Source organism: Rhyacophila brunnea, unplaced genomic scaffold (assembly GCF_057557595.1).
Source record: "Rhyacophila brunnea isolate RB1 unplaced genomic scaffold, BYU_Rbru_1.0 scaffold_19, whole genome shotgun sequence".
Classification (NCBI taxonomy): Eukaryota; Metazoa; Arthropoda; class Insecta; order Trichoptera; family Rhyacophilidae; genus Rhyacophila; species Rhyacophila brunnea.
In genome coordinates, this window is record NW_028232848.1 from 19,300,864 (window position 1) to 19,445,042 (window position 144,179).

At 33.0% G+C, this 144,179-nt stretch overlaps 4 protein-coding genes and 1 long non-coding RNA gene across 7 annotated transcripts; 4 read left to right on the forward strand and 1 right to left on the reverse strand.

Annotated features, from left to right (window-relative positions):
• Nucleotides 1-5,019: 5,019 nt before the first annotated feature.
• LOC147072823 (uncharacterized) lies at nucleotides 5,020-29,815 on the reverse strand. Of its 2 annotated transcripts, XR_015070513.1 has the most exons (7): nucleotides 29,565-29,815; nucleotides 19,421-19,492; nucleotides 17,143-17,258; nucleotides 13,038-13,147; nucleotides 12,427-12,523; nucleotides 9,836-9,955; nucleotides 5,020-5,251 (listed from the first exon to the last, which is right to left on the reverse strand). It is a non-coding gene; the product is annotated as an uncharacterized LOC147072823 (long non-coding RNA). The 2 variants fall into 2 exon arrangements; XR_015070512.1 differs by lacking the exons at nucleotides 5,020-5,251; nucleotides 9,836-9,955; nucleotides 12,427-12,523; nucleotides 13,038-13,147 and adding an exon at nucleotides 14,011-14,039.
• Nucleotides 29,816-39,772: 9,957 nt separating this feature from the next.
• On the forward strand, nucleotides 39,773-63,719 carry LOC147072824 (fatty acyl-CoA reductase wat-like). Of its 2 annotated transcripts, none has more exons than XM_085945805.1 (14): nucleotides 39,773-39,839; nucleotides 40,843-40,915; nucleotides 42,037-42,108; nucleotides 42,453-42,568; nucleotides 45,652-45,806; nucleotides 46,109-46,199; nucleotides 47,370-47,518; nucleotides 50,731-50,840; nucleotides 53,200-53,296; nucleotides 54,932-55,033; nucleotides 57,004-57,123; nucleotides 58,367-58,486; nucleotides 61,052-61,309; nucleotides 63,177-63,719. In XM_085945805.1, exons 2-14 carry the CDS (start codon nucleotides 40,876-40,878, stop codon nucleotides 63,298-63,300), a joined length of 1,554 nt encoding a protein of 517 aa, XP_085801931.1. In that variant the 5' UTR covers nucleotides 39,773-39,839; nucleotides 40,843-40,875; the 3' UTR covers nucleotides 63,301-63,719. The 2 variants fall into 2 exon arrangements, with proteins under 2 accessions (XP_085801931.1, XP_085801932.1); XM_085945806.1 differs by having other exon boundaries at nucleotides 39,785-39,835.
• A 3,727-nt stretch (nucleotides 63,720-67,446) lies between these two features.
• LOC147072825 (zonadhesin-like) lies at nucleotides 67,447-108,555 on the forward strand. Its single transcript, XM_085945729.1, has 14 exons — nucleotides 67,447-67,559; nucleotides 71,296-71,481; nucleotides 72,592-72,771; nucleotides 73,469-73,651; nucleotides 74,919-75,107; nucleotides 79,456-79,644; nucleotides 80,615-80,799; nucleotides 86,154-86,289; nucleotides 87,600-87,782; nucleotides 90,875-91,051; nucleotides 95,195-95,371; nucleotides 98,510-98,695; nucleotides 100,920-101,114; nucleotides 107,442-108,555. The coding sequence occupies exons 1-14, from the start codon at nucleotides 67,484-67,486 to the stop codon at nucleotides 107,627-107,629; spliced, it is 2,430 nt and encodes an 809-aa protein (XP_085801855.1). The 5' UTR covers nucleotides 67,447-67,483; the 3' UTR covers nucleotides 107,630-108,555.
• Nucleotides 108,556-111,424: 2,869 nt separating this feature from the next.
• On the forward strand, nucleotides 111,425-118,881 carry LOC147072826 (von Willebrand factor-like). Its single transcript, XM_085945807.1, has 5 exons — nucleotides 111,425-112,156; nucleotides 114,620-114,796; nucleotides 115,165-115,350; nucleotides 116,931-117,125; nucleotides 117,670-118,881. Exons 1-5 carry the CDS (start codon nucleotides 112,075-112,077, stop codon nucleotides 117,864-117,866), a joined length of 837 nt encoding a protein of 278 aa, XP_085801933.1. The 5' UTR covers nucleotides 111,425-112,074; the 3' UTR covers nucleotides 117,867-118,881.
• Nucleotides 118,882-123,198: 4,317 nt separating this feature from the next.
• Nucleotides 123,199-134,289, forward strand: LOC147072827 (zonadhesin-like). The gene is made up of 7 exons (XM_085945752.1): nucleotides 123,199-123,296; nucleotides 126,035-126,214; nucleotides 128,441-128,617; nucleotides 129,561-129,737; nucleotides 131,091-131,276; nucleotides 132,733-132,927; nucleotides 133,493-134,289. Exons 1-7 carry the CDS (start codon nucleotides 123,221-123,223, stop codon nucleotides 133,684-133,686), a joined length of 1,185 nt encoding a protein of 394 aa, XP_085801878.1. The 5' UTR covers nucleotides 123,199-123,220; the 3' UTR covers nucleotides 133,687-134,289.
• Nucleotides 134,290-144,179: the final 9,890 nt, after the last annotated feature.

A 144,179-nucleotide genomic window follows, 5' to 3' on the forward strand; every position in this document is an offset into this window, starting at 1 on the left:
CTTTATCGCCTAGTTTTTGCTAAATTGAGATAACAGTCTCCCGTATTTAGTGAGTGTTGGGCTGATTTAAAGGTCTGTATAAATTTTCAGCTATAGAGCTATCTGATGAATTGTCTAGATGTTCAAAGTCTATTTGACTAGACTATTATACAATGTTTTGAGAATTTTCATTTTGTCTGATGCATTAAAGTATCGGGATCCCATGCTTCATACGTTCGGCTAATAAAGGTGTTTAAGTACATGATAATAATATTGCACAAATAATACATATAAACGATTTTGTAATAATATTATATACGAATAGGTAGGAAATTATTTACAATAAAGTTGTATAGTACAATAATTAATAAAACAAATAGTTTTTTTGTTAATTCTTTGTCAGCATTGTTAAATTATATGCATTAACTATTATTATATAAGTACTCCGTTGGTTTTAATTTTTAAAAAGCATACAAGAATTTCCCCATGGTTGTAGGAAGCATTTATTACTGATTCACATAGTCAGATGTAGACAAACTCACTGGTAATATCGGCGGACGTTGGCATATTAATTCTTGTTCTTTCTATCGTCATAACTAAAGCAATACAACTAGTAAGCATCAGCCAATATTATTATAACTTTATATTGCAACGTTGTAGGAGTTCACATTGGCGGAAGAATGGATCAAACAAATATACGCTGGACGTAATTTGGCGTTAGAACATAAAATAATAAATACTCAGGAAGTGGCATTGATAGTTGTTTGAAAGGTTTCCGAAATGTTAGTGGTTTCTAAAATAAGCTTATATTTATAGTCATGTTTTTCGAGAATCTAAATACCAGGTGGCCATTGTGCCTCAACAATATTGTATATTCATAAAAAAAAGAAAGTGAGCTCCTTCCAGTGGACGCACATTTGTCGATTCAGTGAAAGGACGCAGTATTGGTATCTGGATGTATATATATATTTATTAATATATATATATATATATTTATTAATAATATATATATTATAATATATTATAACGGCAGGTTGTGGAATTTTGATTTATTATAAAAGTAAAAAAAACCTAAATATGTTACTTAAACGAAAATCTCTGAATACACGGATAGTGGACGAAAATGTTCGTAGTTTTAAGAAAGAGTGAATGTTAGTAAGTTATGAAAAAGATGATAAGTACAGCTTAAACCAATGAGGGCTTCCAAACCATTTTCACGTTATGGTGCTCAATTAAAATTAAATATTTTGCGGCATTCACATACAAATATTCTCAATTAATTTTGAGACGTTTTAAGCTCTCCTACTATAATTTAATTTAAACATTCCTGCCGTATATTTTTTTTTACTCCCGTGTGGTTTTCTAACTAGAATAAAACTTTACGTCCAGAATCAATAATAAAAAAGCTTTTTTTAGCTTTCCTTTCCAAAAAAGTTTTTAACGTCCGAATAGGTTGTTCCAAAAATATACGAAATTCCACCCAGAATTATTCGAGTCCAAACTTGCGGCTCAGGGTTAATGGACCTTAAAGTAAAATTCAGTGCTCACAATATTATTTTTTCACGTGTTATGCATTTTAATCTACGTTTTGATGAAATTCGTATAAAATTTCATAATTAATTACAAAATATCAAGCATTTACAATGATATATCGATATCAAAAAATCAAGCGAAATTTTGAGATTGCAACCATAGATACTATCAAATCTGATTACCACGTTTTTATTAAGTCGTTTTCTTGTTTGTCCAGTAAAAATCTTGCAATCGATTTTTAACTAACTTCCCGACTAGCTAGACATTTAAAACATTTATAATATATCAGAACACGATGACAATGCATTCTTTTAATACTTTTAGCCATCTTTATGCAGAATTGAATTCATTTTCAGTTCATTCTGTTTTGTATGGAAAGTTAGTTCGGAAAAAATCCGCAAGGTGGTGCTTCGACGAATTCAATGCTTGCACTTTTGCGTAACGGCGTTCGACGATTTTGAAAAAAAGAATTAACTCGCTTTTTTGTTTTTTGTTTGTTTGTTGGTTTTTTACTTCAGACCATTTTAAAAATCAGATTGACCGATAAATACCTTAGTTTTAAATTGACAAATTATTATAATGGTGAAAGTTTGAAAATTGTACAACCGAAATTGAATAAGCATAAAATAATACATAGTTAATAAAGGGTGTTTTTTTTAGAGGTATAGAACTTTGAAATGGAATAAAACAAAGATGACTTTTTATATTGACATGAAATTTACTTTATTCGAAAGATGCTCTTCTGGCATTATAATTTAAATATGACTTCTGGCATATGACTGCCACGGCTGGCTCGGACGTAGTCTAATCTGGAGGTCCAATTTTCGATGACTTTTTCCAACATTTGTGGCCGTATATCGGCAATAACGCGGCGAATGTTGTCCTCCAAGTGGTCAATCGTTTTGGGCTTATCGGCGTAGACTAGCGACTTCACATATCCCCACAGAAAATAGTCAAGCGGCGTTAAATCGCCCGATCTTGGAGGCCAATTCACGGGTCCGAAACGTGAAACTATGCGGTTACCAAACGTTTCCTTCAATAAATCAATTGTGGCACGAGCTGTGTGACATGTTGCGCCGTCTTGTTAAAACCACAGTTCTTGCACATTATGGTTGTTCAATTGATGAACGAAAAAGTCAGTAATCATGGCTCTATAGTGGTCACCATTGACTGTAACGTTCTGGCCAGCATCGTTTTTAAAGAAGTACGGACCAATTATTCCAACAGCCCATAAAGCACACCAAACAGTCAATTTTTCTGGATGTAACGGTGTTTCAACATACACTTGAGGATTATCATTACTCCAAATACGGCAGTTTTGTTTATTGACGTATCCATTCAACCAAAAGTGAGCTTCATCGCTAAACGAAATTCGCTTATGAAAATCGGGATCAACGGCAATCTTGTTTTAAAATAAATTTTCACAATTTGGAAGCGTTGTTCAGGCGTCAGTCTATTCATATTGAAATGCCAAATCAAACTAAACTTAAATCACTTAACAGCTGACAAAATGGCCGCCAATTAAAAAAAGTGCTGCCAGATTAAAGTTCTATACCTCTAAAAAAAACACCCTAAATAAACTTTACGTTTATACCTACAGAGTATTTATCATACATACGTATATTTTTAATAAAATTGTCATAGCAATAATTTTTTATATATTATTAGGATGACATCAGCTGTTACTCGTATTATAATATATGTTAATCTACGAGTGTTGTTAACACATAAATATTACAATAAGACGTATCATTTCATTCACGCACCAAATTCTGAGTTATTCATTTGGGAGTCAAACCAACATACCCTGCCTGTTCCTTATTCCATCTCACTCCTAAATATTTATATAAAAATCAATGTTTTTTTAAATAAATATAAAAAATATTAAAACGATGAATTAGTCAAAAATCTACACGGTAAAAAATTGAAAACTTAATAAATATGACAATAAAATATAATGTAATAATAACGTAACTCTTGATATAAGTATGTAACAAATTCACATTTTTTTACAATAATTGAAAGTTTATCTTTGACTTTCTTTTTGAAAATCTTTTTAATGTTTTCAGAATAAACATATTTATTAATTAATACAGTTGATATTGTAAATTATCAAAAAAATGTCTCAAATTGCAAACTTCGTATTTTTCCGCTAGGTGCCTTTGCTGGTATAAGAATCCCCCGTAATTAGTACAATCTTATGAAATTGACAGATGTTTGCTAAGTATGAACCTGCAGTTATAAATGACATCAGCTAAGGTGATAAGCAATCTTAGTAACCTATTTTAAAGTTTAAATTTCATAGATTTAGACTTTTTCATCAGATTAAAACTAATATATTGATGCCACCTACGATGGCCGCGTGGCTTAAGCGTCGGCCTATAGCGTCGTGGGTCACAGGTTCAAATCCTGGATCTTACAAATACACATATTGTTTTCCAATTCGTGTTTGAGTCAGAGTATGGACCCAATAGGTTGAGCAAGTGGCTGACATCCATTTCTCGTAAAAACAAAATCTGTTAATACAAACCTCCACTATGTGGAGGCCCATATGATCTTATTAGGATTGGACATGGTCAGAAAAAAATGTCGATACTTTCTAATGAATCGATGGCATCGCCTGCTTTATTGAAAGCCATAACTGCTCTCAAAAATGGTTTTATTTGTATTCCTTCATTTGCTACCCCCAGGTAAAGCATGACCTGCCTACCCTCACAGGACGTCACTGCAGGTGGGTTTGTACATTTCATCAGAATTTTGAAATATTGGCTTTATTTAATAGTTCCTCAAAATCAGTCACCCTCTGTGCCTCCACGTACCTGAATCAGCCACAAGATTCATTAGGTTAAGATTAAATTAATATAGCTTACTCGACTTTTTTCCCTCTGATAACGGGCATGGTGTCAATGAATATTTGCCGGAATAGTATGAACCAGGAAGCGGTGAGCCAGATATTGTAGACGATTTGTCATGATTTTTATCGAAGTCACCCACAATAAGAATATTCTTGTTTTAGCATTAAACAATACTGATTAAAATTTAGGGGACAAACATACCGTCACTGTTCTGGAAGAAGACACTAATTCGAAAAAATGACATATTGAGTTAGTTATACCAAAATGTTCCTTATTTCAAACTTTACCGTCTGGAAACCTTCTTAATAAATAAACAGTCTTTATTATAAAGTCATCCTTTTTATGATTACTTATTAAACTCAAATGATGGACCATTTCAAACATTTTAACAACTTCAAAGTCAGATTACTCAAAACTAGTATTCTCCAGTTAGTGTGTTCTGCCAGAACAGAGACGAACATTCAAACATTTATTAAAAAACATGGGCCTATGCATGGTGGTACCTAAATAAGTCGATTTTTATGCAATAATTATTATCGCTATTATCGCTTCGAACTAATGCATAACGATAAACAGGTGGCACCGCTGACGCCAAAACATTGAAACACAAATGACATTGACTATCAAATAATTACACTTCGTCAACAGAAATAATAGATTCAGACAGAGAATATTGTAGGTAATGAGTACATACGTAATGACTATTTAACAGCAATAACAAAGAATAAATATTTTTTTTAACATAATTATGTAGGTAGAGTTGGGTATTTACCGAGAAAATCTCAATCTCGAGATTTGGGATTTCCCAATTGATGAAAATTTGAATTCTCGAGATTCGGTATTTCCAGAAAGAATTCTCGAGATATCGGGAAATGTAAAAAAACCTGTAAACATCCTAAAATCAGTGTAAATACAGACAAATTCCAAAAAAATATGATTTTTTTATTTAGGTAAGAAGTCAAACAAAATAGAAGTAGGAAAACCAAAATAATTAAAAACATTACTTATTAAAATGGAATTTCAAGAAACACAGACTCAATCGCTGCGTCTGACAATCGCATACGCTTTTGAGACACAAAATTCCCTGACTTTGCAAAAATTGCGCTCATTTTGAGTCGACGTTGGCTTAAGGGGGTACATGCTCAGCGTAGGTCAAAATGTTGCTTTTGTTCTATTTTCAAAGCATGATCCTGGACATACCTTAAACGTTTTAGATAATCTATTTATATTATTTTGAAGCCTTATTATCCTTTATATTTATTTTAAACATTTTATGACTGCATAAAGTATTTTTATTACATAAAATAGTATTCTTTTAAACCTCTCGCTCTAATGTTTCAGAATATAGTCATATTTCAGTACATAACTGTGCAGTGGTGTTAAGATTTTTTACATTTATTAATTTTTAAACGCATTTATAAAACCATGAGTATAATTTATGACGAAATAATTTTTGTAAAACATTTACGATAAAAAATTATATTGATAATCTCTGTGATCCTAAATTTGACAAGAATTAGGCATTTTATTATTCAAAAAATCGGCAAGATTAACAAATTTGAAGATAATTCTAAAGATATTAATTATAAGCTATGTCTTTGACCATTCAACTGTGATAAACATCCTACGAATAATGATTGCTTTATATTAATTATTGACCTAAGAATAAGGTAGTGTTTTTTTGAAATACGCCGTTTCTTTTGTCACCCCCCAGTGGTTAAGCTACAACATACGGCCGTAGCCATAAATTGACAAACTAAAACTGAAGTATGGAGTAAGATCATGTTAACGCGCGTGTTTGAACATGTACCTAACTGAAAAAAAATCTATTTTTTTAAACGGTACATGTTCAAACACGCGCGTTAACATCATTTTACTCTAAACTACTATATTCTAAGACATTAGAGCGAGAGGTTTAAAAGAATACTATTTTATGTAATAAAAATACTTTATGCAGTCATCAAATGTTTAAATTAAACATAAAGGATAATAAGGCTTCAAAATTATATAAATAGACTAGCTGACCCGGCAAACGTTGTTCTGCCATATAAATTATTTCTAGTGAATATTTTGGTTGTTAAATAAAAAATAACGAATTTATCGTAAGTGTGTGGGGATGGGATCTATGACAGAAAGAGGAATAGAGCGCTGTAGACGATGACCGCCGATACAAACAAAAAAACATCAACCATTCATTTTCTCAATTCAAAATGAGTAATGATGTTCATAATGAATGAATTACCTGTGACAGGATCTCGTTGTTTAATGTTTATGCAATATCGAAGTCCAACTATCAAAGCATCACGGCATAAAATTAGTAATACCACGATTATACACAATTTATTGTACCTACATATTGTTATAATTTTCTTAGTTAATTTAATCGTTGTTTTAATTTAATTTACTTGAATTCAAATTCATCTCTTATGTGTTCATTCACTGAATTGTTTACCCTAGCTAGCGTATATTCTTTACTATTTCTAGCATACTAAATTATCAACCTCCACTTTTTGATAGGATGACAGACAGTTATAATAGGCACGTAGATAATAATTTTAAGGCCGTAGACAGGAATGAACGTTCGATGGCCCAAATATAGTACAATAGTATGTATGTAATCAAAGTTAGGGTACAAGTCGGTTATCTTGGATACAGCGCCAAACTCATTTTGAAAATAACCGATATACTAGATTATTTGTTAGGATTACCTAACCTAACCTAATCTAATTTAATCTAACCTAAACTAACCCAAACTAACAAATAATCCAAAATATCGGCTATTTTTATTATTTACCATTATAAATGTGTTTGCCGCTGTATCCAGGATAAACATATAGAACAAAAGTTAGTGAAGTGGAAGTTTGTCGAGGCTGTTTTGATCAGGTTAATTTGTCTTTGAATAATATTGTGACTAGAAATTTTAACAATTCTTATTATTTATAACATTGTATATTGTTCATAATTTTCGCGACTACCACGTAAATAGACGAATTTTATTTACTTATATGCTCGTATGCTTTCTTTATATTATTATGAAACTATATGTATTTCAAAATCGCTTTATAAAAGGTAGGTACGGCAAAACAGTAATAAATATCTGAAATAATTACACAACACTATGTCAAAAAGTGGAGGTTGATATATTAAGTCCATTGCCTATCGTCGATATCGCAAACAGAAAATAGTATTATTGACAAGAGAGCTTGGCTTTGAAAATGTCATTCGTCATACGTCTTATCTATGTGTGAGTGTGCTTTTATTTTCAATGTTGTGTGTGTGTGTATTTTGTATGTGGTATTGTTTCGAAATAATTCCACGAAGGGCAGCACCGGTCGGCCAAGCATCGGCTAAGTGTTGTCAATTTGGGCAAATATTATTTCTATCGATTCTATCGATTTCTATCGAATCGTTAATATACAAAAATACAAGATTAAATTTAAATAACTCCCGTAAAAATTAAGAAATAATATTTTTAATAGAAACGCTAAGCGTTTTTTGTGATTAATTGCGTCTAAGCCGAGATTTTTTGATTTTAATTACACGTTTTCTAACCTCTAAATCGATGCTTTTTAAATTTGAAAAAAAAGATATAAGGATATAATAAATTCCAATTTCCGTTTAGCGTTTCCCTAGGTAATAGATTTACGTACATTTTTATCGTAATTTTGATAATAAAACTTACGTCATTCATTCTTACCACCCGATATAAATGTACCGAATTTGACTCGTATTTTTGGTATATAGAACTTCACGATACTTTATAATTTTTTATTTTATTTTTCTCATTACTTTTGAATATATATTTACCGATTAATAAACTTTTCTAGCTATTTTTCGATAACAACTTTACCTAGAGACATCACCTTAACTGTGTTCAATGCCCCGACCAGTCTTTGAACATTTTGTGTTTTCTGTTCACTTTTTAAATTATAGAAAATCGTTTTTTCAATTAATATTTGTTAATAAAGAAATCGGATTCGGGATGGAAAATTTCAAAAATATCTCGAGAATTCCCGTTGGGAAATTCCCGAAACCAAACTCTATATATAAATATGTTCCAGCATTTCAAATGAATTGTTGTTTTTATTTAACGCTTTCGCTGCTGAATAGATAATGAGATTTTAATTGCCCCCTTTAAAATGCACGTTAATTACATCGATCGGCCGCCTGGTCATTACGCACCGTGTGCGTCTTCCGCGTCCAAAGTATTAAGTAAAAGGATTTTTTTTTGTAGTACTTATTCCACTTTTAATCAATATTATTATAATATAATATATATAATATTATTATATAATATAATATTATCATTAATGTAATATAATACTATTATTTATTAAATAAGTACTACAAAAAAATTGCGTTTTATTAAATAAAAACAAAAATACAATGCAGTTCCACCATGAATTGACAGTTAACAAAATAAAAGAAATTTCAAATGAAACCAATCTAACTGAATCTGTCGGACGGTCAGATTCCTGTTCGACAGAAATTTTCCGGAAACGCGATTTTCGATGACTAATTAGTGTTGCCAGCACCTACAATTAAATTAATGATTTATTTCTATAAGGCGGCAACACATTTAGTGAATGTCAACATTTCATGAAAATACAACATGCTATTGCTCATCATCTACAAGAATACATAAGCCGGCTCTCACATTAAAACTCGTCCGCCTGCAACGTGTCAAATACGTCGGTGTGACGTCATCGTTATTCACAAAACACACGTTGCTTAATGGAGCTCCGCAGATTGGTCGAATGCGACTTTTTAGTTTGAAAAAAAACATCTACTGTTGCAATCGACAAGTTGCATGCATATAGGCCTGCGAGTCGAAAACGCTGGGACGCATACAGACACGAGTCCTACGAATTGGTCATTCCTATACCGGATCACCGATCGCCGCATCCAAATATCTATACATTCGAAGGTTACGTGCGACTTTCGCTAGGTAGATCTGCGCGGTCTTCATATGCAACACTGGATCGACCTTCTTGGATTGATGGCTGTGTGGCAGACGAGGCGAGTTTAGATGTGAGAGCCGGCTTAGACGACAATCGAATGTAAATGGGCTGCGGTGCGCATCACAGATGCACAAATTTCATTCCTATAATGAATAAAATGTTTTTTCATATTCAGTATTTGCCTTCCAGGCGCGACATCAATACTCCAAAACTCTTTCCCAATATTTTAATAATTGTAAGTATACCATCTTTGTAATTTCTACTTTGTCAATAAATCAGGTTACCATAAATAATCATTGTTCATCCTGAAGGAACCCCCCTCACCAAAAACGTTCCACACCGTCTCTTGCGCGATTCCCCACAGAATTTGTCTGGGGCCACGAGAGCGATTTATTCGTACCTTTATAGTTTGACTTTTAATTTCAAGCGAATTAATTTACCCCACGCTCTATATTATTAAGATACATGTATGTATATTATAAAATTAATACAATCATTAAAACTAACCATATAACCTTTTTGATTGGATCCTTTTCTGCATAATTGTAGGTACCAAAAATTAAATCTGACCACGATACGCCATTTTCTGGACTGGGAACACAGTTGTAAATTGGCGTTTCCAATTGGCTGAGAAGAAAGAATATCGTTAATATTATATTTCCTTCTATGATATTATTCTACAATCTACATAGTACATACATAACAATAATTCTCTAAGGCAGTGGAAGTGGGGGGGGGGGGGGGACCGCAGTATTTAGAATATTTTCCCCCCGATACCTACATATTTGTGGAGCCTAATGGAGCATTTCACACAGAGATACTCGCATACCATAGTTCACTGAGCTGTCGTACCAGAAACAGATGACCTTATACCTAACACAGAGCCATTGTTAGTGGAGCATTTTACGAGCACTTAGTGTATAACCTACAGTCGAATCATTCAGAAGTATATATACATAATTATAACCGATATGATCGTATTTCTAATTTATCAATTTTCTTTTGATTTTTCTTGTGTTCCGGTGATTTTTGATCTCAATGCTATACGGCCATTTGTTTCCAGTACAACAGCTCACAACACAAACATAGACCTCTCCAAACCAACCACCCCACACCGCACTCGGTCTTAATCGAGCATATCACGAGGCCCTACGTTTTGATGTGAATTTTCAGAGAATGTCTCAGGAGCAGATCCCCAAGACTGAGATCGCCCCGTTTTCAAGTGAGCTTTGTCTGAGTTTACTGATAGACGTAAATTAATAAAAAGTGTCATGGGAGAGAAAGGGACGGAGACCTTACAGAAATAAATGAATTTAATGATAAGATAAAAAAAAAACAAACCTGGAACAATACAGACAAACAAAACTTTATGAAGAGATCTTCACATCCGTAATAAGACGCCGTAATGCAATATAATTGGCCTTTTGTGACTAGCAGTTCGGACGGCTCGATGGGCCCAACAGCATCTCTTCCCTCTGTGAGCACAATTTCGAACATTTTCTTAGGATCTGGTTTACATCCTGTTCTTCTCCGCCGCATGGGTATGTTGGCCGGGTAATTGGTACAAACTCATAGAGCTAGGCAGCGAATCCATCATTTCCTGTCAAAAACTGACTGGTGTAGTGATCAGGAACGGTTGAACACAGTGAACTCTGGCATTTTGCCGGATATGACTCACATAATATGTGTCGTCACAAAGAAATTCAGTCGCCTACGTACCTGAACCTGATTACGGCCGACCAAACAGCAGCTAATTATAGCGATGTACAAACTGAAGATAACTTGTATGAGACTTTATTTTTCATTAATGCCGGCTGTTGGACTCAGCGTGTACCTATACCATTTTAGACTACCACATTTTTTTATGCGATGGAAAAATTGTACGAATTGTGGGACACAGGTGTAGGTACTGTGATGTAGGAAAAGGGTGTGTAGGTAAGGTGGGTATTGTGACAATTGATCAGATTGTAACGTAGGGAAAAGAGGAGTGGATTGGAATTGGAAGGGAAATAGTGGCAGGTGTGCCTGGGTACGGGGAGCGCGGAGATGGAATATGAAATGGGACGGGATAGGAGTGCGGCAGAACATGAGACTAGGGGAATGCAGGGTCGTGGGTGGTTTGACATTACCTCTAAAACCTCAGTTACCTGTCCGGTTGCGTTACTTATTCGTGTATGTTCCTGTAATATAAAATACATAAAAATGCAATGATAAATATCTCGGTTTTGAGCGCCACTCTATGAAATGCATAGAGACAATGATAAAGGAAATTTAAATAAAACGCGTGTAAAGAATTTTAACAGAAGTATAATATTAAGATATAAAAATTACTAGCGGGCAAGAGTGTATAAAGGTGTATAATAAGTTAAATCAATTACGAGCGCCTAGCGTAGTATTATTTAAACAATTTAGAACATAAATAAAAAGCCAACCTCAGATATATAAAAATTATAGCTACTAGAAGAAATCGTTGAAAAAAAATACGAAAAGGGGCGCGACTCAAAGCCGCATCCGTTGGATTCCGGCCAATGTGCTTTACCAATTGAGCCACATAAGCCCTACATAATTACAATGAAATTAGCTGGTATTCATACATCTTACAAATTGCGTTACTTTTCGGCTTTTGTACCAATGTACCGATAAGATACCGATCATAAGTATTTACCTTGATACCTAACCAACGTCAGGATAAAGAATATCACATTCTCAAATTGTGTGATATACCTATTCATTGAATAAAAATATAGTTTATTAACAATATACGTCAAGTAACCATACTATATATTTCATGTTGGAGTTCCTGAGTCGACGTTTTTGATCTAATCGTATGACCGGTATAAAAAAAGCAATGGACTAAGCTCACTAAGCCAAGTTGTGAAACCTATAATAATATGGTAGATCAAATGGAAACACCCCAGCCAGCACTTGTACAGCATTCATTCATACCGTCCTGGATACATTCGCAAGCAAAGTCACCAATATCCTTATCGGGTAAAAAAGCCCATCAAGATACGCATGGTATCAAAATGTACGGTTTAAACTCTATATTATATTGACACTTAAATTTAAATAACACAAATTAAGAAGTATTTAGTTACCTTACTAATCCGTATCAAATTCCAACACCTAAACCATTTCGTCCATTTATGTTGTCAGTATATCCCGGGTCTGTACTTTGGTAAGTATTTCCAATAACTATAAAATAAGAACCTATAGAATATTTTGCAGTTTCTCTAATAATAATTAATCATTACCTTATGTAAAAACGTTCGTTGTCTATTATTCCTACATTTATAGGGCGTATGAGCCACAACGTAAGAACAGACAGTGTATTAGTCTTTTGGTTGTGAAATAAAGTTTTTTTTTGTAATTCTGCGACAAATATTTTTAAGTGAAAATTAGGAAACATACGTTTTACAAGCCTGTTATTTTTGCATTATTTTATATTTGCATATTTTTAATTCAATATGTAGTTCTAATAACAAGACTTGAAGAAAAACTTAGTTTAATTTGTGATTTACTTACCCGAGACAATAGGCAACCAGACCAGTCATGTTTAATCATAAATTGTATTTTTTATTTTTCTAAGTAGGTTTTTTACATTTTTTATGAAAAATATACGAATTATTCATTAAAAATTCAATTTGTATACCTACCTATACTCAGTAAAAAGTGAGTAATGATTAGGTACAAATTAAAATATTTATACCAATTCCAGGACGAAAGATAGAAAGAGGGATAGTCTTTCCTGCAGATCGTATTAAATCTTCAGCTAATGCCTTTGTAAACGTGTATATATTTGGCCACTCTCCCAATAATCTAAAATTAAAAACAAATTAAAGAACATACATACTGAAATGATTGAATAAATATTTGTGAAATATACTTATTTACTGTTTAATATTTTAAAACCCAAAATACGAGTATTACGTGAAAATTATCTCTGTAATGTACCTACATGGCAATAACCCGGAATTACCCATGCTGATAACCCAATAATTATTAAACAATGGTTATGCATGGTACCTATAATTTAATTAATAATGTTTTTGATAGTGGATGAAAATGTGGTTCGTAGTTTAAGAGAGTGTAGACCAGTGTAGTGTAAATTATGTGCCGTGTAACGTACAACTAAGTATTTTCCATGACTTGGTTGTCAAAAAAAATGTACCTATGCGAGGATCATCAATCTTTTTGCAAGATACGACGGTACACATCTACCATTAACAGTGGAAGACAATTTAATACATAAATTATAAAATGAAAATCTGCACAAAGTATCATTTTCTGAGCTACTGAGGATTTTGGATTTCGGCTTGGAGACAAATATCTTCGATTATGGTAAAATATTTATACCTAGCATGGCACTTGCCGAAAAAAATGTTCTATCTCTGGTTCGTGATGAGAGAATGTATAAATAATAAAATATTTTACATGTTTTTAAATAGTTTACAACCTATTTTTTTAAATATCATACTAAACAATCCATGGAGGAAAAGAGACAATGATATTCGTGTTCACGAAGTGACTAACTAGACTGTGGTGACTATAGCTAGATACTATAGCCATTAAATCTCTGTTGCCGCTTGGGTTGCCATATATGGTAAATTTGTGAATAATTAGGTAGGTATCTCAGCGCTCTATATACATTAAGATTTTTTTATTCATTTTAACTAATTTAACTCCAATCGTTTTCCAGTGTTGAGAACATCTGTGAAAAATCAGATATTCAGATCAATCAGATTGAATTGAAAACCAAAACGGTCACGAAGTGTTGTAGATACTAACTAATCTGATGTTCAGATTGTATTATTTTAAATATACGAAAATGTGATAGGTATATTGCATTATATTCAGTCCTCAAAATGTAGGAGTAAAATCTACAGTGGAATTCCGATTCATAAAACTGAGATGTAACACAAAAAATAATTACCGATTTTGGTTTTACTATTAATTTTGCCCACGTTGCCCACAACATTTTACATTAGATAAGTGTTTTATGACCACAGAAAGAATAGCGTAAGCACCAGAGCATCAAAAACTAATATTAATAAAATTGTTATCAAGTTATTAGTAATACAATATGTATTGGCTATATAAATATGCTATGCTATATTGTACCTGAATGAACCTTAAATTATCACAAAATTCTGAATTTATTTTCCAAACAATACTTTTCATTTACAATATGTTTATAAACTTACTAGCTTATTGTACCGGTTTGAAAAATAAATTTCATAATACGTAATTTTGAATCGATCGTAAATTTAGAGTGCAATACAGAACCATACTGAGCAGTAGCGAAAGGTCGAGGTAGGCTGTTAAGATCCGCCGTAAATAGTGCACATTAAACTTTGTTGGTTATACGTATTTGTTTTTATTGAACTAATTCTACACTAATTTAGAGATAGTAGTGGTTAGTTTTAAAAATCAATTAAGCCCTGCCTAAACCAAATCATAATAGTTTTGGTATATTTTGGGTGATACGACAAAATTGTGCACACTTTTTCATTAATAGCTATTTGTTTTCGTTGGATTAAGAATACATATTACACGTATTGTTGGTTATTGTTTTTAAATTCATTAAGCCCTGCCTTAACCAAACTATAATAGGTAAAAAATATTATTCTATCGATAAAATATCCAAACTTATGTATGATTTAATTGCATAATTTTAGATATTTTATAAATAGACGAGTATTTTTTAACAATTATCATATCATCTATTATTTCTTGGTTTTCGCAGGGTTTAATTGAATTTTAAAAACGCACCAACACTATCTGTAAATTGTAGTTTTATTTCAATGAAAACAAATACGTGTGACTGACAAAGTTTAGTGTGTATCATTTATGGCGGATATTAACAGCCTATCTCCAACCTTCCCACTGATACTTAGTCACGTAAGTCCCTAAGATACGGCCCTAACGTTAAGCTTAAGGAAGTGATTTCGACGACTTACGTTCAGTGAGACATACATATACCTATAATAAATATTATTAGAACGCCTAAGTGGAAGAGAGAAAAAACATGTGGCGTGTTTTTCTTTTTAGATCGGCTGCTTAACGTCAACGGTTCTGCATCGCGCTCTTAAGGGGGGACATGCTCGTCGAAGGTCAAAATTGAGTTTTTATTGTATTTTCAAACCATGATCCTGGACACTCCTTAAACGTTGTAGATAATCTATTTATATAATTTTGAAGCCTTATTATCCTTTATATTTATTTTAAACATTTGATGACTGCATAAAGTATTTTTGTTACATAAAATAGTATTCTTTTATACCTCTCGCTCTAATGTTTTAGAATATAGTCATATTTCGGTACATAACTGTGCAGTGGTGTTAAGACTTTTTACATTTATTAATTTTTAAACGCATTTATAAAACCATTAGCATAATTTATTACGAGATAATTTTTGTAAAATATTCACGATAAAAAATTATATTGATAATCTCTGTGATCCCAAATTTGACAAGAATTAGGCATTTTATTATTCAAAAAATCGGCAAGATTAACACATTTTAAGATGATTCTAAAGATATTTATTATAAGCTATGTCTTTGACCATTCAAGTGTGATAAACATCTTATGAATAATGATTGCTTTATAATAATTATTGACCTAAGAATTAGGTAGTGTTTTTTTGAAATACGTCATTTTTTTTGTCATTCCCCAGTGGTTAAGCTACAACATACGGCCGTAGCCATAAATTGACAAACTATAATTGAAGTAGGGAGTAAAATTATATTAACGCGCGTGTTTGAACATGTACCTAACCGATTTTTTTATTATTTTTTTTTAAACGGTACATGTTCAAACACGCGCGTCAATATCATTTTACTCCCTACTTCAATTATAGTTTGTCAATTTATGGCTACGGCCGTATGTTGTAGCTCAACCACTGGGGAATGACAAAAGAAATGACGTATTTCAAAAAAACACTACCTTATTCTTAGGTCAATAATTATTATAAAGCAATCATTATTCATAAGATGTTTATCACACTTGAATGGTCAAAGACATAGCTTATAATAAATATCTTTAGAATCATCTTCAAATGTGTTAATTTTGCCGATTTTTTGAATAATAAAATGCCTAATTCTTGTCAAATTTGGGATCACAGAGATTATCAATATAATTTTTTATCGTGAATATTTTACAAAAATTATCTTGTAATAAATTATGCTAATGGTTTTATAAATGCGTTTAAAAATTAATAAATGTAAAAAGTCTTAACACCACTGCACAGTTATGTACCGAAATATGACTATATTCTAAAACATTAGAGCGAGAGGTTTAAAAGAATACTATTTTATGTAACAAAAATACTTTATGCAGTCATAAAATGTTTAAAATAACTATAAAGGATAATAAGGCTTCAAAATTATATAAATAGATTATCTACAACGTTTAAGGAGTGTCCAGGATCATGGTTTGAAAATACAATAAAAACTCAATTTTGACCTTCGACGAGCATGTCCCCCCTTAAGGTATTTTCTTACAACACTTATTTTTTCATAATGAAATTTTCTTTACCAACAAGAATTAATTTTCACGTCGTCATTAGTGTCTCTTGTAATAATGAGGTTTTCAAAACAAAACAAAATCCTAATCCAAAATGCAAATATAATGTCCATCATGCGGTATGCATATTTTTCAGTAGGTACACTTCTTACCAATATTTATTTTTTTACTTTTATTCTTACAATGATCACCATTTTTTTATATTTCTTATACCATGAATTTCTATTATTTTCTTCAACTCTCTTGAACTAGGCGTGCGCGGATGTATCAAAATATATTATGAAACTAACCTCGCAGTTCATTAATTCCTCGAGCCTCGTTGCAGCCGATTTATCCCGTTTTCCTCGGACGAGAATGTAAATTGTGTCGACACCTGGACACGAGTGCAGTAATTTCTCAATTATAACTGAAAATATAGCATTGTAAAAAAGTTTAGTAAAAAGTGTGGTATGTGAGGAAGAAATTTCTCTGTGGACAATGAACATTGAAGTATTGAAAGAACTACAACTACCGGACGGAATTAGGTGGGAAAAACAGTCTAGGGCGCAATATAAAGAACTGAGAGAGGCATACATATACCCAAAAATGGATACCTGTTTACTGAAGAAGAATAGTATTATAATCCGCACTCGAAATGGAAAATTTTACGAGCCTGAGCGCTCGTTAATTTTCTGAAAATAGGTATTAACATAGTTATCTAATTTTATGTGTGTTTTATAAAAATAAATGTGTTAGATTTTTTGTTATATGTTTGTTATATTATTATATGTTATAAATATTTTTCCCACGAGACGGAACGACAATGTTGCAAATTTTATGACCCGAAACGGCGCTCCGGTGTGCTCCGATCATTTTTAGCCCTGATTATAATCATTCCAGTAGTCAAATTGAAACACTGGATAATGTTTGAGTATATTTACGATAAAATCACATACGGTTACAATTTAACAAAAAATACATTTAAATACGTTTTTGGTCAGCGCTCCGGTTCGTGAAATCTTTGAGACTACCGCTCTGTCTTAAAGAAAAATTGTGGTGAGTTATTAGGAACATAATAACATTTGTTTACTTGACATTTTTAATCCGAAACTAGTCTGATGCATGGCAAAAAAAATATATTTATGACAAATCGTAAATCTCTTTTTCTATTAGCAATAATATGTTGTGTTGTATTTCTTCAAAGATTTTTTAGGCAATAATTTCAGTTTTTATTTAATTTCGGCCTTGGGACCGTCCAAATAATATGACGTCACACTTTAGGGTCTGATATTATAATGTGATGATTTGTGATGAAGAGGGTGTGGGGCGTCAAAGAAAATGTGACGAAAAAAATATAAAAGTCTCTGAAAACACAATATTTGGGATCAGAGATTTAAGGATAATTATTTTTAAAAAATCTGTTTTTTTTACGTTTAGTAGGGGGGGGGTGACAAATATGTGACGTAATATAGACAGGGGGGTAAAGGGTTATGTGATGATATGGAAGGGGGGGGGGTTAAAAATAGTCAAAATCGTGTGACATCATTTATGTGGACGGCCCAGCAAACATACTTAATTTTTTATAACGTGAGCTGACAAAAATGTTTACCATTTTGTGAAAATAGGTAAGTAAGTACATTTATTTATCTTTTTTTTCACTCGTGAATTTCCGTATTATGTGTTGAAATACTGTTATTTCAAAGTCACACGTCATCCGGAGCGCTCTGATTAATAAAATTTTATATTTCGAGTGCTGTTTTTTTTAACCTAAGTATTCATAGATTCGCTACCCCTGGCCTAGGGCATAATTCGAATTTTCAAAAGACTACCTTTATTCACTAAACAATATGTATCCAGCCTAATTAGAATGCGAATTCGCCGATTGCAAGTTCAGAGGGCTAACCATACAATGCGGTGTATGTAAATCAATGACATTATTAATGGACAACGCATTCAGTACAGTAGCTAGCAAGTAAATTCGCGCATAGTGACATTCGCACATTTATAGGTAGACGTCACATGACAAAATTTCGCAATTTCCATTATGCGATATCACGCATCGGGAATTTATATCAATATCACCTTTATTATAATGGCGTTAGAACAGTGTTTCTAGTATCAATGTTCATTTGAGCAAACGATATTGATATTAAAATATGAATTATGCCATTCGGCAGACCCGACAAAAAGCATGGGGAATTAATAGCAATATCAACTTTATTATAATGGCGTTATAACAGATTATGCCATTCGGCAGATCCGGCAAAAAAGTGAGTGTCATTTTTTTCCAGATGCTTCGTCCGTATTAATGTCATTGATGTAAATTTATAACGACGAGTCACACGTGCTACTATTTTTACATAAAATAAAAGACAATTGGGTACTGTTCGGTTATCAGGAATACAGCGGAAAACACATTTTGAAAGTAGCCGATAAACTGGATTATTTGTTAGGTTGTTAACCTAACCAAACCTAACCTAACCTAACCCAAACTAACAAATAATCCAGTATATCGGGTATTTTCAAAATGTGTTTTCCGCTGTATTCCTGATAACCGAACAGTACCGACAATTGGTATTGATTATGTACCTTTCCCTATAAATCCTGTACCGCCAGTGATGAATACACAGGTTCCATTGAAAAAAATTCTTATATTGTTTTCTGAAAAATAAAGATAAAATGCTTAAAATAGGTATGGTAATTTTGTATATATGGTAATATAGTATATGACGTAATATAATGTGTAGAAGATTTACCGCTAGACAGATTTATAATCTTATCAAAAAAAATCTTTTCATTGCGATATTAAACATAAAATAAATAATCACGAAATGAGGATTTTGGTTTTTATCAATTCTTGAATAATAATTATCTCCTTAACTTTTAATAACCATCAAGTACAACAAAGGACTGGTTTAAAATTTTGGAATTAAAATATAACAATGAATTTCATCTGCGGTAAATTTTACGTACACAAACTCAAATGTAAATTTTGGTACCCACACTAATTGAAGAAAGTTCATTAATGAGCAAAACACGTGTCATATAAAAAATACGTCTGAAAATGCATTACTTGGAAAAGTTATAGGTACCTATTATATAAATACAGGTGTTCGCCGGAAAGGTTTACTACTTTGTATGGTTGCCATTTTGGTAAAAAAAAATTGATAGTTCATATATGGAAATCGTTAAGTATAGACGTGGAAAAATATTCGATAAACCAATGTGTTTTAATCGTAAAAATATTTTATCAAAATCAATCATTTTGATAAAATATTTACAAGTTATTATACAAGTTATTTTGACGACTAGAAAATTATGTAAAATTTTAGGTAGAAATAATGTGCCATCAAAACCCAATATTTCTCAATTGGTGAATGATTTTGAAGAAGGAGGCTATATAGCAGATAATTACAGGCCAAATTATTCATCATTAACCTTTGCATCCATTATAAGTAACTGTATGATGCGCTGTGTGGTCTGGAAGAATCATTGACTCTTACCTTTTCAAAAGATGAACGTGGCGTTATGGTAACTGTTAATGGAGAACGTTATCGTAACATCATTGACAACTTTTTGACACCAGAATTGAATGCTTTAGGCTTGGTTGATATTATGTGATTCCCAACAAGATGGTACCACTTCACAGACAGCCAACGTTACAATGGCATTACTGAGAGATCTGTTTCCACAACAAATTGTATCAAGAAATGGTGATGTCGATTGGCCTCCACGGTCGCCGGATGTAACAGACCCAAACTTCTTTTTGTGGGGATATCTAAAGAACAAGATTTATGCCAACAAACCAGAAACACTTCAGCAACTTAAACAAAATATTTGTGACTAAATTAATGAAATACCGGGTGAAATGTGTGAAAATGTGATGAAAATCTTATAAAATGAGCCCGCATTTGTCAGGATACTTTGGATGCTGAAGACGCACCTGGCGCGTAATGACCAGGCGGCCGATCGATGTAATTAACATGCATTTTAAAGGTGGTAATTAAAAAATCATTATCTAGTCAGCAGTGAATGAGTTAACAGAGGCCGATATTTAGCTGACATTGTCTTCCATACTTAATTCCCAACATTTAATAAAACATTTATCAGCATTAAACCATTTTGTTTTCATTTTCCAAAGTTATACAAAATTAAAGTAGTAAACCTTCCCGGCAAACAACTGTATAATAATTTGTAATCCCACTAGATCAAATTTTTTTCCAAGATTTTTGTAATATATTCTGAGGGTTTTCCAAAGTATATTATAGTTAAATGATAGTTACTTTCTTAAATATTGTCCATTTAATTAAAATTACAATATTATATTAAATTATAAACGGTTTCAGAATCTCCTATATATTATTATCCTACAGCTTTCCCGGGTTTTGGCGAGCGATTGTGTGCCTTATTCGTCATGTCCGATGGATTCAAAAAAATAATCAGTTCTCGGATCGTTTAAAATAGGTTTTCCATAGTTGACAGCAGCATGATTAGATTCCATTCGAATTCGGTGATTTTTGTTTATTTCCCGATACATTTTCCAGCAACACGCGACTTTATTGACAACTGATTATGTCGGAATTTATTTTTTCACAATGTTTGCAACACTCAAACCAACTCACCAAAGATGGCCGCTTTAAATTTAAATGCGTTTTAACCGATATACAATTAATTTTCACAAAATAATTATAATAAGATTAACCGATAAACATATTATTAGAACTGACTTATTTATATTTTTATGAATTAAGTTCTTTGTTGTAAGTTAAGTTTCTACACCTCTGACGGAAAGAAAGTCTTTTGACACTATGTATACTAAATTACATTATTTCAATTTACTCACCACATATTTACTTATCGGATGCATTCGAGTGGCGATAATTCGAATCGAGCACAATTTTATAAAACTCGACACAGTCTCAAAAAAAGCACTTTTAAAAACTGCCATCCGTCATCATACGAAGTTGTAGCTGAGATTACGTCTTAAAATGATTTTAAAGATGCACAGCACTATATAATAACTCACATTTATAACAAGTACCCATAGATAACTATAATTATTCAAATAAACAAAAACATTTATACGAATTCCGATTAAAACTGTTTATTTCAATAAAACGCGGGCGCACGACGTATCGGCGTTTTAACGATTACCAAGGAATAATATTTAAAAATTTGATGTCACTTTTTTTGGCTGTTGAATGAAAATTTTTTTGAACCAATGAAACTTATATACATTCAATTAGCTCATTATAACCCAAAAATATTTAAAAGGTATTCAACAATAATTGGTGTTATAATAAACATATCATAGTGCAGGATCCCATAGACTTTTCGTATACATAATATGCGGAACGCATTCTGACAATTGGAATAGGTTTTAGGGGTCACCAAGATATATAATGTCGATGTTGCCAGGCGATATTAGTGGTCAATTTTTTTTTATTGAGGTTTTAATTTTTTTTCTTATAACCCACCAAAGATTGTTCTAAGTTCTTCAATAAAACCAAAACGGGATCAGGAATTGATTGAAAATGCAATAATTGTACCACACCATCGGCATGGTCGTAGAACGGTCCGTCCCGTTTGAAAAAATAAAAATAGCGGGTAGTGAAATGTGTTCAAAATTATCGATTCTTAGGACCCTTCTTGGCTTAAATTATTTTATTTAGTAGCATTTTTGTATATAATCACCTAAATTGGTTTCATTACTATATCTATGCATATGACATTCGTTTTAGTATTATGGTTAATCCAGAAACAGTGTAGGTTGCATATATAGGTAGGTGAATAAATGAAATAACGATAACCACTAACCACACTAAGTACCTACACATTTATTAAAAAAAAGAAACAAGAAGTCAAGTGTTCAAACTGCTTTAGGTACGAGTATCATGATCACAGTTTTTACAAACAATACTTACACATTTGCACAATGATATTCGTGTCAAAGCCGATTTCTTATAACTACGTGATAATGTACGGCAGTCAGAATTACATTTGCATGGTTTAACCAAATAATTTGGCAGAGGTTCATTCGTCATTTGTCTTGGATACAAATTATTTTCTCATAATTGTTAGAAGTTGTAGGAAATCAATAGGCTCAATAGTGGATCAGATGAGCTTTTCCATAAATAAACTTGTGCTGAAGCACTTAAACAGTGTAAATGCTTATAATATCTAAGCCTTGGAGATTGTCCCTTAATGTATGTAGTAGGTATGTGGTGGATTAATTGCAAAGATTTTTTTGTGAGCCCTCAAAATAAATTACAGCTTGTTAAATGTATTTGCAAAAATGCTCCCACATTTGCAAAAATCAACGGAAATAGTGAGCTGTACATTGTGGTAGATTTGACGACCCCACACAATGGTTTAAATTGCAGGGATCAATTTTCACTGACGCCATTGATTTAAAATCAAAATCATTTAGAAGCAGACTCTGGAGTCTAGAATGTTCTGTCATATATTTCATGCTGTAAAAATGCAAAATTTGGAGATTATCACAGTCCCGATACAGATGTTTTAATTTTAGGCATTCATTTCTGGAATAAACTTGCAACGATTGGTTGCCATGGATTATGGTTTGAGGGATCTCAGAAGAAATTCCATGTTTTAGAATGCCATTTGGCAGCTGAATCTCTTGGCGAAAATATTTGTAATATTATACCAGCATTACATTGTTTAACCGGCTGCGACACCATTAGTATGTACAAAGAAACAAGCTTTAACCATCTCGTCAACGAGTTTTGTTCAGGATGCACTTTCAGCTTTAGGAAATGGTTTATTGGAGACCACAGCAGTTTCAAGACCTGGAAAAAGTTTGCACTTACTTATTATATAAACAAAAACCAATAGCGAATGAGCTTCGGCATAAATTTATTTCCCAAAATATTGAATTTAGTTTAAATTTGTCAAGAGTGATATGCACATATGATTCATTGTATTTACACTTTTTAAAGCCTTCAGCATAAGTTTATTTATGGGAAAGCTCATATGTTCCACTATTTGAGCCTCTTGATGTCTTACAACTTGACTATGAGTTACGAGAAAATAATTCGTATCCAAGACAAATGACGAATGAACCTCTACCAAATTATTTAATTAAACCATGCAAATGTAATTCAAACTGCCGTACATTATCACGTAGTTATAAGAAATCGGCTTTGACATGTATATCATTGTGCAAATGTGTAAGTAGTGTTTGTAAAAACTGTGATCATGATACTTAAAGGAGTTTGAACACTTGACTTGTTGTTTCTTTTTTTTTAATAAATGTGTAGGTACTTAGTGTGGTTAGTGGTTATCGTTATTTCATTTATTCACCTACCTATATATGCAACCTACACTGTTTCTGGATTAACCATAATACTAAAACGAATGACATATGCATAGGTATAGTAAAGAAACAAATTTAGGTGATTATATACAAAAATGCTACTAAATAAAATAATTTAAGCCAAGAAGGGTCCTAAGAATCGATAATTTTGAACACATTTCACTACCCGCTATTTTTATTTTTTCAAACGGGACAGACCGTTCTACGACCATGCCGATGGCATGGTACAATTATTGCATTTTCAATCAATCCCTGATCCCGTATTGGTTTTATTGAAGAACTCAGAACAATTTTTGGTGGGTTATAAGAAAAAAAATTAAAACCTCAATAAAAAAAAATTGACCACTAATATCGCCTGGCAACATCGACATTATATATCTTGGTGACCCCTAAAACCTATTCCAATTGTCAGAATGCGTTCCGCATATTATGTATACGACAAGTCTATGGGATCCTGCACTATCATTTAAATCATCATCAACCAGGATCAATCCACTGCTGGATGAAGGGTTCCGCAACCTGATTATACTACTAACGGTTAAACAAATTTGTGATAGTATGCCTATTTCTATCTTCGTTATCAACATCGACCTGAACCAATCCACTGCTGGATAAAGGCCTCCCAACCCTGATTCTACTCCTTTCTGTCATTTGAATTGCTGTATTTATCAAAATCGGTGATATTATATTTAGCTATAATATATTGATATCGTTATCATCATCATCAACTAGGATCAATCCACTGCTGGATGAAGGGTTCCGCAACCTGATTCTACTACTAGCGGTTAAACGAATTTGTGATATTATACCTATTTCTATCATCCTTATCAACATCAACCTAAACCAATCCACTGCTGGATAAAGGCCTCCCTAGCCTGATTCTTTTCCTTTCTGTCATTTGAATTGCTATATTTATCAGTGACATTAATATCTACCTATCTATATATAATGCCATTATTATCACGAGCCTCAATAAATCCACTGCTGGATAAAGGCCTGTCTACGTTGATTGTATTCTTGACAGTATTGAAATTCTATCTAATATATAAAAATTAATATTTGTGTGTTTGTGTGTTTGTTTGTTCGTATTTAATGCGCAGCCATACCGTTCATCCGATTGCGATAAAACTTTGTAAACTTATTGCTTGCACTTGCGGGAAGAGTATAGGCTATACAAATATATAAAAATGAATGTCTGTCTGTCTGTATGTCTGTCTGTCTGTGTGTCTGTCCCGTATGCGTTCCTATACCATTCATCCGATTGCAATGAAATTTTGGTAAGTGGTTGTATGCACACCCATGAAGGTTTCTGAATTAGAAAAATCATCATCTTTTTCTTCTTCTTCATTATATTTTCTTTTATTCGTATGGTTCCTATACCATTCATCCGATTGCAATGAAATTTTGGTGAGTGGTTGTATGCACACCCATAAAGGTTTCTGAATTAGAAAAATCATCATCTTTTTCTTCTTCTTCATTCTATCTTCTTTTATTCGTATGGTCCCTATACCATTCATCCGATTGCAATGAAACCTTCGTCAGTTGTTGTGGTAACACCCGCAATGGTTTTTGAATTAGTACAACCATCTTCTTCTTCTTCTTCTTTTATTCTATATTCTTCTATTCGTATGCGTTCCTATTCCATTCATCCGATTGCAATAAAATTTTCGTCAGTAATTGTGCCAACACCCGCGAAGGTTTCTGAATTAGTACAGCCATCTTCTTCTTCTATTCTATCTTCTATTCGTATGCGTTCCTATACCATTCATCCGATTGCAATTAAATTTTGATCAAGTGTTGTGCTCACGCCGCAAAGGTTTCTGAATTGTTACAACTATTTTCTTTTTCTTCTATTCTATCTTCTTCTATTTGTATGCGTTCTTATACCATTCATCCGATTGCGATGAAATTTTGACCAGTTGTTGTGAGCACGCCCGCAAAAAGTTCTGAATTAGTACAACCATCTTCTTCTTCTTCTATTCGTATGCGTTCCTATACCATTCATCCGATTGCAATGAAAATTTGATCAAGTGTTGTGTTCACGCCCGCAAAGGTTTCTGAATTGATACAACCATTTTCTTCTTCTTTTTCTTCTATTCTATCTTCTTCTATTCGTATGCGTTCTTATACCATTCATCCAATTGCGATGAAATTTTGACCAGTTGTTGTGCGCAAGCCCGCGAAGGTTTCTGAATTAGTACAACCATCTTCTTCTTCTTCTATTCGTATGCGTTCCCATACCATTCATCCGATTGCAATGAAACTTTGGTGAGTTGTCATGCGCATGCCCACGAAAATTTCTGAATTAGAAAATCATCTTCTTCTACTATTCGTATGCATTCCTATACCATTCATCCGATTGCGATGAAACTTTTGTCAGTTGTGTGCGCGCAAATTATTATTATATAACATACAAAGTTTGTTCCATCCAATTTTGATTTTTTTTACTACATATTAATAATATTAATAACGTTTTCATATTTTGGATTCGATTTTAATTTAGTGTTCTTATGTTTGACCTTTACTCTTATTAGAATTATTTTCATATTGCCATATTGTATTACACAGATATTTTATTATTAAAAAAATAATTATCTCTTATTATTTTTCAAACATCTAAGATAGGCGGCTCTCGTGGTGCAGTTGGTAAGGCGCTCGCCTTCCACCCGAGAGTTCCTGGGTTCGATTCCCGGTCATGACAAAAACATTTATGTGTTTTTCTCAAAGCCTGGGTGTTTGTGATTGTTCAAAATTACTAACAACCACATTGTACGAAAAAGCAAGGACATGGTAATTAATAATTCTAAAAAAAAAAAAATATCTAAGATAAATATAACCACGAAGCGACCCTGTGCGAAGCCGGGTACTTCAGCTAGTATTTAATAAAAATGCTAATGTTATTTATCTAAATATTCTTATCGTCATCCTAATTATCGTCATCATCAACCAGGATCAATCCACTGCTGGATGAAGGGTTCCGCAACCTGATTCTACTACTAGCGATTAAATGATTGCTATATTTATCAAAATTGTTGCAATTATATTTACCCATTCGTAATATCGTCATTATCATCATCAACCAAGATCAATCCACTGTTGGATGAAGGTTATCCCAACCTAATTTTACTCTACTTGGTCATATAAATTGCTATATTTTTTTAAATTTGTGATTTTATATACCTACCTATTTATATCGTCATCAACCTGTATCAATTCACTGCTGGATGAAGGCCTCTTTAAGCTGATTCCACATCTTTAGGTCTTATAAATTCCTATTGTTATCAGAATTGTTCTATTCCTCTCAGACATAATATGTATTGCTTCATTATTTATCAACATTTGTCTCGATATGAATGTTCCGCACCGGGAAACTATATTGTTTAAGGTTAATTTTTAATTCAAATTTTGATTTTTTAAATATTATTTTATGGCTGCAAGCATTTATTTTTTATAGACAATGAAACAAAATAATGTTTAAATTTATTTTTTACAATGCTAACCTTCTTCTATTATCTCAATGGGACCTGAAGGAGATTAATATCACGTTATATTGGATCGCTATTTATGATAATCACATAATATATTGCTTTATATTCGAATGATTGAGATGTATAGGTACTTATTTAGCATATTTAACTGCACATACCTACACATATATTGTATTAAAATTAAAATGTCAGTGGTAGCAATCGGTGATTGCCAGCTGTTCTGCTAGGCATAGCAGCCTAAGGCGGTGTTAGATGATATTGTGAAGGCCAGACTCCTAAATAGACTACGCATATGAGTCCAAATTTATATTGGCAGTGACGATTTGCAAATCGTAAAAATGACAAATCAGCGAAATGTCAAACTGTCTGACGTGAATAAAAAACCCATCCCGAAGGGAAAACTATGGCGCCATCTATGCATATTTCACAATTATATTAAAATCCAACACCGCCAAGCCGTCGAGAGCTAGCGAGACAGACTGGATAATTTGAAAACATGCCGTTATGTAAATTAACAGAAAAAGATTGCCTAAAAAAGTCTCCATATAAAGTTGATATGGAAAATGTATTTCATAACATCTAAAAGTATTATTTCCATAATTAAAAATTAATGAAATCATTCAAATGGCCAAAAAAGATATAATATACATAGGTACTTAGTCCAACTTGGCCAATTTCATCTGATTGGGACAGGCGTCGAGTATTTTTCATACATAGCCAAACATTTTTTTATTACGATATAAAAATCACATTTTGGTATAGTTATAGAATTAGTAATTAAAATTACCAATAGCATTGCAGGAAAAAGGATGAAAATCAGGTAATATGAAAAATGAGAAGGAAAATAGCTGCCGATTCAAATTCTGGAGAGTAAATTTTCTTTTCGGGAAGGATGGAAGGAAATCTATGGTTCTTGAAAAAAAAAATAATAATTGTGCTAGTCATATTTGGTTATTTTGTGTCAAAACCCTTGGATCTTTGGGGGGACATTGCCAAATTAAGCGAATTAACTACTGAGAATGAATTTTGTTTTATTTTGATTAACAAGTATGATATCTTTTCACCATGGAATAGTAGTTTACTGCACTGTTAAAATTTTTAATTATAAACAAGGTAAAGCCTACTTATTATTCACAAAACATAATAACACTTAAGAATAACCAGTGTTAAAAATCCATTAAAGTTTCCTGTTCTCTAAAAACCCGCTATCGCACCGTGAGTGTAAAACCCATGGTAAGGGGAAGTTTTCGATTTAATATTATAAAATGATAAAAGTTACATGCAAAAATATGAAAATGAATATTAACGAATATGGCATAATATATCAAATATTGTCGTTTTATTTTCCTAACTCAATGTTACTTGGATAAATGAAATATTTAAACCCTGATACCTACAGCGTTTGTTTTTCGCCAACAACATAGTACAACGACACTGGGAACTGTACCGTCGTACTGAATACCAATTGTGCAATAGGTTCCATATTATAATACATATTACAGCATACATTTTATATTACGCTTACTATCAGAAAATTAGCACGATTAGCAAAAATATAATATGGCACTCTCATGAGGAATGGTAGCAGAGTTTTAAAAATAATGACGTTTTTCACAAAAAGACTGATATTCAAAATTTATGGTTTTTTCTCAACCTTTTGTAATATGTAATATTGTAATATTTTTGTAAAAATACAAAAATATATGCTATGCATTTTATTTACGTTTCAATTAATAAATTCAATAGAAGATTAAATTCCTAATATTTATGCAAAATTGAAATGTTAAATAATATCTACCACCGTTTTAATGCGGTTAATAAAAAGTATGCAATAATCGGCATAGTTCTTTTACGGTTAACATTTTTCATTGTATATACACTTACACAACATCAAATAGCTACCACCTACCTGATAAATTGATAATGCACAAAGCTCTTTTTTTTAAATTAAAACAACTGTTTAATTCTTTCCTTTCCTAGTAGTCGTATACAAACACTCACTGTCTCTATAATGAACTATTTTGTAATATTTTTAGTTCTCACATGTGTAGACAATGTTATAATGTCAATACATTTGACATTGGCTAAATTACAAATGCTAATTATTACTTTCCTTCCTCCGATAGTTTGTTACTAGCGCATTATATAAGCGGTACTGCCATAGTAACAACTAATTTTCTTTATTTATACAACACCAAGATTGAAAATTTGATGAAACATCAAAAGATGTGCATTTCTACAGGGTGGTTCATACATTTATATCATTTCATGACCTGGCGTGCTTTTTAACATTAAAGGTAATTAAAAACAATGAATATGTTTAAAACCTAATATAAAGGGTTATCAAATTAGTACAATAGATTTTTAAAACGTCATAGCAACCATTTTTTTTTCTGATTTCCACCAAAATTGACATTTATGTTCAGTATTGTTTGGAAAATCATTATGAAAAGATATACAGTTGTACAGCATATACAAATTGTTCAAATGTATTACAGCAATATTGAATCTATTCGAGGTACGTTTCGGGCATTATATGAAACTAATAGTCAATATAATCAATGTATAGAGCTTACTATTCGTAATTTCGTTCTCAAGAACTTGCATTTTCTTCTAAATATTCTTCATAAAGATTTTCATTTGAAGGCGTATAAAATACAGTCAACACAACATCTTACACCGATTGACTATTGATTGCGTCGAAATTTTGCTGATTGGGCTTTAACCCTTAGAATGCTACGCAACGATATATCGTTGTTTTTGATAATGGCCAGAAATGCTAACAACGATCGTCGTTTTGCTTTTGATGCCTGAAATGTTAAGTTAATTTGGGAACATACTACTGCATTAGTGGTACGAAACATTTTTGATATATTTAGTTTTATTGTTGTGTAATATAACTTGATTTATATAAGTTTTGTGACTGGGTAGGGTTAGAACTTAGCATTATATGAAACTAATAGTCAATATAATCAATGTATAGAGCTTACTATTCGTAATTTCGTTCTCAAGAACTTGCATTTTCTTCTAAATATTCTTCATAAAGATTTTCATTTGAAGGCGTATAAAATACAGTCAACACAACAACTTACACCGATTGACTATTGATTGCGTCGAAATTTTGCTGATTGGGCTTTAACCCTTAGAATGCTACGCAACGATATATCGTTGTTTTTGATAATGGCCAGAAATGCTAACAACGATCGTCGTTTTGCTTTTGATGCCTGAAATGTTAAGTTAATTTGGGAACATACTACTGCATTAGTGGTACGAAACATTTTTGATATATTTAGTTTTATTGTTGTGTAATATAACTTGATTTATATAAGTTTTGTGACTGGGTAGGGTTAGAACTTATAACTATTGTATTTTTTTTCATCGCATCAGCATTTTTATAATAAAAGCAATAATTCCAAATACAAATTTCAGTTTACAATATAAACGAATTTTGTTTTTTATTTGTTTACAGTCAAATTCTGGGTGGAATGACAATTTTTTATTTAATTTTATTTGAAACAGTGGGAAAAGTATTTTAGAGCAGTGTTTCCCTAAAAATACTAAAGATAATACTAACTTACTTACTTATTTCTAATTTACTAAATTGGTAAAGTGGTATATAAGTATTATAGGCAAAATCTTCATCCAAAAACAAAACTTCAGAAAATGCTTCTTCGATTTCAGGCTCACTATCAGTCATATAAAAAGTTGTGACTATCACCCATGAGTTGATTATTATCCACAAATTCACTATTAGAATCGGTAGAGCTGCTAATTCTTCGAGTTCCTCGAAAAGCTGCCATTATTTCGCTATCACTTTCGCTGTCCGTAATCGTTTCGCAGGAATTAAAATTATAATCCAAATGAGGAATTATTTTCTCAATAAGATGTTATGGGGAGTACTTATTGTTAGCTAACGTAGTCGAATGGAATTAAAATAATATTTTGAAGTAACCGATTGTTTCCAATAGCTGTTCAAAATCAAAACTCGATAGTTCGTTTCGCTCGTACACGTCATCGTCAGTATGATAGAGCGAGAAAGAGAAGTTCAATTAATTTTAACGGAAAATGAAGCGGGGGACATCTAATTACCTCATTATCTATTCAAAAAGATAAATTAATTATGAAACGTGTTTTCATAATATTCAGATTTCGCAGAATCAATTAGAGTGGTAAGGTGTCTAAAAATAATACAATACTTTAACTTTTTGGCTGCTACGATGTTGTGCAAAATCCGGTCGAGGATTGCTACCAATAATTGTCGATAAATTAAAGTATTGTTTATTTTTAGACACCTTACCACTCTAATTGATTCTGCGAAATCGGAATATTATGAAAACACGTTTCGTCATTAATTTATCGTTTTGAATAGATAACGAGGCAAGTAATTGACATATCTCATTCTCGCTCTATCATACGGTCGATCGCGAGAGCGAGCGAAATGCACTATCCGCGCACAGAGTTTTTATTTTTATCAGTTATTGGAAACAATCGGTTATCGCACACGAGGGATAATACAAAGTAGTGGAATTAGGAAACTACCCGGCTGAAAAGAAAAAATTTGCATGGTCGCTTCGTTAAAAGATCGCGTACACTATGCGTGATTTGTGAAAAAGGTCTTCATGGTGTTTGTTTATTGGAACATTTAAAATATGTATTGCAAATGATTTTATTTCATTATTTTTTTATAAATGAAACTGTTTTTATATAGCACAAATCTACTCTACTTTAAACACTGAGTTGAGTAAAAGTCTTTCCCATTATTTTAAATGCATAAAATAAAATAAAACATCGTCCTTTCACCAAGAATTTGACTGTAAACAAACTTTTATATGGTAAACTGAAATTTGTATTTGGAATTATTTTTATTGTTAAAAGGGTGATGCCATGAAAAAAAATAACAATAGTTATAAGTTCTAAATCTACCCAGTCACAAAACATATATGAATCGCGTTATTACACAACAATAAAACTAAATAGATAAAACAATGTTTCGTACCACTGATGCAGTAGTAAGTTCCCAAATTAACTTAACATTTCAGGCATCAAAAGCAAAACGACGATCGTTGTTAGCATTTCTGGCCATTATCAAAAACAACGATATATCGTTGCGTAGCATTTTAACGGTTAATTTATCGACAATTATTCGTAGCAATCCTCGACCGGAGTTTGCACAACATCGTAGCAGCCAAAGGGTTAAAGAAACTTTACTTGAAACAGACCCATTATTTCATGAAAAAATCATATTCAGCAAAAACGAATATTTTTGGTTAAATGGCTTCGTAAATAAGAACAATTATCGCATTTTGAGTAATGAAAACTCACATAGTATTGAAACACCTTTACATCCACAAAAATTAATAGTTTGGTGTAGTGTACGGTCTGGAGGTGTAATTGGACCGTATTTTTTTTAAAAAAGAAATTTGGCAATGCAGTTACAATCAATGGGGAACGCTAGAGAAACATGATTATATTATTTTTTCTGGAATGAATTATATGGTTTTGATTTGTACGATATATTGTAGTTCCAACAAGATGATGCAACATGAGAGAAAATTTCAGTGAATATATCTCTTAGATATATTGATAACTCTATAATATTTACCTGATTAATATATTTGACGATTTTTTAAATTCTTGGTTCTCGGTTTACATTCATCGGAGGTAGGAACTGGAACAATGACAAAATATGGACAAGAAGTGCCTTATAAAAATGAACTAAATTTTGTCTAATAAAGATTCTGGTTTCTACCTAGATCATTTTTATGATGTGGTGATTTTTTGAAAATCAGTATTACGGCCTGATAGCTCAGATTTAAAAAAATATATTAATACAGAATGACGTAATATGACAGGGGATGAATACTAAAATATTTTTTCTTTTATTTTAATTTACCGCAAAAAGTTTTTTTATCTCATTCAAAAGACCATTTTGCCTATGTCTCGTCTTCCCAGTGATTTTATATTCAGTAATGTGTTAATGAGGTAAATTTTTGGAGCGGTTTGGTTCTTGGTTCTTTGGATAGCGTTTTTGTTATTCGATGATCTATCGATCCGTAACTTTCACTAACATATTCCTTATGGACGGTTTCCGGATATAAATGTAACACACATATTGTGTCGTCGATCTAGTTACGAGATAATGGAACTTGCGCGCCGTCAATATACGTAAATATTGAAGTTCCGATAAAGGCACTGCCACGAAATTGGGGGGCGGGAGAAGGGGGTGGACTCCATCTAGTACCTTATAATATTGGAATAGGTAGTTACTTAATACAACAACCGACCAAAACAACTTTACTGTAGCATCCACATAATAAAGTCCAAATCTGTCAAGCAGCACGAGATACTGTTATGATGATGATAGCCTTTATTTAATGTTATTCCGTTTTTAAGAATATTTTAAGTTATGACTCCCTAGACAAGTTACATTTAGTAAATTAACCCCCTTATGGGGATACGAAGGCTCAGAGCAACCGTATACTGAGCTTCGAAAACAGATGTTCGCGACAAATACTGGGTGTGCGGTGGCATGACTTTAGAAGCAACGACGAGATAAGAGAACGCACCAAGCAGCCTCTCATCATGCTGAAAGTGAAGAGGCGACGTTGGACCTGGCTCGGCCACGTGCTGCGGATCCCAGAAGAGAACTTCGCCAGGCTTGCCTATTCTTCAAGCTGACCGGATTCCGGCATCCTGGAAGGCCGCTAAATATGATCTACAGAGTGTATACGGTGGAGCTACGGGACGCTGGTTTGACCTGACACGGAGCAAGAAGACTGGCGAGCGACAGGGATTCTTGGAGGCGCCGCGTGGTGTCCATGTGCTCCAGTTAAGGGGCAGATATGGCAAAATAAGAAGAAGAAGATGGGGATTAGACCGGAATCGGCTTCTATCAATCTTATAACTAAGAGCTAGCTTCAATTAAGTAATATTAATAGTAGGTTGTTATTTGAGGTAAGATTAGCTTGTTGCATAACTGGACGAATTTTGACAAGTCAAATTGGCAGTCGGATCTCATCAAGCGAAACGTCGCTCTGGGAGTCTCTCGTTAGACAGTTGACAAAATGTAAGTGTAATAATGCCAATTTATATTATTTTGTAAGTTTTGGGGGATATGTCGCCTCTCCCTCGCCAATCTTATACAATTAAATAATATATATTTCAATCATATATTATGTAATATTAAATTCGCAAAATAAATAAATTCTAGCGTATGCACCTACATGAATGCTGTGTTATAATTATTGTTACCGCTGACCTCCCTTTGTAATAATATGATCCAAATTCCAAAGCTTTCGATTGAATATTTATTAGTAAGTAAGTTGTAGTCAGAGGGTTACTGTAGGTATATGTAAATGTAAAAAAAATGGTTAAGATCATACACTTGACCCCAGTAATGTCGGTTAATGTAAATGTGGTCAACATTTAATTTATCAATGAACGGTCGCGTTTACAATTATGGATGCTTGTTAACTTTGGAATAGGACGACTTATGTTTTAATAATAGACTATTTTCACAAATCAGTGAAAATCGTCGAAATATCGCAATACATAACTTGCAACAAAAAGAAAAAGAAAAATTTAGCCATAATAAAACTATCGCAAATATAATATCCACAGTTTTAAATATTTTTTTCCAGAATAATTGGCATTCAATAAACTTAAAAAAAATGGAAAAAATCAAGAAGTCCAACTCTGTAGTTTAACACTTAAATCACTTACCACATTTATTAAACTACTCCTATACCGGTAATTGAAAACTGACATTTTCAGTACCTTTCAGACACATATAATTTAATGTTATTTTAATTAATTTAATGTTATTTCTCCATTACTTACTATTTTTTTCGATCGTGTCCGATCCTAAAAGATCATATTATGGGGATCCATAGAGTTGAGGTTTGTATTAAACAGATATGTCCATACTCTGACTCATACACAAATTAAAAAACAATATGTATAATTGCCAGACCCAAAATTCGAACTTAGGACCCACGACTTGCTATTTTATTTCCTATTAAATTGAGTGTAGAACCTCTGTGCTGCTAAAACGCAAATAGATTAACTGAATCCGACGAAGATGAAAAAATAATAAAACAAAATATATTCATTAAACGGTCGCGATGAATTTACATAATATTATTTTAAAATAGAAAACATCCGTTCCAAATGTTTTCAAGAATCCTATTCATTGATGACGGTACGTTCAACCACCGTTGAATTTGAGGAAAATTTTCCTGCAGTCAGACTGATTTGCACTTCATGGACATAATATTTTAGTTCAAATAATTTATCAATATGTATATTCAAATTATTAGTAAAAATTTGAAGTTCTACGATATTATGATCTATACATAACTAATATTGGTAGGTACTTTAGGTCTTTGCTATAAAATAATGTATCAAATAGTTTTTAATAGATCCATTGATAGATACTTATGTTTTTCCATCACTTTCAGCCCCAGCAGGTTTTTATAAATCTAGCCCTATTCCCGGACAAATTTGAGTGAAATTGGGTTTTTATAGGAACTAATGTAATCTTAGTTTATTGGGTTATTTATGGGAATATTTAAATGAAACTTTCAAGAACAATATAAAACAGTTTATAATTTTGAATAGTGTGATATATTTTCCAACAACCTACTTTGTGCAGATGAACATCACACTCTGTACACGTGTACCGAGTCTCGCCTCTCTTCTTCATATTGGCACATTCCTTACATACCCTTGACGGGTATGCCTTCTTCTGTGTTGCTGGAATCATCTGTAAGGTATGTCCAGATAATCTGACATGCGAATTCAACATCACACTACGCCTCGGAGCCGGAAAAAGACGAGACATCGTTACCAGAGGACAGTAATAAAGTAACAACAGATTCGGGCTTCGTTACACACTTATTTCTGTAATTGTGGCCCAAATCTATCATGTCGCTGGAATGGATAGATGATATCATCCTCACTATGCGCTTATCTCTCAAAGAATGTAAGATAATATCTCCTTTTATACAGATAACCGACTCGCCCATCCGTTCAAATACTGAACTTAAGTTGAAGACCTCTATTTTTGCGAATTGTCCCACAGACTCTAATGTTTTTCACCAGCAACACCTCAGCCAATCCGACACTATTGTAAACTGCCTAGGTGCTGGAGTATATTTTGCTGTTGACCACGATTCAGTCACATAAGCACTACGCCTTGCATGTCCTCCTCGCCTGCCTCTGGGACGACGTCGCCACTAGAACGACCTCACCTACTTCTTATTCCACGCCGGACACTCGCTTGAGCTAGATTGACCAGGAAGTGGGTCCAAGGGCGTGTCGACTCTAATTCCATACGAATGGGTAATCCTTCTTTGATTAATCTGTTTCAAAGGCCTCCATTTCAGCGTGAAAAGAGGCTGGAATCAAAACTATATTCCACTTTAGTAAACTAAATTTAATCCTCGGGGAACACGTGGCATTGTCAAAACGTTCGATTGACTTATATAAATTATACTTGGTGATTAATTATTACCTTGTGACGCATCTATTAGTCGATTATGTAGATAATATTGGAGGCAAATCATTGGTTTGTGACAGCTGTAAACAAAAACAAATCGTCATTAGTAAACAAATTTTGGATGTTGGAAAAATACGTGAAAATAAGTAAATACTTGTTTATACATACATAATTGTATGAAATAGTTACAATAATTCAATATTCTAGGCTTATAAAATAATATATCGGCATATTATGAAGTAATTGGCATATAATGAGAACTTTCAAACATTTCCTTCGGATATTTTGACAGTTATCTGACGTCCATGGAGAAAGACGTAAAATGAATTTAAATTACCAGAAACCATCAATAAATAATATATAAGAATATAGATAAATTATTTCTCTTACCTTATTGAATCCCTTTTTTGATTATTACTGTAATTTTCGTCCTCAAAATCAGTATACAATTCCGTAAAGTCACACGAGAGAATGATCAAATAAGGCGTCTCACAAAAATAAAATTTTGACTTTTGTTTAATAATATCACAGAAGGTAAAACAGATATCAATGTTTTATCTATACAAGTCGGTACTGAATTTTATAATCTAACAGGGTTTGTTAAATGTTTTCGTTGAAAATACATAGATGTCCATGTAAACATATTTATTTAAAAAACGCGCGCCAAAACGAGAATTCTCATGCGCGGTACTCAACGTAATTATTGATATCACGAGAATTCTCGTTTGCGGTACCGAGCATGTGAATACTGGTGTTCAATAAAAAATACAAAAATACCGACATTTTAATTCGGTATTGAAATCCCTGGTAAAATTGTGTTCATTGGATACTATGTACATATTTAGCTGGATTATTGGAAAGGATAAAATATTATATGAGAAAAAGATGACTGTACAACTATTTTCGTTAAAAATAATAATTTATTACAAATCAAAAGTAAAACATAACCTATTTAATGGTTTAACTGAAACGTGATATTGGCTTTTGTGATGAAACGTAATAATTATTATTGTCTTCAATTATTATAAACCGCTAATAAATAAATTAACATGGGACATACGACAAATATTGTTCTAAACTGTAAAAATATGTATTTTTGTGTATGAAGTGTCTAAATATTATAAATTTACAACATACCATTGTTTGAATTATTTAACAACTCAACATTCAAAAATATTATTTATTTATTGATATATAGTTTTACTCATAAATAATACTAACATAAATATAGCCTCAAATCTTGATACACAATCTTTACAATATAAATAAAGTTTTATTAATAAAAAATTAACAGTGTAGAATGTTAATAGTTTTAGGTAGGTTCATGTTAAAACACGTGCGTTAACATGTTCTTACTCCCTCCTTCAGTTTTAGTTTATCAATTTATGGCTACGGCCGTATGTTGTAGATTAACCACTGGGGAATGCCAAAAGAAATGGCGTATTTCAAAAAAACACTACGTTATTCTTAGGTCAATAATTATTATAATGCAATCATTATTAGTAGGATGTTTATCACACTTGAATGGTCAAAGACATGGCTTATAATTAGTATCTTTAGAATTATCTTCAAATGTGTTAATCTTGCCCATTTTTTGAATAATAAAATGCCTAATTCTTGTCAAATTTGGGATCACAGAGATTATCAATATATCTTTTTATCGTAAATATTTTACTATAATAATGCAACATAAATTATACTGATGGTTTTATAAATGCGTTTAAAAATTAATAAATGTAAAAAATCTTGACACCACTGCACATTTATGTACTGAAATATGACTATATTCTAAAACATTAGATCGAGAGGTTTAAAAGAATACTATTTTATGTGATAAAAATACTTGATGCAGTCATCAAATGATTAAAATAAATATAAAGGATAATAAGGCTTCAAAAATATATAAATAGATTATCTACAACGTTTATGGAATGTCCAGGATCATGCTTTGAAAATAGAATAAAAGCTCCATTTTGACCTACGCTGAGCATGTCCCCCCTTAACATCATTTTACTTCTTACTTCAATGCGTGTTTGTACATGTACCGTTTAAAAAAAATCGGTTAGGTAATGTCAAAAAAAAATTGATTTTTTTTCTGGATAGGGACACCCTAATCACCTAGCGCTATGAAATATACTTTACGACCTATTCTCATACCTAAAAAATATACATAAAAAAATCATAAAAATCGGTCGAACCGTTTCGGAGGAGTGCGACCACAAACACCGTGAGACGAGATTTTTATATATAAGTATAGAGATTGACATCTTTGGCATACGCCTCCAACACCACGTTTTATGTATCCCCTATTCTTTTGTGGTCCAAGTCTTAATTATTTAAAAAAAAGCGTATAAACCAAAATTGGGCAAACTTCGGTCTATTTTAATTTAAGAGGCCTATTGTTGTGATAAATCTTTTCGCAACCCCGGTGCATGTAAAACAAGAAGCAAGATAAACAAAATCGTCGTATTATGTTTAAAATAAATCTATTTTTAAAATTACTTTATGCACCACATGACGACCAATGTATGCGCCACTCCATATACATACACATTTTTTAAGTTGCTACAAATTTTGAATTTTAATTTCGTATAAATAAAAAAAATAGCTGTGACTTTGGCAGTGTGTTTGTATTGTGCGCTAGTAACAGTAACGAACGAGGAAAGGAACGTAATAATAAATTAAGTACTTATTCCTATTTTTACAAGACCACTCAATGTTCATAGAAAATTATTACAAAATAGTAATTCTTGAGGTAGTGAGTGTTGTTATTATAAAGTGTTTAACAGGATTGCAAATAAATACAGTTTTTGTGTAGATTAATCTATTTATCTGGCAATCGATTATTTATCCAATGCAACAAGTAATCTTTAATAATAAAGAAACTGTACCGATTACTGCATAATTTTCGTTAAAAAAACATTAAAAATAATATTTGTAGTAGATGTTATTTCATCATCATCTTGTAGATATACCTACTTGTAGGGAACTTAATCTTCTATTGCACTTTGTATGTAATAAAGCCTAGTGGAAAACGAACTTTCTAAAAAGTCAAAATATACAATAACAATACCTATTTATTCTGCTATTCTATAAGTCATAGTCAAAATATTCTCATAGCAGTATTATGGATTATCCAATCTAGATTATTTGACAATTAAGCGGATAGATTCTACCTTGTTCAATTTTAAATAAGTATGTGTAAATTATGTTAAAAAAAATAACTGACGTTATTAATTATTTGATAAACAAAAACAACAGTTTCCATTTTTTTTAAATATATTGGCAAGTTAATAAAAATGTATTATTTTATTGTATAATTTCTAAAAAAGTATTATAAAATGTTATATATTATTAGTAGGTATACAAACAACATTTAAAATACTTTTTTTCAGAAATTATAACATGTTTATTATTGACTCGTCAACATTTTTATTAAACTGCTGTTTTCGTCTCTAAGCCCCTCATTTACATTCAAAATCACCTTGTTTTGAAAACCAAAAACTCGTGCAAGTTACACAGTGGTTAATTTGTTTTAATGTAAGAAAAAAAATCTCGTTGCAAATTCATAAATGTTCATAGTGTGCAAGTAATAGCTATAGTTTAGAGATAATAATATGTTGTACATTTTATTGTTTAATGATATTTTTTATCAAACGAGCATCCATAACTTTTTTTTTAATTATAGAAATCAACTTTTGAATAAATATTTTTTTGGAAAATGGTGCCCAACATCGTGTCAACTCATCCATCGAGCGAAGGTACTGATAATAATTTAATATTATTTTTTTAAACTTATTGTTAATTTAATGGATCGTATTTTTAATTATACTATTTTATACTCAACAATGAATAATTTAAAAATTTTGATTTTAACATTCTCTATTAAAAATAAAGATATTGTAAAAGCCTACAAAACATACATAGGATATTATTTAATATATTGAAATAAACCTTGACTGAGTAACATTTTCAATAGGTAGGTTTTGAGGCTTTCCTGGATAATAATTTTTTATATTAGATCATTTTTTAAATACAAATTGCACTCAAGAAAAATTAAATGTCATCAGTCTAAGTACTATATATTATTTATAAAAATTCATAAATTCATTTTTTGAAAAAAAATGAGTAATCCGTCTGACGATAAACACATATCCAGTTATTTATAATATCAATCAAAAACTACGGTTTAAACGGTGTTTATAATAGCTCTAAATGGATCGGAGTGAACCGGAGCACCGTTTCGGTTCATGAAATCGGCAAAATTATCTCTCCGTCTCGTGGAAAAAATAATTTGACCGTCTGAGCTAGATAGGTCATAATAAAAAAATCTAACACTTATTTTTATAAAATATACATAACATTTATTAGATGACTATGTTAATATTTTTGGAAAATTATCGAGCGCTGTACAACGGAAAATTTTTAAACCTAAAATACCGACTAGGAATTGTTGTCATTTTGTGTACATATAAGGTTAGTTCTTTTTTTTCAAACATACATTTTATTCAATTTTTTTTATCTGTAAAGTTAACATGACTGATACAAATGAAAACGTCATGTTTATGAATACAATATTCACAAATAAATAAAAAAAATTAGCTTGAGCAGCAAATCTGTCGTCTTATTTAAGTGTTGGTATCACTACTTTCAAATGACACAACACCATTCCAAATTGATTTCGTAGTAGCCGCAATGTCTGAAGAACCACCATCGACTACTTGAGCCTTGTAGTGTTGTAATTTTTATTTTATTTACATAAGTACTACAACGTTATTTTTTAATAAAATCTGTGATGAATATGTCTCTCACTGTAAATTCTCCGAGTATGATATTATTATTTGCTAAAATTGAACTAATATGCCTTATATTTTTTTTTCAGAAAATACAATAAGAAATTTTTTCAGTGGAAGTTGTGTGTTCATTACTGGTGGAACAGGATTTATAGGAAAAGGTAAAAATTGATACTAATAATTGTCGTTTATTTATCACAGGGACACTTCGTTTAATGAATAAATCAAGACAATAATATGGTTCTTTTGAAAAATAGATTTATGTTAATATAAGTAAAATAGTTTTTCGATCTTCAGTTTAGTTCTAAAGTTTTTAAACTTAACTAAAAGTTTTCAGTAAAATATTCAAAAAATAAAGCGATGATTGTATGTTTGTTATCTTACTCATTTTATTATGTACTTTAGCTTTTTTTGTTATTTGATTACTTAATTACAATTATTTAATGGTGACCCTTATTAATTACAAAGCATTAACTAATTTATATTGTTAATGTCATATTTTCAGTTGTAATTGAGAAATTATTGCACTCGTGTCCCGATGTCGACACTATTTATATTCTCGTTCGGGAAAAACGGGGTAAGACGGCTACAACAAGACTTGAGGAATTTTTCAAATGCGAGGTTCGTTATTTAGTTACTTGCATGCTGGATACTTACTATTAATAGGGATAGGCTATACAGTAGATGAAAAACTAAAACGGTATTAATACAATATAGTAATTATTGAAACATAATGGAAAATAATACTTATTAAAGACCTACAAAAACATTATAATTTACATTTTTTTAGAGGTCATATCCCATGTTTAGTCTCACAATAGAGCCTCATGTAAAACCACGTCTGGCCTGCAATGGGGTATATTGAATACCACATAATTACGAGTGATGTTAAGGTTTAAGGTGGAGAGCTGCGACACTAGTTGCAACGCGACACTATGGCCCGTTTCAGACGGGACACCGATGTCGCGCTTGATATAATATAGGGGGCCTTTGTATTATATTTATGAACGCCCCAGAGCTAATGAGTAAGGGCCGGATTTATATGCTGGTGCATGCTTTGTTAGGGTGTATGCACAGATACGAGATTTGCACAGAAATCCGTTATGATAGAGATAGAATCCAAAAATAAAGTTTTATTGTGCATATAAATGCATATTTGACACGTTAGAGCATATTTGAGACATTAGTGCATATTTCATAAATAAATGTATATTTTAGGGCTTTTGCATTTATAATTTAATTTTTTTTAAAATTATTTTATTGAAATATAACTAAATTAGGTAGGTAGATAGTTTAGATGCACTTGCATTTTTTTAATGGCATGCCAGAAAGTCAACTCGGGCACCTTTATTTAAATTTTGCCCAATCGCCTCTATGGACATTGAGAGATCCTTTTCCGCATTTAAACAAAATACTAAAAGATTGTCGGAAAAATTAAATGTCTAAACACACTGAAAAAAGACATTTAAACTTATTTTTTCAGACAAAAACACAGCAAATAATATTTAGGAATACCTAGTTAAGTGTGTCGTTTTTGCTTTTTTAAGTGGTGTTTAGTTTACATTACATTTCTTATTCAATTATTTTAAATTAAACAAACTTTTTGAAAATTGTAACTGATTAACTTTATTTTGATTATTTGTGTTTTTTTGTTATTGTATTATATTGATTAAGATTATTAATTTGTTATTCGATTTTATATCAGTTATATTGGGTGAAGTGAGTATTTACAATTTTTTTCATAAAAAATGTCAAATTTTAACTGCATATAGGTTTAGTGCATTTATCGGTTTTAGTGCATACTTTAATGATGTAAGATGTATGTAAGATATAAGATTATAGATTACAGATGTATGTAAGAGATAAGGTATGTAAGATGTATGATTTAAGTGCATACGTGCATGCATATAATCATGTTTTTTGTTGCATATAAATCCGCTCCCTACTAATGACATGCCGACGCGTGCCCGGTACACTTTTCCGTCAGCCGCTACATTCTCAAGCTACCGATACACTTGTTTTTATTACAGCAGCCAGTTTTATGTTCTAATTTATTTTTATAACGCAAAATTATGCGTTGACTCATTAGCTCTGGGGCATTCATAAACATAATACAAAGACCCCTTTATTCGAATACAAAGGCCTCCTATATTATATCGAGCGCAACACCGGTGTCTCGTCTGAAACGGGCCTATTGGTACACAATCTGGGCAATGACCGGAGCGCAGGTCTAGATGCGCAGGCCATGGAAAATTTAAGTATTGTATACCAGTTCGTGAATTATTAAAAAGTTGTTGGAATCATGGTAAAAAATATATTTATGAAGTGTCGTAAACCTCGGTTTTTGCCAATGGCGCTTACAGCATTTGCATACCCAATTTTGCGTGCCACAAGTTTAAAGATTGTAATTCCACTTGACAGTCTGGGTTTGGCAGGTATATAACAAAAGAAATCCAACACATTTACATATTGTTATGTAATATACATAAATATATTAGTATTTTCGGAAAATTATCGAGCGCTCCAGTTTGTAAACTTTTCCATTTCGAGCACTGTACAAAATTGGTAATGTCGCCTGTCGCCTGTCACACGCGACACACCAACTCAACAGCAAAACTTCATTGATATGACATTAATAATATGTTTGTAAGTATTATATTACTGTATCTATTGTATACCTATGTACATTATAATTATTATTATTATTATTGTTATTTTTATAGTCTGCACGATCATTGCGCTACAACGTTAGTGTGGAATAATTAATTAATTAAAACCGATTGTACATTGTTTTATAGAAAAATCAATACCCACTCAAATTAAATTAGCAAAATTAAAAATAATACTATAGTTTTGTGTGATGATTGATGAAATATCGGTTTAAGGAACCAGACTTTTCCAGTGGTCTGGTCGCCTAGAATTATTGGAGCACGCCTACAATTAGAGATGGGTTTCGGGAATTTCCCGACGGGAATTCTGGAGAAATTTTTGAGATTGTCCATCCCGAATCTCGAGAATTGAAATTTTTGACATTTCGGGAAATCCCGGATCTCGAGAATCTTTTCTCGGGATCCAGGATTTTTTTGTTATCAAATATTAATTGAAAAATGATTTTCTATATGAAAAAGTGGGCAGAAAACACAAAACGTTCAATGACTGATCGGGGCATTTAACACAATTAAGCCAACGTCGACTCAAAATGAGCACAATTGTCGCAGCATCGGGTAATTTCTCGAAAAATTGTCTCAAATAATATGTGATTGTCAGATGCAGCGATTTGACAGTCTGTGTTTTTGAAATTCTATTTTAATAAGTAATGTTTTGAATTATTTTTGATTTACTACTTCTATTTTGTTTGTCTTCTTACACAAATAAAAAAAATCATATTTTTTTGGAATTTGTCTGTTTTTACACTGATTTTAAGATTTTTACAGGTATTTTAAATTCCCCAATATCTCGAGAATTCTCGAGAGTTCTTTTCTGGAAACCCGAATCTCGAGAGTTCAAAACTTCATCATTTCGGGAAATCCCAAATCTCGAGATTGAGATTTTCTCGGGAAATACCCAACTATACCTACAATACTGCAATATAATTACATTTTCGCATATATAAAATTAATAAAACCATCGGAACAATATCGGTATCCACACTTCGTGACATACTATTATGTTTTTGCATAAAAAGGATCTCCGATATTTCACAGATGTTCTCAAAACTAGAAAACGATTGGAGGCCCCGGGTTAAGCTTGTCGAAGGAGAGTTAGGAACGTCTTCGATATCACCAGTATGGGATACTAAAATGCGTGAAGAAATGATGGAGAAAGTCAACATTGTTTTACATTGTGCAGCTACCGTCAGGTAAATGATTTTATTTCATGAGAAATTTGCTTTGCTCTACGGTATCGCAATTAATGTATTTCTAGTCTTATCTTCAGAGGATGCGTAAATAGAATAGTCTTATTGATAAATTTCTGGCAATCCATATAATTGTAGTGACCGATTCTGTGCAGTCTTTGGATTTTCATATGTCACGTGGTTGTTTTACTCCCATTAAGTAAATAATTATAACGTCTCATTATATCTCGACATCAAAATGCCATTTTCAATATATTTTAATATAATTATTGATAAATGATTTTAAAAATGTATGTCTATTACAGGTTTGACGAAGAATTATGTAAAGCAATAAATATTAACGTGAAAGGAACAAATGACGTTATAACACTTTGTAAAACAATGCGAAACCTAAGGGTGAGTTATCTCTTTACTCATCTTACATAATATTATATTGATTTCTTTTGCGCTCTACATCAGTGTTTCCCAACTTTTTTACACCTGTGGACCGGTGAAAAGGGGGAAAAATATTCCATGGACCGTAAACGAAAAATAAAAATGATTATTTTATAGTATTTTGTTTATTAGTTTTATAATTGGAATACAAACAAATATGTACCTTTCATGAAAATTCTATTGTTAATAAAAGAAATAATTATAAACCAATCTGTAAATAAATTATAAATAATATTAGCCGGCTCGCAAATCAAAGCTCGCTTTGTCTGTAACGTGTCAATTACGATGATGTGACGTCATAGTTATTCACAAAACACACGTTGCCAAATGGAGCTCCGCACATTGGTCGAATGCGACTTTTTAGTTTGGAAAAACATCTAGTGCCATAACGCATACGCACACCTTTGAATTGGTTATTCCTAACATATGTATAATACCGGCTTGCAGGTCGACGCATCCAAATATATTATAATATACGTTTCGAGCGGTTACACGCGACTATCACTAGGTAGATGTGCGCGGTCTTCGTATGCAATATCGAAGCAACGTTCCTATCCTGATGTATGGCTGTGCAGTAGACGGCGCGAGTTTAGATGTGAGATCCGGCTTAGTGCAAAATCTGCTACTGATTTTTTGCTAGAATAGTTGACATGTTTCGGAGAGACAAAGCGCTGCATTAGCAACCATTCGGTTTGTCTATTTAGTTATATTAATGACATGGCTGAAAAGTCTTCTTACGTGAATATGTTGTCGAAAGTCCAAACAATAATTTTAATGATTTTAGTGATATCCAAAACTGAGGCAATGTTTGTATTTTATGTCTGACCACCAGAGTGGCAGTGGCATTAGAATAATAATACTATGTGTATGTTTAATTTTTTGAATGTCGATTTGCTTGGAATTTTTGGTATATTCATTATGAAATGGGCGACAATACTACTTCCGGACCGGCAGAAATTTTCTGGTGCACGGACCGGCGATTGAGAAACACCGTTCTACACAATTCCTGACACTTCCAACGGGTTTTTAATACTCTCCCCGTGTATTCTGTGATTTTAAATTAATACGTTGTTATATTAAATTTAATCGTTATTGATGAAAAATATTTTAAAATTATTATTATCTTTTTAGTCAGTGGTCCACGTATCGACAGCTTATTCACAGTCCAATAAAGGTGAAAGAATAGAAGAGAGATTTTATGACCCCAGTATGAAACCTGAAATTGCAATGGGACTCGCTGAATTGAAAGACAAGGATATTTTGAAGGTTTTAGCCCCTAAGTAAGTTTCTTTGACGTAAACCTATATTTTGATAAAAATAGTGGTAATGAGTATACACACATATTATGACATATGAAAAAGCTCAACACGTGGCACATAGAAAAATCCAAATGTCATACGTACACTCCAAGTCTCGTTAATGCGTAATATTCTTGAATATGGGTCTATTATCTGGAGTCCTAATGAAGTTTCCTCCAAGCTTATTTTAGAGCGAATCCAGAAGAAATTTCTTCGATGTCTTTATTTTAAGACATAACTGTTTTCCTTTTAATAATTTGTCAAACGATTACTTTCCGACTGCCTTTCCACGAGACATGCTCACTTTTCACTCTCTTGAATCTCGTAGATCACTTCTATTCTTGAAACATTTGTGCCTGCTATCACGACCGATGGTTTTCAATCATGGCGTCTTAAAGAAATTAAATTTATATGCGCCTGTCAATTACCTACGTGGTCGCAGCCATGACATATTCTGGATCAGAACTGTTTCCTCGATTTCCTCGTTTCCTCAAGCCTATCAATGCACGATTAGCGAGGGATGCAAGATTAGTAAATGCGCTCCTTAAAGAAATAGACATTTGCATTTTGTTTTTGAAACTTATTGTATTGTATAAAATTGTTTAGGTTTTTATTACCTATTATTATGTTCTTCTTCTCTCTTGTGAGAGTAATATAAGTAGTTATAATGTAAATATCATGTTGTGAACATCCTAAATTTTGATTTGTTATGTCCATAATGTCGTGTTTTCTTAAATGAATACAATACATAAATAAATAGATAATGAAAAACGAACCAAGAAAAATATTTGAAGTGTTACGGACATGGATAATCAATTTTTGAAGAAAAAAAAAACATTCGCGACTATATTACGATATCGTACCTACGGTTCCATGAATAAACATAACTGGAAGAAACAGAACGGTGACAAAACAGAACACTGATAAACAGAACATGAAGAAACAGAACAGCAATAAACCTATGATATTTCAGTAAAAATATAACATCTAATATTGAAATTGTTGTATCTCTATAAATTATATTGTATAGATTTTTAATAACATAGGTTTTCAAGACGCCGTAAAAAAATCAAATTACCATTTTATAATTTCTGCATTACTAATCGCGAAAGCCTCAATTAAACGGGAGTCAACTCGGTGTTGCCAGCAAGCTGGGTATTTATCCTCGTCTTCATCAATCTAATAATATTATATTCAAAATGCTTGGGTGACTAGGTACAACGAAGTAGTGAGAAATAATTCTGTGGAGTTGTGCATGATTATCAAAATCAAGCAGATAAATTGAGGGTTTTACGCCAAATGACCAACATGCAGTGATTGTATTATATTAAATATTTATTTATTTTATAATCTTACTAACAAATAGATACGACAAAAATCTGTTTTCGACAAATTTCTGTTTTGACACCGTTCTGTTTCTCCGTGTTCTGTTTATTCATGTTCTGTTTTTTTCGGTTACCCTACAACTATTTACAGTAACTATAGCTTATGTATAGCGACAATGTCCTGGATTATCGCCATGTAGGTTCTTGCAATGCGACTTACTGAACTAAGAGACAAGAATATTTTGGAGGTTACCACTCTCAAGTAAGTTTTGTTTCACGATAATCTATATTTTAATAAAATAATGGTACTCGTAATATGATATACATTTTTATTTATTTGTATATTATACAGATATAAATACCTCCAACGAACACCGAAAAATCAAATATAAATAAAATCATTTCAAACTATACTAGGTCAATCGTTTTCTGGAAAAGAAATCATTCGAAATCATAGTATTATTATTATATTACATAATATATCGACTGTAGAAAGGCAAAAGGATTTAACCCCCATTTTTTTTTCCAAAACAGGTATTATTTGATAATAACGTTTAAAGCTGGGGGGGGCAAACTTTTTGGATGGAGGCCCAAATTCAAGAATTCAAAATGAGCGGCGGGCCGCAAGTAAAATACCATTTTTAGATATACACTATTTATTATCATGAAAAATAAACATTACAAAAAAAAATGAGAAGAATGAAACTGTTGTGCATTTTTGAATACTTTTTTTAAATTCAGGTGTTAATTTTGTAGTTGATATTCTCAAAACTGCTTGTAAATGGGCATCGGAGATATTTGATCGTAAATAATTTTTATTGAGGTTCATGATCGAAAATGTTTGTTCACATATATAGGTTGATCCAAAAATAACGAACATTTTTCTTGCAATAATGTTTAAGTCGGTCGAATTTGTCTGAATTAAGGGCATTGTAAAATTTGGAGATTTCTTCACGACGATGCAATTCTCTTAAATCAGTGTCACACTGTAGATCAATAATCTCAAGTTGTAGCTCTGTCGGTACACTATCAATATCTATTGAAATCGATGTTCATCGTAGAAAATAGTCATTACATAGTGTGAGACGAAACGCAAGGAAGACATACTGAGCGAATACATTTACGAAATAGCAAATTCTTCAAATTCAAATCTATTGTCAACGTTTTTTTTTTTAAAAATTATAAAAAAGTTATTCGTAATCAGAAGTACAATTAATGATGGCGGGCCGCAAAAAAATACCCGGCGGGCCACATGCGGCCCGCGGGCCGCAGTTTGCCCTCCCCTGGTTTAAAGGATGTAAGCTGCAAAAATGGAGAATTATTTTCTAATTTTAAAGAATGGGAAAAAAGACTTTTTTTTTTTGGTTTTACCTACCTTTTTTAAGTACCTACCTCAATATTAAACTTAAGATTGGGATACTAAAAATACCAAATTAATAATCATCATGCCTGTTTATATTTACTTTATATCCTAATTTTGACCGAAAACCATAACAAAATCGTTTTTGTGCTTCCTATAATAATATTTCATTGTATGGGTTATGCCCTTATCCCAGCAACAGTCGATATACTTTGATTATTTCCCAGGACTATAATAGAGATATTTTTTTATAATTTTTGAACTTTGTAGTAAATATACCTATCACTATATTATAATATGCAATTTTTCTCTGTTTTTTCTTTGTATAGTTCACTTTAGAAATGTATAATATAGTTCAATTATTAATAGTAGGTATGCTTATTATATCGAGATATGCGAATATTACTCAAAGAGATATGATTGTTACCAAAATATTAACCAATAGCATAAATACATTTAGTAAACGTTTATTCGATCACACAAGTAAGTATGTTTTGTAATTTTTTTAGGGTAATGGAAGAGTGGCCAAATTCATACACGTTTACAAAAGCATTAGCTGAAGACCTAATACGAACTGCAGGAAAAACTATGCCCATTTCCGTCTTTCGTCCAGCAATTGGTATGAACATTTTCATTTTAATCTAATATAAATAGTGCTTATATAATTTGAAGACTTTGATATGATATCCTGGCTTAGTAGGCTGGAGTGAAACAAGGGGTGGGCAAAAGAAATAATAGCCTCAGACTCGACTTACATTGGAGCGCGGAACTGGAGCTTCGTGGTTCTTGTATATTCAAAAAGATAAACATTTTTTTAATATCAAAACTAGTTGCAATGTATAGTTTTTCACAACAATATTAAATAGTAACACATGCATGCACATTTTATACCTTTCGTTTTACATATGAGACTATATTATGGTCAATGTTATTGATACAAAATTTATATATGTATGTATGAGATTGTATGGATTAGGATTTAGGTATGTATAAGTGTATATTAGGTGAGTTTATACATATTATATTAGGCGAGTTTATACATATTATATTAGGCGAGTTTATACGTATTTTTTTTAAATAATGTTATAAAAAAGTAGGTACCATGTAAGAGTATTATTAAAGACTAATATCTCATTAGTTAACCCCATTAATTATTTTTCTTAGAATTGACGATTTACACCTCTTGAATGTAGTATTTTTATTGTTCATAAGGAATAATGATCTATTATTAGGTTTTGACGATTTATTATAATATGCTATCAAGTGTATTGTTATCAATAAGATAGGGTTTTTACTAATCAGGTTTTTTACTGACACTTCAACTATTCATAATTTGTTTATTGTATTTTTGTAACCCTTGACTTGATAGGTAGGTAATGGAGTTTTTACCTACTTTATTGCATTGATTTATTTTATAAGCTAGAGTAAAGAGAGTTCGTTGTCAGTGTGTGTTTACCTTTGGCGAGTGTACACGGCGCTTAAAGATGCCGAAAGGCAAAACCTGGGTCGCAAAAAACGACTTAAATGGAATAGTACAGAGCTTGAATCCATTAGAATTTATACCTTTCCAATACATCAAAGAAAGGGTGACATTAATGATAAAAGTGTCGCTTCATTTTGTAGGCCAAAGCAATACGTTTATTACATTTTTTTTAGTAACTATAGGATTTCATTTTTATTTCATTCAAATTTATTTGGAATAAGGATGTGTTTATTGGTGATTCTATATATTTTTTTTAAACTAATCTTGTTCTTTTATATCAACCCCGAAAATGAATTCAAAATTACTGCTAATGTAGGTGATCACTCGCATTTTTGGTATTGTCCCAGACACTAAAACACATAGATCCGTCCCTGGTACTAAAAGGCAATACTAAACGAATTAAAAATCAGAAATTACTAATAAAGAAATAATAATCGTAGGTACTTATATATAGAGCCAAATTAACTCCATTAACGCCATTATTAAAGATTTCCGAAAAAAACTATTTTCTTGTTTAGTTTGCATAGTATTTATGTTACTAAATTTTAAGAATTATATTTTATTCAATTTAAGTTAGGGTTGAGATAGTCTGGATCTGTGTCGAAGATGTAATAATATATAACGGAAAACTTATCATATTTTTACGACACTATAATTTAAAATTTCGTATAAAATCTGTATCAGACAGACATAATATTATTATCTCCAAACAAAATAGGTTTAAGAATTTTAAGATTTATATTATGAATAGGTACACTTAAAAAATGAATTCGCTCTGAAATACATAGTTCCTTAAGCGTCAATTACATTGAGATTTTTTACGAGCTGATTATTGGCAAATTTATAATCTGTCTGTAAATTCGCCCAGTGTAACCATCGAATAAGCTAATAAGCAGGTTGTAAACACTCCACCGAGGAAAGTTGAAAGCCGGTCAACTTTTCACACTACACGCCGGCGTGTGGGCTTACTGCGTCTGCGCAGTAGAGCGATGGTGGTGGAAAAACGAACTACTCATTTTGAAATTTACCTTTTTGACGTTTAATGGAAACATTGTTATGGAGCGTAGCGACCTCCCGGTAAAAAAACGAACTACGTTCCGTCAAAATCGCTCGCTGGCTTGTGGCTTATCAGCGAATGGAAAGTTTTGTGTGTAATCATCAAATCGCAGTAGCTGAACCGCCCGCTTTTAAATTCGCCAATAAACAGCTCGTAAAAAAGCTCAATGTAATTGACGCTTTAGATATAAGATCTGCGTATCTTTAATTTTCATAATTTTCTGCAAAATGGCAGTACATACATCCAACAATACTAGTTGAAATAAAATTTAATATGTTGTACGATGTTAAGTGGACTGAATGGAATGTTTCACGAACCGAAACAGTTAGACAGACTATGCAAAGAGAAAATGCAAAATTATTAGAACACCATAAGAATAAGTAGACGCACAAATTATTTTTAATATTCTACATTACTGAATCAGTGCATTTTTTATAGTTATTGGAACTACTAACAATAGTACAGTCCCTGGATATGTTGACAACTTAAACGGACCTAATGGATTATCTGTTGGAGTTATCTATGGATTAATAAGGTAACTAAAGAGTTATCGATTTGGATTGCTTTAATTTAAATGTCTTATAGACTAATAAGATCCATGAACTGACTGCATATGTTTACCTCAAGCATACATTGACCCCACCTGCATATCTTTTCACATTTTTCACCCGCCATGACACTCCACGACCCCTGTAAGATATTCATAAATTATGGATTAGGCGAATTTTATTTTAGAGCAGTTTCGGAGATTTAGATATTGGTCCCATATAAAAAAAAAATTATCAAAAGTTTAGAGCTTTGTTTGGTTCGGTTAGGTTTTCAAAATTTCCTTCAATTCCAATTTTTTTCTATGTATTTTTTTTGTGGATCCATTCGCATACCTCATTTTGGAGACTATCGGTCAAGAACGATTTAACGTCGTCAACCTGAGAATGGTATTTTGGTTATTTTTTTCTCTTCACCCAGATGGTAGTCCACCAATTGTTACAGAAATTTAATTATTTAGAAGAGAGTATTACAACAGCGATAGGCCAATGCGTCATAATACAAAATTATAAAAATGACTTAATTACAAAATAATAACCAGTATAAAAGACAGTATATTATGCTTATGTAGATTTAGAGTAAAATTTTAAATACAATTATGAATTTAACCTATATAACACTCCACAAATATGAATAGTTAATAAAAAACAAATCAACCTTAATGGTGCCATCAAATAAGTTAATCGCATGATACACAGCATCATGAAATATCACATCTGTTCTGCGACGAGGTATCATGAAGACCGTAGTATTACGAGTGATATTGGTGGGAATATGAAAATTAATATTTGCCAGTATATATGGATTGTAAATGAACCCACGAAGAAGTAAAAAGAAATGTTTTAAAAGAGCAATCACTCTTCGGGTGGATGGTGGACAAAGATTGCATTGATAGCATACCCAGAAGAAAACGAGTCGGAAAATTTATTTTATCTTTATCATTAGGAAAGACTCCGCATGTCTTTAAGTAGAGAAATCTAAGAAATCTATTGTATACTTGATCCAACTTAATTGTGTGGACGGACCATTAGAACTCCAAATAATGCTGGTATATTCAAGAATACCCAACACAAATGATACGTATAATGTACGTAACACGATTTTAAATGATCTTGAAACCCTCTTAACAAAACCAAGCATTTTGCTAGATCTAGTACTGATGTTAAGAATATGGTGATTGAAAGTGAACTTTGCATCATACAATACACCCAAATCTTTTATCTCCGTTACCCTACTCAATATTAAACCAGACAATGTGTATTGGAACAATTATTCCACAAGAGCCTTGCAACGTTACTTAGGAGACACCAAAACGTCTAATTCTCAGTTTGTTTTATATTTGTGTCGCTGAGTTTCAAAATCCGCTATAACACTTTTTCATTATGTTGAGAAAATCAACAAAAACTTTTTGAACTAAAAAGGTTTTTGAATGTTTCAGTAGTGTTATAGCGGGATTTGATAGACACATTGATTTTGTTTCATAAATGACAGTTAATCGTAGCGGATTTTGAAAGAGGCGATACAATTTTTATGTTTAATAACGAATCCAACGATATATATCTCAATTATTTCAAAAAAGTGTTATAGCGGGTATTTATAACATGATTTTTCTTTGTTTTCAAAGGGCTGTACATATGCGAGGTGATCTACCGGCACAAACTGTACCAGGTGACTTATGTGCGAATGCAATTCTTGCGATAGCTTGGCGAACCGGAACAGAGCCTCGGTAAATTAAAACTTTTTCCTCCAATTGATATTAATGTGAATATATGCCAAATTATCAATAAAAAGGTGACATTTGGCTAAATTTATCGTATTCTATAGAAAAGTATTTACGTCTTTACTCAGTATCAATAATGATCTGCAATTTATTTTACTTTTCAATAAAATAGCACCAATTAAAAATGTTTTATATTCAATTAACTTCAAGCTTTATAAACAGTGACGTCCCTAGACAAAATGCCGCTCCTAGGCAGTGCCAAAATGCAGCCAAATTATTTTATACAGTACTTTTTATCATCCTTTCAAGAATTCAATATCTAAGAAATGTGTTGTATGGTTATATTAATTACAAGGTATACACCACTAAATCTAATTTAAATCCCATCTCTGCATCAATAGACAATATTATTACGAGTCTACTGTTTCAGATAGGTACCTTCATTTAAAAATACACCTAACAACTGCCAAAACTCGCGAGTGACTGGCAAACATATTTGGATAAATTTTATATTAGGTAAGTATGTAGGTACGAGTACCAACCTATATTTCGCAAATTTGCATTCAACAAGAGCGTGACGTTCATGAAGTCAACGGGAGTAAACTATTACATCGCGAACCCGACAAAAAAAAATAACGAGTGTTAAAATTTTTATAGTAATTAATTCATTGTTTCCAACCAGTGAGGTGATTTTTTAATGGAAAGATAATTCCGTGATTATTGAGTTTAGGTAACTATTTCAATATATTCCTAATGATTTATCTCGATTTGTCGCCATTTGCCGTCGCGACTTGCGCTCTCCGATTGCCAGCCAGTCCCAAATTTCATCGCACCTATAGTTGAAAATTATTTGCCGTTTCACTGTAGTACCGTCTTAATAAGAAAGACATCTTGAAAACTTGTTTAGGGGCAATTATGCAATACAATAAAATTGTGAAATCATTCGAATTACTCCGCAGCTATCAAATCGATTGCCTTGACGGCACAGTGTAATATGGTTTTTTAAATCTACTGCAAATAATTGCAATTAAACGCGTTAAAATATTTGCTGCACATTAACATTGAAGCCTTGTATTCACTATGACTAGGGGATAAAATTTATCTCAACATCACGCGCAACATAGAGTCTACGTGACGATGCAACGTTGCGCACTGTCCTCTAACGTTGCACGCAACATAGTGCAGTGTTAACGTGACACGGTTGTGTCACATGTTGCATGCTGTCGCTTCGCAAGCGAGCGCACGGGCCGCGTCAGATGTTGGCGAGTGACATTGCCGCCAAAAAAATTTAGAAATTACACATTTTTAATTTTACATAATATTATATTTTAGATACACAAATAAAAGAAACATACGAATAAAGATATATATAAAAAGACATAAAAAAAATACTTATTCTAAATTAAAAATTCTACCACCATACAAAGGCACTCTTGAAGTTTTTCGCACCGGATTAAACACGTATTATCGGCGTTTTTTTTAATTTAAGTACTGCTTTTAATTAAGCTGATGAATAGCTGCAACGGATTAAATTTCAAATTATACACTGACTATTGTATGACTGACTATCGATACGCAATTCGAAAAACCAAAATAGCAATAATATTTTTATATACTTTTGTATTTTTTGCGGGCGGATTTGGTTTGGTGGCAATGTCCGGGCGGTTTTGTCGGGACCCGGGACCCCTAAACAAATTTTCTTAATATTCACAAAACATATCTATCCTTTCAACGAATCATATCTTGTCTTATTCATAAGATGTTTGTTTTAAAAACAAGCGTTACCAAACCTTGAATTTTTTTGTGTTTCACTCGTCTATCCTCTTAATAAACTGTTGTTTCTTGCCATAATACAGTTAGTTATTTGGAGAAAAAGTCGACAAGTGGCCTTAAGTTATCTTAAACTGCAAATGTGTTAGAGATAATTATATTCTATGAAAATATTACGAGTATAATTAACGTTATGTTTTCTTTAGCCAAATGGAAACGCCAATTTACAACTATGTTCCTCGTCCAGAAAATGGCTTAACGGTGTCAGAATTCATTTTTGGTGCCTACAATTATGGAGAAGGAAATCCAATAAAAAACGTCATATGGTAAGATTTGCTTTATCAAACGCGTGAATTAGAGTGAATGTAGAAAATATATTATTTTGATCAAATGGTTAGCAGTGGTAATAATAGGTACGATGGAAGAGATTTTATATGTTCCTTCCTAATAACAATATGATAATATTATGAAAGTTGATTTACTCTTTTTTCTTGCAATATTCTTGTTAGTTACACTCGCTAACTATAAGAAAACTTGATCTCACAATATAACCTAGAAAAGGTCCTAAGTTCAACTCCCAGTTGAATTAAGAATTTCCATGCTATTTTGTTCATGAGGATTTATCTAATCACCGAAAATTTGTACGAACCGGAGCGCTCTATAATTTTCCGAAATATAAACACGGTTATTTGATTTTAAGTATATTTTATAAAAATAAGTGTGTTAGATTTTTTGTTATATGTATAGTCTATCAAACTCTGATTGTCAAATTATTTTCCACAAGACGGAGCGATAATTTTGAGAATTTCATGAACCGGAATGGCGCTCCGGTCAATTTATAGCCCTGCATATAATATCCATTATTTACATTTACACTCTTTTCTCCTGTTAGTATACCCACTCTCCCAATCTCCATATATATGTGAAACTACTAATTTACCAATATTATCTTCAAGTTATTTATCGCAGTTAATTTTTTTTTACTTCTTGAGTGAGAGTACCATTTTCAGCAAAAATTACGATCTAATACATTTTACTGATAATTTCAATTTAAAAAAAATCAATACGCATCTACGTTTACTAATTTTATAATTCTAATCTAGTCTAATTTTAATTAGTACATTGAAATTTATGAATATTTCTATCATTAAAATAATTTTTGATATTTTTTTTTAGAATGTGACAAAACGATTTGTAAAATCACATCTTTATTTTTTAACTTGGATGCGCACCTCAGACTATTTTCCATGTATTTTGGAAATATACACAGGCTATATTTTGTTCAAATTGTGTAAAACTTTACAAGTATTAAAGAATTTAAACTATTCAACTAATTTTAATGGTGAATGGTTGCAAAACTACCTTTGGGAGAATTGGGACCACTAATTTTGATACAAACACGCAACAGTTGTGTGTTGCATGATAGGGAAACCAAACAGGTTTGGATCTGGGAAAAGATTCAACATCTTTTAAATTAAATAATTATATTATGAATAAATGGAGTTAATTTATATTGTCTATTACTAAATTTTATCCTTTTAAATGATAAAAAAAATATTTTTATTGTAGGGTGTCTTCGTTGAAAATTATTCCAAATCGTCTGGGGTATCTGGTTCTACGTTTTCTGCTTCACACTATTCCTGCCATATTGATGGACACCATGCTTATCATCAGAGGGAAAAAGACCAAGTGAGCTTTCATTCTTTTAGCAGTTCTAGAAACGCGTAGACCGCAGAAACCGAATAAACTATTTGAACAAAATTTTGTATTATTTTTATTTTGTACGTAATGTTATTTATTTTTCGTAAAAAGATCAATGCATGCAATATGTACCTGATCCATGTCTCATTTTTTTTGTATTTCATGACTGATTTGGACATACCGTTGAAAAATAACTTGTGCAATAAGACGCCAACGAGTGTTAAAAATACAATTGTGCTATAATAGTTAGGCTTCGGCCACACCGAAGTGCTTCGATTAATGCTAAGCTAGGTGCTATGCTTGTGTACTAAAAACACTACTGCTACATTGCACGCTACGTGCTTAGGTACAAATTCAGTTGACATTTGGGAGCGCTCAAGTCAACAACGATATCACTCTCAAAACTAACCAGAAAACTACTTCTCACAGAGAATTTAAGTTTAAAATTTCGAAAATCTTTAATTCGAACTTGTTGGGTGCATAATGTCAATTCATCTAGAAGTAGTATAGGAGAGTTTCAACTTCTCTAAAAAAAAATCGGAAATACGATGAAAAGTTTTTTAGGCATTTGAGGATGAACTAGGAAATATTTGACTTATTGTTGGGCAAATTAAAAGAGACATTACAAAAGGATGATACGCATTTCAGATGTTCTACAACTAAATAGTAACAACATTATAATATACTTACTCTCTTTTATAAACTGCTCCTATTAAAACTTCCTCCATCTTGCAAAATAACCAGCCGACACAATAAAATTAACCAACACGTTTGTTCGCCTGGAGACTCACTAGGTGACTAATATTACGTAGCGAGGCGCGAAGCGTGCAGTGTGGCCATTACGATAGTATAGTGTGCGTCCGTTCGCTAGGATATGTCACCTAGTACGTAGCGTAGTACTAAGCACCAAGCAAGGCACTTACCTATGTGGCCTCGGCCTTATTGTTTAACTATTAAATAGATTCGATTTTGAAAAGTGCTTCTCGTGCGCTTCATAAAAAATCGTTACTGAACGGTTCTAGGACACCTGCGCAAACATAATAAAATTATATACCTACTACATACTACTGGAGTGGGGTCGGTAAAGTCGAAATAAAATATTATTCTTTATGTTATTACAAGTATACCCACGATGCATTACATGCAACCGACTGAAAACTGTAGGTATGTTTGTTCCTGCATTCGTAGTTATCAGTTATCAGTTATCAGTTACAGTTCTACATATGATTCTATACGACTCATATATACTTTAATTTTTTTTACAATACCGTTATTTTGAAGATAATGCTTTTTTATATATTAAGATAGAGTATATAAAATTGTATAATATAATCACTGCATGTTGGCCATTTGGCGTAAAAACCTCAATGTATCTGTTTGATTTTGATAATCATGCACGACTATTAATTGCCACTCGATTACTAAGTGTCTCATACTTCTTCTTTATAACTTCAAGGCGACCTGTATGGCACTAGTTAATAATAATCGGGGTGCCGGACGAAATCAAAAATCACGAAAAAAATGGTTTTTTGTCTCTCCTGTCAAAAATTGCGCGATCGTAACACTTATTTTCAATTGCGCAAATTTTACAAGGGAAAAAAAAAATTTTGTCTCTCCTGCGAAAAATTGCGCAACCTTAACACTAATTTTGAATTGCGCATATTTTACAAGAGAGACAAAAAAATCTTACATTTTGTAAAATTTGCACAATTCAAGATAAGTGTCACGATTGCGCAATTTTTTGAAGGAGAGATAAAAAAACATTTTTTTATCTCTCTTAATTATTTTTCGGAATTTCGGCCTTTGGGATTCCGGCCAATCGGGATTTCAACATTCGGGATTTCGACCCAAACCCATCCTAAGCTTGCCGGCAACACCGAGTTAAGTTTATTTGAGGCTTTCTAGCGATTAGTAATGCAGAAATTAGGTATATAATTTGATTTATCGAGCTTCAATATTTGGACCATACCTAAAATAAAATTTGATAGAGGATTTCAAGTTATACACATTTATATTTTTATAAAAATCGATGCTTTTCAAAATAAATATAAAAAATATTAAAACGATGAATTAGTCAAAAATCTAAACGATGAAAAATTGAAAACTTAATAATCTAAATTTTAATATTAAATATGACCATAAAATATAATGTAATAATAAGATGTGACCCTGCAACGAATTCACATTTTTTTACAATTTTAAGTTTATCTTTAATTTAAAAAAAAAAAAAATCTATTTAATGTTTTCAGATACATATTTATTAATTAATACAGTTGAAATTGTAAATTATCAAAAAAAATCTCAAATTGCAAGCTTCGCATTTTTCCGCTAGGTTCTCTGCTGGTATGCCTCTCCCCCTTAAATGAATCTATATTTCTGAATACAAGTCAATGAACTTGTCTAAACATGATTTTTATTTTATTTTTTAACTACTTTTAACTACCACATTTTACTAATATCTACAAATGATAGGTACTGAATATTTTTACTGTGGGAAAGCATTTGACTGTATTGATAGGTACGATGTAATTCACATTTTTTTTTAATTCACAGGATCCTGAAATTATACGAAAAAATCCACAGAAATTTGGATATATTGGAACCATTTTCGATGGAAAAATGGACATTTGAATATAACAATATGATGAAGTTACAAAATTCTTTGTTGCCGTCTGAAAAAACTGAGTTCAACATGGATTTGGATACAATCGAGTATGATAAGTACTTGCCTGTAATGGCTGATGGAATCAAGACATTTTTAATAAAAGTCAAGCCGTCTGATCGGTCATCTGCTAACCAGCGTTATTTCAGGTAATTTTTTGTTGTCAAGTTAAGGATAATTAAAAAATAAAATAAAACGGCTATGCGTACCTACATAATATGACTGGACTGGGATGAGAAAAACCTTGAAATAACCCAGTACTCGAATATTACGCCCACGATAGCCGTATACTGTCGTGGGTCCCAGGATTGAAATCCGGGTCCAATTTCGGAATCGGAAATTTCTAATGTGTGTGACACATAGCATGGACCTAATAGGTTAAGCAAGTGGCTAACATGCACTGAAAACAAACATCTGAATACAACCTAGTAAAAAATAAATACATTTTATTTTTCGATTCGAAATAAAGGGATTGTAAATGCTGAAATTGTGATAGGTATTTCGTAATTACGATCTATTGTTAAAATATAACGTAAGTACCCACTTATGTTAACTATACATATCGTGTTAATTAAATATTATGATAGTCTATAAATAAAAATTTTCATTATTAAAAATCTAAATTGAATTGTAATTTATCCGGTACCTATTGCAATCCCTTACTGCCGAAACAGTAATTGATATATTCGCATAACATTCGACTCCGAGTAATAATACATTATCTTATGTTTACTATATTTGGCAGTGGCGAATAATGTCTATAAAATATGTCCGGAAATAAACTATTAAGTATATCAAATGAAAAGAATAGCAATATACCTTAGATTATAGAAAAATACAATATACACTTCGACAGAGATCAGTGTGTTATTGTTATTAGGTATATAACCAATATTTCCCAAACTTTTCCTGCGATGGAACACTTCGCAAATCCTGAAATTTTAATGGCACACCTTGTTTATTTTGTGGCGTATGTAAATAATACATAATCAATAAATTTAAGTACCTAGTTATTTTTAAAACATGACACATAAAAATATAAGTGAATGAAATTTTCAATGACTTCAACGATGTTGGGTCCTCGAATTGAAAGTCTTCTTGATATCAGGCACAATATTAGAAAGTTGAGTTCTTATATCTGGTGCGGCGTCAAATTTGTTCCTAGGCTTTGACTTCGTTGTAGCATAATAAGAAAATCGTGCTTCGCATAAATAATGTGTTAAAGCAATAATAGTTTGTTTTGACGTACTCTTCTGATAAATTCGCGGAACATAGTTTGGGAAACCAGCTGGGAAAACTGTAGTCTAAAGTTTATACTTGTATACTAATTCGAAGTAAGGGGTCGCCCATATATGATACCACACCCTACTAAGGGGGTAAAATATTTTTTTCTTCTGATAATATAATATTTCGTGACAACATATTGAAATCGATAATTTTCAAATAATTTGATTTTTAATGAATGGGTAAAATGTTGTATGACAGAGTTTGTTGATGAGTGGCGTGGGGGGGGGGGGGGTTAAAATTACCGAATTTCATGTGTGATTATTTATTATGGACGTCTCATAACGCTCGGTGATTCAGCTAAAATATAAATTTTCAAGATAAACTGAATTAAGTAAGAATATATTTTAAATATAATTTTTATATAGGTACCAAGAAACTGATTATGTTCATAAAATTCAACTAACGATTACAGTCCCAATAATTTGATATAATATAAATGTGTATACTTTCTCACAATGTAAATACCCTTACCTACTTACGAATGGAACAATATAATATGTTATTATATTGATTCGTGGTATACGTGTTATGTTTTAAAAAATATCATATTTTAAATATTATTCACAGTTAAATTGAATAATAGAGTTATCACTGACGATATTTTGGTAATACCACTGCCTTATATATTATTTCATTCTAGAAGGCATTGCTAGTATTACCCATACTAAACCCTTTTTGCCAGAACTTTTAACACAATATTGTTTTCTGATCATTTTTTTTGTCTTACAGAATGATGGTGGTACATTACAGCGTGAAATATGTAGTAATCATCATGTTCCTGTATTTCCTCTGGATCAGCATTAAATATCGCCTATTTGGCACCCAGACAGGACATTTTACCACATTTTCATAAATTTATAATTTAGTTTACCTACTATTAATAATCCCATTTACCTTCAATACGAATGCAATTTTAGTTACAATAATTACATAAAAACATATTTTATTATACATGCCTATCTAAGTGTTGGTTAATTTATAATAATATATATAATAAAATGACCTGGTACCAGCAATAAAGCGCGAAATATATTATGGTGCACATCGCATACTATCACGTGACGTCACAGTAAGCTGCCGCTTCGGGATGAGCTAATGTAGTTTTTCTTGAAAAACTAACATAGATCATACTGGGACCGAATTATATTAGTTTCAATTTTAGATGTGTGAAATTTGGATTTTACACGTTTTTGCCTGAATAAATCATTGTTATTTTCGTTATTATAAAACTAATTACAGCAAAGAAAAAAATATTTTTATTGTCATATAGGTACCCACTTTCATATTATAAACGTATATTTTTACAAAATATATTTTTAGGACCTGGAATGCACAATGTATCATAATTCATAATAGGTATATGCTTGAAACTATGTTTGGAATTTTTTTTTAATATTTTTCCCATTGTTAAAATACCTATTGGAATGACAAAATATGTATTATAACTAAAAACAAAAAAATCATGGTTAAAATGTTATCACACTGATGCTCCCATCCAGTAGCATATTTTGAACCTTTAAACGAGCATTGTCAGCTAGAAAAATCTCCCGAAATCACCAGAACAACAATGAGGTCACCTCACGTTGTACTGCACTGCGTTGACACCTGCATGACTCAATGAACGTTCACTTTCTAGATGCCTGTACATTTTCGAATCACGTCAAGATCGCGTGTTTTTAGCGGTTGGCACTATCTATTTTCTATAAGAATGTTGTCTATTATCTATAGTCTGCGGGTTGGGTTCAATTAAAAATATTATTCAATTTCCAAAGACTCGTTACTAGGTTACTCCATCATTGAATTAACAGAGATTGTGTTCGTTCAAAATATTCTGCAAAATGACGAAACCATGGACTAAATTTGTCGCTGTGACAGTACGCGACATGTATCTCAATATAATCACAAATCAAAAATAAGCGTTGATCTCCGATGGCAGTCGAAAATTTTATCTTCAAGATAAATAATAATTGTCCATCATCATTTAGATGAAATTTTGCGTGATGTTGTATATTGTGTGGTCAGCATATTATTATTTTTTTTATACATTGTTATGTTGTTTTTCCGAATTTTACAAAGTCGAATAACAGATATCATTCCATTTTTTGTCAAGAGAACAATTTTAATTATAACAGGAAGCAGCAGGTTTTCCTTGCATCACGAGTTTCGTCCATTCTTTCTTCGTGTGCATTTTTTTCTTTATTTTCCTAATCCAATCAGATTCCCAGGTTTCCCAAAAATTCTCAAATTTCTTAGTTTCTTCTGGAAGTGCGGCTAATGTAAATTTTTGTAAAATACAACAATTTGTAATCGTTTAATAATGAAATGACGATAAAATTTTGATAGAAATTGTAAATTTTATGTTTTAAACAGACATACATTAATGTTTTTATTAGGCTTTAGGTATTACAATATTACATTGGTTATGTGTATATTTTTTGTCAGAAATAAAATCGGTAAAATTATCGCTCCGTCTCGTGTAATAAATAATTTGACAGTCTGAGCTAGGCCATATAATAGAAAATCTAACACACCTATTTTTATAAAATACACATACGATTTGATGACTATGTAAAAAATATCTTCAGAACATTTTTCGACCGCTCCGGTTCGTAAACTTTTCCATTTTGAGCAAAGTGAAAAAACTGCAGTTATATCCGTCTGCCATCACAGTATTTTGAGTGTGAATGAATGTAACTCTGGTGAATGCATGCATCTTGTGTTATGTCTCATAAGTTATATCGTTGACAGTGAGATGTGCCAAACCCAATGAGTTTTTCAATTGTGGAAGTCCTTGCGATATATCGTGTGATAATCTGGACGCTAAATGTAAACACATACACTTTGATAACTTTACCATGTAAAATTCTTCAGAAAACTGTCGAGCGCTCCGGTTCGTAATTTTTTCCATTTCGAGCGCTGGATATATATATATATATATATATATATATATATATATATATATATATATATAGATTCGTAAGTTCCATACAAGAAGATGCCCCTTATAATTGGCACCACCTATTGGCGTGACTAGAAGTTTTGACTATGACAGAACCATAGATCCGAACCCAAAAAAGTATTAGATACTTTTAACAATACTTCAAATAAATTAATACAATTTCGTTTATATAATTATAAATTTTATAATTATACAAACGAAATTGTGACAAAAATGAATAAAAGTCGATATTTCAATTCAGATACGTACATTTTATTGCAATGATAATCATATTGACAAATTATGATTAATAACATAAATTTATGAGGACATAATTATGTAATAATAATAATAGTAATGCATTCCCACCATGGAAATTATTTGTCAGCACTTCCTGCCAGATTGATGACTTCATTAATTATTTCATTTTGTGTTTCATTATAAATTTTCATCGTTTGCTGTTATTCTCGCAGTAAAAACCCCAAGATCGACAACATATTGATGTAGATTCTGAAACAATAATTTTAAAATGTACTTAAATATCAAATGACATTGGTCGCCATTTACACTTTTGTAAGAATGCGCAAATATAACATAGATATTTTATATATGTAGGTACGTAATTTACTCAAACATAATCTTCTTTATATACCTATCTATTTTTTATGTTTGCGTTGGTAGATTTGCAAACATGAAAATTATAATAGGTAGGTGTAGGTACTATCATTATTTCGATGCCACGGCTGCAAAGAAATTTCAAGGGGCATACAAGCGTATAATACCTATACTTAAACATAATATAATAAAAGTAGACTTACCCATTAACTTATTTTATCAGCCATCGGATTGCAAAACCTTTTTATCAATATGGCTTAAAAACGCCGAATAGCAATTTTATTCTGACACTTGACATTATGCAACTCGAAAAATAATGCAAGACTGCTTTTGTTTTGAAAATATCATGTAGAATTGACATGAAATTTGAAAAGATTGATCGACAGCTCGAATGTTGATAGGCTGGACCATAGGTGAGCTCTGATTGGTCATTGAAATGGCCTTGTATCGTGCGACTTCGTGTGTGACCGTGCTACCATCTATTCTGAAAACTGAGCATTAGGTGGTCACGTTCGCTGTATGGAACTTTCACCCCCCTGTGACAACCGAAGCAAAAACGTACGATTTCACTAGAGAAACAAAAGAACATCACATTCTTTAGAACAGTATTACCAACGCTAAAACTGTCATAGATACGCTGTCGATGTTTTTTCGCCAGAATTATAATAACAATATTACTAGGTGAAAGCCCATCCAAGGTTGTACGAAAAAATCTAAATTCATGTTAATTATTAGACTGTACTTATCTATAATAGAATAACAATATTAAATATTATGATGTATACTTATTTTTCCTTTATTTTAATTTTTAGATAAAATATAAGTAAGTATGTGTATTTTTAATATAAACAGGTAGGTATTAAAATATTATTTTATTATCGTACCACATTCTGTTATTTGTAATAAGCATTTGGATGTGAATGAAAATGAATAAATAAAAAAACTTATAAAAAACAGCAAATTTATGTGATATTAATAAGTGGTCACCATTCTGGCTGCAAAAGGTTATGTGACGATAGGGGTGGGGGGGTAAAAATAGCCAAAATCGTGATATACCTATATCGTGAAATATGATAGCGAAACGCCATTATACTACTGCAGTAATTAAAATTATTGCCGATGTCCATGTGATATGTGCATTGATGTTACTTCAATTTAACGTAATTCAACATTCTATGCATTTCGGCCTTCAATGATACTTAATGTAATATTATAATATTGGGAATAATTAATAAGATATTTACATACAATTGACGCATTGTCTCTTTAATAACACCTGTTCAAAATGTATGTGAAATATGAATCGTAAATAAACAATTTTCATAAAAGATTTTTTTATTTACTAAGCTAATTAAATGATTGAAAATTACAATAATCTTAGCTCCACAATCGATTAAACAAATGCATTTTTAAATATTATAAATAGGCTAGCACAGATAGATAATTATAACTATTGTATTTAGCGACTAGTTATAATACTACAATGTTGCTTGTAACATTGTATTTATATATTTCTCTGTGTATAACAAGGGTCACTTTATCAAGTTCGCCTTCTCAAGGTAACATAATATATTATATTTTATAAGTAGTTAGTTATAATCACGAATACAGAATTTTAATAATATTTAATAAATACAATTCAGTATTTTATTTTATAAAATTTTTATAATGAAATTTACATATCGATGATGTACCTACTGTTTTATTTCAACGAATAACTCACCAGATTTAATAATGTAACATTCTTTATTGAACATACATAATTTCAGCAATTATTAGCAAGTGCAAGTACGTTATAACTAAATTTTGGAGAAATCCTGACATCGGTTAATATCACTAAATTAATACTTTGATTTAAAATACAAAAGCCGAACACTAGCAATCTAGTCAGTGAAAATTGTTAAAAAAAAGATAGTTGATTTCGTTGCAATTGGTTAGGATTAGTAGGTTAGTTAAGAGGACGTTCTACAGAAATGGCCTTGAGAATTGAAAATATGATTTTTTAACATGTGGTCCATAATATCTGGTCTACTAGTTAATATAAAAAGGTCGTGTCAAAGTTGTTTGTGTTAATAAATTTGCTCTGTGACTGATCCGACTCATATTTCACATTTATTTCATCAGGGCTGTCGAAGACATAAATCATAATTTATATTTATAATTTTAAATTTTTATTTATAATATATATTATTTAAGTTTTGTGCATCTAATGCCGGGTCCACACTGGCAACAAGTTAATTTGCTGGCAACCTCGTTAGATTTTACGATAATTATTGTAAAATTTCTTAAGCAATTATGGTAAGTATCGTAAAATTTAATGAGGTTGCCAGCAACTTGTTGCCAGTGTGGAAATGGCTTAATATCCACTGTGGTTCACGTAGTGGCATGGACCTGGGGTTAGCTAATTCAGGAAGTCAACACCCATGATAGAATTTTTTCCAGTTTTGGTTGCATTATATTCCAAAACTCTTCTGTAAAAATCGTTTCCGAGTTTATAAATGGAAATTTCTCGGTGTACATAGTAAACAAACCTACGAATAAAAAAAGACAAAAAGGAACATACTGATTCATCGCAGTAAAATCTGGTAATCAAATTCGCCATTTTGAAAAGCGACGATTTTGCGTAAACAAATATCACGTGGTCTGTACGTGTGCGGCAAACTTCGAATGTGTTTGTAATTTTGTGCAAAGTGCGAATGTAATGTTTTCAAATAATTGATATGGATTAATTATACCATCGTATTATTTTCTCGAAATCATAAACATACTATAATAGTATTTGAGTATCAACCTATGTTCAATTTGAATTGGGTTATAATAATAATATACCCGTATATATATCAATAGTATGTTTGCTACAAAATCCACCCAAGTTATCAGTACGTACTTGCACAGGTTTGATTAAAAACCATGATGAAATTAACATTTAAAAAATATGAATGCTTAATATTATTTTGACAGCCCTGTTTTCTGATCGGCTTCATGTCGCAGGTGTTCATAAAATAATAATAATTCTCCGCGCGGCAGAAATTATCAGTAATAATAATAATATTTCTTGAAATAAAATCTCCGATGATTAGTGATTTTTGCGAAAAGGTCGATTTAAATTGACGTAGTTACGACGCCGAGGTCCTTTTTATACTAAATTATATTTGAACGGCGGGCTCTTCAGCGGGCCCTTAAAGCACATGGGCGCGAATCTCAGGGGCACGGGTTCGGATTCTGCTGGGTGATGTACTTATTTTTTTTCCCAAAATCATTTTTTCTAGTGGTTATATATTTCTCTCAGGCATTTTCAAATTATTATTATATTAGGACTGTACTAGTTTCACAAAAAGGTCCATGATCCTATACCGATGCATATTAATTGTGATGCGTGACTTTGGGTCAGCATGCTTTTCATCATAGTATGTCTGAAAAAAATTTTTTTAAGTGTATATACTTAATCCTAACTAATCATTGTTTTGTATCGTTATTTTTGTGCTGAGACAAATCAGTACAGGCTGCGAGTTTTTGATACACATATATTTTTTGTAATTTTACTACTTACAGTAATTATTGTAGTTTTATTAACATTCAATTATTGAAGAATTTACAGATAAGGTGTAATTCTTCGCTTTTTAATCTTAGGCGTAGTCGCGTTACCGTTTCGCAGTTGGCAAATAGATTGATGGTAAGTTCCCAAAATAAGTCCAAAACGTTCATTTTCGCGACAAATGAGATATTAAGGAAGGATGTCTTAGTGAAGGACTAGAGTTGCTGCTTAATTTGTAACTCCTTCATGTCGTCGGCCAAATATGACACGTTTTTTTTCAAGTTGAGAAATGACAGAGGTAAATGGTAAATTAACTTTTGATAGTGGATGAAAAGCCGACTTAAAGTTGAACAGAACTTAACATAAAATGTTTGGTTACCTATATGTACTATTGAATGGACATAAAAATATCATTCAAAATTCCTAATCGTTTAATTAATACGTTACATGAAAACATAATTATTGTTAATTGTTTTCTTCACTTAGTTCTATTTTTTCCGCAAGCTTTGTATATTTTGTCGGAACCTGGTCAGAATGCGCTGATCTAAAAGCACGTTATTTAACTATGGCTGTTCACATTTGATGCGGATCCAATGGGACAAAACTAAAATTACAATACTGTAGTTTCCAAAAGCTGCATCAGGGCTTCGGTGAATAGTTAAATACCGACAACTATAATTTGAGATGCGGTGATATAGAGAACGAACCATTCGCAATATACCTGTAAGAGGGCTTGCACATCAGAACTCGCCGCATGCGTCTTACGACGAATTTGTCGATGTAACTTCATCGTAAACCAAGAAACAAACGTTATCAAATGGAGCTTCGCAGATTGGCCGTTGCAACTGCAACGCGAAACGATCCGCAGATGCAACATGTCGAATTTAATACAGCCTGCGTGTCGTATCTAAAAAAAGTCGACTACGCGCAAGCGCACAGCCCGCGGCCATCGGCCATTTCTGTCTCTATCTCTGTCTACACTGTCATTGCTCGCTCATCGCTGGTCACCGCGTTTGACGTTTGTTCATACAATCAACACAATAAAAATGGCAGACGAGAGACTCTCCAATGCGGCAAATGTCGATATCGCTAGGCAGATGTGCGAGGTTTTATCAAGGAACACCGCCTGCCCGTTCTCGGAAGCTTTGATTTATGGCGGTTAGGCACACGAGGCGAGTTGTGATGTGCGAGCCGGCTAATACTTCGTCGCGATACTGTCGCTACCACTGAAGTTACAATAGTATTGGTATATACATAACAAAAATCCTAAAAAGAATGCTTGTTATGACATCTTTACACCACGGAGATTTATACACTTACTATTTTTTTACGGAAATTTTATTTTATATTACAGCAATAATCGGTACAAATAAGAGTTAATTTATACCTATGCTTCCTAATTGTGTAAGTTTAGTAAAGAATATTGCGTTATGTATATAAAAAATATTAACAAATACAATTACATAAATTACGTTATAACTAAAATTTGAAGAGATCTGGATGTTGTGTACCTATGAGCCAAGTTAGTACTGTTAATATCTTGATTTCAAATTACAATAGTGAATAGATGGTCGCCAACATTAACGGAACTGGAAATAACATTTATTTAGATTAATTTGGAATTGTATCGCTAGGTTAATAGACAAATCTCACCCGGATTGCGATGAATTTAAGTTCAAATTTCATTCGGTATATATTTTTCTTAGTATTTCTGAGATTATTGTCGTTATTTCGAATTATGTAATAATGTTATATTACAGCATTTCCATACGCAGGCCAAGATGTGATATTCGATACTTGTCCATTGTGTAGAATATTGACATGCGATCAAATGAAGAATCCGCCTACGAATTGTGACCCCGATGGGGAATGCATACCAGCTTGGCGCTGCCAAGAGGGATATGTCTTCAACGATGCTGCAAAATGCATTCGCATCGCTGATTGCAGTATGTATCAATCATCTTACTATGTTTTTTTTTTAATTTTTGAAGTGATTTTTTTACGCATAGTACACAAAATTTTCCGGGAGAATGAATTCCGCTGATATTTATGACTCAATTTGATAATTTGTTAACCCATACTGAACCCATTAAATGTGTATTATACCTACATTTTAACGCGCTGTTTCACAAAGGTTAGTATCATGAAAAAAAATTACTCACAGATCTACATACGTTATGATTTTTTAAATTAAAATAAATTATCCGTAATATACTTATGAATATATAGATATGTAGGTAAGTAATTATATTATAACAAAAGTTATATAAACCTAGGATAATATTAATTAATATTATTTTATATATTATTACGAATATCACTGTGCTTATTTTTTGGTAATTATCTGAGAGAGATGGCAATATTATAAGTATTGTGATGGAAAACGGTTATAACTGCTGTTTACACAATTTTACATGGGAGCAAAAACAAAGTTTTTAAATTAGTCTAGCAAGTTAGTTTATAAGATATTTTGAAGTATTTTGTATCAAAACAAGCGGAATTAGTACCCCAATATAAACCTTTAATTGTTTCTTCATTGTCAAGGCTCGAAATAGAACGGAACGCACCGGAGCGCCGTTCCGGCTCGTGAAATTTGTAAAATTATCGCTCCATCTCGTGGAAAAAATATGTTGACCATCTGAGCTAGATAGGCCATAGAATAGAAAATCTGACACACTTATTTTTATAAAATACACATACGATTTGATGACCATGTAAAAAATATCTTCAGAACATTTTTCGACCGCTCCGGTTCGTAAACTTTTCCATTTTGAGCACTGTTCATTGTTATTGTCATTTTAAGCAGATATATTTTTTTTGCCAAATCAAGTTTTTTTCACATTTGGTCAGATGCAGATATCTTTTAACATTACTTTGTGACTAATAATTTCCATATCAAAGAATTACAATTTGGAACATATTATGGAATAAAACTTAAAAAGTGAAAAAACTGCAGTTATATCCGTCTGCCATCACAATATTTTGAGTGTGAATGAATGTGACTTTGGTGAATGCATGCATCTTGTGTTATGTCTCATAAGTTATATCGTTGACAGTGAGATGTGCCAAACCCAATGAGTTTTTCAATTGTGGAAGTCCTTGCGATATATCGTGTGATAATCTGGACGCCAAATGTAAGAAAAACAAGCCTGGCTGCTGCACGGAGAGGTGCTACTGCAAATTTAGATACGCCAGAGATGAAAACGACGATTGCATTAAAATATCTGATTGCAAATGTAAGTGTAGCTATTATTCTTTGCAAAGTTTATCCCGACTTGAATAACCGGCTTTTTAATATTTTTCTTGTTTAGTAAGATGGAAAGATGCTATAAACCAATTCCACAAATCCTTAAAGTTTGAACCGAACCACACATTCTACCTGCAACATGCCTCCCTTAAACTATTTACGTTTCTACGTTTTTGATAATTAGTTTCGTAATAGTGCTGAAAAAACGAAAATCAGTTATTTTAATAAATTCCATTGGTTTTCTTTGTGTAAATTATTGCAAATGTTTTTTTCTCTTATCAGTAATATGAACGATAGGATTTTCATTATTTTACAGAAAAAGACTCATTAATAGTATATCAATTTGCGGAATTATGCGATTCCAAAAAATATAAATAATAATTAAACTGTTGAAATCATAATATAAACATACTTATCACTAAACGCAAAATATCAGTATTTTTTCTCTAGTTAAAATTTCTATAATTCATTTTCTGCATAGTTACACGTGTTTTAGGTACTTACTAATTTCAAAATCAAAGGATTAAAATTTCTACTCATGATTGTAATACTAAGTTTTAACGCATTGACTTTGCGCTTGACAGTGCTCATATTTTAGATTGGATCCATATTCAATAATCAGGTTATTCTTTATTTACTTCCAATCTGACTTGCGAAACATGATGACTAAAGAATTTTCTACCCAGCTCCGAAATGCAGTGACCCAAACGCCGAGTTCAGGGAGTGCGGTGGATGTAATCGTAGCTGTCTTAGCCTGAGGAGAGCATGTTCGGCAAGTTTAGCTGCTTGTAATCCTAAATGTGCGTGTAAGCCAGGCTATGTCAGAGCAAGCGAAACGAACAATACATGCATTCAAATTATAGATTGTAGTAAGTATCTTGTATTTTCTGGTAAAAATTAGGAGTATTATTAACATAATTAGCAATATAAATAAATGGTTCATTTACCAATAAATACTCAGTAAACTGTTAAGTACCAACCCAACACTCGAGTAGTTTTTTTAATGTCTCACGCAGTAGACAATCTTGATTGAGTTGGTTTTGAATAACGCTCCTAGTTAAAATTCACTAATGGTTACGCCGATGACACTGTCCTATTCGACAACGCAATCGAGGGAATTCAAAAAACGATCGACATGCTGCATAATGATATACCTATCTCACGTTAGTTTCAAAATCAACGCGAAGTAAACAAAGGTAGTGTGGAATAGCATCTGCCCTGATCCAGATTTCGCCTTGATAAACGACAGGTGACATATCGAGAGTATCAACAACTTTAATTACCTGAGGAGGCACATCACGGGAGATGGCACATTGCAAAGAAAATTCGCTATATGTATAGGAATGGGTGGAGCAACATTCAACTCGATGTGAGTGTCTGAGACTCATAATTCTACTTAATTAAAACTAAATGCCGCCTATTCGACGCTTATATTCCGACGGTGCTAGCACGTTGCGTAAGTAAGACCCGGGTCGACGCGCTGCAACTGCAGTATTCTGTGTCTGAGCCCTAAGATAGATTTCAGAATCTTGAAAAAGAAAGACACAACGTAGGCGAAAAGATAAATTTGTGGAGACAAAGTACCAACCTAACGATAAACTCAATGACTGATGAAAAACGATAACATTAATCGTCTAATCGAGATTGTGGTATCCGTAGATCTTATTTCTTCTTCTATGGCTGCTCTTCAAAAATCCCTGTCGCTTCTAGTCTTCTTGCATTTTTCCAGATCATGTCAGCACCCGTAGCACCCGCCTTGTCGTATTTTTTTTTTTAGAATTATTAATACTTAACCATGTCCTTGCTTTTTCGTTCAAGGTGGTTGTTAGTAATTTTGAATAATCACAAACATCCAGGCGTTGAGAAAAACACAATATAAATTTTGTGTCCTGACCGGGATCGAGCCCAGAACTCTTGGGTGGAAGGCAAGCGCCTTACGCACTTCACCACGAGAGCCGCCACCCTTGTCGCGTATTAATGGTATTTATTGGTTTTCGGTTGGCTTGCGTAAAGGGCAGAGTAGGTTGAGACTCTATTGAGGTATTACCAGCACGTGGCCAGGTGAAATCCAACGTTTCTTCTTAATCAACGGATAGCAAACATGCAATATGTTTTGAATTTTATGTGGTTTTTAAGTCGATGAGCGCTGCACAGGAAGATACCAAATATACACACCGTGCACTTCTGACTGTCCCGATATATGCCCTGGACCAGATGGTGTATTGAACTGCGAAGGCAGCGGACACGAATGTGGACCTCCAGGTTGCGATTGTATGCAAGGATTTGTTAAACATAACGGCCAATGTATCCCTCCTGAAAAATGCCGTTCGTATATTTTTTATTATTTTTATTGTTCTAGTTATATTCGTTGTTATTTCATAACAACATTTAAATTTGATCCTTTGTTTGTGTCCTAAAAAATATTTCATGTTCTCACCAGGAGGAAAGATATTATATTTATGCGGACATGGTGACGACCTGTGGCTCTGACAGCTTTGGAGACGCGGCTTGTGGGATAAACCGCCATTCCCGTTACTATAATGTCACCTTAGATTACCTGGGGGGACATGCTCGTCGAAGGTCAAAATTGAGTTTTTATTGTATATTCAAACCATGATCCTGGACACTCTTTAAACGTTGTAGATGATCTATTTATATAATTTTGAAGCTTTATTATCCTTTATAGTTATTTTAAACATTTGATGACTGCATGAAGTATTTTTGTTACATAAAATAGTATTCTTTTAAACCTCTCGCTCTAATGTTTTAGAATATAGTCATATTTCGGTACATAACTGTGCAGTGGTGTTAAGATTTTTTACATGTATTAATTTTTAAACGTATTTATAAAACCATTAGCATAATTTATTACGAGATTTTTTTTGTAAAATATTCACGATAAAAAATTATATTGATAATCTCTGTGATCCCAAATTTGACAAGAATTAGGCATTTTATTATTCAAAAAATCGGCAAGAATAACACATTTCAAGATGATTCTAAAGATATTTATTATAAGCTATGTCTTTGACCATTCAAGTGTAATAAACATCTTATGAATAATGATTGCTTTATAATAATTATTGACCTAAGAATAAGGTAGTGTTTTTTTGAAATACGCCATTTCTTTTGTCATTCCCCAGTGGTTAAGCTACAACATACGGCCGTAGCCATAAATTAACAAACTATAATTAAAGTAGGGAGTAAAATGATATTAACGCGCGTGTTTGAACATGTACAGTTTAAAAAAAAAATAAAAAAAATTCGGTTAGGTACATGTTCAAACACGCGCGTTAACATAATTTTACTCCCTACTTTAATTATAGTTTGTAATTTTATGGCTACGGCCGTATGTTGTAGCTTAACTACTAGGGAATGACAAAAGAAATGGCGTATTTCAAAAAAACACTACCTTATTCTTAGGTCAATAATTATTATAAAGCAATCATTATTCATAAGATTTTTATCACACTTGAATGGTCAAAGACATAGCTTATAATAAGTATCTTTAGAATCATCTTCAAATGTGTTAATCTTGCCGATTTTTTGAATAATAAAATGCCTAATTCTTGTCAAATTTGGGATCACAGAGATTATCAAAATAATTTTTTATCGTGAATATTTTACAAAAATTATCTCGTAATAAATTATACTAATGGTTTTATAAATGCGTTTAAAAATTAATAAATGTAAAAAATTTTAACACCACTGCACAGTTCTGTACCGAAATATGACTATATTCTAAAACATTAGAGCGAGAGGTTTAAAAGAATACTATTTTATGTAACAAAAATACTTTATACAGTCATCAAATGTTTAAAATAACTATAAAGGATAATAAGGCTTCAAAATTATATAAATAAATTATCTACAACGTTTAAGGAGTGTCCAGGATCATGGTTTGAAAATACAATAAAAACTCAATTTTGACCTTCGACGAGCATGTCCCCCCTTAATATGCAATTCGTCATTTTCATATTTCAGCTATTCCTAGAATCATCAATATTGCATCTAATTAAAATACTATTATTTTCAAAATCGATAGCAATATCCAATAAATCCATATAATTGATAGATATATTATTTTATTTACTTGTCATAAATTATAAATGCACATTGCAAACAGAACGTTGCATTCCATTACAAAAAAAGAGATATGTATATACAAGGATGGCCAGTGCAACGTTTGCCGACATAGTGCAGTGAATAGATTAATAATCAAACTTTCGCTGTATGAACAATTAAAGAAATGTGATTTTAAAAAATTTGATAATATGAGGTCCGAGTGTAAAGATATACAAAATATAATGGTTAGTCAGTATTTCAATCACATATCAACTTTGCTAACGGAGTTGTACGTGAGATTTAGGGATATCTCTATATTAGAAGATATTGCTACATTTATGTTGTTCTCATTTATGATAGTATAAACGCAGAAGAAATAGCCATACAAATAGTGTTTTATTAGATATCGATTTTTGGAGCCTAATTTGTGAAAACAAATATCCACATCTTTGGAATGTTGCAGCATATTTAACTTGCTTTTTTGGTTCTACATATCTGTGCGAATCGGCTTTCTCTTCAATGCATGCAATCAAAACGAAGCATCGCTCACGATTGGCTTATCCCCGTTTCAGACGGGACACCGGTGTTGCGCTCGTATATACCTAACTTTGTATTATAATAAAGGGGCCTTTGTATTATGTTTATGAACGCCCAAAGCTAATGAGTCAACGCATAATTTCACGATATAAATGAGAACATAAAACTGGCTGCGGTCATAAAAACATGTGTATCGGCGGATTGAGAATGTAGCGGCCGACGGAAAAGTGTACCGAACACGCTTTGACTCATTAGCTCGGGGCGTTCATAAACATAATACAAAGGCCTCCGTATTATATACGAACGCGACACCTGTGTCTCGTCTGAAACGGGCCTTATAATAATTTGACGGCGTGATTACGTCTAGCGGTAACTTCATGTCATTTGCAATACAACAAAATTGCTGAAAATATGCAATGCAAAGTTTCGGATGAAAATAAAAAATAAATTTTAAGATTTCTAATATTCGATATACAGGTAAATAATTGCGTAACTATGTCGAAATTACAGTTAATGTGTACTTATTTTTTTTTAGAAGTGAAATAGGTACATAATAATTGTAATATTATTGTCATTAATTCGATTTTTTCGTTTCGTTATTTTTTATATGTATACAATATCTCTTTTCAAAATACATAAATACATATTTGAATGATAAAAATTGGGTTTTTATTGTTCTCGCATGATATAATTATTACAAGCGATGTCAGTCGATCGCCATAAATATTTTTATCAACTAGTCGATCATAGAAAAAAAAGTTTGGCAACCCATGGTATATAATTTATATCTAAAACTATATATGACAAAGATCGACATACACAATTGTCAAAAAGAGATCTGAAAATAAACCGTGAAATCAAGATAGTATTATGAATTGTTCGAGTGTCCAGAAATTCTCTTATTATTATTATTACGCTTTGATGCCTTTTTGATCATTTTATAGATACAACAAATAGCACATAATGCTCATGAAATCTTATTAGAGCTATTTATATTGTACGGTAAACCAAGGTGACATCACCGGAACCGATGGAATTTATTATCATCGTAATGTAAAGGTTAAAAATAACGATATGTTGCTAGTTATTCTTTGGTTGCTTTTTATATGATAGAATAACTTTTAATTAAAAAAATATAATATTAATACTATCGACTGAAGGTGCTTGATGGAATTTGAATTTAAATTCTAATGGATTCAAGCTCTGTACTATTCCATTTATGTCGTTTTTTGCGACCCGGGTTTCGCCTTTCAGCATCTTCAGGCGCCGTGTACATTCACCAAAGGTAAACACACACTGACAACGAACACTCTTAACTCTAGCTTATATAATAAATCAATACAATAAAGTAGGTTAAAAACTTCATTTCCTACCTATCAAGTCAAAGGTCATACAATAATAAACAATAGTAGAAGTAATAGCATTAGAAGTAACAATAGACTCGATAGCATATTATAATAAATCGTCAAAACCTAATAATAGATCATTATTCTTTATAAATAAAAAAAAAATACACTCAAGAGGTGTAAATCGTCAATTATAAGAAAAATAATTAATGGAGTTAGCTTATGAGATATTAGTCTTTAATAATACTCTTACATGGTACCTACTTTTTCATAACATTATTTAAAAAAAAAACTATACGTCATATAAACTCGCCAACTATAATATATATAAACTCACCTAATATAATATATATGTATATACACACCTATACATACCTAAATCCTCATCCATACATTCTCATACATACATATATAAATTTGGTGTCAATAACATTGACCATAATATAGTCTCATATGTAAAACATCATATAGGATATAACAAAGGGCTACTAGGAAAGCTAAGTTGATCATTCAAGATAGGTAAGCTCTGTAACTGTGCTCTATTTATTTCTAATATTTCTTGGTAGAATATTTTTTTTTATAATTATTTGAAGAATGTCGAATATTGGCATGTAGAAGTTACGGTATATTTACTAGACTTAAATCGCTCTTTTCAGCACCTCTAGTTATTTAATATTATTAGGAGGATAACTAAAGGATAATAAATGTATTATCTTTTATTACAGCACCCTTCACCTGTGACAGGCCAAACGAAGTGTTCTCAAAATGTGGAGAAACCGTCACGCAAACTTGCTATAGTGTTTTGAAACTTGGCCCACCCATAACGTTCAATAGCGGCAAATGCAATCCTAGATGTATTTGCAAAAAAGGCTTCGTTAGGAGTAGATCGGGATGCGTGCTTGAACAGAATTGTTGTAAGTACAAAGATATAATTATACATACATTATTAATATATTAAATTTGAAAGTGAAGCTCAAAAAAGACTCATATATGATTTACATATTATTTTGAAATGACTGAGTAGTCAGAGTACATGGGCGTGAATCCCAGGAGGTGCATGTTCAAATTCTGCTGGGTGTCGTATTTTTAACAAAGAGTTTTTGTAGTGTTTCCAAATTGTGAATTATTTGTTCAATAAAAAAAGTATTTATTAAATTAATATTAGCAAGTGCAAGTACGTTATAACAAAAATTTGGAGTGTTCCTGACACCGGGTAGTAATTAAGGTACTTAATTCAATGAGTAGGTACCTTGATTTAAAATACAAAAGCCGATTGCTAATAATTAACGATATTTAGAAAGCACTTCAGAGAGTATTGTAAAAAAAAAATTAACTTCGTAGCAGTTAGATAAGACACGTATAGCTTAGTGGTCAGGTTACATGGGCGCGAATCCTCGCAGGTTCGAACCTTGCTGGGTGTTGTACTTAAAAAAAAATTCTAGTGGTTATATAATATTTCTCAGAAGTGTTTTCAAATTATGCACGTTTAATAAAATAAAAGTTTATCATATACGACTATTTAAATTAGTTGCAATTACAATTTCACTCCGAATTAATTGATCTCAAACATTACTATTATTGTCGCCAGCGTCAAACCACATCGAAATATCCTCACAATTTTAGATTCATTGATGCAGTCAAGCCCAGAAATAATTACTATTGATCTCCTCTCCGGATTTTGGGTTCGATTCCCAGGATATATCCGTGATTGTTTCAGTGCTACCACTATACTTACTATTGTTTCACTATTACCTGACTACTGTTTCAGTATTAAAATGAAGATTGTATTATTATAAAATTATTGTTGTTTCATCTTTTGTATTTCGCCCTTTTGTTAATATGACACGTATATTTATAAAAACCATAATATTATCTTTTTTTTAGCAAAATGCCAAGTTAAAAAATTAAATGAAGAATACACTGACTGCGGACCAAAAAAAGACCCCACTTGCAAGAATCAATTTCCAGCTGATACATCACCCTGCATAAAAGGATGCTTTTGTAAGGAAGGATACGTTAGACTAAATACTCCCAACTCTGTTTGTATAGGCCCACAGAAATGTCCCAAATAAGTATGGATAAACAAAATTAATACATAATTTTACTCATTTAAATTTCTTTTTTATTTATATCCTCTCCTCTACGACGCTACATCTCAGGGACTTAGAGTCTTCCAATGCTACTTTTCGATGATTTCTAACCCTCGTCACTCTTGTCCATGGGTTCTTCCCATTTGGCTCCAATCTTCTTCCATAGAGCCAGTTCACGACTACACGTATAATTGATCGATGCAGCAGATTAACGTAAACGAGAAACGAAATTATACATAAATTCCATGATTTGATACCATTTGTAAAGGTGGTATCAAATACGCTGAAAAGTTTAATCTGTGTCTACAGGTGCAAATTTTTGATTGATGACAATAATTATCCAATAATAATTCTATTGTCCCCAATACAATCCACGACATCGAACGGTATTTGCGTGTGCATTTGGTATTTGGCAATACACATTATTTTTTGTTATTTTGATTATTACCCTATAAATCGTGGTCCGCGAAGATTTTTGGGTTGGCCTCAAAAATTGTCTGCATTTCAAAAATAGTAACCTAGAAACCCAACATTTTTAGTGCAAATATAAATATTTATTATTTTATTCCAATATTGATGATCCGTAAAACATTTTTTGATTTTTTTGTTGTTCGCGTATGTAAAAAGGTTAAGAAACATTGCTATAAATTATATAAGTAAATTATTAGTAATAAATTGGGTAAGTCCTAATATTGATCCTTTCTTTATACCATTGATGACTGCTACCAAATGAAAAACTAATAATTATAAGACATTTATAAATATATACGCAAACGAAGCAGGGTTCGAAATGAACTGGACCGCACCGGAGCGCCGTTCTGGTTCATGAAATTCCCAAAATGATCGCTCCGTCTGGTCAAAAAAAATGACTACCTGAACTAGATATGCCATATAACAAAAGTTCTAACACACTTATTTTTTATATAATATACATACAATTATATAGCTATCTTAATATTCTCGAAAAATTATTGAGAGCTTCGGTTCGTAACATTTTCTATTTTGAGAAACACAAAAATAATGAAGGATTCGACTGGGGGGGGGGGGGGGGGGCAAAGTCCACTCCAGTATGTAGTGCTTTAAAAGTTGAAGAATTATTAGACGTTGATACCGGCTATATTGCGCAATATTCAATATCGCTAGCCAACTAACATTTGACAGTGGAAGAGAGTGGGTGGTGGACGAAAATACGCTCGAACAGGGTTCCACAATATTTATTTGACAGCAATAAAGTACATAAAACACATAAGTCACAGGCACAACATGAGAATTGTCATCACAATGTATAAGTCAATAAGCACAACATGAAAATAGTCAAGGCGAAAAAGTCAATAAAAAAATGTTAGCCACACAAACTTTATGAAAATAGTTCTCCCTGACAATGAAGTTATTTATATTAACGGTAACTGACCGGGTTATAAAGAGATGCACTGATTCTAACTGGCAGAAAAAAATGGTCGACGGCAATGGTGGCTGCGCTGGTTACCCTCAAGGGGAGTCGACCAGACTTGCTAGGTGAGGGCTACTTGTCAAGCCGGAAACCTTCGTAAGGTGATAACCGTAACAAGACTGGCTGCTGGATCTGACCTACTAGCGTAGGCTGATCTCTGGAGTAGACTGCCTTTCCATAGTCCTGATCTCGATTTTTTATGCCCACGGCGGAAGCATGGCGTTTTTGGAGCGGCAATAACGGGTACTAGTCATTATTTTGTAATCTCTGCGAAGCGCGGACACGGTACTTAGGTATGTATTTGTATAGTTTCCTGTGGAACATGCTACGCGGAACGGTAATTTAATTAATTTGTTCAACGAATTTTCGAATTCAGACAAAATAAAAATTACGTTATATAGATGACATGTCTGGCTATTTGCTGTAATTTTTATAATCTTAAGGATTAAAAATTAGAAGGTTAAATTTGATTCCTAATAAAAAATAATAGTTATGGATGAACGAAATTACTTTCATATTATAAAATTGATTTTACAGTGTCAAGGATTAAGTAAAGTATGCGGTGTACGATTTTCAATTGATTTGACGAATAATTTGATATAAGTACAAAAATCGATTTAAAAGTTATATCTCTAAGGCATGATTTTAGTATATAAAAATGTTTGAATTATGATAAAACAATTGCTGGAGGCGATTAACCTTTGCTAGGTTTTTACGGCGTAGGTATTTTTAATTAGCAATGTGTTTAAATAAGTACCTACCTAAAATTTCCTACTTGTAGGTAGGTACGTGATGCGGCCCACGTCGTCTTCTTGCTTTGCACGTAATACTTTGCAGCTTTTGTTGGAAGCCCAAGCTCCTGACTTCACGATGGTGTAAAGCGTTACTGTCTTCTGATGGCTTCCATCCTTCAGGAGATGTTTTACATAGGGGTCGGCGGTTTTGCATGCCTCCGTCATGATGTCATCGCTCCTAACGTTACGAGTTTTCACCAGATAGAATGGAGACTATTATTGTTCAATGCGCTGATTTCTTGCCAAGAGATGAAGATATCGTTTGTGTCCATACAATGTTTCTGGCAAAAATGGCGGAATGTGAACGGCTACTAGTGATAAAAAATGCTTCTACCGTCGCGAGTAGGTATTTTGTTGTAAAAATGGTGTCGTTTGTCTTCGAGTAAGGAAATAACATTCATCAAAAGCGGGTGACATTGAAGAATATGAATATGAAGATATACCTATATCCGATATCTTGGTTAGAAGTCACTGTATCTTGGATTTAGTGTGCCGCGGTTTGTAACAAAATTTGTGGTGATTTAATTAGCTGGAACTGCGTTGTTAGAGATGATCCGTACGTAACATTGCACGGGGCATCTTTTTGTATCCTCAGAATAGTTGGGAGTCATTTGCTTTAAGGCTTATCATGTCTCCAAGTTGATCTATGCCAGTGATAGTGTGGTCGCTCGGACTTTGGCATTTATCGGCTAACCGACTTGTTAGCCTTCCTAGTCCCCGCCGGTCGAGGGTAACCGATGTGCGGTCATCTTTAGTTGGTAACAACGTTAATAAACAAACTATTGAAACAAGATTGCTTTTAAACAAAATTAGAATGGATCCAGTACGCACCTATGTCAAGTTATTTGCATCAGTTTAAAATAAAATAATATCAACATAAGAAATTTTATAGAATAAAAAAGAACAGTACAAAATAAAATATAAAATACCCATAAGTGACTGCAAGATATAATAATATATACTTACATAACACAATTGGTCCAGAATTAGCAATTGCGTAGGTACTATACTATTGATCAGTGTGGGAGTAGGTATTATGTACGCCCATAACTTAATCTGGTCATGGTTATGCTATACATACTTATCTCAAAAAAAATGTTAAGTACATGAAAATATTGAATTAATTAGTGTCATCAATTTGTCAGTTATTATTGTACTCCACTGATAAAACAATTGAACAAATACATAAACATCTGAAAACTGTACAAACAATAAATATACATAGAGACATTTATTTTAAGAATACCTACATAATAATTATTTACTTTTTGGCTTAAAATGGAGCCGGCTTTTGTTATATTAATAAGATAACGCAACAAAAAACCAAGTGCAAACCTCTTTATTATCCATTGTATAGGTATAGTGGAACAATTTATTTAGCCTTGAATATGCGCAGATGCGATTTCTTATAGTACGCATTAATTTAGACAGGGCATACTTGTATATTGTTGCTATTTATGTTTTACGCGAAGTAGATAAATATATAATAAATGACGTAATTTATCTACCTCAAAAATATACCGATTAGAAAAATTGTTTGAAAATAAGTATCAAGCGGGATTCCATTCAATATGCTTTACAAATTAAGCCACATGCAGCATGTCTGTTCACGATGAAATTAACTAATAACTATGGATTTTTAAGGTGTTTTTTTTTATATATTTTTTTAAATTTATTTAGGTCAACCGACAGGATCAATCACAAATGATAAATATAATATAGAAAAAAAATATGTCATGGTCCTATGGAAGTGAGATGGAATAGGGAACCGGAGGGTAGGTAGGTTTGACTCCAATGATAAGAAGGTTGATGCGTGCATTAAACGAACCCTGGTTTTGTTATCTCCTTCCAAATACATATTAATTTAATTATTACAGATTATAATTTAGCTGAGTGAAATCACGAATATGCGTTCTGATGGGTTACGAGTTCTACCGGGCGAAGCGTAACGATACCCTTATGGTTGAATTTTTGATAACTGAATGACGATGTTGCTTTCTTCTACTGAATGTTTTATACTGATTCGATACAATAGAAAATGCTGCTATCAACTACTTCAATATTTTTGATAATCATGCTTTTGAGGTTTATTGTGCAATGCATGATTCGTTTTGTAAATTAGAAACTATTGATTTTAATTTGAAAAATTATGCAGTTTTAATAATTGCGCAAGATTGATTTTCATACAAACAAGTTTTGTGCATTTCATGGTAAACTTACAAAGCATTATTTCTTAATTTGCGATATTATTGATTAATTGAATTATTATATTATTTTGTTACTCGTAAATTAGTTTTCTGTTGAAATTTGCTTCACTCATATAAATCGCTTGTTTAGCAATTTTAATAATATTATGTTGCAAGATACATTGTAGTTATAAATTAATGGTTTTCTGCCAAGTCATGCTGGATGGTTGGGTATTCACCCTACAGTCCCAATAACAGGCGGACACAAAAAACATAATACATCAAATTAAACTACATCAAATATTATGTACAGCTATAATAAATATAATTGGAGAGTTATTGGAAATCGTTAAAGAAAAATAGAGAGAACAAAAACATAAAAAAGTATATAATATGTACATAGATAAGATAGGCAATTCAAGAAAAGAAAAATAATTACAATTTAAAAAAATAAATATAATAAAAATAAGCAGTCGTCCAGATACAATAAATGGTCGTGAATTTTGGAGCAACTTAATTTTGTGTTATCAAATGTCGGAAATTTTCACGACCGTTTTTTGTAAATTTAATTCTAAAATTTATTATTTATTTTTTGTATTAAGTGTGTTTCTGATGTTATCCGAATTATATTATTTATTCAATAACGAATAATACATTTTTTAAATGTTATGTAGGTATTATCAATAAATAATGAAATAGTTTATAAATTTATTACATATACGGCCAAAATTGTCCGTCCGTACAAATTGCCTGCGGCGATAAATTATTGTACCTAAATCGGTAATTACAATCTAGCTCTGATATTATAAATACAGATTTATAAATATGTGCCTAATGTAAATGTATAAAATAATATTAATTACAAGACAAAAGATTGAACAAGTGTGCATTTAAAAGTTATAAAAAACCAATTTATTCAAAAGACTGCGTCAAGACTTCCAGACGAAAGAAAGTATTGAGAATATGTTTCGTCGATTAGGTTTAACTTTTACGTTCGTTCTGGTGACAGTGACAAACGCTACGACACCACCAGATCCTGGTAAGACCGACTCAAATAATTATTATTTGTTGATTTAATTTAACATTTAAAATATACATCTTCTGTCGTGTCTGCGCAACAGTCGTATATTATTAATTTTATACCTACATAATATTATTCAATAGGTGTGTTTCAGTAGCGACAACTAGGTACCTATTGGAATTATTAAAAGCATACGTCAGTGAAACGGCAAATAATTTTCAACTATAGGTGCGACGAAATTTCGGACTCGCTGCCAATCGGAGAGCGTTAGTCGAGCTGTGAACATGTCGATTTGTTTTGTGATGGCGTCGGGGGAATTAATTCTTAAATTGTGTAAAGATGAATAAAAAACGTTACCCATTTACTTGAAAAAGAAAACATGTCAATGCATATATTATTATTACTAATAGAACAATAAACATAACATTAAATGGACGCATGTTGAATTTTTATGACAAATTATGTTTTTTTCTGCACGCGTCGTTTGTACAATCTTCGCGTCGCGTAGTCACGATCGTTTTAGACCGTGCCCCAGCTGAAGTATAGTATAGCCTGAAACCATTGATATACTACTAGATGAGGAGTTCCCATACAAGTGTCATTTTAAAAATGTACCACAAAAGAAATTACGAATATCGTCTTATAATATTTCCTTGTAGGTATAATGCGTTAAGACCGTTAACATGGATTCCCGAATTTCACCCGTATTGCCCTGGCTGTAAAACTAAATTTGCGTTCTTGGAATAGTGAACCTAAGGGTGGCTGCAACCCAAAGCAGACAGAGCAAGTCGTCATGCGCTGACTATTAGTTAGAGTAAGATGCAAGCTAGATCGGGCTTACTCAGTAAGTTTTAACATTGGCCGAGTCACTGAAAATCGGGCGTCATTTTAAGAAGCATATGATTCATCCAGTAGTATATCAATGCCTGAAACGGAAGTTTCACCTCAGAAATGGAAAGAACACCTCAGAGTAATAATATAAAGAGAGTGGCTATTGGTCGGCAATATTAGCCGCCATCCTTATCATCTATAGCCATGGATTGCTCATCACTAATATAGAGCTTAACTTAAGCTTATAAATAAATGAAATGTTTTTTTCAATTTTATTTAATTATTATTTTGTATAAAAATGATCTTTAATATTTCTCTAAAGTGCAGCGTTTCATAATAGTATTAGTTACGATTACAGGCACAACACTTTGATAAAAGTTTAGATTCTAGTTTATCACATTTAAAATTTGTTTATACAAGTTAAGGTATACGTTAAATAATTTCTTAGCATCGACTATTCGCCACCAATGTGTTTAATGTTATTTAATTTTTAAAAGCTTTAGAATGCTCCGGAGAAAATATAGTCTACGACCCATGCCCAAAAGACAGACTGATATACTGTGATGATCTAATGAACCCACCAGCCTGTGGTGAGAACGAACCATGTAAACCGAGATGTCGATGCGCTGATGGATATCTCATCAATCACGACCAAAAGTGTATAGCAATAGGTGACTGTTGTAAGTATATTTTTATCCGATTTATATGCAGCGTATCCCTTTCTGGGTCATTCGCAAAGACAACATTATCTGTTCTGACCATTGATATACCTACTACTGGATGAATCATATGCTTCTTAAAATGACGCCCGATTTTCAGCGACTCGGCCAGTGTTAAAACTTACTGTTTTAATATCAGCGGACTTAACTCGATATAAGCTCACTTAATATTTGTCTCGAAAACGACCTGGCAATAATTATAAGTAAGCCCGATCTAGCTTGCATCTTACTCTAACTAATAGTCAGCGCATGACGACTTGCTCTGTCTGCTCAGACATGAATTTTTGGTAGCTTGCAAGCTTTGGGTTGCAGATACCCTTAGGGTCACTATTCCAAGAACGCAAATTTAGTTTTACAGCCAAGGCAATACGGGTGAAATTCGGGAATCCATGTTAACGGTCTTAACGTATTACACCTACAAGGAAATGTTATAATACGATATTCGTAATATCTTCTTTTGTGGTACATTTTTAAAATGACACTTGTATGGGAACTCTTCATTTAGTAGTATATCAATGGTTCTGACAGTCAAGTCACCTGAATAGATCCTACAGGGTAGTGGTGAATAATTTGGGTGAGAACGTGGTACCTTATCGGACACCCTTCCTAATAGGAAACCTGCGAGATGGTTTATGACGCTTTATACTAATTGTATTGTTGCATCACTGTATATTTTATAATGTTATTTAAGATATTTAGGTATATTAGCGCCTAGAGATTCATTGGTTGTATTTGTCTTCATAACAATTGAAGATTTGTTGAGAGTCACTACAATATTTAAGAACACTTCATCGAATGGCACAGGTTCTCACCTTGATGTTCTTGTGACAGAAGGTTCTCCTCATACCAGCCGATCTTGTTTGCAGACAGTAATGGTCATTTTTTATTAGATTCGTCTACGCACAAGTATCAGCAACGTGATGGCCAAACTATTCCTACATTGAACACCAAACCTCCGATTTCCTATGATGTGTGGTAACGTCTAGTGATATTTGTATGTAGAGAGGCCTTTCCAGAAGATCAAATGAAATTCGCTCCTGGTAATCATTTTTATTAACGAAGGACCTTGAACATACATTGGACGTCGTATATGCCAGAACCGGTCTGAGAAGTTGTGCAGTGCGTATTTTACGAAGACCCTAACTATTGATGTTGTCAGTACCGATGCTAGATACATCAGTATCTGGCATTGGGGATTGTTTGGAGAGGACTGTCGAACTTAGAGCTTCTCAAATATTGGAACTCGCTATGGGCTGCGGAGCTCAAGGTGATGAGCTATTTTTCAAACGAATTACACCGTCCAGTAAATTTTTGGCTGGATAGTGGATTTGCTGCCAAGCTTTATGAGCTTGGATTTACACCGACTTTACTTACCGATCAACATGGTCATATGGTGACTGAGAAACATAGGATACAAACCACGATCAAGATAAAAGCGGAGTGAGATATTCATTCAACCGTGATGGCCTATTTATTGAAGCCCTCACGATTGAATAATGCTGACACTGAGTGCCCCATGCCTTCAGTGAGAAATGCATTTTAACATAATAAATATTACTCAATATTACCGAGGTAAAACTTCTTATTTGCAATTGGTAATAAGATTCGTGTGCAATTTGTATGCTAAAAATGTATGTACTAAACAATATTCTTCTTCTCCTGCATTTCTCACTGAGTTACCACTAGCCGATACTGCTGATGACCTGTGAAAATGTATACCATCATCAGCCGGAATCAATCCACTGCTGGATGAAAGCCTCCCCAAGCTTCTTCCAGCTCTCTCGGTCCTGTGTCGTTCGCTGCCACGTATTTCCGCCGAACTTTACCAGTTCGTTAATCCAGCAGCTTTTAGGGCAACCCTGTGGCCGTTTCGTGCCCCTTGGGTACCACTAGATGACGGAATTTGTCCAGTGGCTGTCTTTTCGGCGAGCAATGAGCCCCGCCCATCTCCATTTCATCTGTTTGACAACGTCTATTACATCGCGTACTCCTGTATGCTTCCTAACCCATTCGTTTCTCTTACGGTCCTTTTGCGTGATGCCCAACATACACCTCTCCATGCCTCGCTGTGCGACTCTTAGCTTTTGGACATCTCTCGTGTTGAGGGTCCACGTCTCACAGCCATACATGTATAAATAAATAAATAAATAATATTTCCGCGATTGCTACGTATGTCATGGATTTTGCTGACAATGCTTGTTCCCACAAGACTCGTTGATCGCCACATTTTTTTATTTTTGATAATTCTCCATGCTCTTCTCTCTAGGGATTGCAATACCGAATGAAAATGTCAATACCGGTTTTTCGGCATTTCTTATTGAATACCGGTATTAATTCCGGTATTTCTTGAACATTAAAAAAACAGAAGTAGGTGCTTATGAATAAATATAGCTATAAAAATCTTTTAAAAATATTATTTTATGGCAAAAACCTACATACCTACATTTATTATGTAGACATTTAAAAATATGTATTGGTCATAATTATTGTAGAACTAGTGAATTTTACAAATAATTTGAATAAATTGATAATTTTAACTAAAGCCCCCAAAAGTTCATCAAGTGCAAATAAGTCCGGCTGCAGGAAAAGCTTCTTAAATTCAACGGTTGTTCAGTCATCAATAGAATAGAATAATTCAACATTTTTGTCACGGATGTTTTCTATTTCAAAATAATATTATGATAATTCATCGCGACAATTACTTAAGTACCTATATACTTAAATATATTTGATGGAATTTGTTTCATTATTTTTTTACTTCTGTTGGATTCACTCAATATATTTGCATTTTAGCAGCACATAACTTATAATTCATTTTAAAAAAACCTAAACAAGTGTGCTTTCTTAATACCGAAAATTCTGGTATTTTGGATTTTTAAAACCGGCATTTCGGTATTGATCAATACTGGAATACTGGTATTATTGCAATCCCTACTTCTCTCAACTAAGAAACTACTGATGCTTCACATCCGTACGTGATACGATCGGTTAAGACTGAGTGCGATGCGGTGAGTTTGGTGCTTTACGTTTATATGAAAGCCTTCCCTTTATAGTACGATGCACAGGACAAAACGAGTTCTTTAGCTGCGGGATTCCTTGCGACAGGGCATGCAATAATTTGGCCGTGGAGTGCGATGGCGGATCTGACGTCTGTACGGAGAGATGTTATTGCAGAGATGGTTATGCTAGAGACGAGCATGACATTTGTATCCTCATTGACGAATGTAAATGTATGTATAATGAAAATACTTAAGATATAATTAGATATATTTATGTCCAGTAACAGGCAGTCCATAAATATTACAACATTTAGACCTCACCGATTACATTCAGTTTTCCCAGACATTCCGCATTAAGTTGAATGTTTTTTCATTCATTAAAAATTTGAGAGTGAGCATTCTTTGCAAGATTCTTCTACCGTGATGTGTACCCCAGCCCCAGGTACCCAAATCTTTCAACTCTCTCGGTGCCCTGTCCATCGCTTTTTGTTACAATAGGTATATTATAATTGACATAACCTTGGTAGATTGATCAATGCTTGCATGAAAGAAAATATATACGTTTTTACAAAATTATAATAATATCATTATTTTGTAATCAGTCTTGATATTGGCGTGATAACCAAAATAGTTATCGACTAATAAAACAACTTTTCGAGTTTAATAGACGCTATATTATTATTTTGTAAAATGAGAATCTACCAAGCAAATTCCAACTTTTTTTCTTTTATTTACATCTGATATAAGATATTTCTGTCTAAACTGGATTTCCAATTTATAATGCCCAATTGTTTTTTTTTAATATTTCTTCGTTTTTTTAATAACTTTTCATTTAGGTAGGTACCCATTTTAACGTAGACATATTATGTAGGTATATTATAAATGATTATAAACATCTAGTCCTAAAGTTTAGGCCATACCATGGAAATCTGTAAAATATGTTGAATGTTTCCCAAAATGTCCCCATGTCGAGAAATAAAAAAACTTATCAAACGACATTTTAATGATTAAACTTAGGTACCCATTTACATTTCATATAGTTTTTTTTTTTTTAATTTATGAGTTTATTTTTTAACAAAAAAATCGGTGTGTACGGTAGAAAAAGGGCCGCTTATTGGAGCACCGTTGGTTTATTTCTATAAGTACTCTTTAACTTATATTACTAAATTATATAATTATTATTTGTCGTTGTTTTTATTTTTAAAGTAACAACTGTCACACTGACGTTTAATCATTTGCTTACGTAATGCCGGGTCCACACTGGCAACATGTCGCGCGACAACTTCGTTAAATTTTACGATGATTATCATACTTATCGTAAAATTTAACGAGGTTGTCGCGTGACATGTTGCCAGTGTGGACCCGGCATAAGAAATTGCATATGGCCGACAATAATAAATTCGTTGCCTAGGCAACGGGACAATTCTACTATCAAAATTGCGTTTGTATACAGCTGACTGATTAGCAGCTAACTTCATACTGTCGCCCACTTTCGTAACAGTCTACCAATCGCCCCAAAAGAAGTATAACTTCAAAAATAAAATATATATTTTAACGTTCCTGACGCATGTTGATTATTTAAAATAAAAGTAATCAGTATATTAAATTGTATTAAATTGGTTTTGTTAAAAACGTTACTCTCCTCCAAGGGTAGCTCTACAGAATTGCCCTTGAGAATTGAAAATATGATTTTTTTATATGTGGTCCGGAATTGTTGGTCTACTAGCAATATACAAAGGTCGCCGACAATGCTTGTGTCAAATGTAAATGGTCTCTAAATTAAATTTAAATCATAAAGCGTCAATTACATTGAGCTTTTTTACGAGCTGATTATTGGCAAATTTAAAAGCGGGCGGTTCAGCTACTGCGATTTCATGATTACACACAAAATTTTCCATTCGCTGATAAGCCACAAGCCAGCGAGCGATTTTGACGGAACGTATTTCGTTTTTTTGCCGGGAGGTCGCTACGCTCCATAATAATGTTTCCATAAAGGGCTTGCGCAGACAGAGCGCGGTCAGGCGGTCTGCGTTCCGCGTTCGGAGTTCGGCGTTCTTTGTACTGTATGGACTTCATACTGTATGGGTACACAGCCGGTGGTCAGACCGTGCCGGTCAATTGGAACGCTGGAGTTCTGGAGTTCTATGCCCGGAATTACAAAGAACGCCGTACCTCCGCTGAGCAGTCACACAACATAGAGCGAAACCACACGGGGGAGTGAGTACGCAACAGCGGTGCTTTCTCACTTCCACTCGCAGTCGGAATATAGCGGTCAAGCATTATGCAGCGCTTGTGTCAGTACAACGTTTGTAAACAAATGGAACGCTTATTGTTGACCGACACCTGTCTGCTGTCCCTAAACGTTAGCGGTCAACGGTCGGTTGAACGCAGAACTCCGACCGCTCTCTGTCTGCGCAAGCCCTAAACGTCAAAAAGGTAAATTTCAAAATGAGTAGTTCGTTTTTCCACCACCACGCTCTACTGCGCAGACGCGATACGCCCACAAGCCGGCGTGTAGCTTATAAAGTTGACCGGCTTTCAACTTTTCTCGGTGGAGTGTTTACAACCTGCTTATTAGCTTGTTCGATGATTACACTGGGCGAATTTACAGGCAGATTATAAATTTGCCAATAATCAGCTCGTAAAAAAGCTCAATGTAATTGACACTTAAACACGGTCGACGTGAAGACAGAATGGGGTGACCAAAAAATAATATCTTCTAATATAGGTAGGTACGTAAATGTTACTAAATTCAATTTGTTAATCAACTGTTTGGGAGAAAGTATTGCAACCAATATGATGGTGACATTTTCAATTATGTGGTTACCACAATATAAACTTAATAATATATTAATAACTTTTTAACCTGAAATTGTCCGAGAATTAAACATACGAAGGATGTTGAAATGCATATCTACCTACATTTTTATTTCATGTGCTATCCAAAAAACATTAATAATGAATAGTATTTATTTTTAATGTTTAGGACCAACATATTAAAAATAATAGGTACTTATTGCGCAATTTTACTTTTATACAACTAGTGAAACAATAGGTAGGTAGTACCTACCATTATTTATGTAAAGCCAATGGACGAAATAATTTATATCATGAGTGCCTAAAAATAATTATTAACATACAGTCACCACACACATTTATTTTTTATTCGCCAGTCGGACTGGCAGGCAAAAAATAACGTCAGGGCTGTCGAAGACATAAATATTTTGTACTTTTTAAGTTTTATTTATAATATTTATATTATTTAAGTTTTGTCCATCTAATATCCACTGCGGTTCACGTAGTGGCATGTACCTGTTTTTCTGGGGTCAACTAATTCAAAAAGTAAACACCCATAATAGAATTTTTCCAGTTTTGGTTGCATTATATTCCAACTCATTTCCGATTTTATTAATGGAAATTTCTCGGTGTACATAGTAAACAAACCTACGAATAAAAAAAGACGGGAAGGAACACATTGATTCATCGCAGTAAAAACTGGCAACCAAATTCGCCATTTTGGAAAGCGACGATTTTGCGTAAACAAATATCACGTGGTCTGCACGTGTGCGGTAAACTTCGTATGTGTTTGTAATTTTGTGTATTTTATGTTTGTGTATCATGCATTGTCGGCCATATTTTCCGGCCTTTCTGATTGCCGTGATTTTTTATTCGTAGAAACAAACAGCATTTTTTATTAGTTATATAAAGTCAACTTTGAGCTTTGAGCCGTGCTCACTCATGAATGTAATTCTTCATTTAAGTAAGTCTATATAAATTTTGATGTTATCTTGCAGAGAAAACAGTTATCTGACCTTTTCACTATATTATATACATGCAAATATAATGTTTTCAAATAATTGATATGGATTATATAATATATTCCATCGTATTATTTTCTCGAAATCATAAAGATACTATAATAGTATTTGAGTATCAACCTATGTTCAATTTGAATTGGGTTATAATTATAATATACCCGTAGATATATCAATAGTATGTTTGCCACGATATCCACCCAAGTTATCAGTATGTACTTGCACAGGTTTGATTAAAAACTATGATGAAATTAACATTTTACAAATATTATATTATTTTGACAGCCCTGTTTTCTGATCAGCGGACACGTGCAGCTGTTTATCAAATAATAATGTAAGATTGTCCACAATAATAATAATTTAGAAGGTCGACAATAGTAATAATAATATATTTTTTAAATAAAATCTCCGATGATTAGTGATTTTTGCCAAAAGATCGATTTAAATTAACGTGCGTACGACGCCGAGGTCCATTTCATACTAAATTATATTTGAATACCGAGCTCTTCAGCCGCCCCTTAAGTTGCAATATCTTATACATATTTCGGTTTGATTATAGTTCCGGCATGTAAAGACCCAAACGCTGTGTATACACAATGCAGACGATGCGTGGGTAATTGTGACAACCGAGAAGTCTCATGCTCCGCTGCTTGCTTGCCAGGATGCTCGTGCAAATTTGGATACGTGGGGATGAGTAAAAAAAACGACACATGCATAAAGGAGTCACTGTGTCCTAGTGAGTTGACATTCTTCTTATATAAGTATTGGTAAATTACTTTTTGCAAATTAATCACAGACTACGAGGGTGGGTCAATAAGTCCTTAGAAAAGCCGACAGGTGGCGCGACTAGTACTGTAAGCGGTTTGTTTTCATGCAGCGGCACTACCGATTCAGTATGCTACGAAGTTTCAATCAGATTGGTCGGGTTGTTGTTTTTTATTTTCGTACATTTAAAAAAAAAATTTGCTTGTTTACAAAAATGGAGAAAATTGAGTTTAGAGCTGTTATTAAACATTTTAATATAAAAGGGTTAACAGCAAAGGAAATAAAAAATGAGTTGGATTTAGTTCACGGCATATCTGCTCCTTCACTTGCAACTATTTATAACTGGTTAAATGAATTTAAACGTGGTCGTACATCAACAAAGGATGAACCACGCTCAGGACGTCCTGTAGAGGTGACTACACCAGAAATGATCAATAAAATCCACGATATGGTGTTAAGTGACCGAAGATTAAAGTTGAGTGAGATAATTGAGGTTACAGGGATCTCAAAAGGTAGCGTCATTTCTATTTTACATGACAAATTGGGCATAAAAAAAGTTTCTGCAAGATGGGTGCCGCGTTTGCTCACAGTCGACAATAAACGCAATAGGGTGGTGGCCTCTAAAGCCCTGTTGTCGCTCATGCAACGCAATCCGGATGAATGAAGTCGGCGTATGAAGCGTTTATTCATAACCATAATCACACGTCTCTTGCCGCGCATTACCCTTCACCTATGTAATAAGCGGCCCAAGCAGCACAAAATAATTAATATTACAGCGTCTCTCATAACAAAGCAATAAAAATATTATATTATTTCAGGGCTTGTAATTAATATTTACGACGACATTATTCAACCAGCAAAATATAGGACACGGAATAAAATTAAACAATGACTTATCTGTTATTAAATAATGACTTCTCGCCCGTCGAACGACGACGCTTCGAGCAGCGTCATTTTGGTAGTCGTGTTCAATGAATAGACTTCTTTGTATTTTCATTAAATCGTATCACCGAGAAGGGAAAAACGGTGACTCATGCGGCAGGCGGGGCACAAGGCATCGTCAAGTCCAGTGTGCGCTGGCGTATTTGATTACGTTGTATTTTCGATGATTTACGCGCCACTTGTAGAAATTTTGCGCAAGCGCCGCACTCGCTGCGTCAATGGGCTTTATGCCTAAGACGCCGAGCATATACAATCAGGCGCGCGGGGCGCTCGCGCATTTTTTCAGTTCGGGCGATGAATCACCAAGGAATACAATAGAGCATACACAGCGTATGACGAACATAACGCCTCGCGCGCCTTATATTTCAACGACTACAGAGTTCAGTGCGGCGTATTTTGACGTCATAGCACGACAATAAAATAAAAATACGTTGGATGTGACCAGCGAATGTGGCGCGACGGTCTCTAATTTACTCGGCTGTTGGGAGCTTTGTCGTACTGGCGCGCGCTTATTCCGCATATTATAAGTTATCCTACACCGTGTGCTTACATCATATTAAGTTACTCCGCTAGCACAATGACATAATTGTGAAAATGAATTTAGAGCCGACCAATTAATTAATAAATTTTACTGCTTTGCAAAGAAACACGAGGCGAAATTTGATCGGCGCCGCTTTTTACATAGGTGAGAGGTAATGCGCGGCAAGAGGTGTGTGATTATGGTTATGTATTTACGCTTCTTGTGCCGACTGCGCCACGATCGCCACGATCGCCGCACTCCGCTCCGTTCAATGGGCGTTATCGCTAAGGTATGCTAACATGGCATAACTGTGAGTTGAAAACGTCTGGTGGTTGTCACCAAGAGATGCTCAAGACGGTTCAACCAATCGTTGGGCCCATAGGGCCTTCCAACCTGGTCGCCACAAAGGCCAATTATCTTGCTTTTAGAAAATTTGCGGTGACTTACTGCGGGCTTGAAGACCTCTTCACATAATTGTTGCTCTCCGTATTATTTCTTAGCTTCGTTTTTTCTTAGGTATATATAATTTAAAATCTTTTTGATAATTTTCTATTTTCTCTCTCCCGGCACTTTGCATTAGAGTAAAATCAGTAAACTCAGTCAAAGATCACTTGAGAGCGTGCTCTGCTCCTGAGACATTGCGTAAACAACTGTACAGATGCTTCACATCAAACATAATGCCTCATGATACGCTCGATTAATACCGAGAGTGATGTGGGGCGGGTTTGGTTTGGAGGGCGTGTTTATGTTGTCACCAGCCGTCGTAATGATAAAAATTTTTTATCACGCACCCGTTAAACAAACAAAACTTGGTCCATATCATTCAACGTGTGCTGCCTGTGATCTTGGATGGCTGCGAGACGTGACATCTTACCAAGACCTAAAGGTGTCGACTTTTGAGCTTTGACAATAATTCTTGATGTCTCCGCCGAATCTTAGTTGTACGCAGATACAATGACATTGCAAACACTCAAGTTCGTGAAATGTCAGTCCTCGGTGATTGACGCAATTACGAAGAGGTACTTCACGTGACTTCGACCTGTATTCTGGATGCCACCAAAGATTGCGACACTCCGTACCCTTATGGCGCAGTCTTACTTGTGGCTTACCCTCTTTCACCCTGTAACAGTTATACAAAGGCGATTAACGCGCGGTAGGTCCCACATAGCGGAAGGCGCGAAACGTGGCGATGGATCGAGTGGTAAGCCCAGGGAACTCAGAAATAATGGGAACTGAAATACATAACGGGTAAGGCGAAGCAGGTAACCGATTTGAGTAAGGAAGAATCCGGGTTAAACTTACACACGTGTTAAGAATACGTTTTACGTCGAGTACTAAAAACTGCTCTCGGTTTATGCATTTACGCTCATTTAATGTTGGTGTATTACACACACTATTGCACGTGCATAATGCGTGCTTCAGTTTCGTAGGACACTCACACAATCAAAACCCTGCATCAAGATGCGGCGTATTGAATATAGCCTATCGGCATTCTATTTATTATCTGTTCTGTGGGTACGCCCAAGTGATTCTATTGATCTATGCTCCGATGCTAGATCCTAACAGAATCATATGAATACAGCTACCACGCCAGGTCAAACTATCCACGTGCTTGTTTCGGTGACATTGACATTTATCATTTTACAGAGGATAAAAGATGCCCTGGAAAAAACCAATACTTCTCATCCTGTGTGGATCTATGTCCAGAGAGATGTCCTACTCGATATGGTGGCACAGCCTGCCCGTCAGTCTCTGCTTGGTGCCGATCTGGATGTCAATGTATCCCAGGATATATAAGAAACAAAAACGAATGTGTGTTGCCTGAAGACTGCCGTGAGTCAACACATATTTCACTATTTTAATGTATTTAAACACATTCACAATTATTTTGTAGTATTATTTGAAATCTACTTTATTCGTTTCATCTACTTGGGCGAATTGAAAAAAGACAAACGAAGAAATCGGCCTTAGCATTAACGAATCTGTGGTATTGTTTGTGTGATATTTTTAATAGGAGCTGATTATCATCATCAGCCTGAATCTATCCACTGCTGAATCCAAGCTGCTTCCACTTCTCTCGGTCCTGTGCGTTGCGTTGCCACGTACTTCCGTAGAACTTTATCATTTCATCGATCCAGCGGGCTCTAGGTCTACCCTGCGGACGTTTTGTACCTCTTGGATACCACTGGATGACTAAATTCGTCCAACGATTGTCTCTTCTTCTAGCAATGTGTCCAGCCCATCTCCATTTGAGGCTTTTAATGAACTCTATCACATCGCAAACCCTTGTCTGCTGCCTTATCCACTCATTCCTCTTTTTGTCCTTTCGCGTTATGCCCAGCATGCACCTCTCCATACCGCGTTGTGCTACTCTAAGTTTTGGAACACTCTTTTACTTAGGGTCAATGTTTCACACGCATATGTGATTACGGGAAGCAGACACTGGTTGAACACTTTGTGCTTTAGGCACAGTGGAAAGTCACTTTTGAAGACATTCAAAAGCATACAAAAGCACTCTAGCCTAGCTTTACTCTACGAACAAAAGTTCCATTGATGAGGATCTCTTTTTGACCCGCAAAGCAGTTGAACATGACTTTCGTCTTTGTTACATTTATTTTCAAGCCTACTTTGTTCGTTACTTCAGCGAGTTCCTGCATTCTGGTTTGGAGGTCATTTGAGTCTTGTGAAAAAATGGAGTTGATTATATCGTCGGTGTTTTGTAAAAAGGGCGAATCAACCATTTTGGCGAAATCGAGATTTTAATGAAAATACAATATGTACCCCACTAGCTTTGTTGTGTAAAAACGGCGAATTTTTATCTCCACAGGAAAGTACTTAAAAACGATAATCGACTAAGATTAAATTAATTAAAATTACGAAATAAAAAGCAAATGTGACATATTAGGCATTTTAAAATATTATATAAGCTTACACAAATTATTACACAAATTACACAAAAACCACTAAAAAAAGACTAGTTAGATATATCTAGGGAGCGGATTTATATGCAACAAAAAACATGATTATATGCATGCACATAATATTCACTTAAAATTATTAAAATATCCACTAAAACCAAAGAAATATGCAGTTCAAAATTTACATTTTTATGGAAAAAAATGTAAATACCCACTTTACCCAATATTACTGATAAAAAATCGAATAACAAATTAATAATCTCAATCAATATAATACAATAACAAAAAATACAAATAATCAATATAAAGTTAATCAATAAATTACAATTTTAAAAATAGTTTGTTTACAAGTATAAAATAATTGAATAAGAAATGCAATGTAAACTATACACAACTTTAAAAAACAAAAACGACACACTTAACTAGGTACCTACTATTCCTAAATACTACATATTATTTGCTGTTTTTTTCTCCGAAAAAAAGTTACAATACTGTGCTCTGACATTAAAATTTTTCGCATATCTGTCAATATTTTGTTTATATGCGGAAAACGACCTCTTAACGTCTGCAGAGGTGATTGCGCAAAATTTAAATAAAGGAGCCCGAGTTGACTTAACTTTTTCTGATAAATCCACAGCTCGGTGATGCCATTAAAAATTCAAGTGCATTTAATTACTTACCTACCTACCTAATTTAGTAATATTTCGATAAAATAATTTAAAAAAAAGTAAAATTATAAAAGAAAAAGCCCTGAAATATGCACTTATGTCTCAAATATGATCTAACGTCTCAAATATGCATTTATATGCACAATAAAATTTTATTTTTCTTTCAAAACGGATTTCTGTGCAACTCTCATAGCTTTGCATACACCCTAACAAAGCATGCACTAGCATATAAATCCGGGCCCTAGTTATATCTGTTTAGGTTTGATAATATAAAACCCAGTTAATTTATAAGTTAAGTCCTCTTATAAACCCTTGAATAACCAATCCTTCTACATTTCCAATATTCAGATAAACAGGCTTCTTCAGACTTGTCATTTATTACCAGTTTTATTTGTTCTCTATATAATATTATATAATTTATCCCATTGTCATTCTGTTTATTCTAACCAATAATTTACACGGTTTTAATAGCTCCCTTCGTATGTGACTTAAATCCTAACGAGGTATATTCGAAATGCGGGGAGAAATGTAGGCAGACTTGTGCAAGTGTACTGAACCAGGAACCCGCAATCTGCAAAATACAGGAAAGGTGCTATCCGGAGTGCATATGCAAGCAAGAATACGTCAGGGATGCAGCAGGCAGATGTGCACTACAAAAGAAATGCAGTAAGTTTGATTATAAGTAAACCAAAGTAGTAAGTTATCACAGGTCGTTATAACAATTTCAGAACATTAATTTTTGATTATTTAACAAAGATATTGTTTACTTACTTACTTAAGTACCTGTTTTGGTTACTTCCTCACTTAGGTACATAATTGTAATTGCAATTACGTATATTTCCATCCAGATATTAAAAATATTTTAGAGTTATAACACTAATCCGACTTCTCGTGCATGTTTTTTTTTTATCTTAACCTTTTTAAACCAATCTCAGAGCACAATAATTATTAGTATGAAGCTTTCCACAAGACTCAGACTCAGTGTATGAAAAACTAACCTTCGAAAATTAAATATATTTTACGTTCATTCTTCGGATTATTTACTGATTATCACTTCTTATAACCTTCACTTCGCTAAGTCACATACATAGCTCTACACCTGACAGCCAGTGTATCTGAAGTCCGAAATGGACACTTTCAGGAAATCACAATTTAAGATTTTATCGGGAGCTTAATATTAATCGACTCATGATTTTAGGAATTTCGTATTTTTGTTATAAATAATTAAGGGATTCAAACTGGAACTGAACCGAAAACCGGAAAAATCATTATTTTTGTTGGAACGGAAACCGGAACCGAACCGAAAAAAATATCGTTATTTTTCGGTTCGGTATATCTTCAAAAAGACGCGTTAACATGATCTTACCCCCATTTCAATTGTCGTTCAGCTGTCGTCACGCCTCTTGACATAATTATCATAATTTATAATATATAATTATAAAAATGTATGACTACGGCCGTGCGGTGCAGCATAACCGTTGGTTTCGTATTCTATCATACAAGTATCATAAAATGTTCTAAATTATGGTAGAAAATAAAAGTGTAATACAAATAACAACATTTCAAAATTAATCACTCGGAGCTGAACCGAAAACTGGAACTGAAACGATATATATATTTTTACTTGAACAAGAACAAAAACTAAAATGAAAAAAAATTACGGTTCTTCGCAGCTCTGATAAATATACAAAAAAATTAAATTGTATCAAATAACTATGGGACTTTTTCGTCAAAATCGGAATTAAGATAGACTCAGTTTGAGGTACGGATTTATGGAACTAGGAATACTGTAGCTAATACTAAAACTAATGTATGTCCATCTTCAAGTAGGGTTGTGTTCAAATGTCCATAGTCATTTTTCAACTTAAATATACGTATTTTATTGACTGAGAACACTTAGTCGTTGTAAATTAAGCAACAACATTAATTATTATCTTTCATCCTCACAAATAAATACTCAAATGTCCCATTCGTAAATTGTAAGTTTTGCTTTTTTTTGGGGTACCCATTTCGTTAATCAACCAACTAAGAGCCCACTGCATGACGGTAAGGGGAAAATACTCCTAAGTTTACATAATCTCTTTCTCTCACTTATACGACATGTCGTACGTGATGCAATACGTATCAAGTGATACGACAAAGTCACATGGGTTTCTTTTGTGTTAATTAAAAACTGTCAAGTAAGCTAGTTACGGAAATAAAATTAGGATTGGTCAATGCTTCCTCTTCAAAATATTAATGAAATTATATTACATTACAACTACGTGTATATTAGGGATTGCAATACCGATATTCCAGTATTTTTCGATACCGGAATACCGGTTTTAAAAATCAGACAATACCGATATTATATTCGGTATTGTAAGTGGTAACAAAATGTACCTACTAATTAATATGAAATGTTTAAAGGGACTGTATTTTTTTTGTCGGGTTACGTCGTTCGTTTGTATGATCATTAGTAACTTCAGCCTTAGTAGCGAATATTTCATGATGGAATAATAATTATATACTACTAGTTGAAGTACCCGGCTTCGCACAGGGTCGCTTCGTGGTTGTATTTATCTTAGATATTTGAAAAATAATAAGAGGTAACTATTTTTTTAATAATAAAATATCTGTGTAATACAATATGGCAATATGAAAATAATTCTAATAGGAGTAAAGGTCAAACATAAGAACACTAAATTAAAATCGAATCCAAAATATGAAAACGTTATTAATGTTATTAATATGTAGTAAAAAAAAATCAAAATTGGATGGAACAAACAAACTTTGTATTATATATAATAATAATTTAGAAACCTTTGCAGGTGTGCGCACAACAACTGACAAAAGTTTCATCGCAATCGGATGAATGGTATAGGAGCGCATACGAATAGTAGAAGAAGATGATTTTCTAAATCAGAAATCTTTGTGGGCATGCGCATGACAACTCACCAAAGTTTCATTGCAATCGGATTAATGGTATAGGAACGCATACGAATAGAAGAAGAAGAAGATGGTTGTACTAATTCAAAAACCTTCGCGGGCGTGCGCACAACAACTGGTCAAAATTTCATCACAATCGGATGAATGGCATAAGAACGCATACAAATAGAAGAAGAAAAAGATGATTGTACTAATTCAGAAACCTTTGCGGGCAAGGGCACAACACTTGATCAAAATGTCATTGCAATCGGATGAATGGTATAGGAACGCATAAGAATAGAAGTAGAAGATGATTTTCTAATTCAGAAATCTTTGTGGGCATGCGCACGACAACTCACCAAAGTTTCATTGCAATCGGATGAATGGTGTAGGTACGCATTCGAATAGAAGAAGAAGATGATGGTTTTACTAATTCAGAAACCTTTGCAGGCGTGCGCACGACAACTCACCAAAGTTTCATTGCAATCGGATGAATGGTGTAGGTACGCATTCGAATAGAAGAAGAAGATGATGGTTTTACTAATTCAGAAACCTTTGCAGGCGTGCGCACGACAACTGACCAAAGTTTCATTGCAATCGGATGAATGGTATAGGAACGCATACGAATAGAAGAAGATGGTTGTACTAATTTAGAAACCTTCGCGGGCTTGCGCGCAACAACTGGTCAAATTTTCATCGCAATTGGATGAATGGTATAAGAACGCATACGAATAGAAGAAGATAGAATGAAGAAGAAGAAGAAGATGATGATTTTGAAACCTTCATTGATGTGCATACAACCACTTACCAAATTTTCATTGCAATCGGATGAATGGTATAGGAACCAAGGAAGAAGAAGAAGATACTTGTACTAATTCAAAAACCATTGCGGGTGTTACCACAATAACTGACGAAGGTTTCATCGCAATCGGATGAATGGTATAGGGACCATACGAATAAAAGAAAATAGAATGAAGAAGAAGAAGAAGAAGAAGATGGTTGTACTAATTCAGAAACCTTCGCGGGTGTTGGCACAATTATTGACGAAAATTTTATTGCAATCGGATGAATGGAATAGGAACGCATACGAATAGAATAATATAGAATAGAAGAAAAAGAAGAAGAAGAAGATGGTTGTACTAATTCAAAAACCATTGCGGGTGTTACCACAACAACTGACGAAGGTTTTATTGCAATCGGATGAATAGTATAGGGACCATACGAATAAAAAAAGATAAAATGAAGAAGAAGAAGAAGATGGTTGTACTATTTCAGAAACCTTTGCGGGTGTTAACACAACAACTGACGAAGGTTTTATTGCAATCGGATGAATGGTATAGGGACCATACGAATAAAAGAAGATAAAATGAAGGAGAAGAAGAAGAAGATAGTTGTACTATTTTAGAAACCTTTGCGGGTGTTAACGCAACAACTGACGAAGGTTTCAACGCAATCAGATGAACGGTATAGGAACCATACGAATAAAAAAAGATAGAATGAAGAAAAAGAAGAAAATGATGATTTTTCTAATTCAAAAACCTTCATGAATGTGCATACAATCACTTACCAAAATTGCATTGCAATCGGATGAATGGTATTGGAACCATACGAATAAACGAAAATAGAATGAAGAAGAAGAAGAAGATGATGATTTTTCTAATTTTGAAACCTTTATGGGTGTGCATACAACCACTTTCCAAATTTCATTGCAATCGGATGAATGGTATAGGAACGCATACGGGACAGACACACAGACAGACAGACATACAGACAGACAGACATTCATTTTTATATATTAGTATAGCCTATACTCTTTCCGCAAGTGCAAGCAATAAGTTTACAAAGTATTATCGCAATCGGATGAACGGTATGGCTGCGCATTAAATACGAACAAACAAACACACAAACACACAAATATTAATTTTTAAATATTAGATTGACACCCCGGAAGTCCGGGTAGGGAGGGGATTCGGGGCCGCACAGCCCGATCCGACCTCTGCGCTCAACTCTCTGGTTGACCGGGCGTCAATGACGCCCTGGTGGCTTGCCGTCGGTCGATACGTGGAGTCACACGACCAGCTTCCACCCTTCGACTAGCTCAGTGATGTAAATTGTTTAGTGCGGTCAATAGAAGCTGGTTTTTAGTTCGGTAGAGCACGTTCAGTGTACGGGGTCTTGACAGTTGGGGTAAATATAGGATGCCGGGATGATAAAAATGACGAACGCACCAATTAATCGACGTAAAGGTCAACAGTTTTTATTATTAATAAGGGTTCACAAAAAGTTACATACACAACACAATACACAGGACACAATTATTAAGTTTTCACAGTTTATAAACATACAGACACATTTGAGATTAAAGGTCGGTCAAAAGATGGCTGAATATTATTAAATTTTTACGGGTCGATTCATTTATATTTTTTTTCACAGTGATCGCATGGCTACACTATTATTTATGGAAGAGTTATCTAAGCTAATTTCTCGATTGTTAAATTATCTACACACCTCCGGGCGCCTAGCAAATCGCGATTCGCGTCACTTAACCGCTACAAGAAGTCGGTACGTAGTAAACACGTGTTGTCTAACCGGATAGCTTCCTGTTGATACAGAAATCGTTTTCAAAGAAAGTAGGTAAACAGCACAAATTATATTTTAAGCGGGTCACGAAGCCCGTCAGGGATCGAAGGCTGGATCTTACTGACCTGCCGTCATCACCACTGGTTATCTCTCCGTTTCGGGTTTTTTTTTGGCTAGAATTTCGGCCAGGTAGCCGTGTTACATGAATTTGGAGAATTGGGCTCAAAAGGAACAATATTAGGTATGGCTTTTGAAATATTCGAAAACGAATATAAATATTAATCCTACGTGACCAACCTTTATCTCAATCATCTAGTATTTTTTTACATTTTTAGTTAATAAATACAGAACATTTTATCATCGAGCGGCGATGGAAGGACATTTGGCTTGGCGGACTATAAGAAACATGAATGTGGCATCCATAGCTTCACTCGTACTTTGCCCTTAAGGGGTCCTCCATACACGTAGAAACGTGGGGGTATCACTATAATGGACTTGCCTGTGCCTAATTTTTGATGTTTATGTACTAAAGAGTAGCTTATAATAAAGAAATATAATTTTATTGAAACAGTGAGAAACATTGTGTTTGGTTTTACTTCTTGCGGGATAAAAGTAAAGAAATTGATAAAGTGTAAAAGTGCAAAATATACACATCTAAGAACATTTAATAATGTAAATTTATTGAAAGACCATTCGAAGAAGAATGTACCAATAGTTGAACTACCAGGTATTTGTAAACACCAGTATCTCTAACGTATTTGACCTTTACATACTTTTAAATGTTTACATAATATAATATGTAGATATATATTTAGATATTTTTGCTATAAAATATTAATATTTTAATATATCTGTATTTCTTGATAGATAATTCTGTTTTTTCACATATTTTACGAATACCGGTATTAATAACGGTATTCAATAGAAAATACCAAAATACCGGTATTGGTGATTCCATTCGATGTTGGAATCCCCAGTGTATACGTTATTTTACCACGTTTTTCTTATCTCGTATTCTTGTTTGTACGGTGGTTGTTTATCCAGTACAAATCTTGCAATCGATTTTTAACTAACTTCCCGACTAGCTAGACATTTTAAACTCTTAGAATATATCAGAACACGGTGCCAATGCATTCTTTTAATACTTTTAGCCATCTTTAAGTAGAATTGAATTCATTTTCAGTTAATTCTGTTTTGTATGAAAAGTTATTTCGGAAGAAATCCGTAATCCAATCCACTATTATTGTTTGCTAGGGGTCTGGGGCCCTAGCAACTAAATTATTAATATATACGTGCATTACTATGGAAATCAAAATGACATTTCAGTATTCTATATATTTTGTTTGTTTAAATAAAAGGTTGTTTTTATCTTGTAATTATTTTTACATTTTCATGACTGCGATTGGCCAAAATTCATTAAGCGATCGACGCGTTGGACACGTCTGTTATAACTAATATGTAAATTATTAACTAGGTATGTACCCAAAATGATTTGGTTATTTTCAGGTTCATGTAAAGGAGCAAACGAAGAATATTGGGAATGCGGACCATTCTGTGAGTCCACATGCGAAAATCCGTTCCCCACCTGCAACAATACATCTTGCAAAAGTGGCTGCCTATGCCGATATGGCTACATCAGAAAATGTGGAAAATGTGTACCGGTGACTGATTGTCCAGCCCAGAATTTATTATAGAGATAGCAAATACCTATACTTAGTAGCGACATGGACAAGACATATTTATAATAATTAATAACACCGGTGGCAGGTTTAGTTAGGTGGATGCCCGAGACACTGACTGATTTTGAAACCCCCACGATAAAAAATAAAATAAAATCTATAAATTTCAATACCGTGCAAATGTACCAAGTAAAAATATTTATGTGCCTTCCGCTTTCCTAGAATAAGGATGTAACCAAAAATAATTAATAATAAAAATGACACATAATAATGTTAGTAGTTTATTTTTTTGCATACAAGTACATGTCTGTTTAAGTATGCCTCTTTGACGTTAGTTGCAGGGATTTGTTATGGTTTGGGTTGAAATCATTTTTTTAATACGCATTTGTATGACCTTGGAATAATTTAATAATTGTTTGAACCATTGCGGCACCCTTTTAAATCTTCTGACAAATCGATTGCGTCATCTACATCAAAGAAAATCGCCGTTTTTCGATCGACAATTTTCAGCTTTTCATGGTAGCGATTTGAAAATAGAGTTTCGATAAAAAACTTCATCGTGGAATTATTGATACTGACGCATTTTTTTTAATTAGCCCATAAATTACTCATATTCGCCTTAACGTCCCTTGTGCCCTTTTGGCTTAGCACTGCTAAATTTATCTAAGTAACAAGTAACTACTTTCTATAGACATGTCACTTGTAACTAACATTTTTTTTGTATAAACATGGAAATAATATTATATTATAAACACCAATTAAACTTTTATAAACCAATCAAAAGTTCTATATTATTTCCAAAACTTAATATGATTAGGTAGTATATTAATTTAATCACGTACTTGTAACGAAACATTAAATAACTTACGTACCTACACAAAATGTCAATAAAAAGCCATTTTGAAAAATAATAATTATATTATAGAAATACCAGTCAAATTTATGAATCTTATTTAGGTATGGTCCCAATATTTAAGCTCGATTTGATATAAATAAAAAGGATTTCAAGTTATACACATTTATATTTTTATTAAAATCGATGTCTTTTTTAATAAATATAAAAAATATTAAAACTATGAATTAGTTAAAAATCTGTATGAGAAAAAATTGAAAACTTAATAAACTAAATTTTAATAATAAATAGGACTATACAATATAATGTAATAATAACGTAAGTGCGTACGTAACTATGTAACAAATTCACATTTTTTTACAATAATTGCAAGTTTATCTTTGACTTAAAATAAAAAATATTTATCTTTTTAATGTTTTCAGATACATATTTATTATTACTACAGTTGAAATTGTAAATTATCAAAAAAATGTCTGAAATTGCAAGCTTCGTATTTTTTGCTAGGTGTCTCTGGTAGGTAGAAGCCTCCCCCTTAATATCCATTATTAACAACTACTAAATATCATTGACATTACCAACTCAGGATGGGAGCTTCCTTCAAATATCTTCTCAATTGGTTGTCCTAGATGCCCAGGTATCTTTTTCAACACAGTCCACGTTTGAAACTTCGGTACCTACTATGCCTGTTTCTCTTGGTATCGATCCATAGTCGCAAGATCTTTCCACCAAAGACATCGACTGCTTTCCATCCCATGAAATAAAACATTTTCCGAAAAATTGTATGTATTTTTTTTTAATCTATTAGTGAAAATCCATATAAATGCGATGTTTACTCATTTAAATAAATACAAATATCTCATTTTAAAGCACATAAAATTACACATAGTGATGAAAAAATATATTAATGCGTTCTTTGGTCAGCTATTAGACAAATTTGGTAGATACCTCACGGTATGTACCTACAATGTAGGTATATATATATATATATTAAGTCAAGAAGAGTTGAAAATGTCCCTCTGAAGCGGACGAAACCGGTCCAGATATAATTAATAAAAGTGGAATAAGTACGATAAAAATTTGTGATTTTATCAAATTAAATTAATAAAACAATGTATTTCCACCATGAATTGACAGTTAACACAATAAAAGAAATCACCATAACAGATAACTCGACCACCCGTGATTTATAACATATTATAACCAAAACAATTTGGATGCAGGGCTTGAAATGGACCGGAGCGCACCGGAGCGCCGTTCCTGTTCGTGAAATCGGTAAAATTATCGCTCCGTCTCGTGGAAAAAATAATTTGACCGTCTGACCTAGATAGGCATAATATAAAATCTAACACACTTATTTTTATGAAATACACATAAAATTTGATAACTATGTATTGTTCTTCAGAAAACTGTCGAGCGCTCCGGTTCGTAAACTTTTACATTTCGAGCGCTGTTTGGATGAATAGATCATATACTTAGTAATAATATGTCTTCGATATATATAATATATCAATTAGTTTGTATATCTAAATATTTTTTGTTTATCTTTCTTTTATAGCAATTTCTCCAGTAAAATCCATATAATTTGGCGAATTTAAGGACGTATATTGTACAATACATAATAATTATATGTGTGTGTTAAAAAATAATAACTAGTTGGCTTATAATTTTTTTCCAGAATAATAATTAATAGTTTAGTGTGAATCAAGTATGTGTGTGTTTAATAGACAGACTCTATATATTTTTCATAGACTAAGTTTTAATTTAATAAGTTAGAACAATTGCTAGGTATAGGTACCTACTTTTTCATAAATAAGATACTGGATAACACAGCTAAATAAAAAAAAGTTGGATTGATTCTGGGGTCAATATAGTAATATCAAACAGAGTTAAAAAGTACTATTCAGATAAAATTTAATACAAATAGATGCGTATATTCTTTTGATATGTGTTGTGCATATTAATTCTTGCCACATCATTATGAAGAACGAAAAACAATATAAGATTTATGAGTATATGCCTACCTATTGAATTTTAGTGGCATGAAGGTTGAGTTGATAATATTCTAATAAATAATGTAGGTATCAGTCGTAAATGACAGCAATGCAATAGAACAAATAAATAATCATCTGAAACCTGCACTAATAAAACGATCATTGTAAATATTACAAGCAACTTTACTGTTTAAGAAATGCTTTCAATTAATAAAAAAACACAGCAGTCGATATTCACAATAATTGTTGGCCCACAACAGGGCCGGTTTTTTATATTTTAAAACAATCACAGTTTTAGTATAGAAATCTGTTTTACCAAGTCTGTCATATAGCCTCTTCTTCCCTGAGTGTGAATCCGTTGTTCAGGCCTCATCTCTAATTAGATTTAAGAACATAATGATTTTACCGAGCTCTTTCGTCTTCCCCAATTTGAGGCTACATTTCAGTTCCTCAACATTCACAAAGAAAGACATCTCAAAAACGCAAGAAACGACCCACCAAACCACGCCCACCCCTCACCACACACGGTCTTAATAATGCGTATTACGGAGTCCTATGCACCATTTGTTTACGACTGAAAATATCTCAGGATCAGTTACTCAAAACTAAGGTCGACATGCATACATGATTGAATTTACATGACTTTAAGGAGTATCTACCCATGGAAGAGAGGAGCACATAGAGGCAAATTAAGAATTGTAGTAAGTAACAAAATCTAAAACAAAACTGCCGAACAATCTAAGTCAGGGTTGGCGAACCTTTTTACGTACGCGTGCCAAAATTTTCCAAATATTATTTTTCGACTGTCTGGCGTGCTGAACAGTTTATCATGGGAAAAAAATAGTTTTGAAGAATGCTATTAAAAAAAGTTTAAACATGACAATTGAGTTCTTGAGATTCTATTTTTCAACATGTTTCTGGTCTAAGGTATATCTTTTATTCGTTCAATAATTTTTTCCTTGTTTTCAAAATTTTCATGAGATCATGGAAGCAGTTTAACCACGCTTCAAAACCACGCGCAAAAAAACAAGCCTCGAGAAACCTACCTGCCTGGAATCGAACCGCTTGTGTTAGCGCTTTCGCAGGGAGAAATATCAAATTGTTAAAAGCACGCCATTTAAATAAAATCAAACTGGCCTACTTTAATCAATCGCTTAAAATTACAACAGGTCACAATGGAAAGTTATGCAACCAATCCACGCAATAGCTTCCGGTTTAGCCTTTGGTATATGGTTGAAACTCTTCCGGGGAACCCCTGACTTCATTTATAATATCAACTCAGTGGAGACTCATACGATCTTCTTTGGAACGGACATGGTTAATATTATATAAAATTGTAATTGTAATATTTTGCGTAAATTATTCCTCTATAATATATACGCAACCAACTAAATACATAGTCTAAATTCTGAACACGGGCTATTAGCAATACTGATATACCAATCTGGTTCTGTCATTCCAAATAAAAACATGGTTTTTTACTACACGAGTAATGCAAATAAATAAATTGGTATTAATTACATGACCTACAATTGAAGAAGTAGGCATTAACATCTTATAAAAAGCAGAAGTATCAAAAATATCACAACAATCCTTCAGACAGGGGTATTAGGAAGATGTCTATCAAATTAGTAGTCATTTTCATGTTGGTTCTAGTGACATTGATAACCGCCGAGACGCCGCCCAACCGACACTGTGGTAAAAACTCACTCTTACTACTGATTTACTTATTGCACCCTTTACCCCTTAATTGATCGCTACATCTCACCTGTGCAGTGGTGTTAAGATTTTTTACATTTATTAATTTTTAAACGCATTTATAAAACCATTAGTATAATTTATGACAAGATAATTTTAGTAAAATATTTACGATAAAAAATTAAATTGATAATCTCTGTGATCCCAAATTTGATTTGAATCAAATCCCAACATAGCTTATAATGAGTATCATTAGAATTATCTTCAAATGTGTTAATCTCGCCCATTTTCTAAATAATAAAATGCCTAATTCTTGTCAAATTTGGGATCACAGAGATTATCAATATAATTTTTTATCGTAAATATTTTACTAAAATTTTCTCGTCATAAAGTATATTAATGGTTTTATAAATGCGTTTAAAAATTAATAAATGTAAAAAATCTTAACACCACTGCACAGTTATGTACCGAAATATGACTATATTCTAAAACATTAGAGCGAGAAGTTTAAAAGAATACTATTATATGTAATAAAAATACTTTATGCAGTCATCAAATTAATGTTTAAAATAAATATAAAGGATAATAAGGCTTCAAAATTATACAAATAGATTATCTACAAAGTTTAAGGTATGTCCAGGATCATGCTTTGAAAATAGAAAAAAAAGCTCCATTTTGATCCACACTGAGCACGTCCGCCCTTAAGTTCTGGCGGAGACATCGATTCTCAAAGCTCAAAATTCGAGATCTTCGGTAGGTACTGTTAAAATGTCGCATAGGTAACGCGTATGCTTTGAAGAAGCAGCATTTAGTCTTCACAAAATTCAGCGTTGGTAATATCCACACGGCAGTTGGTTGAATGCAGAGCCGCCATACACATGCGGATCCCTACTCTAAGTGTCGTTCATTACTTAACGACTTTGAACGTATTGAACTAATGTATTATGTTAGAAAACGAAAAATACCACGTCTAATTACCACCAAATATAAGAAATTGTATGTACATAACATTAATTTATTTCTGCTGTAGCAGTAGTATATTGTATTATAAACAGGTACTTACTTACTATAAACTTTATTAACCCTTTACACGACCATCTCTAGTATTCACACCACGCATATAGTTTGTTGCCTATGGGGCCGTATGTATGAGATTCCGAAATTCTTTATAAGCTATTTAACCGATTTTCCACCATATAGGGTATAGCACTATTTGTGACGTAAGCAATCTGACGTCACACGTCATTCAAAATGGCTGCTTCATCTGTCACTTTCAAATGTCATTTTAATAATGCATTCATTACAAGAAACGTTTGCTTGAGGCCCTCGTTCATTTTGTAGACTCTGTAAAACATTTGAAAACTTTAAAAACAGTTCCTAGTCGTGCTGTTTATTCATTACATTCATTCATTTATTTTTAATCCGTTTTGACATCTTATAATATAAGTGATTGAAGTGAAGTTAGTCATAATATAACTGTGCAAATGGCAATGTTTACTGGGAATACTCTATCCTTTCATACAGTAGAATTATAAAATAAATGTGATAAAATAACTGATAAATTATTTAAAGTTCATAATAATTATTCATTCATAATTATTAAATTTATATGGTACCATTTGCACACTTTCAGACACATTACAATTTCAAAATTCTAAATTAATGATCGGGGAATGAAATTTATATTTATAAATAAGTTTGCCATTATATGGACACTGTGACACATTATGACGAGCAGTATTTAGCCTATAAAGTATTTGGGAATCTCATGCATACGACCCTAGGCCAAGTGGTCCCATATCATCACTGAAAATCAAAATTTACATAATTAACAAATAATTTAACCATATTACATAGACATATTATAAAGACGCCACATTATTTGGGGAGATATCAGGCCACACATTGTAAACGATCACATCTATAAAGTAGTGGGGGTTAAATCACTACATATTAAATAATTAGCCCTACATCAGCAATATAATAATATTATATTATTTCTCCTCTTCTTCTTTTTGGCGCTGCAACCCTGTATGGATGTAGCCTCCTCCAGTATCTGCCTCCATCCAGGTATGTCCAAAGTCACTGCCCTCCAGTTTGGATAACCAAGGTCTATAAATCCAACTTGACACTATCCCTCAATATTGTATGAGATTAACCAGGTCTTCGTTTGCCTGTTGGCTTTTCGAATGTCAATTTATTTGTAATGCGTGACGCGTCCATATTGTGTATGTGGGCCTGCTATCTAAGGCGAGCCAATTTGATGGACAGTACAATGTGTGAGCCACGCTCGTAATTGTCTTTTCGTCTCCACCCCAACTGTCATTGATGATATAATTTAGTAATTGTATGACTTTTTTAAGTGTTGCGAACCGTCTTTTTAAATATTGAATCGATTGACTCATCTGCGTCAAAGAAAAGCCTTCTACTAAATCCTATATTGTACTGGAGATATTATTCTAGGTTCGAAATGCAAAGACCCGAATGCAGAGTACCTTGCGTGTAAACACTGCGCAGTAAGTTGCGACGACCGAGAACCTGTTTGCACTGGTCAATGCGTAGCCGGGTGCTCCTGCAAATATGGATACGTGAAGAAAAGTAAAAACGATGACACTTGTATAAAGGAATCACAATGTCCCAGTAAGTTGACAACATATTCAAATTGCTAAACTATTACAAATTGAACACGAGTTTTTCCTTTGGCCATCTTATTGTGTGTAAGAGTGGATACTTGGAATTCAAGCTGTTTTGTATTCTGATAACAATTAGATAAGTAAAATTTGAAAACATTTACACATAATAAGTATTAAATAAATGAAAATATTTTGAAAACGTTATAATAATTGTTGAAAAATATCTTTGATGATAAATGCATGTAGCTTCTTAAGATTTATCTGATGTAATCTTTGCTTACATATCTGCTTACGACTGATAACAAAATATTTTACGAGTAGTTTAATTTTATTCCCGTTCGATTCACACTTAAAATAATATTTATCAACTTACAGAGGATAGGCGATGCCCATGTAAAAACCAATATTACACATCATGTGCGGATCAATGTCCAGAGAGATGTCCTGATCGAAATGGTCCTTCAACCTGTCCACCACCTACCACGTCCTGCCAACCTGGATGTCAGTGTATCGCAGGATATGTATTGACCAATAAAGGATGTATATTGCCGTCAGAATGCCGTTAGTCAACTATTTCAGTATTGTATTGTATTGAGAGATTTTTAATATTTTTTCTCACGACTTTTGCGTCTAACTGACACGTGTTGAGTTCTGAAAAGCAGATCTGAATTTCCTGGAAAATTCTATTTTCTAGAATTGCAAACTTTGCTCAAAGAAATATGTTTTTATTGTAGTATCAAGGATCTGTGCAAATTTAATGGCGGCATCTGGATTACCAAGAGCTACATAAATTAGTAAAAACAGCGTCAACTTATCCATATGTCCTTTATAATACTTTGTTATTATAGGTAATTTTGGTATTGACAACTACTAAAAAGTAAAGTTGGTTTAAAACCAGTTTATTTGCTTTTCTAATCATAGTTTCAAGTGAATTTCTACACGTATTTTATTCGTCATTAAGCGTCAATTACATTGAGCTACTTTATGAGCTGTTTGTTGGCGAATTTACAATCTGCCTGTAAAGTCGCCCAGTGTAATCATCGAACAAGCTAACAAGCAGATTGTAAACACTCCACCGAGAGAAGTTGAAAGCCGGTTAACTTTACACGCTACACGTCGGCGTGTGGGCCTACTGCGTCTGCGCAATAGAGCGCAGTAGCAACCTCCCGGTGAAAAAACGAACTACGTTCTGTCAAAATAGTCGCTGGCTTGTGGCTTCTCAGCAAATGGAAAGTTTTGTGTGTCATCATCATAATCGCAGTAGCTGAATCGCCCGCTATTAAATTCGCCAACAAACAGCTCGTAAAGTAGCTCAATGTAATTGACGCTTTACTTTCGCCGACGTCCAGTTGTCCCTATGCAGAGTTGGCGGCGCAGTGTTGTTGGTACTATGGATTGCAATACCGGTATTTTAAAACCGGTATTCAATTATTCACTGAAACCGAAATATCGGTTTTAAAAATCCTTAATACTGGTATTTTCGGTATTAAGAAAGCATATACATGTATATTTTCAGTAAATGAATTTAATATTATATTTTCATTCTTTGCTAGTAGGTACTATATTGTATATTAAAGTTTTATAATGCCAAAACGCCAATATATTGACTGATATCAACAAAATTTAAATAATATTAATAATTTATAGGTACTTATAGAATTGTCAAAACATTCGTGGCAAATATTCCCAATTATTCTATAACTATTGATAGAACTTCATAATACATCCAACGAGCGTTGAATTTGAGAGAGATATATTTATAGATAAGTACGATATGTTTCTATATTATATTTAAACGAATACCGGTATTCCATTAGAAATACCGAAATATCGGTATTGCTATATTCTTTCGGTATTGCAATCCCTAATTGGTACCACAATGTTTTATGCTTATCCGGCACATGTTAGAAACTTCAGTTTATCTGCCGGTCAGGTTCTCTTATAATTTCAACCGGTTGGTACATGAAACTATTTAACGAATTTACTATACTCGGTCAATTGGGATTAATAAATTTTGAATTATTGTAAGTACGATAAGCTATTCTTATCTTTTATTACCACCACTTGCTATATCCTATTATCATCTTATAAGCTTGATGTCTTACTTGATGTACTAATAAATACTTTGCATGGTTTAATAGCTCCCTTCGTATGTGATGCTCATCCTAATGAGGTATTTTCAAAATGTGGAGAGAAATGCACGCCGAGCTGTTCAAGTATCCTGCACCAGGAACCTCAAAGTTGCAAATTCGTGGACAGGTGCTATCCTGAGTGCCTCTGCAAAAAGGGTTACGTCAAGGATGGATCAGGCACATGTGTACTACAAAAAAAATGCTGTGAGTTTGACTATAACTAAACTAAAAATAACTACGACAATAGTGGTGGGAGTAAAACTATTATTGTATTTATTTATTTATCAGGCGATTCCAGAATCTATTTTAATGTGGTTAAATTGGTAACTATATGGAAAATATACATTTATAAATACTGACAAATAAAAAGAAAACGTTGGCCTGCCATTGATATCTTAATTTGAAGAAGTACTGTTTAACCTATTGGGATATAAGCCCTTTTTGAACATCGCACAGGGGCAGCCGAGTAACTTAGGACGGACTTGCTCGTCACAAATGAATATTTAGCTAATCATAACAATTAATTATGTTTTTCGACCAGGTAGCTTATTCCCTAAATACGGTTGGTGTCTTTTAAAAATGAGATTCAACTGATCCGGGACAGTGTCTTGTTTTCCAGGATAATCTTTCGCGTACCATACATTCGCCACCGCTGTAACAGGGGTACCTAAGTATAGAATGAAGCCTACATTTTTGATTTAGTCTCCGACATAATATCTTAAATTTGTATTATTTTTGTTATTTACAGGTTCATGCAAATGTCCCAATGAAGAATACTTGGAGTGTGGACCAAGTTGTGAGGCCACTTGCCAAAATCAAAACCCCACCTGCAGTAGTACATCTTGCAAAAGTGGCTGCTTTTGCAAACTTGGCTACATCAGAAATGATGGCAAATGCATTACATTGGCCGATTGTCCAGTCGCAGGAGTTTCAGCGACAACCTGAGTAGGTGCCCCTCGAAGACGGTGGGGGGGGGGGGGCTCCCAAATTAAAAAATAACATAAAATATTTAGCAAAATTACACATACAAAATGTATTATACATAATTTAACGTAGTATGTAAGGATAATAGCTTTTTAGTTGCATTGTTTGCTACTCGTGTTGACTTAGCTTGTAGAACGGCCGACTTAGTATAAATATAAAGCTGTGGATTGATTGGTTTATGATTTCATGTTGATTTTTCAACGTGTATTAATTTGATCCAGTCAGGTGAATGAATAACTAACTATTCTTCGTAAAACGTTTATTACTAACTCTGTCTAGGCCCATGTGCTTCACCTAGGATCTGACATGTTAATTAAAGTTTTTTAGTTTTCATTATTTTGTATTCAGTACCAAATTAAAATACATAATGTTTAAAAATATAATTGAATATAACTTCATCCAAACCAGATATTGTCGCCTCGAAGTTTAATTGAAAGTAGATATTGACTTAGCACAATTATGATGTTTTCGCATTTAAAAATAATTATATTTAACTAAATTTAATTTATGTCGGTATAACTAAAAAAATAAACTCTATCAACATAAATATCGAGATAATATTATTCTGTTCAACATTTTTTTGGGTTTCATTCATAATAAAATATAATTTTGAAGACAGTTTCTTCAAGTTTTAAATCCAGTAAAATAAGTATTTACAAAATATCATTTATTTAGTTTTGAAAAATATAATAAGTTATAAGTACCTTTTAGAATTTTAGATCTTAAAAATTAAAACTATTACCAAAAGTTGTGTAAAAGTTTTAGTATTTATTAGTTTCGCACAAACGAACGTGAAACCCAGAACGAGGATATATTTTCTTTAAATAGTTCAAATAAAAACAAGTTTTATGTATGTTGTATTCATAATGTATTCAAGTGCTGTCTGCTTAAAACGTACAATTAAAAATAGTGGAATTATATTTTTATTATAAAAACAATTTTATACATTTTTCTAATAAAAAATATATGTACCTATCATCTTTGTTTTTTTTTCGAATTTGTTTTTAATGCATAATCAAGAAAGTTTTGTTTACCTACCTACCGAATAAATAGATAATATTTAAATATAATAAAACCAACCAAACCAATAAAATGTAAATATAGTTTTTATTAGTATGTATGGTTTTATTCGAAAAAATAAAATGAAAATACTACTTAACTCATATTCACATTGTATCAGACTAGAGTTCTCTGGGACATGAATATGAATGAGATGGTGGAAAATAATGGTGGAGACAGACAGAGCACACACCAGGATTTACTGCCGTATATTGCGAAGGTTAAAGCAAAGGGGATTCTCTACATTATCTACACATTGAAATATGTGCATAAAAACAATGACATAGCTATATCAGTTTTTTGGTATATTATAAATTATATTTTATTCTACTGAGAAACCGACCGCATCGTCTACTTCATAGAAAAATGCTGTTGTTCTCAAAAGTTCCTACATTCGCCGCCCTTTATAATGTGCCATATGCAACGCATGACCTGCCTACTCACACGGGATGTCACTGATCAGTGGCCACAAAACAGTTTAGCGAATGTGAACTTAATCTACGCCGTTGTCCATGTTCTCTTTTACAAATTGAAGAATCCGTTTAATTAGAGATTGCAATACCGAATGAAAATACTAATACCGGTATTTCGTAATTTCGATTGAATGTCAGTATTCGTGAAATATATGGAAAAAACAGAAGTATCAGCCAATATATATGTATATACAAATGTCTTTAAAATATTAATATTTTATAGCACGTGTCATTGCTGGTCTCCAAGGGCGTTGAAGGGCAACAGAAGTAAACCAGACATCGCGTAACCCGACAAAAATACAGTCATGTTAAATCTTTAACATAAATAATAATGCATTTGGTTTCCACTTTCGTTGCCGAATATATCGGTATTATCTGATTTTTAAAACCGACATTTCAGTATCAAAAAATACTGGGATACTGGTTTTGTAAAACCGGTATTGCAATCCTTAAGTTTAATTGAGGGTAAAAAAGGAGCTGTGAAATCACGTAATACAATATTGGCAGCCATATATCTTCATCGACAGCAAGGCCTGAACAAAAACGATGCATGAGTGCGAGTGAGAAAGTATTCGGCGCCCTTATAATCTCTGCGACACGCGCTAGAGTAAGATAAAAGGTCTACATATTTTTAAGTTGGTTTCCAAAAATATCGCCGGCAAATAGTGCTGAATCGCTTCACGTAGCGTGTTGTTCGTGTTGCTAACTTTGCTATTTTCTGTGTTAAACATAAAGTCAGTGGTAAATATTTTTAGTTAATTAAGTAGGAAAGGTGGTTCTGCATGTTGTATTAAAATATGGTAGCCGTACTGATAAGCAAGAAGATGGTATTACGTTTCATAGATAAGTTGATACATGTTCGTGACAATTTATTTGTATATTATTATTTATTTTAATATCAGTGACCTAGTGTTTCTTTAAAATAACTTAAATTATGGATATATTTACCTAATTGGTTGCATTTTGACCGCTTAAAAATACTATATAACGTAAAAAAACAGAAAATTATATTTTAATTCTGAGCGTCTAGTGCGAGCACTTTGGGCGAGCACTAGCGAAATGGTCTATGGTCTCGAACATTTATAGGCGAATGCGTTCGCTCGCCCACAAACCAAACGCACGGCACGTAGCTTCATTTAGCAATGCAACGGGTGGCGTCTATATGTATCTATAGTCTATGATCGACAGCCTTTTTTTCTTTTGTGCCAACAAGATCCATTTGTGTGAACGGTGATGTGTCGATGATAAGAAACCGGAACCGAACTGAGTAAAGTCTAAAGTTTTCTGAGGTTTTTCAAAATTATTTATTTTCAATAAAAAGAATTGGTATTGTATTCTTAAATCTATTGTATATTCAATTACTATTTATAGAATAAAAAGTAATTTAATTAGGTTCATTAGTATTTTTTTCTAAACTGTACAGAGAGAAAAAGTTAAGTATTAGATGCAAACTGACGAGCGGAGAGAATTTTTTTAGTACTTACAATAAAAATAAATATAAAAATTATTAAACTAAATTTCATTTGGCATTACAATCCTGTCTGAATCTAGGCCACATCTTTACGAAAAATTGATTTTAGCCACTTACTACCAGGTCCATGCCCTGGTCCAATCAAACATTGAAAAACAACATGTAAATTTTGTCGAACCCGGGATTGAAATCCGAGGCCATTGCGGGTAATTATGAATAAAAAACTAATCAAATTAAAAATGAATTACTGAATAATTTTAAATATTATTTTTTTTAAGACCAAAATCACTTATGTACCGTATTACTTAGGTACTTACATAATATTAAAGTGCATAAATAATGAAACTCTATTCAGGGGTAGCCAACCTTTTGCATACCATGCGCCATTTTTATTTCACAGACGAGTTCAGATGCGCCATACAACTCAAGCACCTTTTCTACCTTCTTACGTTCACGGTTGTGGTAGGAAAATAGGGATAGGGGTAGGATCTGCTTCGCTTAGGGGAGGAAAATGAATAACTCAATCATGCAATTAAATTAATTAATTTATGCCAGTTCAAAAAACACACATTTATTGGAGTACAAATCTACAATAGTCAGTTCTTGGACGAGAAGGTGATCGCTGTCGTGGACCCCGCTGATGGTGTTACAGCTGCCGGAGAGTCTCGTTTGGTGAAGATAACTCTAGACCATAGTTGTTGGATGTGATGAGAGAGAGAGAGCTCTGAGCGGGATGGAGCACTGAGAGCTCTTGAGCGTTTGGATTTCGCTAGTCTTTCAATGTTTGGTGTTAATAAGGCATCCATAGATTGAAAGCGTATGCGGTTTAGAACCGTGTGCCATACTAAACTTATGATTTCTGTTTATGAAAATATAATTTCACAAAGTATATTATTATAAGCATCTGATCGCACCCGTTTATACTATTCACTTACACTTACAAACTTGGTAAAAATATATTTTCACGAACATAAGTTTAGTATGGCACACGGTTCTAAACCGCATACGGTTTCGGTCTATGGATGGCCTCTAATTTTTTATTGAGAGCAGCAGAGAGTTCTTCAAATTTGAATAAGTTATTCGCGACTTTGTTTTGCTTTTAATCAATTTTATGGATGAAAATGCTTGTCCACATCTGTATGTCAATCCAAAACGACATTTATAACTTTTCAAATTTTCTTAGCTCTGGGAAATGTTCACAGTGTATGAACGCCAGAAATTAATTAATGCAAAGATGCAATGCGACACTTGTAATCATCCAATGCTCCATGGCTTGGCAACCACTGCTCTATATTATTATGTGAGCGAATTTTCAACTGTGTTCTGTTGAGAATTACTGTTCTATAAGTTATAACAAAAGTGATGCATCACTGTTAACAATGCAATTAAAAAATTAAATAAGCATCTAAAACCTGTGTCAATAAAACGATACTAGTAAATACTTCTAAAAAATTACTTCGCCTGAATAGAAATCACGACAGTTGTTTATTAAAATTTATCTATAATAGTGTCGGGCTTCATTGTAATTTCATCAATGTTTATACAATATGAGATACATACTTAGGTAGGTACATACTAAATTTCATTAAAACCCTTAAGACGGTACTTCAGTGAAACATTTTTAATAATTTTCAACTATAGGTGCGACGAAATTCGGACTGGTTGGCAATCGGAGAGCGAAAGTCGGGCTGTGAACACGTTAATTTGTTTTGTGATGGTGACGGGGGAATTAATTCTTAAATCGTGTACAGATGACTAAAAAACGTTACCCATTTACTTGAAAAAGAAAACATTTCAATGAATATATTATTATTATTAGTAATATAACAATAAACATAACATTAAATGTACGCATGTTGAATTTTTATGACAAATTATGTTTTGTTCTGCACGCGTCATTTGCACAATCTTCGCGTCGCGTAGTTACGATCGTTTTAGACCGTGCCCCAGCTGAAGTATAGCCTTAAGTAAATCATTCATTTAGATTTTTTTTACGTCAAATTATGGTCACAGTGAAATTGTAAATTAAACTATATTGTGTACAGTACAAATCAATATATTGTATTGATTCAGTAATTTCACTCCAAGGTACCAAATACGCGGGCAACAAAATACCAATTTTGCTCTGAAATTCTAAATAAAAACACATTGTACTCATTCGTTATCCGAAGATTGACTTAAGTACTATCGTCAATAGTATGAATAAATAAATTAATATTAATTACACCACGTAAGATTGAACAAGTGTGCATGAAAAAGTTATAAAAAGCAATACAAAAAATACTGCAACAAACTAAAGACAAAGGTAGAAGATGTGGCGACAATTAGAAATATTTTTTATTTTTATTATCGTATCAGTGGCAACCGCGACGAGAACACAAACACCTGGTAAATACGAGTACTATGTAAAATTTCATTAATTATTATTTAACGTCTTTTCCGTCTTCCCGTCGCTACAACCCTGTGTTGGTAATTGCCTCAATTTAGGGCTATCAAAACTCGCTTAGGTAGGTACCTCCCGTTTATTACAACCAATCTTCTCGAAAATATCCCTCCAACTTGTATAAGGTCAACCAGGTCTTCGTTTACCATTTAATTATCCGAATGTTAGTTTTTTTATTCACATACGTGATTCTTCCATTCCATTGACAACCCAATTTGATGAATTCTCCAGACTACTGCACAACGCGTACCTACAGCTCGTTATTGTTTCTTCGTCTCCACCTTGACTGTGTGTCATTGATGGGACTGAATATACCGCACAGTACTCTCCTCTCAAATGAGCCCAGCACTTTTTTCCATGTTTTTGGTTATGCACCAGGTTCGCGAGCCATACGTGACAAGTGGTCGTATCAGTATTATGCAGTGGCGAAGACTCCATACTAGGTGATTATTTAAAGCCTACCTTCTTAAGAAAAATATTTTTTAATTGCATATTGACATATTTATATACTTAATCACTTCATTATTTTATGTTATATAAAAATAATTTATTTTGCCAACGAGAGATGTCGTATATGTAGGAATGTATTACAGTATTACACAGTTTACAAAACAACTGCAAAGGTATTAAAAAATATACCACAGCGCGCCGTAAATAAATAATAAACGCCGCGACGTCTCGACGTAAATAAATCTCCGATTATGTATGAAATAATTCTGATTTTTTTTCGTATGGACTTTACGTCTCGTAACCGCAGCAAGTCTGCTGATTTGTACGAAATAAGGTAAGCTCCTATCGCAGGGCCTAAAACATTCGTGCATAATAATGTTGTCACGACTGCGCACTTTGTCCAAAATCATTAATAATTAAATAATTTAAAAAATAATTTCAACGGCATTCAATCGAATATTAATAAATAAGTAAGTATAGATTGTTTTTATAAATAAAAATAAAATTTATCTAATGATTTTTGATGGGTATACATGTTTTGAAAAATACATAATTTAAACACATCGCTCACTTTTATGTCGTCAATGAGTTTTTGAAGTTTCATTGAATTAGTATGTCGTTGTCATTTACTAGTGTGTACCTATTCATTAGTAGTAAAATATCGTACTATTCTCGTAAGTATACCTGATAAGTGTGCTCTTTTTATCAGATCTCCACAGCCTACCTCTTTCCAAAAGTCACCCTTCGCCACTGGTATTATGTACAAGTTGTATGTCAAGTGTCCGAAGAGATTTAAACTGGTAAAATCCATTTTAATCAAAATGCTTATTGTGTACCTATTAATAATATAATGACGGCCGTTATACTCGTATTATTCATTCGCTTGTTATTCTAAGGGTTACTTAATTAGCAGAATATCAAGGCAGCGCCACGATTGGCTGCCGCCTGCGTGCTTTCCCGAAAATGGCGCCCACTCAAAAAAATAAATATTAAGTAATGTGGAAATATCACAGAAATAAAAAGAATAAAAAAATATTAATTTATTGTCATCAAAATATTTATATTATAAGAAAAATTATGACATAATTTTATCGAAGCGACTTGAAACGATCGATATGCAGCGCTCTAAGGCCTTGTCCACATGGCGCGTGTCTCGCTGCGACTGCATGTGGACAGCTCAATGGTCACCTGTTCCTCGACCGCACGCGAGCAGACGTGCACGGCGATTACACGTGGACGGCTCAATGAGGTTACACGTACCTGGAGTGCGCGCGAGTTTTTATGCGCGAGTCAAATTGCGCTATCTGGACATTTTCCCTTTGAGGAGGACGAAACCGGTCCAAAATTTCATTAAAAAATGGAGAAAGTACTTACTATAAAATTGTGTTTTATTTAATTAAACAAATAATAAATAAAATAATAAATTGCATATTATACCTAAATTAGCTCCATATCTATAGAAGAAGATTTTTTGAACAACTTTGACCATACTTATGTCTTTTTTAGCGTCTGTGAAATAAACTCATAAGAGAAACTGTTTTTTTACAACGTTTTTATTAGCTCGTATTCTTGTTTGTCCAGTACAAATCTTGCAATCGATTTTTAACTAACTTCCCGACTAGCTAGACATTTGAAACTTTTAGAATATATCAGAACACGATGCCAATGCATCTTTAAACAGAATTAAATTCATTTTCAGTTAATTCTGTTTTGTATGGAAAGTTATTTCAGAAAAATCCGTAAGACTATTATTGGTTGCTAAGGGGGTGGTTCTAGCAACTAAATTATTAAGATATACGTGCGTTACTATGGAAATCAAAATGAAATGTCAAAATGACATTTCAGTATTCTATGTTTGTTTTTTATTTACTTCATATCAAGTACAAGTTCAATTCAACAGAAAAATTAAAAACGTTATATATAAAAAGTCCTTTTATCTTGTAATTTTTTTTTTAATATTGAGTCTTTATGACTAGGATATGTTATAATATTGATCCATCTTATTTAGACCTGAAAGAATGTTTATCGGTGTTTTTTTGTATACGAATAGTCATAGATCGGAGATTATATTTAGGTAATACTTGTGTAATTCCCTCTGACTCTTCGATTTACCGTCCTGCAGCGTACTTACCAAAAAAATGGACTTTTGCCGCCCGGATGTTTCGCATCCCTAACATCCCCGCTTGGCGCGCCCCTGAGAGTATGTTTTTTAAATTTATATTATTTTTTAAAGCTTTAACATGCACTGGAGAACATGTTGTTTACGACCCATGCCCAAGAGGTAGACAGATATACTGTGACGAATTAGTAAATGGAAAAGCCTGCAATAATAACGGACCATGTAAACCGACGTGTCGATGTGCTGATGGATACCTCATGAATAACGACAGATGTATAAAGATAGCAGATTGCTGTGAGTATGTTATTAATAATAATTAAATTATTATATTTTATGTAACGTGGGTAACCCTGTTAACAGTGTTAACCACCAAAATTGCACATAATAGTTATAAAGTAATCAAATTACGTAAACGTTTAACAAACTTTTGTTTGACATAGTATCTACCTATGTTACATATTAGCACCAAACCATCAATAATATTGTCAGCGGTCAATCGTTTAGTCAATATTATGAAGGTTTGTGCAATATATTATAATCAGCGCTCGAAATGGACCGGAACGCACCGGAGCGCAGCTCCTGTTCGTGAATTCCTAGAGATTATCGCTCCATCTCGTGGAAAAATGAAAAATTGTATTAGGATTCTTGAATTAATCATTTACATATTTAAATCTAATTTTTGTTTATACGAAACTGAAAACTTAACTTAATTTTCATATACCTTGCCGACAACATTATGCCCAAGTTTTGCATGCCACAAAACTGTCCCAGCAAACCGTCTAATCTTGGCAGGTATATAACAAAAAATCTACCGAGTACTCGTACCTACAAGTAATCTTACATAAATATTTTAATATTTTCGGAAAATTATCGAGCGCTCCGGTTCATAAAATTGCCCATTTCGAACGGTGATATTATTCCAATCTAAAGTTCGTTAAGAGCATACTTCAGTGAAACGGCAAATAATTTTCAACTATAGGTGCAACGAAATTTTGGGCTCGCTGGCAATCGGAGAGCGAAAGTTGAGCTGTGAACACGTCAATTTGTTTCAAGATAGCGACGGGGGTATTTATTCTTAAATCGTGTAAAGATGACTAAAAAACGTTACCCATTTACTTGAAAAAGAAAACGTCAATGAATATATTATTATTGTTACTAATAGAACAATAAACAGAACATTAATCGGACGCATGTTGAATTATTATGACAAATAATATTTCGTTCGGCACGCGTCATTAACACAATCCGCGCATCGCCTAGTCATGCTCTTTTTGCACCGTTTATTGATTCTCACGATTGTTGCACAATATCGCAGGTTCAGTGCAATATTATAATGTGAAAGCACATCATCGACCAAAGCCTTTACAACAACAATACGCCTTATTTTATTATAGTTAGTACTTTATATCAGATTTGCTTGTCTACTTGCTATTTCGTTAATTAGTGCGGTAACCAGATGTCCAGATGTCGTCCAGTTGTTTCATCGTCCAGCTGTCCTGATATCTAGTCGGTGGAGGCAAATCGTTATAGACCCTCTACGAATCCAGGTCTCGAAATGGACCGGAACGCACCGAAGCGCTGTTCCGGTTCATAAAATTCCCAAAATTATCGCTCCGTCTCGTGAAAATATTAATTCGGCCGTCTGCTGAGATAAATATCATATACTTAATTAAAAATATCTAACACACTTGTTTTTATCAAATAAATAATATACAATTAGTTAATTCAATTAGCATAATATACATTGTTATGTTAATGTTTTCGTAAAATTATCGAGCGTTTCGGTTCGTAAATTTTTCCATTTCGAGCGCTGGAATCATGGCCCCCACAAGGGGGGGCTGATATGGCTCTAGCCTAGGGGCCCGGCGTGATGAGTCGACCAATAAGTGAGATAAACACAGACCTCAGATTTGCTCTAATAGTAAAAAAAGGCGCTATTTTAGTTCGATAATTATTAATAATTAAAATATTTGATTGTACAATGCAATTTTAACTGTGTGCCGATACTCGACAACTCACATAATTCAAATGGATGTAGGTACATATTATTATCGTTAAAAATACAACTTAATTATACCACGGACACCATGGAAAATTCTACTGTAGCGCGTCACACTGCCTTTACTCTTAGCCATTAGTAGGGAGGCCCGCCAAACATCCTAGCCTGGGGGCCCGCTTCAGGATGTGGGGGCCATGGCTAGAATACACCCATTCAAATATTCAATGATGCATTACCCCGGCCAGAATTTACAGCTAAATAGATAAATACTCATTTTAGAGATGCACCATGCCATAACGTAGATTGCAGCTAGTAGGTACTATTTTGTAGGCATATTATAAAATATGAAAATTTATCAGATTTATGAAAACATCACTTCTACCCTTTTTCTTAAAATACTCTTTCAGTAATTCCATAGTCTTCCGGGATGTATGGCATGTAGCGCAGTCTTATATTGGAACCATATGATATTTGTCAGATCCATACTACATCTAGGTTTAAGAAAAATCTTCCATTTCTAGTCCGATGCAGAGGACCAAACGAGTACTTCAATTGTGCATCTGGTTGCGACAGACGCTGCAGTGACTTGTCCATATTGTGTAATGGAGGCTATGACGTCTGCATTGAGATGTGCTATTGCAGGGAAGGCTATGCCAGAGACGACCATGGCATTTGTGTCCTCATAAAGGATTGTAAATGTATGTGAAACCTTCTTCTATAGAGCCTAAACGTATGAAATAGTTGAGGCAAAAAAAAAGCGTATGGTTTACTGATTAAGTTAACTACAAGTGGCTTCGCAAGTGTACCTATTTGAGGAGAACTTCATACTTCTTATATGACAATCCTCTATAATTTCAGATTCACCCAATTATTAAATACTTACATACCTACTTGATTTTATGATATTGCCAAAATAATACTTAAATTCGTAGGATAATAAAATAAAAGCCATAAATTTCAACTACCAATGTATATATAATACCTAGTAAACATAATAAACATGTCAATATATTATATCTTTCCTAGAATCACACCCTTTAACCAAAAATAATTATTATTGAAGGACATTTAATCATATTAATGGCTTACACGTTTGTATACAAGTACCAGTAATGTTTGAGTAATAATGTTATAGGTCCATTATATTTTAATTACAGGTAATGCTTTAGTCCGGTTGCACATACAAAATCATCTCGACTGGGACATGGTCATAAATTAAAACCACTGACATTGTTGCACCTCTCTTCCGTGCATACAGGCGAGACTGATGCAACATTTTGCCTACGTGCTGCCCGTGTCGATTAAAATTTGTTACATACGACAAGCAGATGTTTTTCTCTATCGAAAATGTCGCAGTGACACTATGTGGGACAGTACCTACACTAATTATAAGTATTTTGTGAATAATAAAAAAATCGCATCGACAAATAATTCGATTTGTTACAGTCGAGACGAGTGTGTATGTGCGACCGTGCTTAGATTTAGGTAATATTTTTTATATTTTCTAGTTAATTTGTGAGAAATACACATCTTTTAAATTTTTAAAGAATATGGTATAATTCAACAATTGCCAGACTGGTTTGATCTGCGTCAAACAAGAACGCCGTTGAATATAGGTAATATGTACTGCTTTTATTATAGGTTCAAAATGTAAAGACCCGAATGCAGAGTACAGTACGTGTAAACATTGCGCAGTAAGTTGCGACGACCGAGAACCCGTTTGCACCGGTGAATGCGTTGCCGGATGCTCCTGCAAATATGGATACGTGAGGACAAGTAAAAAAGACGACACTTGCATAAAGGAATCACGATGTCCTAGTGAGTTCACAAATTATTCTAATTAAAATGGTGCAAAATATACACATATTTCGCTTTTCATCCAATCTGTGCCCGGAAAAGCCTTCCACGGCGACTATCTCTCGCACTTCCTGCACGTGGGGTTTATGTGGAGTGTCATGGGATCAAAACTCAACGTCCAGCCATTCTATCGGGAACACACTATTAATCCGAGAATTTTAAAACGTTTATAAATACAAATACAATATAAAATATGTAAAACATAATTATTATTCTTGCAAAATATCTCCAACTGTGTGGAAATCCAATCCAAGGTTGTCATAAAACAATCTATATTGATAATAAAATTGCAGTAGGTACCTGTATATTATATCTTTGATCGTTTTATTAAAACTCAAAACCTATTTTACAACGTTTTTCTTAGCTCGTATTCTTATTTGTCCTGTACAAATCTTGCAATCGATTTTTAACTAACTTCCAGCTGACTAGCTAGACATTTAAAACTTTTAGAATATATCAGAACACTATGCTAATGCATTTTTTTAAGTAGAATCTATGCCATCTTTAAGTAGAATTGAATTCATTTTCAATTAATTTTGTTTTGTATGAAAAGTTATTTCGGCACCATTATTGGTTGCTAGGGGGTCTGGGGTCCTAACAACTAATAATATATACGTGCGTTACTATGGAAATCAATAAGACATGTCAAATTGACATTTCAGTATTATTTCTATCAAGTACAAATTTTTTTGATCGTTTAAGCTAGTCAAGTCAAGTTTATATGATTCAACAGAAAATTTAGCAACGTTGCATATAAAAAGTTCTTTTTATCTTGTAATTATTACCAATATTGTTAAAACTTGTACTGTACCAATTGCCAATTTAGTAGATTTGTAGTAGACATTCGTCTCGATTCACGATTGTTCACAAGAAACTTCTGGAAAATAACACACTTGCAACAATATGAACCGTGTGTATATTTTTTTATTTGTATTGTATTGGCTTCCAATTACAAAATACCAAGTTTAACTATGGAAATTTAATAAACTGTTTTTATAATATTCAACAAATTCAAACATTAAATTATTAGCAAGTGCAAGTACATTATAAAGACAATACTTTTATTGAAAAGTCGACTTAAAAAAAACGTAATTTAGAAAGTGCTTCAGAGAGTATTTAAAAAAATAATCTCATAGCAATTAGATAAAATGGACATAGTTTAGTTGGTAGAGTACATGGGCGCGGGGTTTGACCCCGCTAAACGTTGTATTTTTTTCTAGTGGTTACAATGTTTTCTGATGTGTTTTCAAAGTATGTATAATAAATAGTAATATCTGCATCGTTTAGTCGGCACTAAAATTTATCAACTTTCAGAGGATCCACGGTGCCCGTGTAAAAACCAATATTACACATCATGTGCGGATCAATGTCCAGAGAGATGTCCTGATCGAAATGGTACTTCAACCTGTCCACCACCGACCACGTCCTGCCAACCCGGATGTCAATGTATCGCAGGATATGTGTTGACCGACAAAGGATGCATATTGCCGTCAAAATGCCGTTAGTCAACTATTTTATATTGAGAGACTTTTGCGATTGTTTGTTTTATTTTTTGATGTAGCAAAGTATACCTAATAGAACATTAATGGTCAACAGATCAACTTAGGTAACCTGATGGTTAATCGCTGCCATGTTTGTAGTAGGAGTAGGTTATGAATGTGAACGCTGCACAAAGAGATGGTTTTGGCAAGTTGAGTGACACATCGTCGCTATACGATTGGTTTCCCGAATATCCGTTTTTGTCAAAATCGACCTTTTAATGCAGAATGTTTTTTTGTATCTAATTCAATGACATATTAAATGGACAACTCACGAGAAATTGTGCATGAAAGTCATTCACAGATGTATTGGTAGATGTCACGTGACCATATGACGTATCCATTTCCATTATGCGATACAAGCTTCGAGAATTTATAGTAATATAACCTTTATTGTAATGGCGTATTAGTGTCATGACTCATTGCGTTAGAAACAGATTCTCGGTCACTTACGACTTCTCGGAGATTAGACGCAAGTGAGCCCAGCGCATCACAGGCGACTGTCCAATGGTTTCTGTCATTCAATTGCATTGAATAAACATTCATCAATATCTAAAAATGGCATTTTATAAATAATAAATAATACTAACACATGAAAAGTGATATCCCATCTTTCTTGGAGTGTTTAGTAGATTTTTTTTACAATTTTTAACTAGGCACATTGGCATTTTGTAACACAATAATAACGGTGGAGTTGAAACCTGACAGTCAGAAATTTTGTATGGGCAGACCCAGCGGTGTCGCCAGACCGCTTGCAAGCAGAATGTTCATTTGAGCGTAGGATACCGATATTAAAATATGAATTTCGCCATCTGGCAGACCCAACACAAAGTGAGTGTCATTTTATTTTCTAGATGCTTCGTCCATACTAATGTCATTGATCTAATTGGACTAGAACCATCCCTTTCTTTAAATTACTTTGTAATGGTAATGAATACATCATTCATATGCAGTAAAAATAACAATTTAAATATCTCCATGTATTTAAATATAGGATTATGAAATTTGTTTTTCGTCTCCTGAACATTTGGTCTATTCGGGAAACCAATCTGTACAGCGACAACATAATATGATGTGATGTCACTATCATGGCATAACTAGTAAAAACAACACCAACGATATGTATTCTTTTAATTCGCTCATAATATATACTAATATCGGTTATTTAAATACCTATAAAAGTTATTCGCTATTGTTTCTACATGCATTTAAGTCTTCATCAGCTGTCAATGTCCAGTTTTCCCAACTCCAAAGCGCCAAATGCCGTGGCAAGTTGGTGATATAGGTTATTTAAATCACAATTTTTTTGTCCCAGTACATTTGTCTTTTGTTATGAACGAACCGCCATTTTTATCGCCCTCTCCATCCTGTTACATCCTGTAAGCTTTTACTAATAAATACTTTGCATGGTTCCATAGCTCCCTTCATATGTGATGCTCATCCTAATGAGGTATATTCGAAATGCGGAGAGAAATGCACGCCGAGCTGTTCAAGCGTCCTGAACCAGGATCCTCCAAGCTGTAAATTCGTGGACAGGTGCTATCCCGAATGCCTCTGCAAAAAGGGTTACGTCAGGGATGGATCTGGCACATGTGTACCGCAAAAGAAATGCTGTGAGTTTGACTATAACTAAACCATAAATAACTGCGACAATAATAGATCGAGTAAACTGTATTATTTATTTATCAGGCGATTCCAGAACCTTTTTAATATTGGGTAAATTGGTCACTACGGAAAAATTTATATTTTCTGAAAAATAAAAAGGAAATGTTGGCATGCCGTTGATGTCTTAAATTGAAGAGACCCACGTACTGTTGTACCTACTGGGTTATAAGCCTTTTTTGGACATCGCACAGGGGCAGCCGAGTAACTTAGGACGGGCTTGCTCATCACAAATGAATATTGTGCACAGCAAAATAACTTTCATCTAATTCAGCTAACCATAATAATACGTTTTCGACTGGGTAGCCTTTTCCTTAAATATGGTTGGTGCCTTTTAAAAATGAGATTCAACTTGACCGGGAGAGTGTCTTGTTTTCCAGAATAATTTTTCGCATGCCATAGGTTCACCACCGCTGCATTATATTATAACAGGGGTAGATTCCTAATTATAGAATGAAGCCTACATGATTTGGTATCCGACATATCTTAAATTTGTATTATTTTGGTTATTTTCAGGTTCATGTAAATGTCCCAATGAAGAATATTTGGAGTGTGGACCATTTTGTGAGGCCACTTGCCAAAATCAAAACCCCACCTGCAGTTGTACATCTTGCAAAAGTGGCTGCTTCTGCAAACTAGGCTACATCAGAAATGATGGCAAATGTGTTTCATTGGCCGATTGTGCAGTCCCTGCGACTGCACAGACATGATGACCTCCCCAAGTGAATTATTTATAAAAAATAATCGATCCGTCAATATTTTTTTCTCTAAATCTTGTCAAATAACTTTACAAAAATATAAATTTATTTAATTAAGTAAGTATTAATAATTTGAGGTTACTTTCCTGAAAATAGATAACTTGGAAAGCCTCAGAAACATACCTATTAGAGAAGTCCTAGAAAAAATACTGTGACATGATTATAACACACGTCTTTCGCTTGCCGGGAGAGTGTTTCAACCGATTAAGGTATTGACTCGAATCAATATCTCAATTACTTCAAGATTGCTTCTATGATTTTTCTAATATATAGGTACCTAATACCTAACTGATTTACTTCTCCCAGATATTTTTTTTTCAATGAACAGAAAAATGACGAATTAAAAAATAATGTTTGAATTTTTTATTTTGCTTTCATTATCAACTAATTAAATTAAAAATAATAAAAAAAAATTATCTTATGTTGTTCTATAATAGCAACGTGTTATTATATTATATGATTCGACAATGGTTGTGCAGTGAAGATAATAATATGTTTTAATAACCAACATTTTGTTATTGACAAGTTATTGAAAAAATAAAGTGGTTAAGACAATTCAGTTCGTTTTATTCAAGATTTCGTCAGTGAATATAAAATTATATATCTACCTACATTGCATGTTAAAATTTCGTTTGGTATACAATATTATGACTATAATTAATAGTCCTACACTGTTAACACAAACATGAAAAGTCCTCCAAAACGTTGGATAGATGAAACTATTAAATTTATAAGAAATATGTGGCAATCAAAAACATACGACCAAGAAAAGTGGAAAGAGGGATGTCATTTTACATCGGTGGATTGATCCCGCTTTTAAAAACTTTTTGTCTTTTGAAGTAGGTACAAGTTCAACATATTCACGCCAGAATTATGTCGTCGCATCGAGATGTAATTATTAAAATGTGCCATTTTATGGTTCAAAATGTCATTTACATATTGTTAATACTAAAAAAAAATACTAGATAATAATAATAATATATTATATCATTAGTTTGAAATACCAACTTTTTGGGTGCGTCTAAGCTAAACGTTGAATCACCCAACTTCAAATTATCAACCTTTTTTGAGTGCGTTCGTTTGTGCACGCACATTAAAGGAGTTACAGTCCTACAAACTTATCTAAAGAACGGATATTAGATAAGTTTGTAGGTCTGTATTCGAATTTTAATTTGGGTGACCAAGTTAAATGCTGGATACTTGAACCACTAAACTGTTATAAACACTTGTGCATCGGCAGTGAACGTTAGTGCACAATGAAATTTGATAACCATTAAGTAGAACCATCCAATAATCTTTTATAACTTTTTATAAGGTCATACGTTTGTCCATTTTTGGCCAACGTTTGTGCACGTACTTTGTTTTCGAGTTCACATCATGGGAGATATTTTTTTTTAAATTTAGTGACGGGATACTTGAAGCATTAAAATTGATTTTTTTTGTTAGTGCACACGGTTATGTATATTTTTTATAAAAAAAATATTAAAACTATGAATTATTCGTGAAAAATCTTTACGAGGAAAAATTGAAACTTAATAATAAACTAAATTTGAATAATAAATTAAAATAAATATAATGTAATAATAAGATGCGATCCTGAGACAAATTCACATTTTATAATATTTTTTTACAATTGTAAGTTTATCGTCGACTTAAAATAAAAAATATATATTTTTTTAATGTTTTCAGATAGGTACATATCGTGGGTATTCTGCGAATAAGCATTAAGTCAAAAATACTAGTTTTGAGATAATCGAGTTTGAAAGTTTGGACGGTTTTAACTTGTTTTATATATATAAAAGGCAAATTCCTTTCTGCGATATTGCTTTGAGTATGACTTAGTGCAGTTTCGCACGTAGAATTTTGTGAATATAGCCTGAGAATGAGAGAAGCAAATGCACTAAGTTCCTTTAGTGCCTTTTCTCTGAATTGATGTATGTCTTTTTGACTTATAACATAAATTATCTTCGCCAGTTTTATAGATATGACTTTGTGTGTTTTTGTAGACTATAGAGCGTACTCTTAATAAGATTACCTCAAGATTACGTCAAAACAGCAAAATTTTGACTTAGTGCTTTTTCGCAGAATACCGACGATATTTACAGTTGAAAATTGTAAATTATCAATAAAATGTCTCAAATTGCAAGCTTCGTATTTTTGCGCTAGGTGCCTCTGGTAGGTCATCGCCTCCAAATTGTTCCAAGCTATTTGACGGCTTGGTAATAATTGCTTATTCATTACATAATCATATAATGCATATTGTATTTAAATTTATAATATATTTTATATTAGATAATAATATGTATATTATTCCACTTTTTCATACCAATATATTTTATTTATTGTGCTTACCTAAAAACACCTTATTTTACTGTGTCATCTGTTGAATGCAAACTAAATCTTTATTCTTTATTTATGGTTTAGATCTGAAAAAAGTTTTGGTACAAAGTTTAGTAGTAGGAACAGTTTTACGTATTGGTTAACAGATGTCTATATAAATATATTAAAATTGTGAAATTGTAAAAATACTAATATTAATATTTATTATCATAAAATCGTTAGGAATGCATAAAGTATAAATATCAATTATTGATATTAAATTAGTTACAGGGTTTACCGTCTTTAAGACTACAATTTACTGATGGTGTTGGTTTGTGAAAACTAAACCATAATAGATAATAGACAAAAATACTCGTCTATCTATAAAATATCTAAAATTATGCAATTAAATCATACATAACTTTGAATATTTTATAGATAGAATCATATTTTTTATCTATTAGATATTATATACTTAGTTAGGTTAGAATTTAAAAAAATGAACCAACAATATGTGTAATAAATAAATGTATTCTTAATCCCACGAAAACCAATATGTATGAATGAAAAAGTGTGCACAATTTTGTCGTATCGCTCAAAATATATATGGTTTGGCTTAGGCTGGGTTCAATTGATTTTTAAAAACTAACCAACACCATCTGTAAATCGCATTCCTAGTTCAATAAAAATAAATACTTACATATTATGACTAACAAAGTTTAATGAGCACTATTTATGACGGATCTTAGCAGCCTACCTCCACCCTTCGCTACAGGTGTGAAGTCATGTACACTATGTGTGGGCGAATCATACGATATAATAGGTTAAGGTATTATATTATGAGAAAGTTATAGGTACGATATTTTTACAACTTGATCATGCGTAATAAAATTGAGTTTTTAGTAAGCAACTTTACTATTGTAGGTACCTATAACAACTATTAAATAAATTAACATTTTAAAAGAGTTTTTAGTTGTCCGAATACCTACGTATTAATATGCTAAGGCTCCCTTTAACAGCAAATCTGGCCATGCCTATAATAATGTAGGTACCTACATATTATAATCACAGTCTTCATATTTTGTTGGTGAACATAGAAATTATTGAATACCTTCTGCGCCTCAATGTTAAGTTTTACTTTAGTTTTCTATTTTCTTATAATTTATTCTCCCAATGGTCTTACTCTTGGCGGATATTTTTAGCCTTTCTTCCCAAAAATAAACCGTCCAGATTCAGACTCGAGAGCTTTTTTTAAGTTTTCGTCCCGTTTTTCCGTTGAGACAGCATTTCTTCCCAAAAAAACATATGCTTTCTTCACGTTGGGTTTCTAAATACAGGGCATAAGTAAGTGTTTCCAAATAAAATAAATCTAGGTAAATGACATCTTGCTCAAAGAAAGGACTCTCCTCTGAAATAAAGGACGACGGTCACAATATGTATATTATATTTTTTCCACATTGTTCGATCCTAAGATTATAATATTATGTATAATTTGCCAGACGCGGGATTCGAACCCGGGACCTACGACATTATATTATTTCCCACGTGTTACCGTTCGGCCGTCTTCGGCGTCATGAGACAGTATACGCGGTATATGAATTATCCTAGTTTTGTGTTAAAATTAGTTGTTAAAGGTATTTAATAAATAAATAATGTAGGTAGACAAGCACCTACTACTAATTGGGGAGGTATATAGAGAGATAACAACATACACGTTAATCAATTTGCATGCCTTTTGAGATATTAATAATTAAAATGAAATAAATATTTTTTGTCTTTTGGGCATATGGGCTCAAGTGGCTGCTCCAAAAATGAAGTCATTTCATATTATAGAAAATTAGTTGCGATTGTATTCGTAGAGGGGTCGACCACACAATAGTAACCTGCAGCGAAAGGACAATGGTTGAATAAAATCTATCTACCAACTATATTTTATTTATTTGCATATCGAGTTGGTATTATAATATTTCATAGGGCGTGATTTTTTATCGACAGTAGCGTAGAATAAAGTTGATCGGAATAGACATAAAATCAAATTACGTAGATAAATACGGAAATATAATGTACTTACTGCAATATTATTGTTAAAATAAATAGTTAACAATATTTTACGTAGGTAGATAGGTATGTATTTTTCCTAAACTCGTTTAAAAAAAATATAGGTATACACGTGAAGCTCTATATTAACTCATATCTACCAGTCGACCGGGACACGGCGCAGAGACGAAACCAACTTTGGCCAGTTAGCCGATCGACTCGGTTCAAAATTTTAGCAGCCAGGGCTCAGGACCTGAGAGTTCGTTGCGTTTCGCCAGAAAGGATATGGAGATGTGGCGAGTAGTAGAGGGAAAGCATGTATGATTTTGGGATTAGGATTAAATATTCATCATCTATTTTATTGTTAGGTATTGATATCGCCAAACTGATGAAATGGCAATGGGCCAGAATTCCGTTGAAAAGGGACGCTAAATGACCACAGGTCGCCCTAATAGCCGCTGGATGGACGAACTCTTTAAGCTCGGAATGAGTACATACCGGAGTACTAGGGTCTTAGTCGAGTGGAAAGAGTTATGTGGTTTTATCCCAGATCCTGAAGCGGGCCCCAAGGCTAGGATCTTTGTCGGGCCTCCCTACCTATAGCCAAGGTTAAAGGCAGTGTGACGCTCTACCTACAGTAGCATTTTCCAAATGGCGTTCACGGTAAAAGGGTTTTTAGTGTATGTTTAATACTTACCTACCTCACTTGAATTATGGAGTTATTAAGTAATGACAAAATTAAATATTTACAAGATAAAAAGTACTTTTTATATGCTTACAACGTTTTTAAATTTTCTGTTGAACCATATAAACTTGACTTAACTAGCTTAAACGATCAAAAATTTGTACTTGACATGTCATATTGATTTCCATAGTAACGCACGTATATATTAATAATTTATTTGGTAGGACCATAGACCCCTAGCAACCAATAATGGTGTCGAAATGACTTTTCATACAAAACAGAATTAACTGAAAATGAATTCAATTCTACTTAAAGATGGCTAAAAGCAGGGCTTTTTTTTAAAAAAAAAAGGTGCCGGAACTCACATCATGTCAAGCTTTTTACTAAATAAAATTATATTCAAATGTCACTTAAATGAAATTTAAAGGAGCTATGCCACGAAGCGAACAAAAAAAGGTTGATTTTTACGATAATTTTTTATTTTAGTCAAAACAAAGCTACAGAAACAATAAAATACATACATTATATTTGAAATATATTGTACAAATAAGACTAAATAAGACTAACTTTAAAATATAATTGTAAATACATATGTAATGTATTTATTTATGAACTTGAATAAAAGTTTAGAGTGATTTCCAAAGTTTTTTCCAATTCTCGTCTGATACATCATCTCGATTCCTTTTCTTAGTGTTAGAGTCTAAGGCCGAATGTCTTCCTTTAAGTAACCACCTATCAACATATTTTGAAGGATCGAAAAGTGTCAAGGGTGGTCCCACGAGTTTGATGAACAAGAGTGCCGAAACTGTTTTAGTGTTTAACGAAGCTCTTGTTGGGGTAATAATAAGATTCATTTGCGAAAACCCCCGTTCACATTCACTTGAAGAAATGGGAATAGAATTCAGAGCATATACCAAACGCAAGAGTTTTTCAGAATATGTCTTTTCGAGAATGTATTCGCGAAATCCACGAATCATTTCTCGTTCATCTAGTTGTAGCCTGATCGAAATGTTTCTAATTTCCATCTCTCCAAATGTCAACCGATTATCAATGTCTTCAGGCCAATATTTTTGGTCAAGTACGCGAGCCCAAAGTGCAAACTCAACATCTTTATTATCTAGCAGCCTTTTTTCAATTGACGTTTTCAACGTGGAATAAAATATTTTCGGATCAATAGGAGGATCATTTTTAGAAACTTTTTCGTGAAGTAAAACTCCACGAAAATGCAGATTGCTTATAGCAGCTGCAGCACATTTATAATAGGGTCCAAAATTCTGTTTTCTTTCTTCAAAAACTTGAACGAGTTCATTTATTTTTCGATTTGCAATGTAAAGGTTCACATTGCGATTTTGTAGGTCCAAACTAAGTTCCGACAATTCTTGGAGAGCGTCGCACATCAATGCTAGATCCAATAAAAATGCTGTTGATGTTATTTTGTTCTTTAAGCCACTGTAAGTACACTTGTCATTTTTATCTCTTGTAGGGTCATTCATCGCTTCTTCAAAATGACGCACAAGGGATTCATAATTATTCCACACAGCCGAAACTGAACGAAAACTAGATGCCACCCATCGGGTACTTAAAACTCTTCCGATTTTCAGTACCTCAACGCCTAGTGATTCTGCACATAAATGCAACTCTCTATTATTTTTCGGCGACGCGTGGTATAAAACATAAAGTTTATCAATAAATGATTTGAATCTATTGATCCCTGAAATTTTTTTTACAACATCACTTACTGATAATTCTAATCTGTGATTAGTACAATGCCAAACTATAATTGAAGGAAATTTTTCTGTCAGCAATTTTTTCACTCCATTTTTAGAACCTAACATCACAGCAGCGCCGTCGCATGCAACCGAAACTAAATATTTTTTTAAATATTCTTCTGTCATCCCATATAAATCAAGAGATTGGAGTAATGATTCAAATATTCCTTTTGCCGTTACGTCTTTAAGTTCAATCAAATCCAAAAACAAATTAATTGGTGAATTTATTCCAACACTTTCGACACAGCATCGAACATACACAATGAGGGTGGTTTTTTGGCTTATGGTGGTAGACTCATCAATTATCAAAGAAATTATATTTTTCGATTGAACAATTTCTTTGAAAACATTTTTTCTCATTTCATCACATATATGATTTACAATGTTAACACATGCGTTAGTGGAATGGAGAATATGACCCATTTCGATCCCATTTAGTTCTTGGAGATTAATTTCACTTTCAAACATATTGAATGATTGATTTTCCTTAGCTACTTTATATGCAGTTCGAAAAATGTTTGCTGTTATTACTTTTTCGCGAGATAACGATTTTAAAAAAGTATTTTCAATCTGCTTTTTTTTGGCTTCAGAAATGATTTTTAACGCTGCTTTGTGTGCAATAGATCCTCTGTGATCGAAATTTTTTTTTCGAAGTGACCCCAATTGTAGCTTCCTCTCTTTCCCAGAATACGTGATTTCATTATTGGCCCATTCTTTGGATATTTTCATTCCCATTGTCGTTTCAGTTCCAAGAGTTCCAACGTTTCTGCAAATTGTGCAGCCAAGTTTCATTTTGTGTACGTTCAACCATTCGTTTTTTGAGCAAAAATCGTTTTTTTGATCTAATGACCAGCAGTCTGGCCAATCGTTTTGAGTTCGACCTTGATCCCCGAGATCAGCTAGAGATGATTCAGGAACATCTACATGTACCGATATTTCCATATCTTCTGTCATCGTTTCTGTTTTGAGCTTTTTATTTGCGGAATCGGCGCCGCTGCCGGTGATTGAGAAGTAACAGGAAATTTTTTTCATATTTAAACTTGGGGTTGCACTAAATAATATATAAAATAGTTGCACAACACGTAATCGTAACACAAACTGACTAAACAAACGTAAATAACAATATACGCAGATGCTGCCATGCGATAAACGTCAAACTGTCAAAATCATAATACGCAGCATACGTATGAAGCTAGTTACATACGCATGTTTGCTATTTAAACTATACGGTTACTTCACTAACACTAACACGCCAACATTCAAAATGGCTTCCACCTGTACCTTATTTATTATTGTAATTACTTAAGCGCAAATATTTTTTCGTTTAATTGATTTTGAAATAAAACCGTGAAAAAAGGTGCCGGAACGCCGTTCCACCGCGTTAAATGGAAAAAAAAGCCCTGGCTAAAAGTATTTAAAAAATGCATTGGCATCGTGTTTTGATATATTCTAAAAGTTTCGAATGTCTAGCTAGTCAGGAAGTTAGTTAAAAATCGATTGTAAGATTTGTACCGGACAAAGAACCACCGGACAAATAAGAATACGAGCTAAGAAAAACGTTGTAAAATTACATCGCATAATCACAATATATATTAAAATATAAGCATTATTAAAGGAAAATAGCGCCGCAGGCGACTTATTTACTATTAGAGCAAATTTGTGATGTGTGTTTATATCACTTATTCAGTCGTTTAGTCGACTCGCCACGCCGGGCCCCCAGGCTAGAACCCTGTCAGCCCCCCCTATCACCCTACAGTGAATCGAACAAGGTTAATGATGATGTTAAAACTTGTGGAAAATTCGACATGCGTCCTGGGCCATCAAAATCAGTTTATACCTGGAAACCTCAAGTTAATCTTAAGTCCAATATAGACCACTATAAATAATATACTACTGAATGTAGGTACGTAAATTTAATTTATACAATGGTTGCGCGGTTTAATCAGAACAACATTCCACGAAACCACACGTTACTACTTATAATGAAACGTGGCCACTTTTTTATTAGTCCACATGCACGTGTTTTGCGTGACTGTTTACAAAAAAAAACTTGTATAATTTTTTTTTTAAATGTTTTATGCAAACATTTGTAAACAATTTTATAAAATGTTTGTATGTTTAAAGACAATGTCCTGTGTGTATTGGTCTGGACTAGGTTTCAAACTCCCATTGCGCCTAGTGCACGTGAACGCACCGCATCTAGGTATATATTATTTAATCATAGTGTAAGGCACAACACATTCTGTGGAGATTGCGCGAAAACTTTACAGGTTGGTGACAGAGACGCAGCGATCATCTACGTGACGTTAATGGCGACACGCTCTTCATTTCAAGAGTTAAATGGATCTCCGCACACTTGTCACTTTACTTTCTGTGCAGCACGATTCGACCGAATAATAGGGGTGTGTATAGATATTTTGTATCTAATAGAATATTCCTTAATATGATTCGAGGCTGGACACTCGGTGGAGGGTGATGAGGTCCACGCATGGACCCCACAAGGGGCGGACTGAGAGGGCTGTAGCCTGGGGGCCCGGCGTGACGGGTCGACCTTATTAGTGAGATAAACACACATCACAAATTTGCACAAATGGAAAATAATGCGGCGCTATATTGCTTGCAGAATATTAAAATTTTATAATATCTAGTTGTGTGATGCGATTTTTGATTATTGTGTGTCGATATTTGACAAGTGGATTTATTCGACAATACAAAAAAATCGCTAAATAATTACAAGATAAAAAGAACTTTTTATATAAAACGTTTTTAAATTTTCTGTTGAATCATATAAACTTGACTTGACTAGCTTAAACGATCAAAAAAATTGTACTTGATAGAAATAATACTAAAATGTCATTTTGACACTCATATTGATTTCCATAGTAACGCACGTATATATTAATAATTTAGTTGTTAGGACCTAGCAACCAATAATAGTGGATTGGATTACGGATTTCTTCCGAAATAACTTTTCATACAAAACAGAATTAACTGAAAATCAGGGCCCGAAATGGACCGGAGCGCACCGGAGCACCGTTTCTGTTCCTGAAATCGGTAAAATTATCGCTCCATATTGAGGAATAAATAATTTGACCGTCTGAGCTAGATAGGCCATATAATAGAAAATATAACATACTTATTTTTATGAAATACACAAAAAAAATGATAACTATGTCTTCTAACTATGCTAACTATGTATTATTCTTCAGAAAACTGTCGTGCACTCCGGTTCGTAAACTTTTCCATTTCGAGCGCTGCTGAAATTGAATTTAATTCTACTTAAAAATGGCTAAAAGTATTCAAAAATGCATTGGCATTGTGTTCTGATATATTCTAAAAGTTTCAAATGGTCTAGCTAGTCGGGAAGTTAGTTAAAAATTGATTTGTATCGGACAAACAACCACCGGACAAATAAGAATATGACCTAATAAAAACGTTGTAAAATACCCGAACACCCTTAATTTTAATAATAAAATTTTAATGGATTCAAGTTTTGTACTATTCCTTTTGAGTCGTTTTTTGCGACCCGGGTTTCGCCCTTAGGTATCTTCAGAGTTCAGACACTGTCTACACTCACCGAAAGGCAAATAAACACTGACCACGAATACTATTATTAACTTTAACTTATATAACCA

Excerpts from the sequence above, each read along its gene's own strand:
- LOC147072827 (XM_085945752.1), top strand. The coding sequence starts at position 123,221 with ATGTGGCGACAATTAGAAATATTTTTTATTTTTATTATCGTATCAGTG. Across the intron at positions 128,618-129,560 it reads CCTCATAAAGGATTGTAAAT|GTTCAAAATGTAAAGACCCG; the intron begins GTATGTGAAACC and ends CTTTTATTATAG. Across the intron at positions 132,928-133,492 it reads TGTACCGCAAAAGAAATGCT|GTTCATGTAAATGTCCCAAT; the intron begins GTGAGTTTGACT and ends GGTTATTTTCAG.
- LOC147072826 (XM_085945807.1), top strand. The coding sequence starts at position 112,075 with ATGTCTATCAAATTAGTAGTCATTTTCATGTTGGTTCTAGTGACATTG. Across the intron at positions 114,797-115,164 it reads AAAGGAATCACAATGTCCCA|AGGATAGGCGATGCCCATGT; the intron begins GTAAGTTGACAA and ends ATCAACTTACAG. Across the intron at positions 117,126-117,669 it reads TGTACTACAAAAAAAATGCT|GTTCATGCAAATGTCCCAAT; the intron begins GTGAGTTTGACT and ends TGTTATTTACAG.
- LOC147072824 (XM_085945805.1), top strand. The coding sequence starts at position 40,876 with ATGGTGCCCAACATCGTGTCAACTCATCCATCGAGCGAAG. Across the intron at positions 40,916-42,036 it reads AACTCATCCATCGAGCGAAG|AAAATACAATAAGAAATTTT; the intron begins GTACTGATAATA and ends TTTTTTTTTCAG. Across the intron at positions 58,487-61,051 it reads ATCAGAGGGAAAAAGACCAA|GATCCTGAAATTATACGAAA; the intron begins GTGAGCTTTCAT and ends TTTAATTCACAG.
- LOC147072825 (XM_085945729.1), top strand. The coding sequence starts at position 67,484 with ATGTTGCTTGTAACATTGTATTTATATATTTCTCTGTGTATAACAAGG. Across the intron at positions 67,560-71,295 it reads ATCAAGTTCGCCTTCTCAAG|CATTTCCATACGCAGGCCAA; the intron begins GTAACATAATAT and ends GTTATATTACAG. Across the intron at positions 91,052-95,194 it reads CCTCATTGACGAATGTAAAT|TTCCGGCATGTAAAGACCCA; the intron begins GTATGTATAATG and ends GTTTGATTATAG.